Below are 144,179 nucleotides of genomic sequence, written 5' to 3'. Positions count from 1 at the left end.
AAAAGCTTGATGATTTGTTAAAATCACCTCACCAACCGTTTAAAGCTTTCAAATTACTAATCATGTTTATCTGTATCTTGGCTGGAAAATAATTTGGGCCTTGTAGCAGTGTGCAGTACTGATTCTATTAGGCTATCTATACTAAACTCCACCAGATTTAAAATTACTAATCATGTTTATCTGTATCTTGGCTGGAAAATAATTTGGGCCTTGTAGCAGTGTGCAGTACTGATTCTATTAGGCCATCTATACTAAACTCCACCTAATTTAAAATTACTAATCATGTTTATCTGTATCTTGGCTGGAAAATAATGTGGGCCTTGTAGCAGTGTGCAGTACTGATTCTATTAGGCCATCTATACTAAACTCCACCAGATTTAAAATTACTAATCATGTTTATCTGTATCTTGGCTGGAAAATAATTTGGGCCTTGTAGCAGTTTGCAGTACTGATTCTATTAGGCCATCTATACTAAGCTCCACCAGCTTTCAAATTAAAAATAATTTTTAGCTGCATCTAGCCCTGAAAATAATTTTGGGGCTCCTAGATGCGCAAGACACATGAGTGCCTTCTTGCTGCACTACCTGCAACATGACCCTCAGATTGTCAGAATTCGAAATAATCCTGACTACTGAGTTGCCACACTCTTAGATCCCCCACACTCTTCGATCAAACTTTTCATTTTAATAAAGAACAAAAAAATGGTCATTTTTGAAATGATAAGCATTAGCAGTTTATTAGAAACTGAAATCAAACAGTTTTCAACTCAAAACTTTATTCTAGGTGAAGTTACATTTGCACATAGGACCCCTTGTTTGAAAGGAGCTTCTGAACTCTCTCGTCCATTGAATTTGTCAGGTTTTGGATGGTTTCTGCTTCAATTGTTTTGCATGAGGACAGAATACCCTACCAGAGCTGTTGCTTAGACACTCCTTTTGATGATGCTCCAGAGGTTCTCAATGGGGTTGAGGTCAGGGGAGCATTGGGGTCACACCATAAGTTTGTCCCCTTTTATGCCCATATCAGCCAGAGATGCAGATGTGTTATGTGCAGCATGAGACGGTGCATTATCATGCATGAAAATGATCTTGCTGTGGAATACACGGCTCTTCTTCTTGAACCATGGCAGGAAGTGCTGTTTGAGAAACTCCACATACATTATGGAGTTCATCTTTACCTCTTCAGGGATCCTAAAGGATCCGACTATCTCTCTCCCCATGATTCCAGCCCAAAACATTACTCCACCTCCTCCTTGTTGACGCCATAGCCGTGTTTGCATGGGGTGTCCATCAACCAGCCATACTCCACTCCATCCATCTGGACCATCGAGCGTTGCACGGCACTCATCGGTGAACAAAACAGTTTTGAAGTCAGTCTTCATGTATTGTTTGGCCCACTGGAGCCGTTTCTGCTTGTGTACAGTGGATAGAGGAGGTCGACAGGATGGCTTACGCACAGCTGCAAACCTCTGAAGGACCCTGCATCTTGTTGTTCGGGGGACGTTGGAGGCACCAGCAGCTTCAAAAACTTGTCTGCTGCTATGACAAGGCTTTTTTCCCTCTGCTCTTTTAACCTGACGTAATTGCCTGTAGGAATGAGTCCTCAATTTTCCCTTATCAGCACGCACACGTGTGTACTGTGAATCAGCTGCATACTTCTTGATTGTGCGATGATCAGGATGAAGTGTCTTGGCAATGTTGATTGTAGTCATGCCTTGACCTAAACACTCCACAATTTGTTGCTTCTCAGCAGCCAACACATCCTTTTTCTTTCCCATTTTGGCAGAAAATGTAGGCTGCTTAATAATGTGGGACAGCCTTCTTAAGTAGTCTTGCCTTTCATTGGACACACCTGCCAAACTAATTAGCACAGGTGTCTGCAATTGCTTACAGTGATATAAAGCGCCCTGACACACATCACCATCAATGAGTTTAACTGACAAACAAAAAAATTCTTACCTTATCACTCCTAAATAGAGATGAGCGTTGTTCTACTCGAACTGTTCGCCAATCTCAAATTCGAGCTGTTTTGGGCGGTGTTCGAGCCGTTCGGCGAAAACGAACAATTTGAGAAAAATTGGGCTGTTCGAGGTTATGTTCGATAACTGTTCGTGCACCAAAATCATAACTGGATTTTTTCTCAGTAATGATGAAAATGAATGTTAATACGCAGTTTGAGTGTACAGCGGGGTGGGGGGAGGGGCAGGGGATGGATCTCTGCAGGAACAATGAAGATCTCCATTTTTTTTTCTCTTTCCCGCATTTACAGTGGGGAGGTGCAATCTGTCAGCCTATCAGCAGCGCACACACGGAGCGAACTGCTTTTTTTCACACAAGCAAGGGCATGTGTCATTGGCAGTGTATGTCACATGTCCTTGCCCTATAAGACCAAGCCATTTTCCCCGTCGCCACCATTTTCTCACTGCTGCAGCTGCGTGTTAGACGGCACCGCTGTTGCTGTGTGCGCTATACCTTGTTAATTTCAAGCCAATTTTCACACAAATATACAGATAGCTTGGGAGTAGGGAATAGTTGTGATTGCAGTCCTTTTAAGGACTAGGTTACAGCATTTCCTACGACTTTTATCAGGCAGGTCTGTGCTCTTAAATAGATAGGTTGTGGGAGTAAAGACTAATTGTAATTGGAGTCCTTTTCAGGACTAGGTTACATCAGTTCCTATCAGTTTTTGCCAGGCAGGTCTGTGCCAATGCTGTGCAAGTTTTTTTCACAGCATTTGGCTGAATCTAGCAAAGCTAATCCTTTTTGGCCTATTGCAGAGTGTGTTAGTCAGTGGAGTAGCCTATCTGTGTTGCAAGATATACCACCTGTGTATAGAATACCAATTTTTTTTACTGCACCTAGAGAAGTAAAATCTTTTGGGCATAGCATCATTCTATTAGTCCATCTATACTGACCTCCATCAGGTTGCAAACTGAATCTAATTTTTTTCTGCATCTAGCTCTGAAAAAATATTTGGCCTTCTAGCAGTGTGTCGGACTTTCTCTATTAGTCCATCTATACTGACCTCCATCAGGTTGCAAATTCAAAATAATTTTTATCTGCATCTACAGTACCTCTGAAAAAATATTTGGGCTTCTAGCTGTGTGTGGGACTTGTTGTATTAGTCCATCTATACTGACCTCCATCAGGTTGCAAACTGAATATATTTTTTTCTGCATCTACCTCTGAAAAAATATTGGGCTTCTAGCTGTGTGTGGGACTTGTTGTATTAGTCCATCTATACTGACCTCCATCAGGTTGCAAACTGAATATATTTTTTTCTGCATCTACCTCTGAAAAAATATTGGGCTTCTAGCTGTGTGTGGGACTTGTTGTATTAGTCCATCTATACTGACCTCCATCAGGTTGCAAACTGAATATGTGGCACCCCAGGGGTCTGGTTTCCACAGTAACAGCAATGTTATGTCTGAGAGCAGGTGGGAGGTCTCTTGGTCAGGAATCCTATGCATGCCACACCTCCTGCCCAGTCCTGGGAGGGGAAGGACTTCCCCTATATAAACCTAGGGCTGAGGCAGGGTTAGTGAGTAGAGAAGAAGTAGAGACAGAGAAGAGAAGCAGATATAGGAAAAGAACATCAGGAGCTCTGTGGGAGCAGTGCTATAAGGAGTCAGGGGCTGGCAGCTGCAGAGCTCGCCCTGACTGAGAAGCTATCACCGGACCCGGAGTCCGAGGCTGTGGGGACTAATCTTTAAACAGCAGCAGAAACCGCCCGGCAGGGGATTTCAGGTCCTCTGGCCAAGAAACCCGAAGGCACGGTCACACGCGTGGGACCAGCACCGCCGTCGTGGAGCGGACGCCACTAGAAGGCCCCGAGTCACCGGCCATACGGGTGAGCACCACACGGTACACTCAGGGACGTGGGCTACTTATACCCGCCTCTAGCAAGGTAGCCAGAAGAGTACAGTCAGTTTGGGAGGCCTACAACTCCGCCTGGCCAGGGGAGATCCCATCTGCTCAAGGACTGACCAGGCCCCGATCGCTAGCCAGTACTCCGGGAGGGTCTATCTTTATCACCAGTAAAGACCCTGAATTACACCGCATCGTCTCTGAGTGATTCCTGCTACCCCATCATCCACGTCGGCTGCCCTGAGGCCATACCCCTCCCGTTGGGGGTGATACTATTGTGGCACCCCAGGGGTCTGGTTTCCACAGTAACAGCAATGTTATGTCTGAGAGCAGGTGGGAGGTCCCTTGGTCAGGAATCCTATGCATGGCACACCTCCTGCCCAGTCCTGGGAGGGGAAGAACTTCCCCTAGATAAACCTGGGGCTGAGGCAGGGTTAGAGAGTTCAGAGGGAGAGTTCAGCTAGGAGGGCTGACAGGGAGCTGTGGCTCCGGCTGGGCCCAGCTCCTGGGCCATGCCAGAAGGAGAGACAGAGAAGAGAAGCAGCTATGGGAAGAAACAACAGGAGCTCTGTGGGAGCAGTGTTACAAGGAGTCAGGGGCTGGCAGCTGCAGAGCTCGCCCTGACTGAGAAGATTTCTTACCGGACCCGGAGTCCGAGGCTGTGGGGACTAACTCCTACCCAGCAGCAGAATCCGTCAGGCAGGGGATTTCAGGTCCTCTGGCCAAGAAACCCGAAGGCACGGTCACACGCATGGGACCAGCACCGCCGTCGTGGAGCGGAAGCTACTAGAAGGCCCCGAGTCACCGGCCATATGGGTGAGCACCACACGGCACACTCAGGGATGTGGGCTACTTATACCCGCCTCTAGCAAGGTAGCCGGAAGAGTATCGTTAGTTTGGGAGGCCTACAACTCCGCCTGGCCAGGGGAGATCCCATCTGCTCAAGGACTGACCAGGCCCCAATCGCTAGCCAGTACTCCGGGAGGGTCTATCTTTGTCACCAGTAAAGACCCTGAACTACACCGTACCGTCTCCGAGTGGTTCCTGCTACCCCCATCATCCACGTCGGCTGCCCTGAGGCCATACCCCTCCCGTTGGGGGTTATACTATCACGCTGCACAATCCTACCACCGGCCTCAGCGGTCTGCCCTGCAGAAGCAGCTCCTTAGCTGTACTCAACGGGTGGCGTAGTCATCCAACATCTACCGCTAATACAGCGCCGCTCAGTTTGACTCCCTGGGCACGGACCGGGTCACCGCCACGAGACTACGACCCTCAACAGATCCGGCTCCGGGTTAGGTCCCGTGCGCGCGACGCCGCGCGACGAAGGCCCAGGGGCGCGTCTACTTTTGGCGTAGTCGGCAGGATTTCGTGCCCGCAACCACCGGGTACTGCGTGCCTGAAAAAGACTGTTCAAACTTACCAGTGGTGAAGATTCCCGCCATCCGTGGAGGTTTCCCGCCATCCGGCGCCATCTTCTACCTTCTTCCCGCCATCCGCAAAGTTTTCCCGCCATCCGGCGCCATTTTCAGCCTTCTTCCCGCCTTCCGTGGAGTTTTCCCGCCGTTGGACGCCATCGTGAAGACGCCGCGCGGGAAGAAGAGGGGCATGGACTCCGAAAGCGCGCGAGAACTGAAGCCCCGCCTCACGTCCGGACGTTGCGTAAGGTCCTGGAAGGAGCCCAGCAGACGCCGACGTCACAGGAGCGCGACGGAAGGTCCTCAACCCTGACGATCCACTGTGGAGCCGCGGCCTACGGAAGAGGATCATCGCAAGGTAGGCCACGGTCCACTAGGGGGGAGGAAGATGTCGGATACGGAGGAGAGCTTCACTGCCTCAACCCCCGCCAGCGCCACCGCTGCTGCAGTCATGCCTTTCACCATGCCCTATATCCCGGGAGCGGCCTGGCTACCCCAGTACTCAGGGGAGTCACATACCCTGCATGACTTTAGAGAAAAGCTGGATAGCCTCTTCCAGGTGTATCCCCTCACAGAAGAGCAAAAAGTGAGCATCCTGGTGGCCCAATTAACCGGGGCAGCCCAAAGGGAGGTAAAGTCCTGGCCACCTGGGGGAAGGACTGTCGCAGAGATACTAACCCAGCTAACCGAGCAGGAGCTGCAGTACTACCAATACGAGGAAAGCCAAGAGGACCCGGACGGGTCTGAGGACTACCCTCAGGAGGGAGCACAAAGAGGACATAGCTACTGAAGGGAAGTAGCGTGAATAAAGAGCTGTAAATAGTTACCCGTAAGGGTAGAAGGACTGCTGCTAATTAAAATATGGTCCCCGTTGGGATTAGTGAATTGTTCCCCATGTGCCCCTATCTTAAACCAGGCTGAGGACTGTGAGCAGCCATTCCTTATCCCCACTGGCCGAGGACTGAGAGCGGCCATATCCTGTAAATAATTATGTGTTTCTAGTAATTTATGGGAGTCTTTGGTGGATTTACCGGGAATCCTTTGTACATAGTTGGAGCGTAACCCAGGATGGACTAAAGACTGTTAAGGACTCGGGGCAGGACAGACCCCTACCTGGTTACGTCTCCCTGTTTTGGTGAAATGGACACCTTGCTTTTCTTCAAAAAACTGCACCCGGTTGCGGACACGCCGTGACCATCTTTATATGTTTTTCTTATTGTACTATTATTGTTTATACCTTGTTATGTTTAAAAATATGTTTAGTCCCGGAGTACTAAATTTCACTAGGGGGGAATGTGGCACCCCAGGGGTCTGGTTTCCACAGTAACAGCAATGTTATGTCTGAGAGCAGGTGGGAGGTCTCTTGGTCAGGAATCCTATGCATGCCACACCTCCTGCCCAGTCCTGGGAGGGGAAGAACTTCCCCTAGATAAACCTGGGGCTGAGGCAGGGTTAGAGAGTTCAGAGGGAGAGTTCAGCTAGGAGGGCTGACAGGGAGCTGTGGCTCCGGCTGGGCCCAGCTCCTGGGCCATGCCAGAAGGAGAGACAGAGAAGAGAAGCAGCTATGGGAAGAAACAACAGGAGCTCTGTGGGAGCAGTGTTACAAGGAGTCAGGGGCTGGCAGCTGCAGAGCTCGCCCTGACTGAGAAGATTTCTTACCGGACCCGGAGTCCGAGGCTGTGGGGACTAACTCCTACCCAGCAGCAGAATCCGTCAGGCAGGGGATTTCAGGTCCTCTGGCCAAGAAACCCGAAGGCACGGTCACACGCATGGGACCAGCACCGCCGTCGTGGAGCGGAAGCTACTAGAAGGCCCCGAGTCACCGGCCATACGGGTGAGCACCACACGGTACACTCAGGGACGTGGGCTACTTATACCCGCCTCTAGCAAGGTAGCCGGAAGAGTATCGTTAGTTTGGGAGGCCTACAATTCCGCCTGGCCAGGGGAGATCCCATCTGCTCAAGGACTGACCAGGCCCCAATCGCTAGCCAGTACTCCGGGAGGGTCTATCTTTGTCACCAGTAAAGACCCTGAACTACACCGTACCGTCTCCGAGTGGTTCCTGCTACCCCCATCATCCACGTCGGCTGCCCTGAGGCCATACCCCTCCCGTTGGGGGGTTATACTATCACGCTGCACAATCCTACCACCGGCCTCAGCGGTCTGCCCTGCAGCAGCAGCTCCTTAGCTGTACTCAATGGGTGGCGTAGTCGTCCAACATCTACCGCTAATACAGCGCCGCTCAGTTTGACTCCCTGGGCACGGACCGGGTCACCGCCACGAGACTACGACCCTCAACAGATCCGGCTCCGGGTAAGCTCCCGTGCGCGCGACGCCGCGCGACGAAGGCCCAGGGGCGCGTCACTATCACGCTGCACAATCCTACCACCGGCCTCAGCGGTCTGCCCTGCAGCGGCAGCTCCATAGCTGCATTCAACGGGTGGCATAGTCGTTCTACATCTACTGCTAATATACAGCCACTTAGTCTGACTCCCTGGGCACGGACCGGGTCACCGCCACGAGACTACTACCCCTATCAGATCCGGCTCCGGGTAGTCCCTGCGTGCGCAACGCTGCATCACATAGGCCCAGGGCGCGTCAACTTTTGGCGTAGTCGGCAGGATCTCGTGCCCGCAACCACCGGGTACTGCGTGCCTGAAAAAGACTGTTCAAACTTACCAGTGGTGAAGATTCCCGCCATCCGGCGCCATCTTCTACCTTCTTCCCGCCATCCGCAAAGTTTTCCCGCCATCCGGCGCCATCTTCTGCCTTCTTCCCGCCATCCGTGGAGTTTTCCGCCGTTGGACGCCATCTTGAAGACGCCGCGCGGGAAGAAGAGGGGCGTGGACTCCGAAAGCGCGCGAGAACTGAAGCCCCGCCTCACGTCCGGACGTTGCGTAAGGTCCTGGAAGGAGCCCAGCAGACGCCGATGTCACAGGAGCGCGACGGAAGGTCCTCAACCCTGACGATCCACTGCGGAGCCGCGGCCTACGGAAGAGGATCATCGCAAGGTAGGCCACGGTCCACTAGGGGGGAGGAAGATGTCGGATACGGAGGAGAGCTTCACTGCCTCAACCCCCGCCAGCGCCACTGCTGCTGCAGTCATGCCTTTCACCATGCCCTATATCCCGGGAGCGGCCTGGCTACCCCAGTACTCAGGGGAGTCACATACTCTGCATGACTTTAGAGAAAAGCTGGATAGCCTCTTCCAGGTGTACCCCCTCACAGAAGAGCAAAAAGTGAGCATCCTGGTGGCCCAATTAACTGGGGCAGCCCAAAGGGAGGTAAAGTCCTGGCCACCTGGGGGAAGGACTGTCGCAGGGATACTAACCCGGCTGAAGGATACCTTTGATACCCGCACCTCAGCCGAGATCAAGCTTAGATTCTACGGGTGCAAGCAGCGAGCACAAGAGAGTATAAGGGACTATGCACTAAACCTACAAGAGGCCCTGAGAGCCATTAAGCAGACCAACCCTGACGGCGTGGGAGACGAGGACAGGCTGTTGACTGAACAATTTATAGAGAGTTTATATTGCAATGCCCACCGAACCCAGTTGCGGGCAATGGCCTTACAGGAACCTCATCTGGGAATTGCACAGTTCAAGGACAGAGCCATCCGGGTGCTCCGAGAACCGGCACCAGGTGGCGTTGTGACCCACAGACGCCCCACTACCACTTACCACCAGGAGGCGGCACCCTTGTCGGCAGGGCCTGTGGGAGCTGATGCGCAGGCTTTGAACAATGACCCGGCTCCAGACCTGCACCATCAGGTCCAAGAGCTAGCTAAAAGCGTTGCCGCGCTAACCCGAACTGTGCAGTCTTTACAGGTTTCTACTCCAGGGAAGATCCAGCTGGCATCCGGACCGGAGGACATCCCGTGGCGCCGACCAAGGAGGACCCCACCGGCCAGAGGAAGACCCAGCGACCGATACAACGAGGACGGACAACCTATCTGCCGCCGCTGCAATCAACCCGGACATATGGCAAGGTACTGTCCTTTAAACTGGCACAACCTAGGGTAGAGGGCCAACCCCTAGGAAAAAGATCATCAGGCCCATCAAACTGGCGTGACAAATATGTGGGAGGACGTCCAGTCTTGCCTGTGGTACTGGATGGCATTCCTATGAGTGCCCTACTGGACACTGGGTCACAGGTCACCACCATCCCGTACGTGCTCTTCAAGCAGTACTGGAATGACTCGGATATAAACCGCTACCCTGACGACGACTTGAGTATCATCGCCAGCAATGGTCAACCCGTGCCACAGATCGGATTTAAAGAGGTGACCATTAAAATTGGTAGAGTCGAGCTGGCAGCCCAGGGACTGATCATTGTGGACATTGATAAGCGCGAGAGTCACCCTAAGATAACTCTAGGAACTAATGTAATTGAAAATTGTCTTGCAGAGGTGATTTTAATTTTACAGCAGGTTGCCAAGAACGCCAGCTCCGGCCAGCAGCGAGTGCTCCAGAAAGAGATCCGGGCACTGATGCGATGGCAACAGATAGAACTCTCCGGTGGTGAGATTGGTAGCGTAAGAATGTGTGACCCTTTCCCTATTGCCATGCCCCCAAAAAGTGAAATGATGATTTGGTGCCGGGCAGCTATTGGTCTGAGAGGTAGAGATTACCAGGCAATGGTAGAACCAGTTTACTCAGACAGTAGGCCCACCATTTTGACAGCACGGGGGGTGGTCAATGTACGCCATGGGAGGGTGCCCGTTCGCATAATAAATATCGGGAAGAGGGAAGTGTACCTGCCCCGGTATGCCACGCTAGCCAAATTGTATACCATCAATCAAAATTCCATACAGTCCGTAGAACCCTTGCCTCCATCTTCCCCGGAGGAAGGTAACGGCTCTAAGGAAACAATGGAGGACTGGTGTCAGCAACTACATTTGGGTACTGACTCCACTCCCTCACACCAGAAACAGGGAGTCTATCTGGTGGTTCAAGAGTACGAGAGAGTGTTTAGTAAACACCCGTTAGACTTCGGGCGAGTCAAGGGGGTAGAACACCACATCCCCACGGGAGACCATCTTCCTATAAAAGAGAGGTATCGACCCGTACCCCCTGCACATTACCAACACGCCAAGGGGATGCTTAGGGACATGAAGGAGGCTGGGGTGATCAGGGATAGCTGTAGCCCCTGGGCAGCTCCACTAGTCTTAGTCAAAAAGAAAGACAACACCATGAGGATGTGTGTAGATTACCGGAAAATTAACCGTATCACACACAAGGATGCGTACCCCTTACCAAGGATAGAGGAGTCTTTGGCTGCTTTAAGATCTGCTAACTTCTTCTCTACCTTGGATCTCACTAGCGGGTACTGGCAGGTTCCTGTAGCAGAGGCGGACCGGGAGAAGACCGCATTCACCACCCCGATGGGACTTAGCGAGTTTACCTGTATGCCGTTCGGACTCTGCAACGCACCGGGAACCTTCCAACGATTAATGGAGTGCTGTCTGGGCCACAGAAACTTCGAGACGGTCCTGTTGTACCTGGACGATGTCATCGTATATTCCAAGACTTATGAGGACCACCTGAAACACCTGGCGGAAGTGTTCGAAGCTCTGGCAAGCTACGGCTTAAAGGTAAAACCCTCCAAGTGTCACCTCTTGAAACCAAAGGTGCAGTACCTGGGACACGTGGTGAGCGCTGACGGAGTGGCTCCCGACCCTGATAAGATCACCGCAATTAAGGAATGGCCAAGTCCCTCCAGTGTAAAGGAAGTGCGGCAGTTCCTCGGGTTGGTAGGCTATTACCGCAGATTCATCCCCGGTTTCACCAAAAAGGCAGCTCCTATGCAGGACCTCCTGATAGGCCAGTCCCGGAAGGCCAAGAACCAGAAGCCGCCCTTCAAATGGGAGAAGTTAGAAGAAGAGTCCTTCCGCCAGCTGAAGATGGCCCTCACGGGGGATGAAATCCTGGCGTACCCTGATTACAGCCAGCCCTTTATCCTCTACACCGACGCAAGTAACATCGGGCTAGGAGCCGTACTGTCCCAGATCCAGCAGGGGAAAGAACGAGTAATCGCTTACGCTAGCCGAAAACTGCGATCCACCGAAAGAAACCCTGAGAATTACAGCTCATTTAAGCTAGAGTTCCTGGCAGTGGTGTGGGCAGTCACCGAACGCTTTAAGCACTACCTCGCTTCTTCCCGGTTCACCGTGTACACGGATAACAACCCGTTGACACACCTGGACACGGCAAGACTCGGTGCCCTAGAGCAGAGATGGATGGCCCGTCTGTCCAACTACGAGTTCACAATCAAATACCGGGCAGGACGCTCCAATACCAACGCGGACGCCCTGTCCAGGATGTCAAACCTACCGGACGTAGGAGAAGATCCAGAGGGACTGGAAGAAGTCGAACTCCCCGCGTTCCACCGTCATGGGACTATCCAGTATTCCCATCGGGTAAGGAGTAAGCAAGCCGCTACGTTTAACCCCTTGCCTCACTACAACTGGGAGGAAACGCAAGACAGTGACCCTGCCGTCCGGCTGGTGAAGGAGATGCTGACTCGGCCAGAGGCTCGCCTTGACCCAGACGCTCCGGAGGAAGCCAAGCAACTGTGGGCTGAGAAGAGTCGACTGTTCCTTTACAAGGGGAAGTTGTGCCGCAGAATGGTTAACTCCCGGACGCATGAACTAATCTGGCAAGTAGTGGTGCCACGGAGAGACGCAGCCATGGTGATGGAAGCATACCACGACGGGGCTGGACACTTCGGATGGAAGAAGCTGGAGTTCCTTCTGCGTGGGCGGTTCCACTGGGTAGGCATGAGGGGAACCATCGAGAGGTGGTGCAGAGACTGTGGCCCGTGCAACCTAAGAAGGAAGGACCGTGCCAGCCAGAAGACTCCCCTGCAGTCCATCGTCACCCGGCAGCCGTTGGAACTGGTAGCCTTGGATCATGTAAAACTGACCCCAAGCAGAAGTGGCTACGTCTACGCGTTAACCATTGTGGATCATTACTCCCGGTTCTTGGTTGTCGTCCCCGTTAAGGACTTAACGGCTCAAACAGCAGCTAGAGCCTTCCAGCAGCACTTCTGCCGCCCACACGGGCACCCGGACCAAGTGCTGACGGACCAGGGACCTGCCTTTGAAGCGGAGGTCTTCCAGGAATTCTGCAATCTGTATGGCTGCCGGAAGATAAGGACGACACCCTATCATCCGCAAACTAATGGACTTTGTGAGAAAATGAACCAGGTGGTAATGGATCTCCTGAAAATGTTGCCCCTGGAAGAACGCAGTCTGTGGCCTGAGAAGCTGCCCGATCTGGTGGACCTATACAACCACATCCCGGGAGGTTCCACCAACTGTACCCCGGCTTACCTAATGAGGGCGAGACCTGGTAAGTTACCTGTTGACCTGGAAATGGGAGTCCTGACACCCGAGGACACTTCACCAGAGGCAGACTGGGACACAGAGAGGCAGCAGCAGTACCGGAAAGTACAGGAGAGCGTGGAGCGAAGTCTCTGTCAGGCTAGGGAAAGACAAGAGAAAACTTACAACCAGTATGCTCCCACTGTTCCCCTGGTACCCGGAGAGCAGGTCTTGAAGAGGAAAAGACGGCTCCACAAGTTGGACGACCAGTGGGAGAAGGACCCGTACACCGTACTGCCCTCAAGCCACGAGAACCCGAAAGTCTGTACCATCAGTAAAGACGGAGGGGAGACCATAGCCATTGTATCCCGGGATCACCTGAAGAAGTGTCCTGAACAGCTACGGAACCCTGAAGAGGAACAAGAAGACCATCGACCCGTAGAGGAAAGGGAAGATATGGTTAGTACTGTGCTCGGAGACTTCCCTCGGTCCTGGACTCAAGTCAATGGTGCAGTTGTGGTACCCGTCCTCACGTTCCTCCAACCAGCATCCCAAGTGCCTACGGAGCAACAGGTAGAGCTGGAAGAGCAGCCGGTCCAGGAGGCAGAAGACTCCACACAAGCAGAACAGGAGGATCAACCCTCTGCTTATAGTGAGCCTGCCGTACCCCTAGTGAGCCAAAGAGCCGGTAGACAGCTGCCCAGTTTACCCTTGACAGCTCCTACACCCTGTAGTTCAGGGCTAGACAGTCAGCTCCGTAGGTCCACTAGGGCCACTAGAGGCCAGTTACCCGCACGTTGGAGGATTTGAAGTGTATAAATTGTTTTATTTGTGGTTACCTGTTTTTCTTGTTGCTTGTGTATAATTATGTGTTTCTAGTTATTAATAGGAGTCCTTGGTGGATTTACCGGGAATCCTTGTACATGGTTGGAGCGTAACCTTGGAATGGACTAAAGACTGTTAAGGACTCGGGGCAGGACAGACCCCTACCTGGTTACGCCTCCCTGTTTTGGTGAAATGGACACCTTGCTTTTCTTCAAAAACTGCACCCGGTTGCGGACACGCCGTGACCATCTTTATATGTTTTTCTTATTGTACTATTATTGTTTATACCTTGTTATGTTTAAAAATATGTTTAGTCCCGGAGTACTAAATTTCACTAGGGGGGAATGTGGCACCCCAGGGGTCTGGTTTCCACAGTAACAGCAATGTTATGTCTGAGAGCAGGTGGGAGGTCTCTTGGTCAGGAATCCTATGCATGCCACACCTCCTGCCCAGTCCTGGGAGGGGAAGGACTTCCCCTATATAAACCTAGGGCTGAGGCAGGGTTAGTGAGTAGAGAAGAAGTAGAGACAGAGAAGAGAAGCAGATATAGGAAAAGAACATCAGGAGCTCTGTGGGAGCAGTGCTATAAGGAGTCAGGGGCTGGCAGCTGCAGAGCTCGCCCTGACTGAGAAGCTATCACCGGACCCGGAGTCCGAGGCTGTCGGGACTAATCTTTACCCAGCAGCAGAAACCGCCCGACAGGGGATTTCAGGTCCTCTGGCCAAGAAACCCGAAGGCACGGTCACACGCGTGGGACAAGCACCGCCGTCGTGGAGCGGACGCCACTAGAAGGCCCCGAGTCACCGGCCATACGGGTGAGCACCACACGGTACACTCAGGGACGTGGGCTACTTATACCCGCCTCTAGCAAGGTAGCCAGAAGAGTACAGTCAGTTTGGGAGGCCTACAACTCCGCCTGGCCAGGGGAGATCCCATCTGCTCAAGGACTGACCAGGCCCCGATCGCTAGCCAGTACTCCGGGAGGGTCTATCTTTATCACCAGTAAAGACCCTGAATTACACCGCATCGTCTCTGAGTGATTCCTGCTACCCCATCATCCACGTCGGCTGCCCTGAGGCCATACCCCTCCCGTTGGGGGTGATACTATCACGCTGCACAATCCTACCACCGGCCTCAGCGGTCTGCCCTGCAGCGGCAGCTCCATAGCTGAATTCAACGGGTGGCGTAGTCGTTCTACATCTACTGCAAATATACCGCCACTTAGTCTGACTCCCTGGGCACGGACCGGGTCACCGCCACGAGACTACTACCCCTATCAGATCCGGCTCCGGGTAGTCCCTGCGTGCGCAACGCTGCATCACATAGGCCCAGGGCGCGTCAAATATAATTTTTTTCTGCATCTAGCTCTGAAAAAATATTTGGCCTTCTAGTAGTGTGTCGGACTTTCTCTATTAGTCCATCTATACTGACCTCCATCAGGTTGCAAATTAAAAATAATTTTTATCTGCATCTACAGTACCTCTGAAAAAATATTTGGCCTTCTAGCAGTGTGTCGGACATTCTCTATTAGTCCATCTATACTGACCTCCATCAGGTTGCAAATTCAAAATAATTTTTATCTGCATCTACAGTACCTCTGAAAAAATATTTGGGCTTCTAGCTGTGTGTGGGACTTGTTGTATTAGTCCATCTATACTGACCTCCATCAGGTTGCAAACTGAATATATTTTTTTCTGCATCTACCTCTGAAAAAATATTGGGCTTCTAGCTGTGTGTGGGTCTTGTTCTATTAATCCATCTATACAGACCTCCATCAGGTTGCAAACTGAATATAATTTTTTTCTGCATCTAGCTCTGAAAAAATATTTGGCCTTCTAGCAGTGTGTCGGACTTTCTCTATTAGTCCATCTATACTGACCTCCATCAGGTTGCAAATTCAAAATAATTTTTATCTGCATCTACAGTACCTCTGAAAAAATATTTGGGCTTCTAGCTGTGTGTGGGACTTGTTGTATTAGTCCATCTATACTGACCTCCATCAGGTTGCAAACTGAATATATTTTTTTCTGCATCTACCTCTGAAAAAATATTGGCCTTCTAGCTGTGTGTGGGACATGTTGTATTAGTCCATCTATACTGACCTCCATCAGGTTGCAAACTGAATATAATTTTTTTCTGCATCTAGCTCTGAAAAAATATTTGGCCTTCTAGTAGTGTGTCGGACTTTCTTTATTAATCCATCTATACTGACCTCCATCAGGTTGCAAATTAAAAATAATTTTTATCTGCATCTACAGTACCTCTGAAAAAATATTTGGCCTTCTAGCAGTGTGTCGGACTTTCTCTATTAGTCCATCTATACTGACCTCCATCAGGTTGCAAATTCAAAATAATTTTTATCTGCATCTACAGTACCTCTGAAAAAATATTTGGGCTTCTAGCTGTGTGTGGGACTTGTTGTATTAGTCCATCTATACTGACCTCCATCAGGTTGCAAACTGAATATATTTTTTTCTGCATCTACCTCTGAAAAAATATTGGGCTTCTAGCTGTGTGTGGGTCTTGCTCTATTAATCCATCTATACTGACCTCCATCAGGTTGCAAACTGAATATATTTTTTTCTGCATCTACGTCTGAAAAAATATTGGGCTTCTAGCTGTGTGTGGGACTTGTTGTATTAGTCCATCTATACTGACCTCCATCAGGTTGCAAATTGAATATAATTTTTTCTGCATCTAACCCAGCCAATAGTTTTGGCCTAATACCACAGTTTGGCCACTCAGCTCTGCTCGGTTACCATCCATTGTTTTTTTGTGCAAACAACTCCAGAGTTGTGAATTAGTTAACCTCCAAAATGAGTGGAAAAAGGCCTGCTGCTGGTGGAAAGGGGAATAGGCGTGTTGGGAAGGGGAAAAAAGGTTGTGTCCGTGGGGTAGGTGTTAAAGCAACAGTAACATCTGCAGAAGAAAGACCATCTTCCAGCCAAACTAAAATGTCTACTTCTTTTAGCGGACAATGTGATAAGATCCCTTTCTTACGGCCATGCCAATCGCTACAAATTCCAGATGAGGCACAAAAACAGCAGGTGCTTCAACGGATATCAAGTGCTCCTTTAAGTGGGCTCTCCTCCACATCAACTTCAACATCACAAATACTCCAGTCCTCTAAGGTGTCACCCAAATCGCACTTGCTTCCTCACAGCTCCCAAATCTCCAGCTGCCCGTCTGAGTATGAGGTAGAACAGATGGTTGAGTCTGCAGAGCTGTTTACTCATACTATAGCCTGGGAATCAGAGGTCGACTCCAGCGCTTCTGTGAATCCAGACGAGGAAATGATCTGCACTGATGCCCAGAATCTTTATGAGTCGGATCCAGGACCAGACGCAGAAGGTTCTGACCATAATGTAGACCCTCATTCCCAAACTGTAACTCCTGTTGGTGGAGACAATGAGGAAGACGATGATAAGACTCAAATACCTGATTGGAGCGACAACTTTAGTTTTTTGTCAGGGCAGGAACAGGTTGGCTCTGAGGACGACGGGTGTGATAACACACAGGGTGATGATGATGAGGTTGGAGATCCCACTTACTGTCAACCCACAGTCAGCCAAGATATGAGGTCAGCAGAGGAGGTGGAGGAAGATGCTAGTGACGACGAGGTCAGGTTGCGCCTTCCTGGACAGAGACGTAGTACTGGAAGCACGTCAACAACTGCATCCTCAAACACAACTCTGCCTCTCACCACAAGTCGTGGTGGCACTTCAGGTCGCATGAGTGCTAAGCCTTGCATAGCCTGGGCATTTTTTCAGATCGATAAAGATGACCCAACTCGTGTTATCTGTAACATTTGTCAGCAAAAGCTAAGTAGAGGCCAAAAAATACATAGTTTGAGTACTTCATGCATGAACCGGCACATGGACATGAAGCATAAGTTGCAGTGGGAAGCTCAGTGTGCTACAATGCGGCCTAGCCGGCCGGGCCAACCACCGTCTGCCATATCTTGTGCATCCGCGGCCTCTTCATCCTCTGTGACTGGGGGGACAGCAGTCACACCTGTTTTGGGGCGCAGACCTGCCACCTCTTTACCCGCAACAGCCAGCGTGATTGGCAGGTCATCATTTTCTTTGGAGGTGGTAACACCAGGTGGTGTTGAGCGCTGTCCGACATCGATAGCACCACCTTTGGATCAAGGCAACCTAACATGTCCGCCTGCATCTTCCTCACAGACCGGCAGTTTGCCGGGGACACCCTTATCAACCCCGTCTAAGCACAATAGCCAGCCCTCGGTCCCTCAGATGTGGACAAGTAAAAGACCATTTCCTCCTAGCCATGAGAAAGCTAAGAGGTTGAATTTCACCATCTGCAAGCTCTTGGCTACAGAAATGCTGCCTTTCCGCCTGGTGGACACAGAGGATTTTCGAGACCTTATGTCCGTCGCAGTGCCCCGGTACCAGATGCCCAGTCGGCACTACTTCTCAAAGAAAGGTGTGCCTGCGCTCCACCAGCATGTCGCACACAACATCACCGCTTCTTTGAGAAACTCTGTGTGTGACAGGGTGCATTTCACCACAGACACTTGGACGAGTAGGCATGGACAGGGGCGTTACATGTCGCTGACTGGGCACTGGGTAACTATGGTGACAGCAGGACAAGGGGCTGCTGTCCAAGTCTTGTCGTCCCCACGAGTTGTGCGTCAATCCTCTTTATGTCAAAGTTCCTCCACTGCTTCTGCCTCCTCAACCTCCTCTCGGTCTTCCACCTGCACCCAAAGCCTGTCTGGTCATGCCACAAGCTTTCTAACTGTGCAGAAGGGATCCTGCACACCTCCTTACTATGCTGGCAGTAGGGCTCAACGTCATCAGGCGGTTTTTACTTTGAAATGTCTGGGAAATGTGAGTCACACAGCTGAGGAGTTGTGGTCAGCTCTGGAGAACCAATTTCATGAATGGTTGTCTCCACTGGACCTGAAACCAGGGAAGGCCGTGTGCGACAATGCTGAAAACCTGGGTGCGGCCCTTCGCCGGGGCAATGTCACACACGTGCCTTGTATGGCTCACGTGTTGAACCTGGTTGTCCAGCAATTTTTAGCCCACTATCCCGGACTAGATGGCCTTCTGCAGAGGGCACGGTCGCTGTGTGCTCACTTCCGCCGTTCGCATCCCGCAGCTCAGCGACTTACATCTCTACAGAAGTCGTTGGGCCTGCCACTTCACCGGCTAAAATGCGATGTGCCTACCCGGTGGAATTCAACTCTGCACATGTTGCAGCGACTGTGGCAGCACCGACAAGCCCTGGTGCAATACGTTCTGACGTATAGCCTGGGCCAACGAGATTCAGAGGTGGGGCAAATCACGCTGAGGAGTGGTCTCAGATCAGGGACCTATGCACCCTTCTGCACAGTTTTGAAATGGCGACGAAGATGTTTAGTGCTGACGATGCCATTATCAGCATGACTATTCCGGTGATTTACATGCTGGAGCACATGTTAAACAGAATTCGGAGTCAGGTGGTGGCACAAGAGGAGGTGGAGGAAGTAGAGGAGGAGGAGTTGTATGCGGAAGGGCTAACATCTGCAAGGTCCAGACGGTCGGCAGCACCAAGGCGGCAGGCATGTGAGGGTGGGGGAGATGGTTTTACCAGGGCGCATGGTAGCAGCCAAACTAGTGAGGAAGGTGCAGGAGCCCAGGAAGAAGTGGAGGACGAACTGATGGAAGACTCATCAGATGAGGGAGACCTTGATCACATTTCTGTTGTGCGAGGTTGGGGGGAGAGGACAGAGGAAGGAAGCATGATTGTTACCTCGCCACCAACACAACAGGGACTTGGTGCTCCTGGATGCGCAACACACATGAGTGCCTTCTTGCTGCACTACCTGCAACATGACCCTCGAATTGTGAGAATTAGAAATAATCCTGACTACTGGGTTGCCACACTGTTAGATCCCCGGTACAAAAGTAAATTTGCAGAAATTATTCCTGCCATAGAAAGGGATGCACGCATGCAGGAGTATCAGCAGAGACTGTTGCAGAATCTTACATGTGCTTTTCCACAAAATACCAGTGGTGCACGTAGTGAATCTCACAGTTCCAACTTGCCAACCGTGGGACCGTCAAGTGTTCAGCACTCAAACCGTAACAGAACCACAGTATCTGCTGGTAACATCAATTTTGCGGAATCATTTCACCACTTTTTTAGCCCACCCTTTGCAAGGTCACAGGAGACAAGAAGTCTGACACATAGTCAACGCCTAGAGACGATGGTACAGGAGTATCTCCAAGTAAACATTGAAGCCACGACTGTGTCACTGGACCCTTGCTCTTTTTGGGCTTCCAATCTGGATAAATGGCCGGAGCTAGCCACTTACGCCTTGGAGATCTTGTCATGCCCCGCAGCCAGCGTTCTGTCTGAACGTGTGTTCAGCGCTGCTGGTGGTGTGCTGACAGATAAGCGCACGCGGCTCTCCACTGATAATGTAGACAGACTCACGTTCATAAAGATGAACAAATCATGGATCCGAAACGACTTTTCTACCCCTGTGTCATCCTGGGGAGAGTAAAAGCTTGATGATTGGTTAAAATCACCCTACCAACCGTTTTAAGCTTTCAAATTACTAATCATGTTTATCTGTATCTTGACTGGAAAATAATTTGGGCTTTGTAGCAGTGTGCAGCACTGATCCTATTAGGCCATCTATAATAAGCTCCACCAGATTTAAAATTAAAAATAATTTTTAGCTGCATCTAGCCCGGAAAATAATTTTGGGGCTCCGAGATGCGCAAGACACATAAGTGCCTTCTTGCTGCACTACCTGCAGCAGGACCCTCATATTGTCAGAATTCGAAGTAATCATGACTACTGGGTTGCCACACTCTTAGATCCCCCAAACTTTTCGATCAACCTTTTCATTTTAATAAAGACCAAAAAAATGGTCATTTTTGAAATTATAAGCATTAGCAGGTTGTTAGAAACTGAAATCAAACAGTTTTCAACTCAAAACTTTATTGTAGGTGATGTTACATTTTCACATAGGACCCCTTGTTTGAAAGGAGCTTCTGAACTCTCTCGTCCATTGAATTTGTCAGGTTTTGGATGGTTTCTGCTTCAATTGTTTTGCATGAGGACAGAATACCCTCCCAGAGCTGTTGCTTAGATGTGAACTGCCTCCCGCCATCATCGACACTCCTTTAAATGATGCTCCAAAGGTTCTGAATGGGGTAGAGGTCAGGGGAGCATGGGGGTCACACCATAAGTTTGTCCCCTTTTATGCCCATATCAGCCAGAGATGCAGATGTTTTATGTGCAGCATGAGATGGTGCATTATCATGCAGAAAAATGATCTTGCTGTGAAATACACGGTTCTTCTTCTTGAACCATGGCAGGAAGTGCTGTTTGAGAAAATCCACATACATTATGGAGTTCATCTTTAGCGCCTTCAGGGATCCTAAAGGGGCCGACAATCTCTCTCCCCATGATTCCAGCCCAAAACATTACTCCACCTCCTCCTTGTTGGCGCTGTAGCTGTGTTTGCGTTGGGTGTCCATCAACCAGCCATCCTCCACTCCATCCATCTGGACCATCGAGCGCTGCACGGCACTCATCCGTGAACAAAACAGTTTTGAAATCAGTCTTCATGTAATGTTTGGCCCACTGGAGCCGTTTCTGCTTGTGTGAAGTGGATAGAGGAGGTCGACAGGATGGCGTATGCACAGCTGCAAACCTCTGAAGGACCCTGCATCTTGTTGTTCGGGGGACGTTGGAGGCACCAGCAGCTTCAAAAACTTGTCTGCTGCTATGACAAGGCTTTCTTGCCGCTGCTCTTTTAACCTGACGTAATTGCCTGTAGGAAAGAGTCCTCAATTTGCCCTTATCAGCACGCACACGTGTGTACTGTGAATCAGCTACATACTTCTTGATTGCCAAGACACTTCATCCTGATCATCGCACAATGTTGATTGTAGTCATGCCTTGACCTAAACACTCCACAATTTGTTGCTTCTCAGCAGCCGACACATCCTTTTTCTTTCCCATTTTGGCAGAAAATGTAGGCTGCTTAATAATGTGAGAGAGCCTTCTTAAGTAGTCTTGCCTTTCATTGGACACACCTGCCAAACTAATTAGCACAGGTGTCTGCAATTGCTTACAGTGATATAAAGAGCCCTGACACACATCACCATCAATCAGTTTAACTGACAAACAAACAAATTCTTCCCTTATCACTCCTAAACACTTTTTGCATAATAATTTGGAACGCAGTGTACATGTGCTTTTCCACAAAACACCAGTGGTTCACGTAGTGAATCTTACAGTTCTAACTTGCCAACCGTGGTCTGTATGGAATTGTTCAATAAAGGGCCCAAAATTAAGATAACATAGATGGGAGAGGTCTCTATGAATAGGAATTCCTAAGTATTTGATACCCTGTGAGGGCCAGGCAAAGGGAAAGTTGGACTGGATGGAATCCTATATGGATTTGGGGAGGGAGACATCGAGGGCCTCAGACTTCGCTGCATTGATTTTAAAATTTTACCATGTAACAAAGTGATCTATTTCAGCCATAACAGCAGGGATGGATATATGTGATTGAGTGATATATACTAGGACATCATCAGCAAATAGAGAGCACTTGTACTCGGTGCCTCCCACCTCAATCCACCTAATATTGGGGTTATGGCGAATTGATGAGAGCAGGTGCTCCGTCACTAGGATGTATAAGAGAGGGGACAGAGGACATCCCTGCCTTGTCCCATTGGTGATTGTGAAAGGTGATGAAAATGTTCTGACGCACCCCCTGGGCCTTGGGACACCCGGAGCCGGACCCTTTTTGGTGGATGCTGGTGGTTGTAGTCTTCGTGGCGGCGACCCGGTTCTGTGGCTCAGGGCGGTCAAACCAGTGGCGGAACTATTTATGTGGTTTTGATGTTTAAATGTCCGACTACGCCACCCGTGGATTGCGGTCAGAGTGAACCGCCGCTACAGGGCAGACCGCTGAGGCTGGTGTTGTGGGTGCAGCAGAGCGTAGCATAACTCCCCACGGGAGGAGTATAGCCTCAGGGCAGTGTATGCGGAGGATGGGGGTGATGGTGCAGGGCAGCAGCAGTAACGACACGGAGTCAGTGATGCAGTCCAGGGCCTTTACTCACAGTTCTTATTATCCAGACCACGTCTGCAGGTAACGGCTGCCCACGTCGTACTGTGCTCACCAGGTGAGGGGCTCAGACAACTCCCAGATAACTTTGGAGCACTTCACAGGACCCCCTTTGTGTGTCCTTTGTCTGGCCTTTCTTACCAACATTTCTGTCCGGCTGCCTCGGGCCTCCTCTTGGTAAACTTGGCGCCAGTTTCCCTGACCCTATGTGGTGCCTTCCTAGCGGGTGTAGCGAGTGGCTGCGCCACATAAAATGTCAGAGCCTCCGGTTTCTAGCTGAGGGTCGTTTCCTGCCTCCACTAGTTCGGGGACCGGTCTCCCCCTTTGGCCTGACCCCTCCACGCAGGTGGATTCGGGCGTGCGGTGGCGACTCGCCCGTCCGCACCCCTGGGATCCCTTCATTCCTCGTTCCTGGAGCCTTCTCCACTCCTCTTCCTTCCTTCTCCCTCTTCCAGGCCTGGGCCTCTGTTACTAGGCCCGCCTCCGGAGCAGAGCTCATGCAGAGCCCCTGCTCCCTGCCACTTCTGCTCAGACTTCTCTGCACTGAACTAAGATGGTGCCCACCTTTTATACTCCCTTCTCAATGCACCCAGGAACTGCTTCCTCCCTGCTCCTGCACTACAGGGTTCCCCTTCCTCAGTGTTCCCTCCCCCCACTCCAGCCAGGGACAGGGACTGTCGTGCCCATCTCAGGGGCATATTGGTCGCCCTGCCCCACGGCAATGTGGTGTAATGCATGCAGGTGTCGGGTCCTGATCCACACTCCATCCTTACCTGAGAGTGAGATATCACACCTCTGGGTGAGGTGCAATACGTCTGTAGCAACCGAGCCCTCAGGGTGCTACAGTTCCATTTATCTTCAGCCTAGGTGACGTATTGCGATACAGGGCCGTGATTTTGGCTATAAAAGGGTCCCCTAGACCCCTACCCCAAGCTTTTTAAGAGAATCATATATGGCGTGCCAGGAGACTCTATGGAATGCTTTCTCAGCATCCAACGAGAGTATCTAATTACAAATTTTTAACTGCATCTAGCCCAGGAAATACTTTGTGCCTAGTAGCAGTGTCTGCTAGTCTGCGGATTATCCCGGCTGTTAAGCAAGCTACACCACCTGTAGTTTAGACACTTAATTTTTTCAAAGGAAATGCTTCGGGACCATGGGATACTTAGTGAAGAGCATCAGGAGGCACCCCAAGGCATAGGGGCTGGGACTGGCAGTAGGATGCCTTGCGGTGGACAGCCGAGCTCGATCCTTATAAAAGCTTTTTAACTGCAGCAGCTTTAGTGGACGCTACTGGAGCTGGAATTACCGCGGCTGCTGGCATGAGACTTGCCCTCCAATAGATCCTTGTAAATGGATTTAAAGTGTATTCATTCAAATTAGAGAGACAATTTAATTTAAAAAGCTTAGAGCTGCCTCCACCACAGGGGGGCTCGCTCGACCCACCAGCGGACAGGCACCAGTATTGGGAGAGGGGGGCTGGCCGTCAGGGTTCGCCGCGGCTCTGGCACAAACCCGGCGACACGGAGGTGGCACGGGCAGGAGCGGACTGGCCGTGTCGGCTTCTCACTTTTTGGATTTTAGAAGGGCATGACATGCCTATATCTGTGTCTCCCCCTCCTTTTACTCCTCCACCTCTTTTATTTTCGCATGACTATATGTACTTGTCACTTTTCCATGTGTTAGTTATGTCTTCTGAGCAGTTTGTCAGCTTTTGGACACCTTTGAAGGTGTTTTCTATGTGTTTCTATGTGTTTTTGTTTGCCTGCCATTGGTTTTAACAGTGTTCGAAGGTGTTCGACGAACAGTTCGACGAACAGTTCGGCGAACACACGGGTGTTCGACGAACCGAACCGAACTCGAACACTACGGGGGTGGCTCAACACTACTCCTAAACACTTTTTGCATAATAATTTGGAACACAGTGTACATGTGCTTTTCCGCAAAACACCAGTGGTTCACGTAGTGAATCTTACAGTTCTCACTTGCCAACCGTGGTCTGTATGGAGTTGTTCAATAAAGGGCCCACAATTAAGATAACATAGATGGGAGAGGTCTCTATGAATACAAATTCCTAAGTATTTGATACCCTGTGAGGGCCAGGCAAAAGGAAAGTTGGACTGGATGGAATCCTGTATGGATTTGGGGAGGGAGACATCGAGGGCCTCAGACTTCGCTTCATTGATTTTAAAATTTGACCATGTAACAAAGTGATCTATTTCAGCCATAACAGCAGGGATGGATATATGTGATTGAGTGATATATACTAGGACATCATCAGCAAATGCAGAGCACTTGTACTCGGTGCCTCCCACCTCAATCCACCTAATATTGGGGTTATGGCGAATTGATGAGAGCAGGTGCTCCATCACTAGGATGTATAAGAGAGGGGACAGAGGACATCCCTGCCTTGTGCCATTGATGATTATGAAAGGTGATGAAAATGTTCCATTTATCTTCAGCCTAGGTGACGTATTGCGATACAGGGCCGTGATTTTGCCTATAAAAGGGTCCTCTAGACCCCTACCCCAAGCTTATTAAGAGAATAATATATGGCGTGCCAGGAGACTCTATGGAATGCTTACTCAGCATCCAACGAGAGTATCTAATTACAAATTTTTAACTGCATCTAGCCCAGGAAATACTTTTTGCCTAGTAGCAGTGTCTGCTAGTCAGTGGATTATCCCAGCTGTTAAGCAAGCTACACCACCTGTAGTTTGGACACTTAATTTTTTCAAAGGAAATGGTTCGGGCCCCCGGGACACTCAGTGAAGAGCAATGGGGAGGCACCCCAAGCACAGGGGCTGGGACAGGCGGTAGGACGCCTTACGGTGGACCGCCAAGCTCGATCCTTATAGAAGCTTTTTAACTGCAGCAGCTTTAGTGGACGCTACTGGAGCTGGAATTACCGCGGCTGCTGGCATGAGACTTGCTCTCCAATAGATCCTTGTAAAAGGATTTAAAGTGTACTCATTCAAATTAGAGAGACAATTTAAATTAAAAAGATTAGACCTGCCTCCACCGCAGGGGGGCTCGCTCGACCCACCAGCGGACAGGCACCAGTATTGGGAGAGGGGGGCTGGCCGTCAGGGTCCACCGCGGCTCTGGCACAAACCCGGCGACACGGAGGTCGCACGGGCAGGAACGGACTGGCCTTGTCGGCTTCGCACTTTTTTGGTTTTAGAAGGGCATGACATGCCTATATCTGTGTCTCCCCCTCCTTTTACTCCTCAACCTCTTTTCTTTTCGCATGACTATATGTACTTGTCACTTTTCCATGAGTTAGTTGTGTCTTCTGAGTAGTTTGTCAGCTTTTGGACACCTTTGAAGTGTTTTCTATATGTTTTCTATGTGTTTCTATGTGTTTTTGTTTGCCTGCCATTGGTTTTAATGGTGTTCGAAGGTGTTCGACGAACAGTTCGACGAACGATTCGGCGAACATACGGGTGTTCGACGAACCGAACTGAACTCAAACACTACGGGGGTGGCTCAACACTATTTGCTACAAACCCATGCTGGCTCTGGTTAATTACTGTATTCTTATCCAAGTACTTACATACATGCTGTTTAATAATTTGTTCAAAGATCTTTCCTGGTATAGAAGTAAGGCTCACTGGCCTGTAATTTCCTGGCTCCATCTTCTTTCCTTTTTTGAAGATAGGGAGAACATTTTCCCTTTTCCAATCTTCTGGAACTTCTCCTGTTCTCCAGGATTTTTCAAAGATTCTGGCTAGTGGTTCTGCAATTTCCTCTGCTATCTCTTTCAGTACCCTAGGATAGTGCTCATGTGACTATGTTTAAAAGTTATGGCTCTGGAAGAAGGGAAGGAAAAAACTAAAGCACAAAAATGAAAATTGGTTGTGCAGGGATGTATTTAAACTAATTAAACAGTTATATAAGGGACTTTGCCCCTATAAAACTCAAGCTTGTTGTATATACTTCATTGTTGTAGATAGTTTGAAAACTTGTTTTATTCTAGATGCAAATGGAGGGAGTCTTATTATAGTGAATAATGGCCTTATTATAGTGAATAATACGGGATACATTTTTCAAGGCTTTAGAGGAAAGTCTCAATGGAGCCACAAACAGGTGGCCGGACAGTGAGAATTTCAAAATCCATTCCTTTTGTTATCGAGGGAGATACCTATGTCATTGTCTTTCTCCTCATTTTCCATTGACAATACATGACTGAGCCGAACACTCACGTGTATGGGGAGTTGGGAGACATTGCTGTTTGGCTGACAGCTTTCTCATACGTATATCCAGCTTTTGATATTAATCTATAATAAGCATAAAGCACCATGATTATTACTATTAACCCCTTTTCCACCCTAGGCAAGCCAATATATTATTAGATTTAAACCTCACTGTGTAAAAATGCGTGATGTAGTTTCCTGATAAAGTAAGTTAAGTATAATCATATAATTGGATGTGGTGGAATTTGCCTCTGCATCTTTAGGAAAAATACACTTGGAAACCATCCTTTCTGAAATTTCAGCATTTGCCCCTGTAGTGTACACAAAGGCAGACATTTGGTGAAGGTGGGTGGTGCTGGGAAGGTAGCATCTTTATGACAGTGCCATGCTGAACAGTTCTTGAGTAACCACCATTCTACCACTAATGTTTGTCTTTGGACATTTTTATAGACGTGTATTTGGCTGTATATATCTTTTGGTACATCAGTGAATATACACAAGCTGTTCAACGTTTATTTAATGTCTTGTATAGATGGTCTAGCCAGAATCCTATGAGCACAGAACAATGTGCTGTCATCGATGACATTTGATTTCAATGCATGAATAATCTAATGATTGTGGACCAGAAAGTTCTGACTCTGACCGATGCTGCTTATTTGACCACGTTTAGATGTTCAGTATTTAGTCAGTATTTCGTATCAGTGTTTGTAAGCCAAAATCAGAAGTGGGTGAAAAATGCAGAAGTGGGGACGGGTTTCTATTATACTTTTCTTCTGATTGTTCCAATCCTGACTTGGCTTCCAAATACTGATGTAAAATACTGACTATATACTGAACATGTGAACGTGGCCTTGGGCTGATTTCAGCCAGTCACGGTATATCCACAAGACCCAAACCTGAGCGTTCCACAGAATCAAACTTTCAACAGCAAGTTCATTGTAGTAGACCTGAAGTGAAGACATTTTATAGCTAAAAGAAGCTTTTATAATGGAGTCAATGGAGAAGAAAAGGAAAGCAAGCAACTACAATAAGATATGAGGTTACTGTAAATTGTTGGATTCCGTTTTTGTTTATTGTGATCTACAATTCAGCTGATCGGTACTGTAACATTTACCCAGTCTGCAGCTCGATGATCTATTGCATGGTACTGTTATGCTGTGATATTTGGTCACTGTATGACATTTTTATTTAATAATATCTGGATGGCTCTGGTATTTAGCCACTGTTAGAGATGAGTAGATTGGTCCATGGAGAATTCAGGTTGAGTAGAATTTCCTGAAATTTGCAGATTCAAATTCTTGGTTTCCAAAACTAAAAACTTGGCACCATTTCCCATACTGCTTAAGCATCAGAGACTAACGTCATTTTCTGTTGCCATGTATGCATCCCCATAATGTCCTGCAGCTATCTATGACATCTAGTGGATTATCATACCTTGTACAGTGGTGGTCAGTACCTGGGCCATCACAGATCAGCAATATCTAGTGGCGCACAGCTTGTATGGCAGAGTAGTTTTCCATCTCTAGACTCACTAGGTAAGTCTCTTTCTCCTGCAGAGTGTAAGCTCTTATTGTCAGCAGGTTCTTCTCTCTCTCTTGTAGATTGAAAGCTCTTATAGTCAGCTAGGTCCTTTCTCTCTCTTTTCCCTCTTCCCCATGTGTATTTTCCAAGCAATTACAAGCTTTTCAGTTGCTGCAAATTTAATTTCTTGGCAAAATTTGGCAAAGTCGGCAAATTCGGATTTCAAAAGATCTGCTCATTTCTAGTCAGATGCACAATTCTGGGATCAGATGGCAATAAGTTGGGGTTGGGATATAATTGTATATTTTGGCTTTAAACACCCCTGATCATTACTGTATTCATCAGGTCTGTAGTTTTATAAAGCTATGCAGAACTATTAAAAGACAATAGTATCCAGACACTGTATGGCAGTTTCATTCAGTCTCAGTACAGTGATAATATTTGAACATCATACGGTAATTATCACACAGTATGACAATATTATTTATTCATGTTACGGCAGTATTAGTTGCTCATTTCATGGTATTATTCTCTAGTGGTATTATTTTGTCATTGTATGGCAGTATTAGATTGTCAATTGTAAGGCAGCGCTAGTCATCATAATGGGGGATACTCGCTGCACCGGGTAAATTAAGCACACGTGCAATGTCCTTCCGGTATATCACAATGCAGCCGTTTATTATTATCATAAACCGCTGTTCACACACATAATGTCCACGAGCCTCAAGTGGCAGATCGGCCCACTTGGCTCCAGTTACAGCCTTCCGCAAGGTAATAAATTAGCAATGTCCATGAAAATGTCCATATAACAAAGAGTATTACCTTTGCCGGGTTTTAGCTGCTTCAGTCCATTTGTTTGCCACCACTGTGGTTTGTGGCTTTCCAGATGGGGGTCTCTAGCCGTCGCTCCCTCTAAGGCTACTGGTATGTCTTTCACACTCACAACATCCAGCCTGCGCCTTTCAGGATTCTTGCCTTCCAAGCCGGCTCTCCCTCAAAGGCCACTGGCATCCACGCACAGGATCCAGGCTCGACCTTTCAGGCTGCCAGGCTTCACTCTCGGCCTCACTAGGTCTCACACGCTAGGCCACACTAGGCCTCTCTCTAGCTCCCCCTGTTTCAAACTGCCAGGGTTTATATATCCTGTAGCACACACACACACATCACAGACAGGACCTTAGCTGAAGTCACAGTCATGTGTTCAAACCTGTTGTGTGCAAAAGGACCTGTGTGATGTCACAGTCATGTGACCAGTCATCTGAGGGGGAGGTACATGTTCAGCCAAAACACCCACACTGGATCATTACAGTAATGCCAAGCACCCGCTGCATTACATATCCCCCCCTCTGTTTAAACTTGTGGGGTTGAACACACAGTATACCCATTTACCTCATAACCCACAGTTCACACCGATACTATGTACCTGACATTTGCGTTGTCCAGCCCCTGGAACATTAGTCATCGACAGTAGCCCATTCCTTAGGGACCTACCATCTGTCAATGTCACTGACTTCGTCAGGTCACCTTTCCGGGTCGTAACCTTGTCAGGTCTCCCAGCGGTCTGACCCAGCGGTCAGTCATACAGCAGTGTGACTCACATGTCCTGGTATCTACGGTCCGGTTAGACTCCATACTGTCCTGTACTCTATTGGGTCGTTTGTATGGGCCTCTCAAACCTGAGTTACTGGAGGTCTCACTACCTCTAAACCCACGCCCACTACTTTCAGGACATCTTGAAAGGTCCCTAACTTCAGCTGTAGCTGTTCTGTTATTTAGGGGGCCCTTTCTCTGTCGGGTCTCACTATTTCTAGACGGCTGCCACCTTCTGCCGCTCAGGCGATGTTGTCTTTCCATTTGTAGTCTGGCGAGATTCAACTGTTCTACCTCTCGCAGGTAGGTCACTCTGTACTCGATCAGCATGCGTATATATGCCAGGCTTTCTTCCGTTCCTACAGCGGAGAATGACACCATGCTGTCTTCATCTGGAATCCAGTCCTGACGATCACGTGGACTGCTTACTTTCACCACACCAGACTTCTTGACCATCATCTGCATGGCTCGACCCTTTCTCCCAACGAGCTTTCTCACCAGAACATGAGGCACCCGGATGACCTCTCCGCGCAGACTGTGAGCTTTTCTCTTAAGCTCCAGTTGTCTAACGGCTTGTTCCGTCTTCAACCGGAGAAACCACTTCGTGCAAATACATCGCCAGTGCATGTCACTTAGGAAAGCCACCCTCTTCACTAGACTTCGGTCGTGGACAGGACCACCAGCTGTTTAGCTTCTGAGGTCAAGTACACCTTACAGGCTCCCACGGCCTTCTTAAACTCCTCATGCACAGACTCACTGGTGCATTCTTCCCTCAAATCCTCGGGTACATCTACGAGGCACTTGTACCGCGACGTTTCGGTCTCCCCAGTGGTTTCCAGACGATCAACCAGCTCAGGTTTCAGGGATAACTGACTTCCAGCTTCTTCACCCTGTATGCTTCGCCTGAGCTGACTCACAAATTCACGAATTTTCGTCTTGACCACTTCCATCTCATATTTATCTGTGGTTAACACTCTCTTAGCTCTCCTCAGGTCCACCCTCACATGGTATAAGGGAGTGAGTGCAACGTGTTTGCCATTTTCCTTCTCCAAGGAGGCCTCGTTCACTGAGTGATACTTTGTCTGGCAACTTTTTAGCCCGGAAACTTCTTCCTCTAGCTCCGCCACTCGCCTCTCAGTGGCCCGTCTCTGAAGCTCCTCTTGCTTCCAATGGGTTTGTAGCGACTCCTTGAGCTCCTTGATCTCGGCTCCTACATCCACCGAATCATCCGAGCTCACATCACTCGAGGAGGTATCTGCTTCATACCTCCCATCACCAGCGGCCAACTCCTGGCCCTGGTCTGCAGCTTCTCCGATAGACTCCTCCTTCTGCTTCTGCTCAGCCTCCATCTTGCTGAGCCTTTCCTTAAGGCACGTCTCTGCCCTCTGGAGATTATCACAGAACGTCTGCAGCTCCTTCACCTGAGCTTCCAGACCTAAGGTCCTTCTGCGGAGATCACCATTTTCATTACGGGTGTCCTGCAGAGTGGTCTCAACCACTTGGCGCATGTGCTCTGCATCCACCTTTTCATCCTCTAGTTTTCCTTTAACCCTGAGGAGATCCTCATAGTCTCTCTTGATTTGTTGCAGTTCCCTCATGAGTTCACCATATTCCTTCTTGGAGTCACATAGCTCCCGGTTGAACTGTTCGTGCAGTCGTCTTAGGTTTTGGTCACGTCCGGAAACTTCAACCTGCAGCGCCTCTTTTAAGGCAGACAGCTCTCTATCCCTCTGGTGTAGTCCCTCATCCAGCTTTTGCTTCACTTGTATCAGCTCTATGTGTACCAGGGACAACCTATCTTTCAACTCGCACAGCTCATCTTCAAACTCCGCTTTGTCAAGCTCCAACTGAAAAACCTCCTCTTTATTTTTCTGGAACTTTTCCTTCCAACTGTTGACTTCCTTGCTGCTTTCCTCCAGTTCTCACTGCAAGTTCCTCACAACCTGGTTTATTTTCTGCCGTTCAGACTCCAGGCTCAGCTGGTCTGAGGACCCATTCTCCATGTTTTTCCTTAGTTGCTGTACATCACTCTGATACTGCTGCCTGACAGGCTCCAGCTCTTGGTCATGACTGGCCGCCTCCTCTTCCAGGGCTGTCCGATCCTTCTGACTCGGTACTGTATCGGAGGTTGCTACTGGCAACATCACCTCCTCTTCTGCCTCGGAAGGAGGATCCACACTTGAAACAAAGGCACACAGAATTACATTTTGTTTATTTTTTCTTTCAGCGAAGACTACAGGAGCAACCTTTTTGTGGCCCTTGCGCCGTCTACGAGATGGGGACTTTCTCACCTCGTCTAGCCCCTCCTGACTGACCACTCCTTCTACTTTCGTAGTGTCACCGTCAGCTACGGGGTCTGTGTCACTCCCCATGGTGTTGTGGACTAACAGGTCACCTCCCACTTTGACGTCACCCCCTTCTACTGGAGCTACCCCGTTATGAACGGTCACATTGTCATTTTTAGGAGGTACCAACCCACCACCAGTAACAATTTTCAGTTTTCTACACTCTACGCTCTTGTGAAAATCCGCCCCTTTTTTAGACTCCGCCCCCTTTTAACAACCACATCGACAGGGTAATTTTTACAAGAAAAATTAACAGTAGTCTTAGGACTCAGTTCACCACAGCTCTTACCACCTCCCCAGGCACTCTGGGACAATACTGGCGCCCCCGGAGGGTTCATAGAATGGTCCACTGCCGCCATTCTATATGGTGCCCACAGCTCCTGCGGTTCCTGCACCATGTCCTGTAAAAGTTTCTCAATTACCTGCTGTGAGTCCTGTCGCTGTTTCTCAAATGCCTGCTGTGAGTCCTGTCGCTGTTTCTCAAATGCCTGCTGCTGCGACTCCATCAGGCATTTCAAACGCTCAACAGCTTCAGACTCACTTGCTGCTCCCTTCACAGCCACCTCCATCAGCTCCTGCAATTCCTCAGGACACTCCATTATGCCGAAGAGCGATTGCACATGATCATCTAACTCCTTCTCCATTCCGTCTGGAGATACTGCACCATTCATGGCCATTGCGGTACACACTGGACACTTTACACCGCTCTCCCCGAAAATTTTCGTGGCCCCGCCGAGCCACAGCAAAACTGGATTTGAGTGCGACGACAACCTTTGCAACCCCGTCGAGTTGCAGCCAGATGCTTTACATTTTCGTGAGCCCCGCTGAGCCACAGCAAACCAGGTTTGAGTGCGACGCCAATCTTTGCAACCCCGCCGATTTGCAGCCAGATGCTTTACCACACTCGTCGACCTGTGCCGTTGCCCCTAGCAACCGGGCTGCAGTTGCCTCTAGCAACCGGACTGCAATTACCCCTAGCAACCGGACTGCAGTTGCCCGCATTCTCCACCACATGTAAGGCAGCGCTAGTCATCATAATGGGGAATACTCGCTGCACCGGGTAAATTAAGCACACGTGCAATGTCCTTCCGGTATTTCACAATGCAGCCGTTTATTATTATCATAAACCGCTGTTCACACACATAATGTCCACGAGCCTCAAGTGGCAGACCGGCCCACTTGGCTCCAGTTACAGCCTTCCGCAAGGTAATAAATTAGCAATGTCCATGAAAATATCCATATAACAAAGAGTATTACCTTTGCCGGGTTTTAGCTGCTTCAGTCCATTTGTTTGCCACCACTGTGGCTTTGCGGCTTCCCAGATGGGGGTCTCTAGCCGTCGCTCCCTCTAAGGCTACTGGTATGTCTTTCACACTCACAACATCCAGCCTGCGCCTTTCAGGATTCTTGCCTTCCAAGTCGGCTCTCCCTCAAAGGCCACTGGCATCCACGCACAGGATCCAGGCTCGACCTTTCAGGCTGCTAGGCTTCACTCTCGGCCTCACTAGGCCTCACACGCTAGGCCACACTAGGCCTCTCTCTAGCTCCCCCTGTTTCAAACTACCAGGGTTTATATATCCTGTAGCACACACATACATCACAGACAGGACCTTAGCTGATGTCACAGTCATGTGTTCAAACCTGTTGTGTGCAAAAGGACCTGTGTGATGTCACAGTCATGTGACCAGTCAGCTGAGGGGGAGGTACATGTTCAGCCAAAACACCCACACTAGATCATTACAGTAATGCCAAGCACCCGCTGCATTACACAATGTAGAGTGGCATTATTCAGTTATAGTTTTTTTAAGATTGGTGTTAAATTCTCTAGAAATGGCTCTGCATGAAATTATTTTGAGCAATTATAACTGACATCACACATACACATTGTACTACCATAAAGATTTATTAGAAAGCAGCACTCACATATAGTCATCAAGTCTTTATTGCATCCATACAACTGAATCATATTCCTTGCCATTTTTATCTTGTATACTCACGTGTACATTTGTTCCTATGCTATGTAGCGGACAATACAATGCCACCCTTTAAAGTCTCTTACAACCTACGAACATCATTTCAAGGTTCAGATCTGCCTTCACTTAGCCATTAAGTTACAATAAATAGAAATTTTATTTTTATACAGAAATTTGGATTTTCAAAACAAATAAAATTTAGATTTGAGTTTTTCAGCAAGTGGAGTCTATGACATTCAGAATACGAGAAAAAGATAACCTGTTCTTGTAAATTTTCGTCAGAAGTCATTTTTTCCAAGCATAAGCTTTGCCAAGCATGTTTTGGATTATTCATAATTTTCCATTTACAAGCAATAAATCATTTATGCTTTAAACGTTACCAAACGCTATGACATTGGCTTTGTCATATAAATTGGACTGGCTCATCAGTTGTACAGTCTGTCTACAGATGGCATTATTCCAAGCCAAGCAGAGGAGTCACTAAAGTCACATCTAAAATAATAATAATAATTTGAAAAAGTTTCAGAATTCAAAAGGGCGGCTTTCAGGATTGTTTTGTGCTAGAAAATTTACTAGTGCCCAAGAAAAATGATGCTGCTAAATTATGTTAAGACATTATAATAAATCTTGCACTATAATGATGACATTCAGAATTGTCTTCCTTGGTAGCTAATGATTGATTACGTAGTTTATGTTTTTTTTCTCTTTTTTAATAGAAAATGTATAAAATACTATTATGACTGGAGATGGATAGAAGTGCACAAACTAAACATTCTTTATGGTTATCTTTCATGGGGCAATTTGTACAGGAAAAACATATAGAAAATAGACAACAGCAAGGGGAACATTTACAGATTATTAGAACGATTCTTCTTCTGAAAGCTTGGTTCCTTTATGACCTTAGTCCTCCTCCGCGTCTAACTGCATATAACTGACTTCTCAAAAAATAAAAGATATTGGTTTGCCCGGACAGACTGGCGCAGTGGAGAAATGAAGAGATATTGCTAAAGCTTCACTTCCTAACTTAAAGAAATGATGAAGACAGAGCTGTAACATAAACTTTATTATTCAGTCTCTGCAAACCTTTTGTGAAAGCTCGAAAATTGCAAATGTGCTCAGCACTTTTTAAAGCGCCCATAGAAATTAATGGAGAGAGAAGCTCATGCCATTTGGATTTCTCAGGGTACAGGTGGTGCCGTTAGGGTGAGTGTTACCGTCAGGTTCCTCATTTGGGTTGATGCTAGACTTTAATATTAAAGCCTAGTGCATGTGTGGGGGTAAGTCTATAACAAATGTTGGCGCACACAATGGGTTTACTCAAGCTTTGGTGAAGACAGACTATTAGCCCCTAACACTTGTAAGTCCTTTTGGCATGGAAAGTTGTGAAGGACTAAAACCAGAATAAGCACTCTTACTAAAGAATACATGCTCTTCAGATTTTGAGAAATAAAGTCTGTTGTCTGTTATAAGGAGTTGATATAGCATTGTGCACATTGAACCTACTGTTAAATATACTTATTTCCCATATATTTAATATACACTGCTCAAAAATATAAAGGGAACACTCAAATAACACATCCTAGATCTGAATGAATGAAATATTCTCATTGAATACTTTGTTCTGTACAAAGTTGAATGTGCTGACAACAAAATCACACAAAAATCATCAATGGAAATCAAATTTATTAACCAATGGAGGCCTGGATTTGGAGTCACTCCCAAAATTAAAGTGGAAAAACACACTACAGGCTGATCCAACTTTGATGCAATGTCCTTAAAACAAGTCAAAATGAGGCTCAGTATTGTGTGTGACCTCCACGTGCCGGTATGACCTCCCTACAATGCCTGGGCATGCTCCTGATGAGGTTGCGGATGGTCTCCTGTGGGATCTCCTCTCAGACATGGACTAAAGCATCCACCAACTCCTGGACAGTCTGTGGTGCAATATGACGTTGGTGGATGGAGCGAGACATGATGTCCCAGATGTGCTCAATCGGATTCAGGTCTGGGGAATGGGTGGGCCAATCCATAGCTTCAATGCCTTCATCTTGCAGGAACTGCTGACACACTCCAGCCACATGAGGTCAGGAATTGCCCTGCATTAGGAGGAACCCAGGGCCAACCGCACCAGCATATGGTCTCACAAGGGGTCTGAGGATCTCATCTCGGTACCTAATGGCAGTCAGGCTACCTCTGGCGAGCACATGGAGGGCTATGAGGCCCTCCAAAGAAATGCCACCCCACACCATTACTGACCCACTGCCAAATCGGTCATGCTGAAGGATGTTGCAGGCAGCAGATCGCTCTCCATGGTGTCTCCAGACTCTGTCATGTCTGTCACATATGCTCAGTGTGAACCTGCTTTCATCTGTGAAGAGCACAGGGCGCCAGTGGCGACTTTGCCAATCCTAGTGTTCTGTGGCAAATGCCAAGCGTCCTGCACGGTGTTGGACTGTGAGCACAACCCCCTGTGGTTTCGGGCCCTCATACCACCCTCATGGAGTCGGTTTCTAACCATTTGTGCAGACACATACACATTTTTGGCCTGCTGGAGGTCATTTTGCTGGGCTCTGTCAGTGCTCCTCCTGTTCCTCCTTGCACAAAGGCAGAGGTAGCGGTCCTGCTGCTGGGTTGTTGCCCTCCTACGGCCCCCTCCACGTCTCCTGGTGTACTGGCCTGTCTCCTGGTAGCGCCTCCAGCCTCTGGACACTATGCTGACAGATACAGCAAACCTTCTTGCCACAGCTCGCATTGATGTGCCATCCTGGATGAGCTGCACTACCTGATCAACTTCTGTGCATTGTAGAGTTCGTCTCATGCTACCACGAGTGTAAAAGCACAACCAACATTCAAAAGTGACCAAAACATCAGCCAGAAAGCATTGGTACTGAGATATGGTCTGTGGTCCCCACCTGCAGAACCACTCCTTTATTGAGGGTGTCTTGATAATTGCCAATAATTTCCATCTATTGTCTATTCCATTTGCGCAACAGCATGTGCAATTGATTGTCAATCAGTGTTGCTTCCTAAGTGGACAGTTTGATTTCACAGAAGTTTGATTTACTTGGAGTTATATTCTGTTGTTTAAGTGTTCCCTTTATTTTTTTGAGCAGTGTATATATATATAGGACTGTTTATCAGATGTGATTCCAAAGACTTGTCATGAAAATCTTATAGAAAAATGTAGTGGTTTATTCTTGGATTGTCCATTAAAAAAAATAATTGCAGCAGTTACATAAAATAGGTGAAATAGTTACAAAGTGATTGATTCATAAGTGTCCATCTTCCCTTGGATCCTGAATGGTAGCTTGTCCTTGTTGAGCCCTTGTCATGGCCTACATGTCGGCTGACCTCAGCGCGTAGATCTTCCGTCTGGTGTCGTGTGAAGTCCAAGAAACCCCCCTCCCTGTAACTCACATGGGTTATATAGGCCCCTCATAGCACTCATTCTTCATATATGGCACTAACTTACACTGAGCTAAAAATACAAGAATAGCACATTGTGATGTCAGCTAAAAACCCTAGCACGAGGCTGATGCAATCTATGGGTACAGAATTCAGATTAATATTTGAATATTTAACACCTACCCACTGTTAGTGGTTATGCCAGCGGCTTGATGGTGGATAATTTGAAATACCAAGGTGCAAAAGCTGCTTTGTGGTGCCTGAAATTACTAGGGGCAGGACAGATTGAGGCCACTTTTGCATGTACTTCTATCTATCTGTGTCTACTAAGTTTTTTCCAGTTGGCTCTCCAAACTGTCACAACATGGCGCACATCTCTTTATTTCACTAGTTGTTTTCAATATTTGTTCACTTTATTTTGTAATTCTCACAAGGATTTTTCAGTATTGGGCTCTGATGGGTATCCTCATTCACAAAAATAAACTTCATACACCATATGAGGGAGCCAAGCCCAGATTTTATGCTCCAGCAGATGAGTGGGCAACCTATTATAGATAGCTTTTACAAACTGAGCCACTGGTGACTTATAATTGGATGGTTTTCTTGCTTGCCAGGATGTGGCATGGGTAGTCTTTTCTAAGTGTTAGGCTGAATTCTCGTGCATTTTTCTAGCACATGTTGATCTACAATCACTAAAGTGGGATACAGGAAACAGCACAGAAGATGCACAGTACAGGGGAGATTTTTTTATATATATATCTATTTATATAAACTGACATTACTTCCTTGATGCTCTTGATGGGGGTCACTCTGATGGTGGTCATTTGGGGAAATTTTATTGTAAACAGATATAAGGGTCAGGCATTTCATAGTGATAAAAGTGGAACATTCAGTATTGAACATGCCACCAATTTTCTAAGTAAATATATTTCTAAGGGTACTATTGACATGAAATTCTCACTAGATGTCGGCAACAACTCATCCAATCCACACAGGCAAAGTAATCAAACCATAGATATCTATAAATTATGTGTAATAATAAGAAATGACACAGGGAAAAAGTACTGAACACATGAAGAAAGAGAGGTGCAAAAAGCCATCGAAAGTCATGACACCAGCTGGAATCTATCAGTAATTAGAAAGCAATCCTGCCACTTAGCGAAGCAATAATATCAGCTGGTTCAAGGGATGGCTTATAAAAAGGTGTCTTCTTACCAAGGTGTCACACAAGAAAAATATCATGATGGGTATAACCAGTGAGCTGTTTCAAGACCTTTGCAACATTATTGTTGCAAAACATACTGATGACAGTGGTTTACTGAAGAAATTCTAAACTACTGAAGGTCCCAGTGAGCACTGTTGGGGCCATAATATTGAAGTGGAAAGAACATAATTTCACCAGACACTGGCCACAACCAGGGGCTCCCTGCAAGATTTCTGACAGAGGAGTGAAAATAATTATCAGATAAGTTGTCCAAGAGCCAAGGACAACCTGCAAAGAGCTACAGAAAGACCTGGAATCAGCAGGTATCATTGTTTCAAAGAAAACTATAAGTAATGCATGCATCCTCACCACGCAATACTCCATTGCTGAACAAAAAGCATGTTCAAACACATTTAAAGTTTGCTCAACAGCATTTAGACAAGCTTGTGAAATACTGGGAGAATATAATCTGGTCAGATGAGACCAAACTTGAACTCTTTGCATGCCATAATACACACCATGTTCGGAGGCCAATGAATGGATCAAGTTACCTAGGACACAAGTAACGTCAGTGTCACCCACTGACACATGTTTCGGACAATCTTCCTCAGAAGGGGTGCGTCATGTTGTTGTCTATATAAGCTGTTTGTGCAATGTTGGATGTTTTGTAACACCACTTGGATACTTGCATATGGAGCACTGTTTACCTTGACTCCTTAAACTGTCTCTCATAGAGTGCTCTAATTTATACTAATCCTTATTCATCTGCTCTTTATGTAAGTTAGATCAAGGAGATATTCCAACACGTTCCAGTTATTTCTTTCATGTTATATACCATTTTCACCATTGTGATACTACAGTTGTGTTCAAAACTTTACATACCCAGGCAGAATTTTTCCTTTCTTGGCCTTGTTTCAGAGAATATGAATGATAACAAAAAAACTTTTTTATGGCTGTGGCCAACAAGTTCAATTTTGGTCTCATCACTCCAAATTACCTTGTTCTAGAAGTTTTGAGGCTTGTCTCTGTTCTGTTTGGCATATTGTAGGAGAGATACTTTGTGCCATTTGCGCAGTAATGGCTTTCTTCTGGCGACTCGATCATGCAGCCCATTTTTCTTAAAGTGCCTTCTTATTGTGCATCTTGAAACAGCCACACCGCTAGTTTTCAGAGAGTCCCGAATGTCAACTGATGTTATTTGTGGGTTTTTCTTTTCATCCCGAACAATTTTCCTGGCAGTTGTGGCCAAAATTTTTGTTAGTCTACCTTATAGTTGTTTGGTTTTTACAGAGCCCCTGATTTTCCATTTGTTATTCACAGTTTGAACGCTGCTGACTGGCATTATCAATTCATTGGATATTTTTTTGCATCCCTTTCCTGTGTTATACAGTTCAACTATATTTTCCTGTAGATCCATTGACAATTCTTTTGCTTTCCCCATGACTCACAATCCAGAAACGTCAGTGGCTAGATGAAAGATGCAAGAGTCTGTCTGGATCCCAGAAACTCACTCAGCTTTTATGCACACCACTAATTACAAGCAGACAGGTCACAGGTGAGGATGTTACTTTTAGTAGCCATTCAAACCAATTTGTGTCAATTCTGAGCATTTTATCAGGCCAAAATCACCAGAGTATGTGAACTTTTGATCAGGGTCATTTGGATGTTTTTGGTTGTCATTAAGATTTAAAAAGAGAAAAAACAGTAGTTTGACAATAAATGGCTTCACCCAACCAATAACCATGAGTGGAGAAAAAGATTTATAGTTAGCATTCTTATTCTCTGAAACAAGGCCAAGAAAGGAAAAATTCTGCCAGGATATGTAAACTTTTTGAGTACAATTGTATCTAATATGAGCATTATAAATGATTTTTATCTTTTGCACTTTGCAATTATCCCTCATTCCTAATTTTTAGGACTATGTGAATAAGCTGGTATAAGCAGCTTAGCTTCTCCTTGCACTTTGCATTGTTTTACACTTTTCAATTACTTGCCACATTACTTGAAACTGCACACTTCATTCAAATGTTGACATTCCTACTATATTGAATTAGGATTAATTATTACTATGATATTCTGATTACCTCTATACATTTATGACCAATTTACTATTTAATTTTATGCATCGTTCATATCATACTATTGAGGATTATATATCATATTATGTACCAGACAGAGGTTACTAATATATTTTTTCTGTTACCCTTTTATATACCAACTTTCCTATACTATTCAATGTAATGCTATATGCTTACCAATATTGTGTGTTTTGGACTTACCATTACACTTAGGACACAGTAATGTGTCAGTTCTTCATTTTTGTTTATTGTATTGGCATTCCCTTGCTTTTAAATCTATTTTTACCTTTGTTGAAATAAAATTATTCCTTTAATTCATATGTTTTGAAGGACCTTGTTTCTCTATAGGCTGCTATTGATCCTATGAGGTCTAGAATACTTGGGTACACAGCTATATATGTGGGTGTTATAATACATATGTTCCACTTTTATCACTATGCACAAGTAGCGTGTTTATTTGCAGATTTTAATCATTTATCCCAAGGTGGTTGGGAGTGTTACATTGCAGCAGGTGATCTGTGGGTGGACTTAATAAGCGCCAGTGGTTATTTTGATTCAGTATTAAAACAAAAGTGGAGTAAAAAGATGTGCAGAAACTTACTGAAAATAGTAATTTATAGAATATGTATTCATGAAATATGAACCATATTTCTTTAATCAAAGGTGTTATCCTGCTAATTAATGTATATTTTATCAATTTCCACCCAATTAAAACCAACCAATATGCTGACATACAGTATACTCATTACTGTATTATTAAATTGCTCTGTAGTGTTCAGTCTCATCACCATTATGTGCGTCCTTCTTCTGTGCCCTGTATTGGAGGACACTCATTTGCAGTGTGTTTCCATTTTCTCTCCATCTTCATTAGTGAAAACGGTATCCCTACTGGTGAGTTAGTTATGCAATGATCCTTAGCTTCTTATCTGTAAACACAGACAAGTGAACAGACCCATAGACTATAATAGTTACATGTTCAATGTATGAAATAAAGGATGAGTTCAGACAAACAAATTTTTGATCTATGTGTTGTCAATATGGAGAACGGACAGCACATGGATCCAATCTTAGCCCATGTGCTAGTTCGCATGGGCTTCTTTCACACTGAACACAGGTCGTGTGAAAAAAAAATCACACCATGCAGTACTTAGGCGTCTGCATGTGTTCGCCATGCGGACGGACACATGGAGATGCACATGGAGCCAGTCAAGTCCACAATTTGCAGACGTGACTGGTCCAATAAATTAAATGGACCATGTGAAGTTAGCCAAACGCGGATAAAGCACGTATGTAAAACATGTACTTCAAAATGAAACGTAAAAGTACAAGCTTAAAAATGTCTACTTATCCAATTTGTTTGATTTCTTTCAGATATATCATTCTCAATCCATTTATTATTTTTAGATTTCTTAATGTATTGTATGGACATACATTTTCTATATTCTACATTGAAATGTAAATAGAATTCAAGTGGAGCATTTTTCTACTTTAGAAATGTGTTCGCTTGTGGTAATTACGTCAGCATAATGTACACGTTCTAGACAAATAAGAAAATAAATAGCTTGTACTATAGGTGCTCTGTCTTTATGCATTTATACACTCCTAAACATTTAAAGTGCGGCTTGAGATCTCCAGCTTCATCCTTCTCCATCAGTCTGACAGCTTTATAGCAGTGCACAGAGACTGACTGCACCCAGCTGGAAAAAATAAATATTGAGGAGAAGGAAGCTGGAGATAACCCTCAGTGAGGAATAGATATATTTATTCTCATATCACAGCCGAACTCCTGGCCAACTGAGGTATGTGTGATACAGCTCTTGTCAGTAGAGACGCAGGTCTTGGGATCTGTATGTCTTCAGTCTGCAGCTCATACTGAAACATGACTAGGACGGGCTGCAGTTTGAATTATATCAGGGATGCAATTTTATCTCATTCTTGGAGAACCCCTTAAAATGCCACTGTAAATCTCTGACAGTGGCATTTTCAGTGCATGGCCCTGGGAGTACGCTGTGCTAACTGCCCAGTGGCCCACTCATGATTACTGTATACAGTAGTAGCAATCAGATGATCGCAGGTTCAAGTCCCCTAAGTGAACACACTATACAGTGAAAAGTTTAAAGAAAAAGGTTTTAAAAATAAAAAAATATATAAAAATTCAAATGACCTTATTTTCCCCATTTAAAATAAAGAATAAAAAAAATACACATATGTGGTATCTCCACGTCCGTATAAGTTCAATCATAGGCGGATTATAATGAGGGCAATCTGGGCTATCGCCCGGGCCCAGGGCTCCGGGGGGCCCATAAATTGCCCCCATTATAATTCACAATCACTTGTTTGTTGTCACCACCGCGGCCACAGCCACGCATGTTTCAATAGTCACCGCCGCAGCCACAAGTTGTTTGAATAATGCTGGGCGTGCCCCGCCCCACCCTGCCGCATGATGTCTGGGAGGACCCAGCATACACAGTGCGGGCGCGACTGTTAAAGACTGAAGTCACGCCTACTGTTATTCACGGTCTGCCGAAGAGGAGCTTAATGGTGGTGCTTGCCAGTTCCCACCTCGCACGCCTAGCCTGAGCTGAGAAGACTGAAGAGTGAACAAGCTCCTGTGCTTGCCTGTTCTCCTGAGTCCCTAGGTCCTTCTCCTCAACTGTCTCTGGAGCTTGGTGAGGTTCTGACTGTCACACTATTCCTAATTTCCTATAAAGTACAGGCAGTGGTACTAAGCAGCAGAGCTTTGCATGAAAGGGCAAGGGATCATTATTATTTTTAAAATGTGTGAATATAAAATGTGGGGGATGGGAGTGAACTGAAATTACATGGAAGCAAATTCCCCTCCACTGTCTGCACACCTTGAAAATTTCTGTAAATACACGATGGAAGCAAAATTTCTAAGATGAAAGGACACAGTGCAGGGACACTTGCCCCATGTAGTTTTCTTCTACTCCCATCCCCCCACATAAGCCACATTTTATACACAACAAGAAACGACCCTTTGCCCTTAGGGTATGTGCACATGATACTTCTGCTGCATCCAAAGCGCTGCACGCAGGTGAAGTCGCATGTGTTCATTATACACATGCGGGTTCACCCCAGCCTATACATTACACTGCTAGAATTTCTCTTGCGGAGACTAGCGTCTCCTCAAGAGAAATTAACATACTGTGGTCTGTCTCCGTGGGTGAGCCACAGGAGCACAGGAACGAATAGTGGGCATGGGATTTGTATAAATCTCACCCACTATGCTGTTACATCTGGCTGCTGCAGATTGCATGCAGCGCAAGTGTGCTTTGTCCAATCCGCAGCATTTAGTTACCATGTGCATGCACCCTTAGATACAGAGCGCTACTGCAAATTCTGCTTCTATGCATTTATACTACACTATTTCATGGTCTGCAGTCATAGTGACTGCAGACTAATGTAAGGGAACCTGTCTAGTAAAATAAATGCTATTAACCTGCAGATATGGGGTTAATCTGCAGGCTAATAGCATTCTGAAGTCGTGCGGCCACCACACTTAGAGCCCCGCTGCAAGGAGGAAATGAATTTCATCCTCCCGGCAGCCTCAGGCTTTCAGTCATAGCGGTACTGCTGGGCAGCTTCATTAACCACTCAGTGCATAGTGAGCAGCCACTGTAACTGCCCCTGCACAGCCTGAAGGCCGGGTATAATGCTGAGCAGCTGTGAGTGCCAGGGCATGATTACAGCCAAGTTCTGTCTCTCACAACCACTGGTGGAGCTGAGCTCTGCTGGCTGCTGTTAACGCCTTTTAAAGGGGTTTTCCACTACTCAGGCAACCCCATCTTAATTTGTTTGTTAGTTTCCCCCTTGTAAAATAACAACACTTAGGCTATGTGCCCACGATGAATATAGCAGGAGAAACAGAGTTTATATAGGCATAAAACCAGTATAGCTTTATTAGATACACAATAGTAAAAAAGCCACAACAGTGGCGACAGAGTAAATAACAAATTACAAAATACAGTACATGGTAACATATATAGAGAGTATGTGTAGCAAAAACCCCCCCAAAAGAAGGGGAGTGGTAAGCAGCGAGCATATAAGATATACCATAAGTAGAGAGTATCCGCACAAGTGTGCAGGTATGCATAGAATGTCAAAAAAAGTTCATTCAAATGTCGCTTACCAGTCACAAATAAGGGAGGGCCAGCAGAAAAAAGGGGACAGGCAGACCAGGAGCAGGGTAAACTCAAGGCACCAAGTGACCAGAAAGGAGCCTCGACGCGCGTTTCGCCCCGATATTATGGGCTTTCTCAAGAGGCATAGATTCGTAAAGAGCAGGGACCTTTTTAAAGTCTTTTCACATGGTCACGTGACCGTGATACTAGTCACGTGACCGGAAGTGGGTAGGTGACCGATGTTCGTCGGCGCATGCGTTAGGCGCCAAAAGCTGTCAGTGCGGGCAGGATCCATCACCTGGTAACGCGCACGCCGGAAACACATGGTATGCGAACCGGAAGTGCGCGACCAGGAGAGAGACGGCCATGCCCGGGCCGAGATCAGTGTGCCCAAAGCGCATGCGCACCGCATCATATGTCACCTAGCAACATAATGGCCAATAGCAGAGGTCGGCATCCAAAAAGAATAACAAAGGATCAAGCGATCATTAGTCCTGAAATGCATTGTATACATGAGACTAAATAGACAATAATACAAGTTATGACAATATAGCATCAAATATATAGAAATGTCCATGTATATGACGCGCCCCTGGGCCTGTGTCGCGCTGCGTTGCGCACGCGGGAGCTTACCCGGAGCCGGATCTCTTGAGGGTTGTAGTCTCGTGGCGGTGACCCGGTCCGTGCCCAGGGAGTCAAACTGAGTGGCGATGTAACAGCGGTAGATGTAGGACGACTACGCCACCCGTTGAATGCAGCTATGGAGCTGCCGCTGCAGGACAGTCCGCTGAGGCCGGTGGATGGATGGTGCAGCGTAGATGGTATAACCCCCAATGGGAGGGGTATGGCCTCAGGGCAGCAGATGTGGATGATGGGGGTAGCAGGAACCACTCAGAGACGGTGCGGTGTAATTCAGGGTCTTTACTGGTAACAACGATAGACCCTCCCGGAGTACTTGCTAGTGAACGGGGCCTGGTCAGTCCTTGAGCAGATGGGATCTCCCCTGGCCAGGCGGAGTTGTAGGCCTCCCAAACTGACTGTACTCTTCTGGCTACCTTGCTAGAAGCGGATATAAGTAGCCCACGTCCCTGAGTGTACCGTGTGGTGCTCACCCGTATGGCCGGTGACTCGGGGCCTTCTAATGGCTTCCGCTCCATGATGGCGGTGCTGGTCCCACGCGTGTGACCGTGCCTTCGGGTTTCTGGGCCTGAGGACCTGAAATCCCCTGCCGGTCGGCTTCTGCTGCTGGGTAAGAGTTAGTCCCCACAGCCTCGGACGCCGGGTCCGGTAAGAAAGCTTCTCAGTCAGGGCGAGCTCTGCAGCTGCCAGCCCCTGACTCGTAGTAGTATTGCTTCTGCTGTTTCTTGTCTCTACTCTCCTTGACTGACTAACCCTGCCTCAGCCCAGGGTTTATACAGGGGAAGTTCTTCCCCTCCCAAGACTGGGCAGGAGGTGTGGCATGCACAGGATCCCTGACCAAAGGACCTCCCACCTGCTCTCAGACATAACATTACATTACTGTGGAAAACCAGACCCCTGGGGTGCCACATATACAGTATGCAAGGCCGGTCTCATTAAATCCATTGATGTTGGTCAGCGCATAAAGTAGGATATGGTTCCGTTCTCATGCTATATGTAGACCAAAGAAAAAAGGAAACCAAGAAAAGAAAGAAAAGAAAGAAAAATGATTAAAAGGTAAAAAGCAAATATTAAAAATACCAGATAAATATTAGAAACAAAAATAACCAAAAAGGCCAAAATTGGTTATATAATATCTAAGGCGGAGAGCGATAAAGCAGACGAGGCCCATGTCACAGGAAGGGGGCAAAGATCCAAAATCTTTGAAGGTGCGTGGAATTGACATTTTACATCTTGACTCCCGTGGAGGTGACTGGACAAAGGTTCTTGGTCAAAAGGAAGTAAAATGGATCGTATGTTTGAATACCATGTCTCCTCGGGGCCTCAATGAGGCACTTAGTTTTGCCCCCCTTCCTGTGACATGGGCCTCGTCTGCTTTATCGCTCTCCGCCTTAGATATTATATAACCAATTTTGGCCTTTTTGGTTATTTTCCTTAAAGGGAACCTGTCATGTCAGAAAACGCTACTAACCTGCAGGGGTTAATCTGCAGGTTAATAGTGTTAGAAATGTGCACAACCACTGTACTGAAAGTGCAGCTCATGGGGGGAAAAAATTGACTTTATTCATCACAGGAACCACCGGCTTTCAGTCATACAGGTGTGTACGAAGTGTCTACAATTGCTGCTCATTGAGCTGTAAGTGGCTGCTCTAAGCATGCCATGGCACATTGACCGACCACTCCCAATGCAGTGCATCATTGCAGAGCCAGCTGTCAGTCAAAGTGCCAGGGAACTCACAGCGCAATGAGCGGCAACTGTAGACACTTCGTACACACCTGTATGACTGAAAGCCGGTGGTTAGTAGCGTTATCTGACATGACAGGTTCTCTTTACATGCCACTGCCAATCTCTGGGGCTAGGCTTCACAGGCAATAGTGATTTTTCCTGTATACAGCAATGTAAAAGCACTGCTGTATACAGTACAAGTGATCAAACAATCACAGGTTTAGAAACAAAGTAAAAAAAATAAATGTTTTAAAAAAAAATAGAATTGATTCACCACCCATTTTCTCCCATTAAAAATAAAGTTATTAAAGGGGTTGTCCGGTCTTAAACTACAAGTCTGCAGTCACTCAGTGACTGCAGACTTGTGACTCCTCATATGGCATGCATGCACGGGCTCATACTGTATATAGGAAGCTATATGGGGGCTCATCGTGTATATAGGAAACTATATGGGGGCTCATACCATATATAGAGAGCTATATGGGGGCTCATACTGTATTTAGGGAGCTATGTGCGGGCTCATACTGTATATAGGTAACTATGAGGTATATGGATGTTTTGTGATTTAATTGCGCTGCCACTCGACCGGCCATTTATGATCTGAAAGGTTATTCTTTGTTTGACAAAGACACCATATACGCTTCTTCTTGGAATTTGTTAGGGGAATTTTTTTTCTGGTCAGATTGTTGAAAAGTATTGATGAAATACAGTATACAGTGGGGGAAATAAGTATTTGATCCCTTGCTGCTTTTGTAAGTTTGCCCACTGACAAAGACATGAACAGTCTAACATTTAAAGGGTAGGTTAATTTTAACATTGAGAGATAGAATATCTCAAAAAAAGGCTAGAAAATCACATTGTATAAATTAGATAATTTTTTTTCATTTTGCAGTGAGAAATAAGTATTTGATCCCTCTGGCAAACAACACTTAATACTTGGTGGCAAAACCCTTGTTGACAAGCACAGCAGTTAGACTTTTTTGTAGTTGATGATGAGGTTTGCGCACATGTCAGGAGGAATTTTGGTCCACTACTCTTTGCAGATTATCTCTAAATCATTCAAATTTTGAGGCTGTCATTTGCAACTCGGAGCTTCAACTCCCTCCATAAGTTTTCTATGGGATTAAGGTCTGGAGACTGGCTAAGACCTTACTGTGCTTCTTTTTGAGCCACTCCTTTGTTGCCTTGGCTGTATGTTTTGGGTCATTGTCTTGCTGGAAGACCCAGCCACGACCTATATTTAATGTCCTGGCGGAGGGAAGGAGGTTGTCACTCAGGATTTTATGATACATGTGTAAGGTGCCCTAGCGAGTTAGTCGTGGGCGAGCTGTAGCCCAGTCTCGCTCTGGCACCCTACAGACAATACGTGTCCTTCCTCTGATGTGTGGCTGTGTATGTGGGGCTCTCCACTTACTTCAAACCATCCGATCGCGGCTGTCTCCAGGCATTTCTCTTCTGGGACCAGGGCAGCAATAAATTCAGAGGACACGAGGTTCTTAACCAGAACTTGAACTTTACTTGGGGAAGAGGAATATGTGCAATATTTACAGGCAGATATAATGGATAAGGCCCGACAGGTTATCATCTCTCTCACAGGCGCTGGTAACTCCTTCAGCCCTGGTTCCCTCTTTAAGTGAAGCATCTCTGTGACTCTAATCTCTGGCCCAAGAGACTCTTCCACAATACCAACAGTGATCTGGATCCGATATCTCTCCCCCACGTCTTAGCCTGGAGTCCTATTTATCTTCCTCTGCTTCCTGCAGACTAGAAGTGCCCCGGGTCCTCACTACCTTTGATGAGTTTCTCCGGCCGGCTAACAGGACTCTTGCTCTTGCGTAGGGAGACTTTCACACTGGTGATCCCACTGTCTGAGGGTATGGAGCTCCCGTCTACCCTAGCAGCCAATATATATTCAGGCTGCCTGTATGGTTCTCTGTCCTATCTCTTACTGAAGAATCACTTCCTGATTCTGGAAACTAAACAGAGATTTTCCTAATGTGCCCACCCTCAGTGAGCTGTCATCACACAGAATTAACTCATCACTGTCTGTAACACTGCTAGCAGACTCAACCTGACATCTGCACCGAGGACAGTGGCATCTTGTGGCTGTTTTCAGATACTGCAGCCCACAAGGGATTATGCCAGGAACAAGCTCTATGTCACTCAAGGCTTGATCAGGGCACTAAGTTCCCCCGCTACTCTACTGACTGGACCACTAAAGCTAACCCCTTAGCTTGGTCTACCAACAGTTCAGAGAGGTCTGACTTCAGGAACACTTCCTTTAACTATCTCCGCTGTTAGAAAGGGAATTGTGAAAGGCAAAACTAGCCCCCATCTCCCCTCAATTTTTTTTTTAATCACTGTTTTTCTGGGCTGATGTGTGTGCATTTATGTCTTTATGTATGGGTTTCTTAAATAAGAATTCTTTTAGTTTTTTTTGTTATGGTTACATGTATAATAGGTTGATTGATTTTGTTGATTGTGGGGGCTCATACTGTATATAGGAGGAGGTCAGTACACTTAATTCTGCTCAATTAAGTCATACAATTAATATAAAAAATATTAATTAACATGCCAATATTGAGCAGAATTCATTTCAGCCGCTTAGGAAAATTAATCTCCCACACCTGCTCTATTATGTGTAGCGCTATGTTATGTATGATGTTGTACATAAGTGAAAAATTTGCGTGCACCGCTATCTTTATTGCTGGGGGTGCCCACGCCTTCTAAACTGCCTGGGGTCCTGGCTACTCTTAATCCACCCCTGAGTTCAATCAATCAAAATATAGAATTAATTGACCCATAACCTATAATGGGAAAAAAAATCAAAATGCATTGTGTACCCCATAGTGGTATCAATAAAAATGTCAGCTTAAGGAGCTAAAAACAAACTGTAACACAGCTCCATCAACCGAAAAATGAAAATGTTATAGGTCTCAGAAAATGGAAGCACAAGCAATTTTTTTAACACCTTAACGCCATGGCCATTTTCAGTTTTTTTGTTTTAATTTTTTCCTCCCCTTCTTCCAAGAGCCATAACATTTTTATAGTTGTGACTCGCCCCCTGGGCTGTGGGGCACTCGGAACCGGGCTTCAGTGCAATGTTGGGGGTAGTAGTGGCAACCCGATCCCGTGGCTCAGGGTGGTCAGACCAAATGCTGTGGCAGTCTGTTTGTAGGGTTTTGGATGTCCGACTACGCCACCCGTGGATTGCGGTCTGGGATGACCGCTGCTGCAAGGCAGACCGCTGATGCTGATGTTGGTATGCAGCACTGGGATAGGATAACTCCCCACGGGAAGAGTGTAGCCTCAGGGCAGTGTAATAGGATGCTGGGGGTGATGGTGCAGGCAGCAATAATAAGGGTTCAGAGTCTGCTTCAAACAGTCCAGGGTCTTTATTGTAGTTAGTACTAATGACCCAACAGGAGTACAGGGTAGGAATGGGCCTGGGTGTCTGAGAGCATTCGGGCGAGCCCCACTGGTCAGGGTGAGTGGGTAGGCCTACCGTTCTCTCTCTGCCCTTGCTGACTATCCCCCTTTTCGTGGTGTGATAGCCCACGTCCCTGAGCTGGCCGTGTACTTTGCCTGTATGGCTTGCGACTCGGGCCTTAGGTACCTGTTGCTTCTCCGTGCTGTACCGGTCCCTCTGTGTAGCGGAGCCTCCAGGCTTCTTAGGCCAAGGAACGTGAAATCCCTTGCGGGTTGGTTATCTGCTGCAGGGCTTGCAACTCTGACAGCCTCGGACCCCAGTGTCCGGTTGTGTAGTTCTCTCTCAGCCAGGACCGGCTCTCGTCGCCTCTGTCCCTGGCTTGCTGTTCCTCCTCTGCCTCCCGGACTCCTCAGATGCTGCTGACCTGTCCCTTTCCTCTGGGAACCCTTCTGGATGCTTCAGAAGTGGGTCCTGGTCTCTCTAACCCTGCCTTCAGTTCCAGCTTTTTTAGGGGCAGCCTGCTCCCCCTACTGGCATGGGACAGGAGGTGCTGCATGCTAATGGTCCCTGACCAGGGAACCTCCCTCCTGCTCTCAGACACAGCCTTTAATATTTGTGGCATCCAGACCTGGGGTCACACACTTGCGTTAATATAGCCGTATGACGGCATGTTTTTTGTGGAATGAGTTGTGCTTTTGAATGGCTCCATTGATTTTATCATAGTGCACTGGATTAACGGGAAAAAAATTCCAAGCATCGTTAAATTGCAAAAAAAAGTGCATTTCCACAATTGTTTTTTGTTTTTGTTTTATTTACCATATTTACTATATGGTAAAACTGGCCAGGCAATATGATTAATCAGGTCAGTATGATTACGCAGATAGCAAACATGTATACTTTATTTTTTATTTAAATGGCGAAAAAAAAATTCCAAAATTTGCATGAAAAAAAGTTTTTGCGTTTGTTAACATTTTCTGAGACCCATAGGGTTTCCATTTTACGGGATCTGGGGCTGGGTGAGGGCTTATTTTTTGCGCCCTGAGCTCACGTTTTTATTGATACCATTTTGGGGTAGATGCAATGTTTTGATCGCCCATTATTGCATTTCTTGCAATGTTGCGGCAGCCAAAAAAACGTGAATCTGGTGTTTCAATTTTTTCTCGTTACGCCATTTACCAATCAAATCATTTGTATTATATGTTGATAGAACGGACATTTTTGAAAGCAGCGATACCAAACGTATATATATTTTTTTTAGTTCTTTTATTTTCAAAGGGGTGTGATTTGAACTTGTTTACATATTTTTAAAAACTTTTTTTTTTAAAACTTTTTACTCTATTTAATAGTCGCCTTAGGGGACTTGAAGCTACGATCGTCCGATCGCCTGTGCTATACTGTACCTAGCAGTGCTTCAGCACTGTATGTATAGCAGAAATCATGATCTCCTATGAACACCGGCCACAAGCCGGCGTTCACAGGAGTATCGTAATGACAGGCACGGGGCTCTTCTGCGGACCCCGGCTGTCATGACAACCCATCAGCGCCCCGCTATCATGTGACAGGGGCAGGATTGGATTGAGCTCAGGTAGCACTCACTCTGGGCAAGGGAGCAAAGTCAGTCAAGATCACAAAAATGCTCAAAATGCAAATTGGAGGGCCTAATAATGCACTGAGCTCTTGGCTATGCCAAATGTGCACCAAAGCACCCTCTTTTACAAATGGAATAAGAGTCGACTTATCTGTGTACTGCTAGTATTTATTTTAGGGACTAAGTCTACTATATACATGTTTAAGTACTTTCATTTAAAATTTTAGGGGATGACAGACTCCCTATGACAAATGTACAAGACACTAGAGGGCACACTGCATTCTAGAAACTGGCATTTGAGCCATAAATCCAAAGTAATTATTTTTACTAGGTGCTAAGACAGACAGAATTCACCAAAAAAATTAAATGCTCTATAGAAATATGATGGCTTCTCTTTTTAGGAACAGACATTTTAGTAACATGTTTTTTTTCACAGTGGCTTCCTGCCCATGTCTAATTTTAATTTACAGTGTAAGCTTTGGAAATACTTGAACAGCACAAACTCATTTACAGTAATAAGAATTTGGGAAGCAGCCAGACAAATGCATTAAAGACCAAATGTCCATCATCTATTCACAAGTAAACACTTCTAAGATGAGCTAGCAGATCAGCTATCGATTCCCTGGGTATCATTTTCCAGGGTTATCGGAAGCAGTTATTTTTTTGCTGTGGTTTACCCTCATCATGTATGAATGCTAAATAAGAACTGTCTTAAGGAACCCAGTGAATTATTAAGCTTCTTACCGATTAATATAAAATTGACATAAATTCTTTGCTGTAGCGTGTCTTCCTAATGCCAACATAGCACACTAATAGCATTATATTTCTTTATACTGCATAATCTTCCACTTGTCTTGTATTTCTTCATACTGAAGCTGCAACATGTTATAATGTTTTCTGTAGTTTCTTCATGCATCCATTTGTTTAAAATGAAAGAACATAAAACAAGCCTGAATACCATGGAGATATAGGGGATATAGAAATAATGGGGATTCATAGCAGAAGTTCTATTAGTGCCCCCCCCCCCCCCCAAAAAAAAGCTACTTACGGTAATATTCGGCAGGGTCACAGAAGAGCATATCTCACAACTTTGCAGCCATTACAAAGTCATTTTCCTCCTATTTAGTCCTCCATACAATATGATGACACCCCACATAGTGCTCCATACAGTATAATGGGCCCGACACAGTGCTCCAAACAGTATAATAGGCCCCATATATTGCTTCATACAGTATAATGGGCCCCATATAGTCCTCCATACAGTGTAATGGGCATTACATAGTGCTCCATACAGTATAATGGGCCCCATATAGTGCTCCATATAGTATAATGTGCCCCAAATAATGCTCCACACTGTATAATGGGCCCCATATAGTGCTCCATACAGTATAATGTGCCCCATATATTGCTCCATTCAGAATAATGGGCCCCATATAGTGCTCCATACAGTATAATGGAACTCATATAGTGCTCCATACAGAATAATGGGCCCAAAATAGTGATCCATACAGTATAACAGGCCCCATATATTTCTCCATTCAGTATAATGTGCCCCATATATTGCTCCATTCAGTATAATGGGCTCCACATAGTGCTCCATACAGTTTAATGGGCACCATATGGTGCTCCATTCAGTATTATAGGCCCCACATAGTGCTCCATACAGTATAATAGGCCCCACACAGTGCTCCATACAGTGTAATGGGCCCCATATAGTCCTCCATACAGTGTAATGGGCATTACATAGTGCTCCATACAGTATAATGGGCCCCATATAGTGCTCCATATAGTATAATGTGCAACAAATAATGCTCCACACTGTATAATGGGCCCCATATAGTGCTCCATACAGTATAATGTGCCCCATATATTGCTCCATTCAGAATAATGGGCCCCATATATTTCTCCATTCAGTATAATGGGCCCCATATATTACTCCATTCAGTATAATGGGCTCCACATAGTGCTCCATACAGCTTAATGGGCACCATATGGTGCTCCATTCAGTATAATAGGCCCCACATAGTGCTCCATACAGTATAATAGGCCCCACATAGTGCTCCATACAGTATAATAGGCCCCACACAGTGCTCCATACAGTATAATGGGCCCCATATAGTGCTTCATACATAAAAAATAAATAAACAAATACTCACCTCTCCCCGTTCCCCCACTGCTCCGGTCTCCTCAGCATCTTCTGACCCTCTGCACTGCTCAGCACAGAGGGTGTAGTGATGTCATTGCGCTCTCTGCACTGAGGCTATGTGCCCACGATGCAGAAATGCTGCATATTTTTTCCGCTTCTCCCTGGCAGGAAAAACACATGCGGATTTTACATGCGTTTTTCCTACCAAGTAGAAGCGTTTGTCAAGCGTTTTTGCATGCATTTTCGCATGCGGGTTGACAAGCGCTTTCCAAGCGATTTTAGCATCACTTGGAAAAGTGCTTGACAACTTGGTCACACTATATAAATCCATGCAGACGGCATGGATTTATATAGTGTGACCAAGTAATAGTTAAAAAAGAAAGAATAAGAATGGTAAATAATAAATATTATACTTACCTTCCGATGTCCCCCGGTATTTTCTCCGCTGCGTCCGGTCTGTTGTATGTTGCGTGACCTGTCACATGACTAAATGACGTCATGTCAGGTCCTCACACCACTGCGACCCATACAACAGACCATACGCATCGCTGAGGAGACCGGGGGCCATCGGAAGGTAAGTATAATCTTTATTTTTTATTTTAAATTATTTTTTTAACAGGTTCTATGGTACCCGAGTCTGGAGGAGAGTCTCCTCTTCTCCAAACCCGGGTACCATCTGCACATAGAATAACATAATATCCGTGTGTGCAAATGTGCTGATACGAATATTAAGGTTTTCAATGCAAGTCAATGGCGGCAATTATGCTGCGTGTCCGCAAAATTAATGGACATGCTGCATATTTTTCCGCAATGATAATCCGCAGCGGAAATTTCCGCAGCATGTGCACAGCACATGTGGATTATCATTGGGGACCATGGGGCACGTATTACCAAGCGTTTTTTAAGAGTTTTCGCTGTGGAAATTCCGTGGCAAAAACGCTTGAAAAACGTATAGTGGGCACGCAACCTGAGACTTCACAGAGCTCAGACACAGAGGGGGAATGATGAGAGAGGGAGCGTCAGCTGACGTCTCAATCTTCCATTATTGCCATCAACTGTATTGGCATTCAGGATGACTAAATGGTTGAAAGTACGATGCAGAAGGGGGCCTGGTGCGGCTGCATGATCTGCCAACATTGGCAGTACGCCACTGTTCACAAGCTTCTCAGCTAAACTTATAGCGTTGTACTCATTATTCAGATTATGCTCTAATTGTTATTGGTGTTTGTTGCTTTGAGATAAAACTTTGGCAATTTAAAAACTTTTCTGCTGAGAAAGGGTGTGATGTCATTTAGGTGTGAAGACAACAAAAGTTGACTCATTCAAAAGCAGATGATATTTTTCTCACCAGACACACATTTTCTGCACCCTTTAGAGTCATTAGTAAGTGTTAATTGAACTCAATAAATGCAGATACATAATCTGCTACACATTTTGTTGTAAATTCACATATGTACAATTTGCACTTATGAATATGTAGCACCCTGAGGATTCGGCTGCTACAGGGGTATTGCACCTCAGCCAGAGGTGTGATATTCCACTCCCGGGTAAGGATGGAGTGTGGAACTGAGCTCAGTTAGCTGCATGCACTACACACATCCCATTTCCGGGGAACAGACCGATGGTACTCCCACTAGAGAAATGTGCAGGTACGACAGTGTCTGTTCCTGGCTGGAGTGGGAGGGGGGTGGAACATCCCAGTAGTGTAGGGGCAGATAGGGGGAGCAGCCTGGGTAAAGCTAGGAGCTCATTGGGTGCTGGTCACCTGAGCTCACACATAGAGGGAGTATATAAGGTGGGCACCATCTTAGATCAGGGTCAGTCTGTGAGACGTCAGTCTGTCTGAGAGCCTGAGAAGCAGAGCAGAGGAGATGGAAGAGAGACCCAGAGGCGCAGAGGGGACCCCAAGATCCCAAAATAAGGACAAAAGGGTGAAGGGTCGGCAAAAGGGTACCGGATCCCAAGCTGGCAGAGGCTACAGCACACCTTAGCCAGGAACCGGAGGTCGTGGGCAGGATCTGCCACGACCACCCACTAAATCCACCCGGAAGGCAAACCAAGAATAGGGTCAGGGAACCCAGAGACAAGGGTTTACCAACAAGAGGCCCGAGGGAGCCGGACTTAGGTGGATCCCTGGTGGGGAAGGCCAGAGAGAAGGACAAGTCAGAAAGGGAGCTCAGGACCACGCTCCGGAGTTGCCTGGGAGTTGACCGAGTCCAGGACCTGGTGGACGCAGCACGGCTTGGGTGGTCACTGCTGTACACAGTGACCCGAGCAACACCAGTAAGTAAAACCCTGGAACTGCATTTTATGCCTCTGAGTCTCCTTGCTGCACCTTCACAATCACCATCCTCCACGGCTGACCCCCTGAGGCTATACCCCTCCCGTTGGGGGTTATACTACCAAAGCTGCACACATACCAACAGCCTCAGCGGACCCTGCTGCAGCGGCGGCCTTTTGACCGCAAATCAACGGGTGGCGTAGTCGACACAAAGAACTCTAATAACATCTGTAGGACTGCCACACACTGAGCTTGACACCCTGGGCACGGACCGGGTCACAGCCACTCGGAGACTACAACCCCCATCTGATCCGGCTCCGGGTATCCCTAACAACATGGCCCAGGGGGCGCGTCAACTTTGGCGTAGTCGGCAGGATAACGTGCCCGCAACAACCGGGTACTGCGTGCCTGAAGAAAAGTTCACCGTTACCTTAAAAAGAAGTCTCCCGCCGGTTCCGGAGGGTCCCCGCCAACGGACCCCATCACAGGTCGTTTCCCGCCGGTTGTCCGCCATTTGCAGCTTTTTCCCGCCATCCATGGAGTTTCCCGCCACTGGGAGACGATTCCCGCCATTTCCAAAGATTTCCCGCCTTGGAAGAGCGGACGCCATTATGGGCGTGCCAGAGGGTGGCAAGAGGCCACCTCCCATCGTGGGCCAGGTCGAAGAATGGCGCCAAAAGCGGAAACCGCGCCCACCAACAGAGACTGTGATGCTGGAAGTGTCCATCAGCGTGAGAGAACTGCCCCTGGAACTGACAATCACAAAGTTGCCCCGGGACCACCCTCAATGTGGGCGGAGACAGAACAGGAGAGCAAAGATGGGTGTCGCCTGGAGCAGTCTGGAGAGAGCGCACCCGGAGACAAGAAGTCTGGAGAGGAGTCCAGAGAAAGCCTACCCGGAGATGGAGGGAGAGTCAGGCAGCACCGAACCAGTGGTCAGGAGCCTGTTGCAGGTCGCCACTCCAGAAGGCCTGCTGGAGATCCTAACACAGCTCCCCCGAGACCGGGAGTGTGCACAGACCGCGTTGGAGGGCCTCGCACGGAGGATGGCCCGGGTGCAGCGAGAGACATTGGCGGAGTGGAGCCGAGAGATGGCCCAGCAGACCGGCACCCGTCAGCGGAGCAAGCCACCTGAGACGAGGAGACAGACCGCCTCTGAGGATGGCGCAGGAGGAATGAAGGCAGGAGACGGCGCCGAGAAGGGAGCTGAACGGACGGAGGCAGGTAAAGGGGACGTCTCTACCCCGAGCCGGGAAACCGCGTGCCTGCCCCAGCTCCCCGTCGCAGAGCCCGAAATTCCCCCTGCCGTGCCCGTCGCTGCATCGTCACCGCCGCAGACTAGGCCTCAACCGGAAACCGCGGCCGCGACCCCTGTGACGTCACACGCCTCGACCTCGAGCGTGGCCAAGCAGGAAATACCACCGGCCTGGTCGCAAGGCCTAGTACCTCCGGGCGCCGCAATTCCAACAGCGCCCCCTACCTCCGCGGAGCCACCGGCCTGGCCGCAGGGCCGAGTAACCACGGGCGCCGCCGTTCTTACGGTGCCCTTTTCCTTTAGCGTGCCCCAAGACTGGTCGCAAGGCCTGGTCAACCCGGGCGCCGCTACCACCACAGCGCCCATAACACCTAAAGTACCGCACCTGGGTGAGGACCTGTTCACCCAGCATACGTGCCCGGATGGGCAGCCCTTCATATGGCCACCGGAGTTTCACCATCCCCGACTCCGGAAAGAGAGACCCCTAGATGAACCCCTGATTCCGGTTCCGAAGCCCGCAAGGAGGACCTCGCCCCCGCTGGAGGAGGCACAGTTCGAGTGGGACCCCACTGGAGAAGACCTCATGGGGTTCACTCAGGAGACTCGGGCGGCCGCAGCGGAGCGTGCAGAGTGCTGCCGCCAGCAGCTCGAGGTCTTCGAGAGGGAGCGGAGAGAGAGGCGGGTCCGGGAACAACAAATGCAGATAAGGAGCGCGGAGCAGAAGAGCCGGACCAGGAGGAAACCCCGTGCAGCTCATGGTCCCCGTGCCACCGGGACTGTGATAAAATTCAACATGCAGCATGGGTGGGGCTTCATTAGAGACCATCATACCCCCGGCGACGTCTTTGTGACCCGCAGAGACGTAGAAAGCCATCTGCCGGAGGGACACAGAGGTCGTGACCTGTATGTAGGGGACGAGGTCACCTTCACCCGGCACAAGTGTGCCAAAGGACCCTACGCCCTCCATGTGCATCGCCTGACGGAGGAGGAGCAAGAGGACCCGGACGGGTCTGAAGAATCTAAAGAAGGAGCAGGAGGACGCCGTCGTTAAAGTACGGTAAAGAGACTGTACATAGTTACCCGTCAGGGTATAAGAACTGTTCTAGTTAAAATATAGTCCCCGTTGGGACCAGCAGATTGAACTGAAACCCGTGTGTCCCTATTCCCACTGACCGAGGACTGAGAGCGGCCATATTTCCCTTGTATATAGTTGCGCTTCCTAAAGCGCCCCCTACCGGTTTTATAGGGAACTGTTTTATTCCAAGAGAGACTGTCGCACTTTACCCGGTCACAAGTTGCACCGTGACCGGAGGAACCAGAAACAAGAATGTTATTTATATGAAAAGTTTATTGCTGATATATATATATGATGTTTTCTATGTTTATGTTTATGAAAAAAAATTGTATGTTTTGGATGTTTATATCTTACAGCCCGAGGACGTGCTGTGATTTACCAGGGGGGAATGTAGCACCCTGAGGATTCGGCTGCTACAGGGGTATTGCACCTCAGCCAGAGGTGTGATATTCCACTCCCGGGTAAGGATGGAGTGTGGAACTGAGCTCAGTTAGCTGCATGCACTACACACATCCCATTTCCGGGGAACAGACCGATGGTACTCCCACTAGAGAAATGTGCAGGTACGACAGTGTCTGTTCCTGGCTGGAGTGGGAGGGGGGTGGAACATCCCAGTAGTGTAGGGGCAGATAGGGGGAGCAGCCTGGGTAAAGCTAGGAGCTCATTGGGTGCTGGTCACCTGAGCTCACACATAGAGGGAGTATATAAGGTGGGCACCATCTTAGATCAGGGTCAGTCTGTGAGACGTCAGTCTGTCTGAGAGCCTGAGAAGCAGAGCAGAGGAGAAGGAAGAGAGACCCAGAGGCGCAGAGGGGACCCCAAGATCCCAAAATAAGGACAAAAGGGTGAAGGGTCGGCAAAAGGGTACCGGATCCCAAGCTGGCAGAGGCTACAGCACACCTTAGCCAGGAACCGGAGGTCGTGGGCAGGATCTGCCACGACCACCCACTAAATCCACCCGGAAGGCAAACCAAGAATAGGGTCAGGGAACCCAGAGACAAGGGTTTACCAACAAGAGGCCCGAGGGAGCCGGACTTAGGTGGATCCCTGGTGGGGAAGGCCAGAGAGAAGGACAAGTCAGAAAGGGAGCTCAGGACCACGCTCCGGAGTTGCCTGGGAGTTGACCGAGTCCAGGACCTGGTGGACGCAGCACGGCTTGGGTGGTCACTGCTGTACACAGTGACCCGAGCAACACCAGTAAGTAAAACCCTGGAACTGCATTTTATGCCTCTGAGTCTCCTTGCTGCACCTTCACAATCACCATCCTCCACGGCTGACCCCCTGAGGCTATACCCCTCCCGTTGGGGGTTATACTACCAAAGCTGCACACATACCAACAGCCTCAGCGGACCCTGCTGCAGCGGCGGCCTTTTGACCGCAAATCAACGGGTGGCGTAGTCGACACAAAGAACTCTAATAACATCTGTAGGACTGCCACACACTGAGCTTGACACCCTGGGCACGGACCGGGTCACAGCCACTCGGAGACTACAACCCCCATCTGATCCGGCTCCGGGTATCCCTAACAACATGGCCCAGGGGGCGCGTCAGATGTGAAGAGGATTTATAGATAACATTTTTATCACTATGAAGCTAATCATACACCAATCAGTCATCATAACATTAAAACCACCTGCCATCAAAATAACAATCAGTAAACTGAATCACACAAAACCATCAAAGTGCCCATGTGTCTGCATAAACAGCAAAAACCTCTAATATAACACATGGACGATAATATATAAAATGTAACATTTATTATTAATATATTAAAAACAATGAAAAATACATAAGTATAATAAGAAAAGGGAAGCAACACAAACAAAGGTCGCCGGGATTGACAGCTATAGTACATACAGGAATATTCACTAGTGAATCAAATTTAGTCACATGCTGCAAATGTATAAAGGATCCGCACTGCAATTAATCATGTAAGATTTACATAAGATACAAAGTGTAAGTAGATAAACTCACAGTGCAAAACAGTCAATGAAGCAGCAGGGTGTATAGTAAGACAGAATATAGAGTAAGTAAAAATAACAGCTGTACTGACCCGTAAGACCTGAATCCAACGCGCGTTTCGCCTGGGCTTTCCTCGTCAAAATAGCAGCAAATCCTTTAGGACTTGTATGTTGATATGGGGTCGGACTCATTTTTCAGGCACATCAATTGGATTGAGGCTAGCTGAAGGATACAGTAGGGTTTTTCATTAATTTCTTACAGTTAATACAGTGTAGGGAGTGTGACATCTTCACTTGTCTGATGAAGACTAGCAGAGTGGAAGCGCTGGGAGTGAAAGCTTGCTGGGGAAAAAATGCAAACCACACATATGGGAATGCAGATCTTTGAAATGTAAATGCACTGACATCTTTATATCTTCTGTCTGTTATTGCACTCCCAAGAAATTAGAGTGTTAGTTCAAATGCAAATGAGGTGTTAAGGCTATGAGCCTAATAGAGCACTTAGCAAGCCACTGCCTCCCAAAAAATGTTTTCCCACTCAGTACCAATAACCTCTTTAGCTTCATTGATAGTTTGCTGTCTGATTTCCTTGACTGGTTCCTGACAACACACAGACAGTGAAAGAGGGAATAAGCTCTGGAAGCAGTAGATCATTAAAGGGGTTTTCCCACAAATAAAAGCTCCTTTTAATCAACAGATCTTGGAATAATAATAAGTTCCAGAATTGGATGTGTTTAAATAAGATGTTCCTGTGCTGAGATAATCTTATAAATGTGCCCCTGCTGTGTACTGTGTAATGTCTGTGTCTGACTGTGCAGGATCAGGGTCTGATCATACCACATCTCCTGGGCAGGAAAGGAAGCAAAAGATTATACAGACATTACAGCATAGGATCACAACTAGTGTTGAGCGAGTATGTCTCATTAACCCTTTCGCCGAGCACGCTCGGGTGCTTGCTGAGTAAAATGCTCGGCATTTCTTTTACTGTCGCCACGGCTGCAAGTATCATGGCTGTTAGACAGCTGTGACACATGCAGGGATTGCCAGTTTGACAGGCAATCCCTGCATGTGTCACGGCTGTCTAACAGCCGTGACACTTGGCTCTGCCAAACATTTAGTAGCACCTTACCTGCTTGATTTCCATCTATCTTTGCCCTTCTCCATCTCCATCAAGCCAGACTTGTCAATCAAAGAAAAGGGGGTTGGAGAAAGAGGGAAAGCAAGCAGGTGGGAAAGTGTAGTTAAATATTTTGCCACTCCATTATCCACCAAGCGCCTGTACTTGGTTTGAACAGCCATTCTGTGCTGACAGAGTCCCTTTAAAAGGTCCTCTGTATACAATGAATGTACAGGTGCTTCTCACAAACTTAGAATATCATCAAAAAGTTAATTTATTTCAGTTCTTCAATACAAAAAGTGAAACTCACATATTATATAGAGTCATTACAAACAGAGTGATCTATTGCAAGTGTTTATTTCTGTTAATGTTGATGATTATGGCTTACAGCCATTGAAAACGCAAAAGTCATTATCTCAGTAAATTAGAATACTTTATAACACCAGCTTGAAAAATGATTTTAAAATCCGAAATGTATGTTCAGTAAATGCACTCAATACTTGATCAGGACTCCTTTTGCATCAATTACTGCATCAATGCGGCGTGGCATGGAGGCGATCAGCCTGTGGCACTGCTGAGTTGTTATGGATAATAATAATAATAATAATTTTTATTTATATAGCACCAACATATTCCGCAGCACTTTACAATTAAGTGGAGACATGTACAGACAATAAATTCAATACAATTTAAGACAGTTTAAACAGTTAAATTAAGAGTGAGGCCCCTGCTTGCAAGCTTACATTCTACAAGGAAATGGGGGGACACAATGGTTGCTTTGATAGCAGCCTTCAGCTCGTCTGCATTGTTGGGTCTGGTGTCTCTCATCTTCCTCTTGACAATACCCCATAGATTCTCTATGGGGTTTATGGGGTTTATGGGGTTAAGGTCAGGCGAGTTTGCTGGCCAATCAAGCACAGTGATACTGTTGTTTTTAAACCAGGTATTGGTACTTTTGGCAGTGTGGACAGGGGCCAAGTCATGCTGGAGAATGAAATTTCCATCTCCAAAAAGCTGAGGGAAGCATGAAATGCTCTAAAATTTCCTGGTAGATGGCTGCGCTGACTATAGTCTTGATAAAGCACAGTGGACCTACACCAGCAGATGACATGGCTCCCCAAACCATCACTGATTGTGGAAACTTCACACTAGACCTCAAGCAGCTTGGATTGTGGCCTCTCCACTCTTCCTCCAGACTCTGGGACCTTGATTTCCAAATGAAATGCAAAATTTACTTTCATCTAAAAACAACACCTTGGACCACTGAGCAACAGTCCAGGTCTTTTTCTCCTTGGCCCAGGTAAGACGCTTCTGGTGTTGTCTGTTGGTCATGAGTGGCTTGACACAAGGAATGCGACGCTTGTAGCCCATGTTCTGGATCTATCTGTGTGTGGTGCCTCTTGAAGCAATGACTCCAGCAGCAGTCCACTACTTGTGAATCTCACCCAAATGTTTGAATGGACTTTTCTTAACAATCCTTTCAAGGCTGTGGTTATCCCGGTTGCCTGTGCACCTTTTTCTACCACACTTTTCGCTACCACTCAACTTTCCATTAATATGCTTGGATACAGCACTTTGTGAACAGCCAGCTTCTTTATCAATGACCTTTTGTGGCTTACCCTCCTTGTGGAGTGTGTCAATGACTGCCTTCTGGACATCTGTCAAGTCAGCAGTCTTCCCCATAATTGTAGAGTCTACGGAAACAGACTAAGGAACCTTTTTAAACGCTTAGGAAGCCTTTGCAGGTGTTTTTTGTTAATTATTCTAATTTACTGAGATAACGACTTTTGTATTTTCATTGGCTGTAAGCCATAATCATCAACATTGAAAACAAAAACAGTAGGAGCGCCAATGGTGAAGAGCCTGAGGTTTGGGGGGGGGGGGAATGAAGGGGGAGATGTTGTGACCACTCACCTGGTCCTGTTGTGTAAAGGAGCCCCGCACAACAAGGGAAAACGCTTCCAAGTGGGAGTCTGTAAGATGATCACAACTTAGCAGGAACTGTTGTAGGGAGCTTCTGTCTGCTTCAGCGGTCACATGACCAGGACCATGTGACCGAAGTGGGCATTCCACAATGACATCACGGCAGGTCCTGTAGTAGGCTAGTTGTAAACAGAGCAGCTTCCACCGCTCTCCACAAGGGAGATTAGCAATCAAGAAAGAAGGAATTCTTTGGTGTTAGTGAAGCGCTAGAACAACTAGACAGTGGATTAAGTTATAACACACAAACCTTTTATTGTTTAGTACGCTCTCTAACGCCACGACGCGTTTCGATAGCAGACGCTATCTTCCTCAGGTAGAGGAAGATAGCGTCTGCTATTGAAACGCGTCGTGGCGTTAGAGAGCGTACTAAACAATAAAAGGTTTGTGTGTTATAACCTAATCCACTGTCTAGTTGTTCTAGCGCTTCACTAACACCGCAGAATTCCTTCTTTCTTGATAATCATCAACATTAACAGAAATAAACGCTTGAAATAGATCACTCTGTTTGTAATGACTCTATATAATACATTTTTGTATTGAAGAATTGAAATAAATTAACTTTTTGATGATATTCTAATTTTGTGAGAAGCACCTGTATATATGAACAATTGTTTGGTCAATAGCCATTTCTTCCAATTCCCCCATACACAGAAGCGCTCTGCTTAGCCAAGCGTTCCTGTGTTCTCCATGTGAGAGCCGCTGCCAGACTTTTCTGGCTGCAGCTTACCACCAGATTTAAGAAAACGGGCAGCATGGTGGCTCAGTGGTTAGCACTTCAGCCTTGCAGCACTGGGATTCTGGATTCTAATCCTTCCCTGGACAACATCTGCAAGGAGTTTGTATTTTCTCCCCATGTTTGTGTGTGCGTTTCCTCTCATACTCTAAAACCATACCGATAGGGAATTTAGATTGTGAGCCTCAATGGGGAAGATGACGATGATGATAATGAAGACTGGAAATTAATGGCGCTGAAATTCGGAAGGCCAAATCCCTCTCTCCCCTTACATTATCTGTTAGGGGAGAGTTTGGAGACCCTCATACACATTATACTGTTGGCTGATATTGAGGGATAGGGCTTCCGTTGAAAAAAATTACAGTATTTATTGTTTTCATCACTTCTGACAGTGATACCACTGCATTGGGATAATTCATAGAGTTATGTCACAGCCCATGGGTCATACATTTATTACAGTAGTATAAATGTAATAATAATAAAGTAATCTCCCTGCACAGGGATAATAAAAATAATGATGTCACCACACAGGAGAAATGACAAAATTGAAGTAAAAGCACAGGGATAGTCCCCGTGATGTCACAGTTCATGGATGAGGTATACATTAATCACCAAAACATTGTATACTGGAATAGTGCTCGAAGGAATAACACAAAACAGGAAAATAGACAGTAAAGTTACAGCAGATAAAGAGCAAACACAGTGGAGTCATAATAAAGTGTTACTGTGCACAATGATGTCACCGCATGGGAATAATGCCCAGAGTGCAAAGCCTATGGGCATTGAACCCCTATTCGCCACAGCGCTGTCACATGCCGTGAACCATATGCAATCTCTCTGAAGAAGGTTCTTTAGACCGAAATGTCACTTTTTTGGATTGCTTTGCTAATAAATCTGATTTTCTACAACTCTATGAGTGCCGGATTTTTTCTTCACGGAATAATGCTCACAGTAGTGGAGCGAGTTCAAGTAAACTCAAAACCAGAGAAAAATATATAACTTGGAACCCTGCTTTTCAATTGCATGTTATACTCCTCAGAATAATCTTATATATAAAGCATAGAGGATCCGTTTAAAATATAACTTTTAAGAAATTCAGTAAAATCACATAACATGACCCCAATCCAACAGAAAGTCAAGTACCAACCTCGTAAGATATTAGATATCAATGATAGGCCATATTAACATGACAATAGAACAATCAGACATAGGTAATCAACAAAAAGACCCATACTTGGGTCCACTAGTTCTTGAATAAACACAGTAGGACATATCACATAAAAAGTGTCATAATGCATAAAACATATAAAGACTTGTGTAGATCTCACCCATTTGAGCCATAGGGATGTCAGACTTCAACGGTTTCCATCTGCAGTGGTAGACTTGATCAATCTATCTACCCTGTTGCCCCTTGCGTTAACTCCCGCCCTAACAAGGGCAGTACCCATGTATGGTTCTCATGCTGTTGCCCCATAAAAAATCCCTCCCGACGCGTTTCTTTCTCCCCTGAAAGCTTGCAAATATATATTTTGTTCTGGTTAGCCAATAGAGGTATCACTCCAAAAATACTTTTGTCATAAAAACTATTTACATCAATTTCTCTGTGAGGAGAAGTCATCAGGGGAGTGTACTTGCCAAAGAGGGAAGGCACCAAAAAAAAGAGGCCCAAATAGCTTCAGGTAACCATCCAACCTCACTGAGCTCGAGTTGTTTTGCAAGGAAGAATGAATGGGCAAGAATTTCAGCTTTTCGATGTGCAAAACTGATAGAGACATACCACAAGCGACTTGCAGCTGTAATAGCAGCAAAAGGTGGCACTACAAAGTATTAACTCAAGGGGGCCAAATAATATTGCACACCCCACTTTTCAGTTTTTAATTTTTTTTAAAAAGTTTAAAATATCCAGTAAATTTCGTTCCACTTCACAATTGTGTCCCACTTGTTGTTTATTCTTCCCCAAAAAATTAGAATTTTATACCTTTATGTTTGAAGCCAGAAATGTGGCAAAAGGTAGAAAAGTTCAAGGGGGCCAAATACTTTCACAAGGCACTGTATATCCATCTGAACTAACAGTCCTTCTGAGGACTAATCCAGCTGCATTTATTCAGAGCTGACAGCAGGAGTTAGGCAGGCAGGCAGTGTATGTGGCAGACTGCAGTGCATACAGCACAAAAGGCTCCATTCCAACTCTGTCTGCTGCTGTTACAGATATTTCTAGAAATAGCCCCAGGTATCAGGGGCCAGGGATGATTTTTTTTATTTTAATCCTGATTATTTGCTTAAAAAGCAATCCAGAGAACACTGTTTTTCTGCTCCATTTGCGTGTTGCCACTGCAGAATACAGAATATTATATTTCCATATTAATGTTATTTATTTCCATATTACATGGAAAAAAATCCAGAAATTTGTAGTGAGCGTGGAAAATATTGGCCTCCATTTAAATTTTGTTGCAGTGTGTCAGTGAAGTTATTGAGCCCAGGTCGCTGTGAAAAATAGTAACCTACAGGCCAGCTATTTACAACTGTGGTTTTCCGTCATACGTATCACATATCACTGCGGTTCAAATCCACACATTTGTAGTGAACGTGGAAAATATTGTCCTCCATTTAAAATGGGCAAGACACGTGGCAAGGGATGGGGAAGTGGATGTGATGGTGATGGTGCATGCAGAGAACGAGGCCGAGCCGTGGGCAAGCTGAAATTGTGCCACAACAAACACCCACATCTTGTCGCTCCACCTTTCTGTCCCAATTAATAGGGGACCGCAGAATACCACTATTGAACACAGAGCAGTGTGAAAAGGTTATTGGTTGGATAGCAGATAATGCTTAGAGTCACTTAGCTACCACCACCACCTTGTCTTCCACACGGTCAAGTCTCAGTAGCTGTGAGTCTGGACCGTATATATTCCTCACCCTGATCCTTCTTCCTCCCACCATGCCGAGTGCCGGGAGACAACTGATCCCACACTTGGACACTCCGAAGAGCTGTTCACTTTTCCATTTGTAGATTCGGGCCCCTCGCCTGGTCCACTTGAAGCGGGGCAAGAGGAGATTGCATGTAGCGATGCCCAAATCTTTGAGCAGCCACAGTCACATGAAGGCGACGGTGGGAACCTGTCACAAGAGGTGGATGATGATGAGACACAATTGACAGAAAGTCAGGAGGAGGACCAGGGTGTGGAATTGGAAGACGAGGTGCTGGACAATCACTGACCCAACCTGGCAAGGTGACATGCAGAGCGAGGACAGCAGCACACAGGGGGAGGGAGGCATTGCACATCAACAGGCAAGAACAAGCAGTGTGGTGGCCGCAGACAGAAGGCGGGCAACCGTTCCCCGTAACATCAACACGACGGAAGTTGCCAGTACAACTGTTAGGTCTTCCCGAGTCTGGTTGTTTTTTAAAGACTCGGCCGATAACCCCAAAAAGGCCATTTGCACCACCTGTCAGGCCAGCATCAGAAGGGGTAGCAAAATGACCAGCCTGACCACCACCAGCATGATCAGGCACATGGCAGCAAAGTACCCGGCTATGTGGGCTGAACCCTAGGGTCCAGCAACAGTGTCTGCGGGTGACACCACTGCTTGTTTCGCTGTTGTGCGTGCACGCCAATCCATTGTCCATGGCGCATGCCAAGATGCCTCCCGCCCTGCACCTGTCATTGAACACTCTCAACTAGCACTATCAGCAAGCACGTCCACGTCCCTATCCCAGTCCTTGGAACGCAAGCGTAAATACGCAGCTAACACCCCACAGGCAACACTACTAAATTCACACATTATCAACACATCTACATCTCTTGCAGGGGTCATTGGAGTTCCTCCAAATTTTTGGAAGCCATCGCTTCACTGTATAGGCAAACACTATGGGAGACCCACTTCCTAATAATGGGAACATTGTTTTTAGGAGGCTCTCTGACCTCTACGTCTCTTGTAAGGGGCATTGGAGTGCCTCCAAATTTTTGACAGCCATTGCAGTCACTGCATAGGCAAACAGTATGGGAGACCCTCTGTGGCCCTGATCTATGTGTCTTTAAATTGTTAGTGAGATTTTTCCTAAATGTTGTCAGCGTTGGACTCACTGCATACCCTATAATTGAATAGCAGACCCTCTCCTTTCTAATGGGAACATGTTATACTCGTTACTGTGGCCCTGTTCTATGAGTCTTTAAATTGTTAGTTGGGTTTTTCCTAAATTTTGTCAGCCGTTGGACTCACTGCATAACCTATAACTGTATAGAATACCCGCTCCTTTGTAATGGAAACATGTCATTACTATGGCCCTGCTCTATGTGTCTTTAAATTGTTAGTGGGGTTTTTCCCAAATGTTGTCAACCCTTGCAGTCACAGCATGGGCATTACCACTATAGGAGACTCGCTCCTTTATAATAGGAACATTATTTTTACTGAGACCCTCCTCTATGTCTCTTTAAAGGGGTATTGGGATGCGTCCAAATTTTTGGCAGCCCTTGCAGTCACTGCATACGCAATAGCAGTATAGGAGACCCACTCGTTAATAATAGGAACAACAAAGCATAGCCAGACGATGGCCCTTTAAGAATAGTAAGGGCCGCCTGATGGCCCTAGAAAAATAGGCTTTGTGACTTTCAGAGTCCCTCCATCATAAATGAAACAGGATGTGTCTGATGATTTGTCACACACCACATGGCCAGATAAGGTTGTAAAATGTTAAAATGACATTTCCCGGTGAATAGAGATGAGCGTTGTTCTACTCGAACTGTTCGCCAATCTCAAATTCGAGCTGTTTTGGGCGGTGTTCGAGCCGTTCGGCGAACACGAACAATTTGAGAAAAATTCGGCTGTTCGAGGTTATGTTCGATAACTGTTCGTGCACCAAAATCATAACTGGATTTTTTCTCAGTAATGATGAAAATTAATGTTAATACGCAGTTTGAGTGTACAGCGGGGTGGGGGGAGGGGCAGGGGATGGATCTCTGCAGGAACAATGAAGATCTCCATTTTTTTTTCTCTTTCCCGCATTTGCAGTGGGGAGGTGCAATCTGTCAGCCTATCAGCAGCGCACACACGGAGCGAAGTGCTTTTTTTCACACAAGCAAGGGCATGTGTCATTGGCAGTGTATGTCACATGTCCTTGCCCTATAAGACCAAGCCATTTTCCCCGTCGCCACCATTTTCTCACTGCTGCAGCTGCGTGTTAGACGGCACCGCTGTTGCTGTGTGCGCTATACCTTGTTAATTTCAAGCCAATTTTCGCACAAATATACAGATAGCTTGGGAGTAGGGAATAGTTGTGATTGCAGTCCTTTTAAGGACTAGGTTACAGCATTTCCTACGACTTTTATCAGGGAGGTCTGTGCTCTTAAATAGATAGGTTGTGGGAGTAAAGACTAATTGTAATTGGAGTCCTTTTCAGGACTAGGTTACATGAGTTCCTATCAGTTTTTGCCAGGCAGGTCTGTGCCAGTGCTGTGCAAGTTTTTTTCACAGCATTTGGCTGAATCTAGCAAAGCTAATCCTTTTTGGCCTATTGCAGAGTGTGTTAGTCAGTGGAGTAGCCTATCTGTGTTGCAAGATATAACACCTGTGTATAGAATACCAATTTTTTTACTGCACCTAGTGAAGTAAAATCTTTTGGGCATAGCATCATTCTATTAGTCCATCTATACTGACCTCCATCAGGTTGCAAACTGAATATAATTTTTTTCTGCATCTAGCTCTGAAAAAATATTTGGGCTTCTAGCAGTGTGTGGGACTTGGTCTATTAGTCCATCTATACTGACCTCCATCAGGTTGCAAATTAAAAATAATTTTTATCTGCATCTACAGTACCTCTGAAAAAATATTTGGGCTTCTAGCAGTGTGTGGGACTATTTGTATTAGTCCATCTATACTGACCTCCATCAGGTTGCAAATTCAAAATAATTTTTTTCTGCATCTAACCCAGCCAATAGTTTTGGCCTAATACCACAGTTTGGCCACTCAGCTCTGCTCGGTTACCATCCATTGTTTTTTTGTGCAAACAACTCCAGAGTTGTGAATTAGTTAACCACCAAAATGAGTGGAAAAAGGCCTGCTGCTGGTGGAAAGGGGAATAGGCGTGTTGGGAAGGGGAAAAAAGGTTGTGTCCGTGGGGTAGGTGTTAAAGCAACAGTAACATCTGCAGAAGAAAGACCATCTTCCAGCCAAACTAAAATGTCTACTTCTTTTAGCGGACAATGTGATAAGATCCCTTTCTTACGGCCACGCCAATCGCTACAAATTCCAGATGAGGCACAAAAACAGCAGGTGCTTCAACGGATATCAAGTGCTCCTTTAAGTGGGCTCTCCTCCACATCAACTTCAACATCACAAATACTCCAGTCCTCAAAGGTGTCACCCAAATCGCACTTGCTTCCTCACAGCTCCCAAATCTCCAGCTGCCCGTCTGAGTATGAGGTAGAACAGATGGTTGAGTCTGCAGAGCTGTTTACTCATACTATAGCCTGGGAATCAGAGGTCGACTCCAGCGCTTCTGTGAATCCAGACGAGGAAATGATCTGCACTGATGCCCAGAATCTTTATGAGTCGGATCCAGGACCAGACGCAGAAGGTTCTGACCATAATGTAGACCCTCATTCCCAAACTGTAACTCCTGTTGGTGGAGACAATGAGGAAGACGATGATAAGACTCAAATACCTGATTGGAGCGACAACTTTAGTTTTTTGTCAGGGCAGGAACAGGTTGGCTCTGAGGACGACGGGTGTGATAACGCACAGGGTGATGATGATGAGGTCGGAGATCCCACTTACTGTCAACCCACAGTCAGCCAAGAGATGAGGTCAGCAGAGGAGGTGGAGGAAGATGCTAGTGACGACGAGGTCAGGTTGCGCCTTCCTGGACAGAGACGTAGTACTGGAAGCACGTCAACAACTGCATCCTCAAACACAACTCTGCCTCTCACCACAAGTCGTGGTGGCTCTTCAGGTCGCATGGGTGCTAAGCCTTGCATAGCCTGGGCATTTTTTCAGATCGATAAAGATGACCCAACTCGTATTATCTGTAACATTTGTCAGCAAAAGCTAAGTAGAGGCCAAAAAATACATAGTTTGAGTACTTCATGCATGAACCGGCACATGGACATGAAGCATAAGTTGCAGTGGGAAGCTCAGTGTGCTACAATGCGGCCTAGCCGGCCGGGCCAATCACCGTCTGCCATATCTTGTGCATCCGCGGCCTCTTCATCCTCTGTGACTGGGGGGACAGCAGTCACACCTGTTTTGGGGCGCAGACCTGCCACCTCTTTACCCGCAACAGCCAGCGTGATTGGCAGGTCATCATTTTCTTTGGAGGTGGTAACACCAGCTGGTGTTGAGAGCTGTCCGACATCGATAGCACCACCTTTGGATCAAGGCAACCTAACATGTCCGCCTGCATCTTCCTCACAGACCGGCACTTTGCCGGGGACACCCTTATCAACCCCGTCTAAGCACAATAGCCAGCCCTCGGTCCCTCAGATGTGGACAAGTAAAAGACCATTTCCTCCTAGCCATGAGAAAGCTAAGAGGTTGAATTTCACCATCTGCAAGCTCTTGGCTACAGAAATGCTGCCTTTCCGCCTGGTGGACACAGAGGATTTTCGAGACCTTATGTCCGTCGCAGTGCCCCAGTACCAGATGCCCAGTCGGCACTACTTCTCAAAGAAAGGTGTGCCTGCGCTCCACCAGCATGTCGCACACAACATCACCGCTTCTTTGAGAAACTCTGTGTGTGACAGGGTGCATTTCACCACAGACACTTGGACGAGTAGGCATGGACAGGGGCGTTACATGTCGCTGACTGGGCACTGGGTAACTATGGTGACAGCAGGACAAGGGGCTGCTGTCCAAGTCTTGCCGTCCCCACGAGTTGTGCGTCAATCCTCTTTATGTCAAAGTTCCTCCACTGCTTCTGCCTCCTCAACCTCCTCTCGGTCTTCCACCTGCACCCAAAGCCTGTCTGGTCATGCCACAAGCTTTCTAACTGCGCAGAAGGGATCCTGCACACCTCCTTACTATGCTGGCAGTAGGGCTCAACGTCATCAGGCGGTTTTTACATTGAAATGTCTGGGAAATGTGAGTCACACAGCTGAGGAGTTGTGGTCAGCTCTGGAGAACCAATTTCATGAATGGTTGTCTCCACTGGACCTGAAACCAGGGAAGGCCGTGTGCGACAATGCTGCAAACCTGGGTGCGGCCCTTCGCCGGGGCAATGTCACACACGTGCCTTGTATGGCTCACGTGTTGAACCTGGTTGTCCAGCAATTTTTAGCCCACTATCCCAGACTAGATGGCCTTCTGCACAGGGCACGGTCGCTGTGTGCTCACTTCCGCCGTTCGCATCCCGCAGCTCAGCGACTTACATCTCTACAGAAGTCGTTGGGCCTGCCACTTCACCGGCTAAAATGCGATGTGCCTACCCGGTGGAATTCAACTCTGCACATGTTGCAGCGACTGTGGCAGCACCGACAAGCCCTGGTGCAATACGTTCTGACGTATAGCCTGGGCCAACGAGATTCAGAGGTGGGGCAAATCACGCTGGAGGAGTGGTCTCAGATCAGGGACCTATGCACCCTTCTGCACAGTTTTGAAATGGCGACGAAGATGTTTAGTGCTGACGATGCCATTATCAGCATGACTATTCCGGTGATTTACATGCTGGAGCACATGTTAAACAGAATTCGGAGTCAGGTGGTGGCACAAGAGGAGGTGGAGGAAGTAGAGGAGGAGGAGTTGTATGCGGAAGGGCTAAAATCTGCAAGGTCCAGACGGTCGGCAGCACCAAGGCGGCAGGCATGTGAGGGTGGGGGAGATGGTTTTACCAGGGCGCATGGTAGCAGCCAAACTAGTGAGGAAGGTGCAGGAGCCCAGGAAGAAGTGGAGGACGAACTGATGGAAGACTCATCAGATGAGGGAGACCTTGATCACATTTCTGTTGTGCGAGGTTGGGGGGAGAGGACAGAGGAAGGAAGCATGATTGTTACCTCGCCACCAACACAACAGGGACTTGGTGCTCCTGGATGCGCAACACACATGAGTGCCTTCTTGCTGCACTACCTGCAACATGACCCTCGAATTGTGAGAATTAGAAATAATCCTGACTACTGGGTTGCCACACTGTTAGATCCCCGGTACAAAAGTAAATTTGCAGAAATTATTCCTGCCATAGAAAGGGATGCACGCATGCAGGAGTATCAGCAGAGACTGTTGCAGAATCTTACATGTGCTTTTCCACAAAATACCAGTGGTGCACATAGTGAATCTCACAGTTCCAACTTGCCAACCGTGGGACCGTCAAGTGTTCAGCACTCAAACCGTAACAGAACCACAGTATCTGCTGGTAACATCAATTTTGCGGAATCATTTCACCACTTTTTTAGCCCATCCTTTGCATGGCCACAGGAGACAAGAAGTCTGACACATAGTCAACGCCTAGAGACGATGGTACAGGAGTATCTCCAAGTAAACATTGAAGCCACGACTGTGTCACTGGACCCTTGCTCTTTTTGGGCTTCCAATCTGGATAAATGGCCGGAGCTAGCCACTTACGCCTTGGAGATCTTGTCATGCCCCGCAGCCAGCGTTCTGTCTGAACGTGTGTTCAGCGCTGCTGGTGGTGTGCTGACAGATAAGCGCACGCGGCTCTCCACTGATAATGTAGACAGACTCACGTTCATAAAGATGAACAAATCATGGATCCGAAACGACTTTTCTACCCCTGTGTCATCCTGGGGAGAGTAAAAGCTTGATGATTGGTTAAAATCACCCTACCAACCATTTTAAGCTTTCAAATTACTAATCATGTTTATCTGTATCTTGACTGGAAAATAATTTGGGCTTTGTAGCAGTGTGCAGCACTGATCCTATTAGGCCATCTATACTAAAGCTTCACCAGATTTAAAATTAAAAATAATTTTTAGCTGCATCTAGCCCGGAAAATAATTTTGGGGCTCCGAGATGCGCAAGGCACATAAGTGCCTTCTTGCTGCACTACCTGCAGCATGACCCTCATATTGTCAGAATTCGAAGTAATCATGACTACTGGGTTGCCACACTCTTAGATCCCCCAAACTTTTCGATCAACCTTTTCATTTTAATAAAGACCAAAAAAATGGTCATTTTTGAAATTATAAGCATTAGCAGGTTGTTAGAAACTGAAATCAAACAGTTTTCAACTCAAAACTTTATTCTAGGTGATGTTACATTTTCACATAGGACCCCTTGTTCGAAAGGAGCTTCTGAACTCTCTCGTCCATTGAATTTGTCAGGTTTTGGATGGTTTCTGCTTCAATTGTTTTGCATGAGGACAGAATACCCTCCCAGAGCTGTTGCTTAGATGTGAACTGCCTCCCGCCATCATAGACACTCCTTTTAATGATGCTCCAAAGGTTCTGAATGGGGTAGAGGTCAGGGGAGCATGGGGGTCACACCATAAGTTTGTCCCCTTTTATGCCCATATCAGCCAGAGATGCAGATGTTTTATGTGCAGCATGAGATGGTGCATTATCATTCAGAAAAATGATCTTGCTGTGAAATACACGGTTCTTCTTCTTGAACCATGGCAGGAAGTGCTGTTTGAGAAAATCCACATACATTATGGAGTTCATCTTTAGCGCCTTCAGGGATCCTAAAGGGGCCGACAATCTCTCTCCCCATGATTCCAGCCCAAAACATTACTCCACCTCCTCCTTGTTGGCGCTGTAGCCGTGTTTGCGTGGGGTGTCCATCAACCAGCCATCCTCCACTCCATCCATCTGGACCATCGAGCGCTGCACGGCACTCATCCGTGAACAAAACAGTTTTGAAATCAGTCTTCATGTAATGTTTGGCCCACTGGAGCCGTTTCTGCTTGTGTGAAGTGGATAGAGGAGGTCGACAGGATGGCGCATGCACAGCTGCAAACCTCTGAAGGACCCTGCATCTTGTTGTTCGGGGGACGTTGGAGGCACAAGCAGCTTCAAAAACTTGTCTGCTGCTATGACAAGGCTTTTTTGCCGCTGCTCTTTCAACCTGACGTAATTGCCTGTAGGAAAGAGTCCTCAATTTGCCCTTATCAGCACGCACACGTGTGTACTGTGAATCAGCTACATACTTCTTGATTGCCAAGACACTTCATCCTGATCATCGCACAATGTTGATTGTAGTCATGCCTTGACCTAAACACTCCACAATTTGTTGCTTCTCAGCAGCCGACACATCCTTTTTCTTTCCCATTTTGGCAGAAAATGTAGGCTGCTTAATAATGTGAGAGAGCCTTCTTAAGTAGTCTTGCCTTTCATTGGACACACCTGCCAAACTAATTAGCACAGGTGTCTGCAATTGCTTACAGTGATATAAAGAGCCCTGACACACATCACCATCAATGAGTTTAACTGACAAACAAACAAATTCTTCCCTTATCACTCCTAAACACTTTTTGTATAATAATTTGGAACGCAGTGTACATGTGCTTTTCCACAAAACACCAGTGGTTCACGTAGTGAATCTTACAGTTCTAATTTGCCAACCGTGGTCTGTATGGAGTTGTTCAATAAAGGGCCCAAAATTAAGATAACATAGATGGGAGAGGTCTCTATGAATAGGAATTCCTAAGTATTTGATACCCTGTGAGGGCCAGGCAAAGGGAAAGTTGGACTGGATGGAATCCTATATGGATTTGAGGAGGGAGACATCGAGGGCCTCAGACTTCGCTGCATTGATTTTAAAATTTTACCATGTAACAAAGTGATCTATTTCAGCCATAACAGCATGGATGGATATATGTGATTGAGTGATATATACTAGGACATCATCAGCAAATAGAGAGCACTTGTACTCGGTGCCTCCCACCTCAATCCACCTAATATTGGGGTTATGGCGAATTGATGAGAGCAGGTGCTCCGTCACTAGGATGTATAAGAGAGGGGACAGAGGACATCACTGCCTTGTCCCATTGGTGATTGTGAAAGGTGATGAAAATGTTCTGACGCACCCCCTGGGCCTTGGGACACCCGGAGCCGGACCCTTTTTGGTGGATGCTGGTGGTTGTAGTCTTCGTGGCGGCGACCCAGTTCCGTGGCTCAGGGCGATCAAACCAGTGGCGGAACTATTTATGTGGTTTTCATGTTTAAATGTCCGACTACGCCACCCGTGGATTGCGGTCAGAGTGAACCGCCGCTACAGGGCAGACCACTGAGGCTGGTGTTGTGGGTGCAGCAGAGCGTAGCATAACTCCCCACGGGAGGAGTATAGCCTCAGGGCAGTGTATGCGGAGGATGGGGGTGATGGTGCAGGGCAGCAGCAGTAACGACACGGAGTCAGTGATGCAGTTCAGGGCCTTTACTCACAGTTCTTATTATCCAGACCACGTCTGCAGGTAACGGCTGCCCACGTCGTACTGTGCTCACCAGGTGAGGGGCTCAGACAACTCCCAGATAACTTTGGAGCACTTCACAGGACCCCCTTTGTGTGTCCTTTGTCTGGCCTTTCTTACCAACACTTCTGTCCGGCTGCCTCGGGCCTCCTCTTGGTAAACTTGGCGCCAGTTTCCCTGACCCTATGTGGTGCCTTCCTAGCGGGTGTAGCGAGGGGCTGCGCCACATAAAATGTCAGAGCCTCCGGTTTCTAGCTGAGGGTCGTTTCCTGCCTCCACTAGTTCGGGGACCGGTCTCCCCCTTTGGCCTGACCCCTCCACGCAGGTGGATTCGGGCGTGCGGTGGCGACTCGCCCGTCCGCACCCCTGGGATCCCTTCATTCCTCGTTCCTGGAGCCTTCTCCGCTCCTCTTCCTTCCTTCTCCCTCTTCCAGGCCTGGGCCTCTGTTACTAGGCCCGCCTCCGGAGCAGAGCTCATGCAGAGCCCCTGCTCCCTGCCACTTCTGCCCAGACTTCTCTGCACTGAACTAAGATGGTGCCCACCTTTTATACTCCCTTCTCAATGCACCCAGGAACTGCTTCCTCCCTGCTCCTGCACTACAGGGTTCCCCTTCCTCAGTGTTCCCTCCCCCCACTCCAGCCAGGGACAGGGACTGTCGTGCCCATCTCAGGGGCATATTGGTCGCCCTGCCCCACGGCAATGTGGTGTAATGCATGCAGGTGTCGGGTCCTGATCCACACTCCATCCTTACCTGAGAGTGAGATATCACACCTCTGGGTGAGGTGCAATACGTCTGTAGCAACCGAGCCCTCAGGGTGCTACAGTTCCATTTATCTTCAGCCTAGGTGACGTATTGCGATACAGGGCCGTGATTTTGGCTATAAAAGGGTCCCCTAGACCCCTACCCCAAGCTTTTTAAGAGAATCATATATGGCGTGCCAGGAGACTCAATGGAATGCTTTCTCAGCATCCAACGAGAGTATCTAATTACAAATTTTTAACTGCATCTAGCCCAGGAAATATTTTGTGCCTAGTAGCAGTTGTAACGGGTCCGGGAGGCGGAACCTCTGAGCTATTATACAAGGGGGCGGCCCTTGTAAGGGAGCGGGTGGCAGTCTCTGGGTGAACGGACAGGGAGTTACGGCAAGTGATCAGGGCAGTCTCTGGGTAAGGGGTAGGTACGACCTGTGATGGCAGAGCCTCCGGGTAGGCTAGCAGGCAGATGGTAGATGTGTGCTCCCAGGTGAGCAAGCGAGAGTCTCTGGAATAGCAGGTGGTCACGGCACGTGACGGCGGAACCTCCGGGCTGGCAGGCAGGTAGGTAACGGAGAAGCGCTCCCAGGTGAGTGGGCAAGAGTCTCTGGAATAGCTGGTGGTCACCGCACGTGACAACGGGACCTCCGGGCTGGCAAGTAGGCAGGTAACGGAGATGCGCTCCCAGGTGAGTGGGCAAGAGTCTCTGAGATAGCTGGTGGTCACAGCACGTGACAACGGAGCCTCCGGGCTGGCAAGCAGGCAGATAACGGAGAAGCGCTCCCAGGTGAGCGGGCAAGCTGGTCCATAGACAGACTGACCGGAGTAGTAAGGCAGACCGTCGGACCTCAGGCAAGCAGGCAGGTAGCTGATATGCGCTCCCAGGTGAGCGGGCAGGCTGGTCCTTTAGACAGACTGACAGGAGTAGTAAGGCAGACCGTCGGACCTCAGACTGGCAGACAGGTAACAAGAATTCAGGCAGGAATCAGGCAGGTAACTAGCAGGAAACTGGCAGGAAACTGGCAGGTAACTGGCAGGTAACTGGCAACGGGACCTGAGGGCTGAAGCACAGGTGAGACACAGGTGCAAACAACATTGCTCGGGCACCTCCATTTTGGAGGAGGTGCCTTATATATGATGAAGTCCTCCGGCCATTGGCCGGGGACTCCTTAGGACGGCGCGCGCGGCCCCTTTAAGAGGAGGGGAGCGCGCGCGCGCCCTAAGCACAGGGGCCGGGAAGGAGCGCGCGCTGAGAGCAGAGCGGGAGGAGGACGCCGGGAAGGAGCGCGCGCTGACAGCAGAGCGGGGAGAGGACGCCGGGCACGGAGCAGAGCGGTGAGGGGAGCAGCGTCCCTGCCTAGCAGAGGACAGGGACGCCAGCGCTACAGTACCCCCCCCTTTAGGCCCCCCCTTTTTTAGGCCAGACAGAAATTTAGCTAGGATGAGAGGGGCATGGATGTTCTCCCGGGGCTCCCACGTTCTCTCCTCAGGACCAAACCCCTTCCAATCTACCAGAAAAAAGGTCTTTCCTCTTACCCTTTTGGTGGCAAGAATGTTCTCTACCTCAAACTCGTCCTCAGCAGAAACCGGAGCAGGAGGCGTACCTGTAGACTTGGAAAAAGAGTTAAGCACTACAGGTTTGAGGAGAGACACATGGAAGGAGTTAGGGATCCGTAAGTTGGCCGGGAGTTTCAATTTATAGGCCACCGGGTTGATCTGACTGATGACCTCCAGTGGGCCGATGAACCGAGGCCCTAACTTATAGGAAGGGATCTTGAGCCGGACATATTTGGACGAGAGCCAGACTTTATCCCCAGGGCGGAATTGAGGAGGGTCCAGACGTTTTTTGTCAGCGTGTCTTTTCATACGCTCGGATGACAGAAGGAGTGCGGACCGGGTACTCTCCCATATGGAGGAAAATTTGTTAACAAGAGATTCCGCAGCCGGATTGTCCGCCGAGGTGGAGACGGGAAACGGGATCCGAGGATGCTGACCGTAGACTACAAAAAACGGGGATTTGGAGGAAGACTCGCTCTCGTGATTGTTGTACGAGAATTCGGCCCATGGCAGGAGATCCACCCAGTCAGAATGGTGGGCATTAACGAAGTGCCGAAGGTAACTGGTCAGGTTCTGATTGATCCGCTCCACTTGACCATTAGACTGTGGGTGGTAAGCGGAGGAGAAGTCCAGGGTGACGTCCAGCAATTTACAAGTGGCTCTCCAGAAACGGGAAGTGAACTGTACCCCACGATCCGACACGATGTGACGGGGCAGGCCATGAAGACGGAAGATGTGGCGGAGAAAGTCTTTAGCCAGCTCGGGTGCAGACGGAAGACCTGGCAGTGGAATGAAGTGAGCCATCTTGGAGAAGCGGTCAGCGACCACCCAAATGACCGTACAACCGGCAGAGACGGGTAGATCAGTAATGAAGTCCATCGCTATATGCTGCCAGGGGGCAGCAGGTACTGGCAGAGGTAGGAGGCGGCCGGCCGGCAGGTGTCTCGGAACTTTGTTGCGGGCGCAGGACACACAGGCAGAAACAAAGTCTATTACATCCTTGTGCAGGTTAGGCCACCAGTAGTGCCGGGTAATAAGCTGGAGGGTCTTTTTCTGACCGGCGTGGCCAGCTAGTTTAGACGAATGACCCCAGTGTAGGATCTTCTCCCGATCAGGTACTGGTACGAACGTCTTACCAGGAGGAAGACGATTTAGACTCACGGGAGCCACCTGCATTACTCTGGCGGGATCGATGATATGTTTCGGATCCTCCTCGAGATCAGACACCAGAAAGGACCGAGACAAGGCGTCCGCCTTGACGTTTTTGTCAGCCGGGCGAAAATGAAGGACAAAATCAAAACGAGCAAAAAACAAGGACCACCGGGCTTGGCGCGGGTTAAGTCTCTGGGCATGCTGGAGGTAAGCCAAGTTCTTGTGGTCAGTGTAAATTATTACCGGGTGAAGAGCCCCCTCGAGCAGGTAACGCCACTCCTCCAATGCCAGTTTGATGGCCAATAACTCTCGGTCTCCTATGGAATAGTTGCGCTCAGAGGAGGAGAAGAGTTTAGAGAAGAAGCCACAAGTTACCATCCTCCCGGAAGATGATTTTTGAGTAAGTACCGCTCCGGCTCCAGAGGAGGAGGCGTCAACTTCCAGGAAGAACTGTTTGTTGCCATCTGGGCGATGCAGCACCGGGGCAGAAGAGAAGGCCTGTTTAAGGGAAAGAAAGGCCTCCTCTGCTTCGGGTGGCCACTCTTTGGGATTAGTACCTTTACGGGTGAGCGCAGAAATTGGGGCCGTCCGGGAAGAGAAGTGTGGTATGAAGAGGCGGTAGTAGTTGGCGAAGCCCAGGAATCGCTGAATGGCCTTCAACCCCTCCGGTCGGGGCCATTTCTCGATGGCAGACAGTTTCTCAGGATCCATTTGTAGGCCGGTCTGAGAGATAATGTAGCCCAGAAACGGAAGCGAGGTCTGCTCAAAGAGGCACTTCTCAAATTTAGCGTAGAGATGGTTCTGCCTTAGCCTGAGCAGGACCTGACGAACGTCCCTCCGGTGAGTCTGGAGATCCGGAGAGAAGACCAAGATGTCGTCCAGGTACACCACTACGCAGGAGTAGAGAAGGTCCCGGAAGATGTCATTGACCAACTCTTGAAAGACGGCAGGAGCGTTACAGAGACCAAAGGGCATTACCAGGTATTCATAGTGGCCGTCCCGGGTGTTGAATGCCGTCTTCCATTCATCCCCCTGACGAATACGAACCAGGTTGTACGCCCCACGAAGGTCCAGTTTGGTGAAGATCCTAGCCCCCCTCAGGCGATCAAATAATTCTGGAATGAGCGGAAGGGGGTACTTATTCTTCACCATGATCAGGTTTAGGCCTCTATAGTCTATACAGGGACGGAGAGAGCCGTCCTTCTTTTTGACGAAAAAGAAGCCTGCTCCCGCCGGGGAGGTAGATTTCCGGATGAATCCTCTGGCCAGATTCTCCTCAATATATTCGGACATTGACCGGGTCTCAGCAGCGGATAAAGGATAGATACGCCCACGGGGAGGAGTAGTACCGGGTAGCAGATCGATGGGACAGTCGTATGGTCTATGTGGTGGTAATGTCTCTGCCTCCTTTTTATTAAAGACATCTGCATAAGACCAATAAGGAATCGGAAGTCCAGGTAGATTAGCTGGGGTAGGAGAGGGACGGACGGGATGGACGGGAACCAGGCAGGTTTTATGACAGTCTTGTCCCCAGCGAAGGACCTCTCCGGTTTGCCAGTCTAGCACGGGTGCATGTCTCTGGAGCCAGGGCAGACCTAGCAAGAGGGCGTGGGAGAGTCCAGGCAGAACATGAAAGGAGATACTTTCAGAATGCAGCATTCCCACCTGCAGGGTAATGGATTCGGTGATGAGTTGAATGGGGCGAGGTAAGAGGCCCCCATCCACGGCAGCGACAGACAAGGGTACAGCCAGAGGTTTGGTAGGGATGCGGTATTTCTCAACCAGGGACTGTGAAATAAGGTTCCCGGCTGCTCCAGAGTCAAGTTGGGCTAGTTCGAAATAACGGTTCTCCCCGTAGATGATCGAAACTGACAACAGCAGGGATGGAGAGGATTTATTCTTGTCTAGGTGGACCTCTCTGAGCGAACCTAGACACAGGCGTTTCCCGACCTCTCCGGGCAGGCACGGATCCGGTGCTCCTTACTGCCACAGTAGAAGCAGCTCCCCTCGGCACGGCGTGAGTCCTGACGGGTTTTGACCATCTTGGTCTGGTCGACCTGCATAGGCTCAGGAGAGTGTACCTGGGGAGAGATGGAGGGAATGACGGGTTTCTGGAAAGTAGGAGCTAAACGTGGAATCCTTCTCTCATGGGTGACCTCTTTGGCACGCTCCTGGAACCGTAGGTCAATCCGGGTGGCAAGGGTTATTAGATCATCGAGAGAGGTAGGAATGTCCCGACCAGCAAGTTCATCTTTAATACGACCGGACAGACCCTCCCAGAAGACGGATACCAGAGCGTCGTTATCCCAGGCCAGCTCCGAGGCAAGGGTGCGGAACCGTATGGCATATTGGCCCACGGTGAGACCCTCCTGACGGAGGCGTAGCAGAGAGGATGCGGATGAGGTCTTCCGTCCGGGTTCGTCGAAGACTTTCCGGAAAGCCGAGAGAAAAGCAGGCAAGTTGGACACCAGGGGGTCTCCTCTCTCCCATAGAGGATTTAGCCAGGCCAGGGCCTCCCCGGTGAGATGGGACATGATAAAGGCAATTTTGGCCCGGTCGGAATTAAACTGATGGGACAAAAGTTCAAAGTGCAGGGTGCACTGATTTATGAAGCCCCGAGCCTGGACGGGGTCGCCTCCGAAGCGAGGAGGTGCAGAAAGCCGGGGTCCGGGGTAGGATACCATAGTATTAGTGGGCAGCGGAGCTGCCGGATTGCAAGATATGGCACTGGCGGAGGTTGTTGGTGGATCAGACAGAGTGTTCAGGCGAGTATTAACATTCCGCAGGTGACCCAGGATGGCCTCCTGTTGGGACCTCTGACGGGACAGTTCAAGACAGAGGTCCGAGAGCGAGGGAGCTTGGGTGCCACCGGGTTCCATGGCCCGAGCAAACTGTAACGGGTCCGGGAGGCGGAACCTCTGAGCTATTATACAAGGGGGCGGCCCTTGTAAGGGAGCGGGTGGCAGTCTCTGGGTGAACGGACAGGGAGTTACGGCAAGTGATCAGGGCAGTCTCTGGGTAAGGGGTAGGTACGACCTGTGATGGCAGAGCCTCCGGGTAGGCTAGCAGGCAGATGGTAGATGTGTGCTCCCAGGTGAGCAAGCGAGAGTCTCTGGAATAGCAGGTGGTCACGGCACGTGACGGCGGAACCTCCGGGCTGGCAGGCAGGTAGGTAACGGAGAAGCGCTCCCAGGTGAGCGGGCAAGAGTCTCTGGAATAGCTGGTGGCCACCGCACGTGACAACGGGACCTCCGGGCTGGCAAGTAGGCAGGTAACGGAGATGCGCTCCCAGGTGAGCGGGCAAGAGTCTCTGAGATAGCTGGTGGTCACAGCACGTGACAACGGAGCCTCCGGGCTGGCAAGCAGGCAGATAACGGAGAAGCGCTCCCAGGTGAGCGGGCAAGCTGGTCCATAGACAGACTGACCGGAGTAGTAAGGCAGACCGTCGGACCTCAGGCAAGCAGGCAGGTAGCTGATATGCGCTCCCAGGTGAGCGGGCAGGCTGGTCCTTTAGACAGACTGACAGGAGTAGTAAGGCAGACCGTCGGACCTCAGACTGGCAGACAGGTAACAAGAATTCAGGCAGGAATCAGGCAGGTAACTAGCAGGAAACTGGCAGGAAACTGGCAGGTAACTGGCAGGTAACTGGCAATGGGACCTGAGGGCTGAAGCACAGGTGAGACACAGGTGCAAACAACATTGCTCGGGCACCTCCATTTTGGAGGAGGTGCCTTATATATGATGAAGTCCTCCGGCCATTGGCCGGGGACTCCTTAGGACGGCGCGCGCGGCCCCTTTAAGAGGAGGGGAGCGCGCGCGCGCGCGCCCTAAGCACAGGGGCCGGGAAGGAGCGCGCGCTGAGAGCAGAGCGGGAGGAGGACGCCGGGAAGGAGCGCGCGCTGACAGCAGAGCGGGGAGAGGACGCCGGGCACGGAGCAGAGCGGTGAGGGGAGCAGCGTCCCTGCCTAGCAGAGGACAGGGACGCCAGCGCTACAGCAGTGTCTGCTAGTGAGCGGATTATCCCGGCTGTTAAGCAAGCTGCACCACCTGTAGTTTAGACACTTAATTTTTTCAAAGGAAATGCTTCGGGACCATGGGATACTTAGTGAAGAGCATCAGGAGGCACCCCAAGGCATAGGGGCTGGGACTGGCAGTAGGATGCCTTGCGGTGGACAGCCGAGCTCGATCCTTATAAAAGCTTTTTAACTGCAGCAGCTTTAGTGGACGCTACTGGAGCTGGAATTACCGCGGCTGCTGGCATGAGACTTGCCCTCCAATAGATCCTTGTAAATGGATTTAAAGTGTATTCATTCAAATTAGAGAGACAATTTAAATTAAAAAGCTTAGAGCTGCCTCCACCACAGGGGGGCTCGCTCGACCCACCAGCGGACAGGCACCAGTATTGGGAGAGGGGGGCTGGCCGTCAGGGTTCACCGCGGCTCTGGCACAAACCCGGCGACACGGAGGTGGCACGGGCAGGAGCGGACTGGCCGTGTCGGCTTCTCACTTTTTGGATTTTAGAAGGGCATGACATGCCTATATCTGTGTCTCCCCCTCCTTTTACTCCTCCACCTCTTTTATTTTCGCATGACTATATGTACTTGTCACTTTTCCATGTGTTAGTTATGTCTTCTGAGCAGTTTGTCAGCTTTTGGACACCTTTGAAGGTGTTTTCTATGTGTTTCTATGTGTTTTTGTTTGCCTGCCATTGGTTTTAACGGTGTTCGAAGGTGTTCGACGAACAGTTCGACGAACAGTTCGGCGAACACACGGGTGTTCGACGAACCGAACCGAACTCGAACACTACGGGGGTGGCTCAACACTACCGGTGAATGCATTTATCTTAAAATATAACGTATGAAAAAAACACAGAAGGAGCTTTCTTTAGTATTAAAACCAGATTTGACAATGTAACCTCAATGTAATCACATTGTTCAGCTCCTGCACCTCCTCCTCCAGTTTGGCCTCCATCTCCGAAATGACCACATCAGTCACAAGCTGAAAGCACTGCAGCACTGCCTTGGCCGAGTGGCAACACGCTGTGCTGAAGATAACATGCTTAATGCTTAGGTGGCAAACCGCCCACCGCTGCAGAGTTGTTGAAAGCTGTAACACAGCAGCCTGATCTGTGGCTCTCATCGCTGAACATACAGCCAGGCATGGTCGTGTGTGACAATGGGCAGAACATGGTGACGGAGAAATGACAGCCAGAGTACATATGGTTTTCCTCAATGCCAGTCCTTTTACTGAGCTAAAGAATATGGCTGTGGTGAAATACAACTCCCACTGAGAAGTAGTTTCAAACTGAAAAACATTGGGCCCAGCAGAGGATTTGATTCTGAGGGCTCACCTTTCACCCCCACTGAAGAGCCCCATAGCTGCTGCAAAGTTTGCGCTATCATGAACTCTCCTGGTGGAGAAGCCAGGGCCCACCTGAGGATTCTCTGGTGGGACTGTCCAATCCTGCCGAGAAGCAGTCCTGGCTAAGAAAAGTGTGTGAGAAGGTTCTCGGACACTCTTCCACCTTTTTTACTGAGGTGGAAACCCACACAAACACAGGGAGAACATACAAAATTCTTACAGATGTTGTCCTTGCTGGGATTTGAACTCAGGATTCCAGCGCTGCAAGGCTTCAATGTCAACCACTGAGCCAATGTTCACCCTCTGAAATCGAACAGGCTGGAGAAACTTGCACCTACTGTCACTCTATCTTCAGCTACTTTATGAGAAACTAATGTATTTGGGCAAATCAGTTTATCAAATAGAATTCCTGAGAAGGAAATTGGGGATGGCTTCGCTACTGGTACTGGGGGCAGTGCTAATACCATGGCGTCATACCATAGTTCACTGGAAATATTGCAGGCTGGTAGGAGGCAAGCAGATTCCCACAGAAAAGTACTAGCAGTAATGTTCAGGGACCCTTGCTTGTGGAAGGAGGAGACGATACCGGGAGAAATAGTGGTGGCTGGGGACCGAGTATGGACACCCGGCCGCCGCCGGCGTGAGGTTGTGGACAGCTTCCGCCTCCATGAGCCTAAAAGGCCACATTTCAAGTGCAAGCAGCTTTTGAGGACTTCCTGGGAGAAATGACAGCTGGAGTAGATACGGTTGCAAGCAGCTGTCCAAAAATGTGGCAGTATAGTATTGCAGCCTGTGGATGGGTGGCTGGCTGGCTGCATACTTGCGCTTGCATTCCAAGGAATAGGGTAGGGATAACTGAACGCTGCGGTGGGACAAGGACGTGAACGATGATTGTTGCAAGTCTGCAACAACAAGTGCATGGCAGGAGGCATCTTCGCATGAGCAAAGGATCACTTATGATGGGCACACTTTTAGGCAGTGACCTGGGAGTCAGAGATGCTTCCAGGGGTCCCCTCCATGCTGTTCCCATGTCTTTTCAGCACTGTATGCATGTGTCTGATGATGTGTCACACACCACATGGCCAGATAAGGTTGTAAAATGTTAAAATGACATTTCCCAGTGAATGCATTTGTCTTGGTTGAAAGCAATGCAAAACTGCAAAAAACGCATCAAAAATGCTATGTGTGAACATAGCCCAAAGTGTGGAGGAGCATTTTTGGTTTTGGTTATTTATTTTGCCTTACATACAAGTCATTACCCTGGTCCGGATGTTCTTTAACATATTTCCCAGGAAAATCCATTTTGGTTTCGTTTTTGCATCCTTTATTGTGAGTTTGTAAAAGTGGCATAAGAACTCTGACAACATTGTTCACAGCAGTGACCTGGGAGTCAGAAATTCTTCCAGGGGTCTTTCCCATGCTGTTCCCATGTCATTTGAGCACTGTTCCCATTGATTTCCCCAGTTTCTAGGCCCTCTGCAGATCGCCGGGTGGGTCACCAGTAAAATGCTTGAGTTTCCCATAGACTTACATTGGGCTCGTTGATCTAGTCGAGCACCTGAGCATTCAAATGTGCTTGATCCGAGCAACGAGCACCTAAGCATTTTAGTGCTCGCCCATCACTAATGGCCTATCATCGATATCTAATACCTGGTTGGTTGGTTCTTGACTTTCTGTTGGATTGGGGTCATGTTATGTGATTTTACTGAATTTACTAAAAGTTATAATTTAAAGGGATCCTCTATGCTTTATATATATCAAAACCAGAGAGGCAGAAGAAATATGTTGTAAGGTTATAGTCAACTTCAAGTACAGGGAGTCAGGCTGTGATGACAGGCCAAGAGAGTTGTCAGGCAATCCAAGGGTCAAATCCAGAAGGCAATCCAAAGTCATCAGCAGAATAATAAATAGGGAACAACCCGGATCAGTAACAGAGGTTAGTCCATTATCAGGGGCACCAGAGCTGCATAAAAGGTACAATAACTGGCTACTCACAAGGGGAAATGTAGGGATTACTTATTGTCAGCTAAATCCACTTGCAGGTCCCTTTAATGACCGCCCCTAATGATCATCAGTACAGACAATATAATAAATTCTATACCATTTTTATATTTACTTATATGACAATATTATGGTAATGTTTTTTCTTTTAAGATAGAAAAAGATAAAAGGATTGAGAATTTGTAAAGAAAAGTGGAAGCTGGTATGAGAGGCTGAAGGGATTAAAGAAATGTTTTGAAATGCAAAATGAGACAAGGGACATGTGGTGATCCTGGCATTCATCTCGCTTGTTAACACTTGGTTTGGAAAAAGGGGTTTTGGCATGGGGATTCCTTTATTACTGTGTTTCTTTGGCATGCATTAACACGCTCTGTTTACTGCCGTGTGCTGTGACTGTTGGTAGTGTTTAGAGAGGGGCAGAAGGGCTGTATATTGTGCAGCTCATATCAAATAAAAACCTAATGCGCTGTGGATATTTGCACAGTGAACAAACAACACAGTTTATCTGCCTCTACACATGGAAAATTATTTGTAGAAACTACACACAGTACCAAAACTGGAAATCGCAGTTTTGAAATCTACTGGGAAGAGAAATTACATCAAAAGCTAATTTCTTAACCAAAGTACCTGTCACTCGCTGCCCAATGTGATAGTATATACTTCCTGGCGGCCATTAGAGTCTACTAACTGGTAATTCTGCAGAATAGATATGCTTCCTAAGAATCCCTATAGATAGTATCCATACTCTTAAAAATCAAATGAATATGCTTGGGGTTGATATATGATATTCCAAATGACTTAGTGCATCGCCCACTGGGATCGCCCACTGGTCCTTGTTATCCCAGTGCTAATCCTTTTCATTCCTGATGATCCATTAGACCAGGGGTGGGCAATTAATTTTCCTGAGGGGCCACATGAGAGACACTGACTGTTGTGGAGGTCCAAACCAATAGATTGAAATTAATATTAATATATTAATTTAAATTATTTTATATTTATATTATTATTATTATTATTATTTATATATATATAGTGCCATTGATTCCATGGTGCTGTACATAAGAAGGGGTTACATACAAAATACAGATATCACTAACAGTAAATGAACTAACAATGATACACTGGTACAGAGGGAAGATGACCCTGCCCTTGCTTGCTTACATTCTACTGGATAATGGTGAAGGAGACAGTAGGTGGGGGGTTGCAGCAGCTCTGGTGGTGGTTAGGCGCAGGACTGGTGTTAGTAAAGCAGCAGCGTGGTCATTGCAGGTTGTAAGCTTTCTTGAAGAGATGGGTTTTCAGGTTCCGTCTGAAGGATCTGGATGTGGCAGATAATCAGAAGTGTTGAGGCACAGAATTCCAGAGGATGGGGGATATTCAGGAGAAGTCTTGGAGGCGATTGGGTGATAAATGAATAAGTGTGGAGGAGAGGAGGTGGTCTTGTGAGGACCGGAGATTACGTGAGGGAATATATCGGGAGATTAGTTCAGAGATGAATGGAGGAGAAAGGTTATGGATGACTTAGCCTTTGTAGGTCAGTGTTAGTAGTTTGAACTGGATACGCTGGGCAATTGGGAGCCAGTGAAGAGATTTTCAAAGGGGGGTAGCAGAGGAGTAGTGAGGAGAGAGATGAACTAGTCGGGCAGCAGAGTTAAGGACAGACTGGAGAAGTGCGAGAGTGTTAGTAGGCAGACCACAGAGGAGGATGCTGCAGTAGTCGAGGCGGGAAATGATGAGGGCATGCACAAGCAGTTTAATAGATTGAGGGTTGAGGAAAGTATGGTTTCTGGAAATATTTGAGCTGGAGGCGACAGGAAATGGCGAGAGCTTGGATGTGTGGTTTGAAGGACAGAGCAGAGTCGAGGGTTACACCGAGGCAGCGGATTTCTGGTACAGGGGAAAGAGTGATGTCATTTATTGTGATAGATTGATATAGATCAGATACGGAAGATACGCATGATGGAGGAAAGATGAGGAGTTCACATTTGTCCACATTGAGTTTGAGGAAGCGAGAGGAGAAGAAGGAGGATATGGCTGATAGATATGCTGGGATTCTGGACAGCAGAGAGGTGACGTCTGGGCCAGAGAGGTAGATCTGGGTGTTGTCGCAGAGAGAGTTAGATGAGAAATGGGAGGAAAGTTCAGTGTGAACATATTACTCAAGGAGCTTGGAGGTGAATGGGAGCAGCGATATGGAGCGATAGCTGGACAAAGTGGTTGGGTTTAAGGATGGCTTTTTGAGGATAAGAGTGAGTGTGGCATGTTTGAAAGCAGAGGGGAAGGTACCAGAAGTTAGTGATAGGTTGAAGAGATGGGTTAGGGATGGGTTGAGTGTGGGGGTGAGGTTGGGGAGGAGGTGGGATGGGATGGGGTCAAGTGCACAAGTGGTGAAGTGCGATTTGGAGAGGAGGCGGGTAAGCTCTCCTTCAGTGATGTTGGAGAGGGAGGTTATGGGGGAAGGGCAATGGTCTGGAAAACAAAGTGGTTGTGGTGGTTGGACAATGAAGGCTTGCCTTGTTTGGTCAATCTTGTTTTTGAAGTGTGTGGCAAAGTTCTCAGCAGCGATGAGGTTGGAGGGGGCAGTGGAGGGTGGAGGAGGGAGTTGAAAGTGTTGAATAGTTGTTTGGGGTTGTAGGATAAGGAGGATATGAGGGTTGTGAAGTAGGCCTGTTTAACGGAGGTGAGGGCTGATTTGAATGCGAGTGTTGCTTGTTCGAATGCAGTGAAGTCATCTTACGAATGTGTTTTCTTCCAACGCCGCTCTGCAACCCTGGACGCTTGACAAAGTTTTTTAGTGAGGTTATTGTGCCAGGGTTGTCTATTGATTCGTCGCACTCTGCCATGCACAAGAGGGGCAACCGAGTCAATAGCTGATGTGAGATTGGCATTGTAGAAAGCAGTGGCACTGTCTGTGTCGTGGAGTGAAGATATGGATATCAGTGGTAGAATAGAGTCAGAGAGTGTGAGAGTGTCTAGATGTGCAAGGTTTCTGTGGGGGTGTGCTAGTTGCTGAACATGGGTGACAGGGGAGGAGGACAGGGATGAGAAAGTGAGTAGATGATGGTCAGATAGGGGGAGGGAGGAGATTGAGAGGTTAGATAGGGAGCAGAGTCAGGTAAAGATAAGGTCCAGTGAATGTCCATCTGTGTGGGTGGCTGAGGAGGACCACTGAGTAAGTCCAAAAGAAGTGAGTGACAGAAGTTTGGATGCTGTTGACTTGTGTGTCAGTGGGGATGTTGAAAGCACCCATGATGATTGTGGGAATGTCAGAAGACAGAAAGTGGAGAAGCCAGGTGGAGAGAATTCGTCAATAAAGGGAGTGACCGGGCCCGGAGGTCTGTATATGACAGCCACTTGGAGGTTGGAGGGAGAGTAGATGCAGGCAGAGTGGACTTCAAAAGAAGGGAGAATAAGGGAGGGTAGAGGTGGGATTGGGTTAAAGGTGCAGTTGGCAGAATGGAGAAGACCCAATTTTTTCCTCCTATTATCACTTAATATTGATCAGAATTAAGTAAACTGGCATCCCCGTAAATAAAGCATGAGCTTCCACACAGTCTCCCTATATATAGCATGAGCCCCCAACACAGCCTCCCTATATACAGCGTGAGCCCTCACACAGCCTCCCTATATACAGCATAAACCCCCACACAGCCTCCCTATAAACAGCATGAGCCCCCAACACAGCCTCCCTATATATAGAAGGAGCCTCCAACACAGCCTCCCTATATATAGAATGAGCACCCAACACAGCCTCCCAATATACAGCATGAGCCACTAACACAGTCTCCCTACATACAGCATGAGCCCCCAACACAGTCTCCCTATATATAGAATGAGCCCCCAACACAGTCTCCCTATGTATAGAATGAGCCCCTAACACAGCCTCCCTATATACAGCATGAGCCCCCAACATAGTCTTCCTATATAGAGAATGAGCCTCCAACACAGCCTCCCTAGATACAGCATGAGCCCTCACACAGCTTCCCTATATACAGCATGAGCCCCCAACACAGCCTCCCTACATACAGCATGAGCCCTCACACAGCTTCCCTATATACAGCATGAGCCCCCAACACAGCCTCCCTACATACAGCATGAGCCCTCACACAGCTTCCCTATATACAGCATGAGCCCCCAACACAGTCTCCCTATATATAGAATGAGCCTCTAACACAGCCTCCCTATATACAGAATGAGCCCCCACACAGCTTCTTTATATACAGCATGAGCCCCCAACATAATCTTCCTATATAGAGAATGAGCCTCCAACACTGCCTCCCGATATACAGAATGATCCCCCAACACAGCCTCCCTAGATACAGCATGAGTCATTAACACAGCCTCCCTATATACAGCATGAGCCCCCACACAGTCTCCCTATATACAGCATGAGCCCCCGCACAGTCTCCTTATACACAGAATGAGCCCCCACACAGCCTCCCTATATATAGCATGAGCTCCCACACAGCCTCAGTTATACAGTATGAGTCTCGACAGAGCTTCTCTATATACAGAATGAGCACCCACATAGCCCTCTATATACAGCATGAGCCCCCAACACAGCCTCCCTATATAGAAGGAGCCCCCAACACAGCCTCCCTATATATAGAAGGAGCCCCCAACACAGCCTCCCTACATACAGCATGAGCCCTCACACAGCTTCTTTATATACAGCATGAGCCCCCAACATAGTCTTCCTATATAGAGAATGAGCCTCTAACACAGCCTCCCTATATACAGAATGATCCCCCAACATAGCCTCCCTAGATACAGCATGAGCCATTAATACAGCCTCCCTATATACAGCATGAGCCCCCACACAGTCTCCTTATACACAGAATGAGCCCCTACACAGCCTCCCTAGATACAGCATGAGCCATTAACACAGCCTCATTATATACAGCATGAACCCCCACACAGCCCCACTATGTACAGCATGAGCCCTCACACAGCTTCTTTATATACAGCATGAGCCCCCAACATAGTCTTCCTACATAGAGAATGAGCCTCTAACACAGCCTCCCTATATACAGAATGATCCCCCAACACAGCCTCCCTAGATACAGCATGAGCCATTAACACAGCCTCCCTATATACAGCATGAGCCCCCACATAGCCTCTTATATAAAATATGAGCACCCACATAGCCCCCAATATACATATAAACATCCCATACACATGTGAAAAAAAGAAAACACATACTCATCTCACTCCCGTTTTCCCCGAGCTCTGCTTCTGCCTCCGATGCACTGATTCTCAGCAGCAGCACGACAGAGTGATATCATCGCGTCTGCTGTTTCACACACTGGCTGGTGAAAAAAGGAGCCAGCGGCAACCATCCTCCATCAATGTATTCACCGCTGTCTACATGCTGATAATGTAGATAGCGGTGAGAGCAGGAAGTGGTGGACGGGCGGCAGAGGGCATGGTTTTCAGCCCCTAAGCTGTCTCGGTCCACAAGCTGGAGTGGAACAGCCAGACTTTGCCCAGCTCTGCACTAGCAAGAACCACAGGACGGATTTCATCAACTAAGGTATCATTTTAATCAGTGTAATGTCATCCACGTGACAGTGTATGTAGCTTACTGAGCAATCCTTCTGACAGGTGCGCTTTAAGCTTGTAAGAACAATTGTGAAGGTACACTATTGTTCTGATCCTGATGGGTCACTTGGTCTGTTTGGCTCCATCATTTCACGGCTAAAGGTTTTCTTCAAAGAAAATAAGTTATCTTGAATATGACTCAGGAGCGTATTTAGGTGGTGCAGGCAGGGCAGTTGCACCTGGCATGGCCAGCAGCGGGGAATGCCCTTGAGAAGTCTGATTCAAAGGTCCCAGGTGTCTCCCAGGTGGCTGCATTTTGCTGCCTCCCGGTGTCGGATTCATCCGCTCTCTGAGCCAGCTGTCAGACAACTCAGAGAAAGTGTAACATGCCGGTTCAGTTTTCAAATGTACTTGCATTTTTTCAGGCATGAGTACAATTGAAGCCTTGACCCCGGGACTTCTAGGTCAAGGCGACATCAGCAGCATGATCAGGTCATCTAATCACACTGCTGTCACTCTACTACGCCACTTAGACGGTGAACGTTGGAACGGTAAGAGCTCCAACGGGGCTGAAGAAACTGAAGATTTATTGTAATGTAATTTATTGTGAGGGGACAGTATAGAGAAGGAGGGGAGAGGGAAATATTTGAGGAGACAGTATGGGATGCGGGGGGGTGGGAATCAAATGTTCAGGAAGACAATGTGGGTAGTTATGGGAAAGAAAAATGTGTGAATAGGCAAAATGGGGGGTGAGTGGAGAATGTGTGGGGAGATAGCATGGAGAGCTGGGGGGAATGTGAAAAGTGTGAGGATGTAATGTAAATTAATCACAACCCCCACCTCTGGTAGGCAGCGGCAGGCACACAGTAATGAGGCAATACACAGGCTTAAAGTCCAAACTTCAGTGTTTTATTCACACTTTAAAGAGCAGGTGGCAGAAAAGGAAAAACACAACATAAATGTACTCCAACTTGGAAAACCGCCGGTCTCAGACTCACCCTTGCATGGGACGGGCTTAACTAAGCGGCTGCCTGGTCACCACTAGTAATGTGATTAGCTGCAGGCCACATGCGACCACCAGATGCCATTCCCAGGGTTGCTTGAATCTTTGTCACAGACCTTTCCAGTATGTATCCAAACAGCAACACAAATTCAGGCTCACTCCAGCCTAGCTCCTCACACACTTAGATCTCCCCCCCTAACTGGCTTAATTGCAGGCTTGATTGCTGCAGCTGTGTATGTCAGGTGTTGCGCTAAAAACACAGAGGGTTAGGGAAAATCCAGGCCACATTTTATCTTGCTGGGAGAAATTTACCTTCCATCCAGCACTACACCTTTCACTGCACCACACAATCCATACCTTGACGGATAATTTGATTTATGGCCATGCTAATAAAGTATTGTGCCATCTGACAAGTTAAAGGGATATTCCCATCTCCAAGATCCTATCCCAATATGTAGTAGGTGTAATAATAATAATCCTCGCAAATACCTCCAATTACAAATGTAGCATAGTTTTTTTGATTCGCTATGTCTCTTTCCTCATGTGCAGGTATTGCAGGACCTTAGGTATCCATGGTTACGTCCACTGATAAAGTGACAGCTAGCTGCTAGTGGTCGTAACCGTGGATACCTAAGGTCCTGCAATGCCTGCACATGAGGTAAATGGCATAGCGAATCAAAAATACTATACTACATTTCTAATTGGAGGTATTTCCTAATATTATTATTATTACACCTACTACATATTGGGACAGGATCTTGAAGATGGAAATACCCCTTTAATGATTACTTAGTAGAGACTGGGAAACAAAAAAGTGCAATAAGGTCTTATCCAATGATTAAAAACAGTAGGGTGAAGGATGTGCTCAAGTAGTTTGGTTGTGTAATCCACAACAATAGATGAGATACAAAATTGTCAGCTGCTTCAGCCCCATAAGTTAGTAAACCGGTAAAATGCCCAAAAGGAATAAATGGATTCTCTGCGCTGCTGAATGAAATCCAAAGGAAAATTCCAGGAGACGGGATTGATATCAATGCTGTTTATTATCAATGCATTTCGAAGTCATCCAGCTTCTTCATCTGGAAAAAAACACAAAACTCTTTGGAGGTCCTAGCAGCCAGGCCTTCTGCAATCAATAATTTATCTCCTGTCCTGTACAACCCCTTGAATCTCCTATCAATGTTCAAGAGATCATTTTCCTGCTGCACTCTTCTGAACTGTTATCGATCTGCTGAATGCAATAATAAAACAATCAAGTCATGTAAACTGACAGGCTCCGGATGTGAAATCTGTACTGCCAGCCAATTTATGCTGCAGGGTTTTTTTCACAGTATGTGGATGAGATTTCATAAAATGTCATCCTCCATGCTGGTACTATAATAGGCAGCAGTTTTTCTGCCAGGAAAATCTGTACAGAAAATTTACTGTGCATCTGGGCTCGTCAGTCCTTATTAATTGGGCTCATCAATCCTCATTAATATGTTGTATTAATTATTTCCTTAGGCTTCATTCAGACATCAGTTTTTCACGTACGAGTTTTATCCATGATTTTTAGATAGAAATTGTAGTCTATAGGACTGTTCACATGTCCATGTAGTTTTACAGACCTAATGATCTGCACCAAAACATGGAGACATGTCTGACTTTGTTCAGAGTCTCAGATCAAACACTCCAATGCAAGTTTATGGGTAGGTGAAAAATCCGACAGCACTCGGATGCCATCCTGTTTGCATCTTAGTGCTGTCTGATTGTCATGTTTGTTTGATAGAAGAAGCTGGAGAAAACTTTTTTGTATACAAAAATCACTTGGAGTTGAATGAACCCTAAGTTATTGTGTTGATGGGAAATTTAGAAAAATAGAAGAGATGCTGAATATTATTAATTAATTAAAAAGACGCTGACGTCCTGTGTTCAGAGTTCATCCCTCACCCTGCCATGAGCGAACTCAGAATTTAATATTACAGATCACATTTCAGTTCCTTGAAAGTTGTGATTGATATCAGCTTCTCTAAAATACACACTAGATTTGGTTATGGGATATAGTAGTTTTGGGTGTAATATTGCATTTTTCAGCTGCGCTCGATGTCCTAATGTGAATCCAGTTTCCTGGTTTCAGCGCTTGAGGTACTGTATTTATTTATTTTTCTCGCTTATATAATGCCATTAATTTCTACAGCGCTTTACAGGCATCATCATCACAATAATATAGGACTCATCACTATCTTCATTGGTGCACACAATCTAAATTCCCTATCAGTATGTCTTTAGAGTATAGGAAAAAAACAGGGAACCGAGAGGAAACCCACAGAGATTTAGGTTTGGGAATTTGAACCCAGGATCCCAGCATTGCAAGAGCGCAGTGTTAACCACTGAGACACAGGGCCAACCACTGAGACACAGCACCAACCACTGAGACACAGCGTTAACCACTGAGACACAGCGCCAACCACTGAGACACAGCGCCAACCACTGAGACACAGTGCTAACCACTGAGACTCAGCGCTAACCACAGAAACAGTGCTAATCACTGAAACACAGCACTACTGTACTGTATACGTGCAGAAAACACATCTATCTTTTTTTTTCAAAATTCTTAAAGGGAATATTCCCCAGGCTTTTGCTAGCCCATCTGAGAGCTGCACAATGTAAGGGCAGAGACCCTGATGTCAGTGATGTGTCTTTTACTGGGCTGCTTGTTGCATTTTTTATAAAATCACAGTTTTATCTAATCTAATTGGCAGCTTTCTGTGTATATTATGCAGAGGCAGAAAGCTGCCAATTAGTGATGGGATGGCATTATACAGAGCTCATGTATATGGAGGACTACACGGCAGCAAGTTTACTGTCTTTAGGGCACTGTTCGCGGTCAATAGGCAGCTCTAAAAATGGCTACCACAAACTTGGTGCTAACCCCTCTGTTAACCAGATCCCAGAAGTTGCCTTGGCCTTCACCCTTAACCTCTCCATGACATTTGACGTGCCTTTATTTCATGGTTGGATAAAATTCTGTGAAGCACCTGTGGGTTCAAGGTGCTCACCACACCTCTGGATAAATTCCTTAAGGGGTGTAGTTTCCAAAATGGGGTCACTTGTGGGAGTTTTCCACTGTTTAGACACATCAGAAGCTCAGCAAACATGACATGGTGTCCTCTATCGATTCCAGCCAATTTTTTCTCTACAAAAGTCAAATGGTGCTCCTTCCCTTCTGAGCCCTGCTGTGCGCCCAAACAGTAGTTTTCCCCCACATATCAGGTATCAGTGTCCATTTTCTCTTGTTACCCTTGTAAAAATGCTAAATTTGGGGCTAAAGCAATATTTTTGTTGGAAAAGTAAGATTTTCACTTTTTTGTTCCACATTGCTTTAATTCAGGGATGTCAAGCTGAAATACACAGAGGGACAAAATTAAAAGCTTGGACAAAGTCGCAGGCCAACCGTGATATTTATTAAAAAAATGTCTACAATTGAGGGAGTTTTTTCTTAAAAAATATAACAATAAACTTTTTCATATGGAAACATGGAAACTTAAAAGGGTTGTCCCACTGTGGGGAGAATGTGCCATGAGGTTTATCTTTCAAATTTGTGATGTATCGAATAAGAGACACAGCAAAATCTACAATATGATACCTACAAAGGAACACAATAACAGCACCAACAACCTGAAGTTGCCTAAAAGAGTAGAAAAATAATGCTAATGCATAAAACACATGTAATAATAATAATAGTCTTTATTTATACAGCGCCAACATATTCCGCAGCGCTTATGTATGAAAAGGCATATATTATTACAATAAATGCAAATGATTAACAGCCAGGGTTAAGGGTAGCAGTTGAGGGGTAAGTCATATGACTGGAATTGTCAGTAATCCCACTCGTATTGTCATTTACATGACTTCATTTCTGATATACTTTTGTAAATGATGATACATGTCGGTTTCCTGTGTTCTTGCTTTTTTGTACTTTGTTCAGATTTGTTCACACATCGGTGGTACACTGTAGACTCCATTGTTTTTCTGAGATCCCTTCCTCTAGATCATGAATTCTAAATGATAAATTCAATAATCCCTTTCTTTTTACCTCAGCTCCTGAGACATAATTGTGGAAGAGGGGAACTGGTTTACAGTACTTCTACTGTTTCATCAAAATGCCAGCTTACTTATGTTACATGTGGCATGATGAACTATGTTTGAAAAGGAAGAAAAAGAGGTAGCATACAATAGTGATCACTTAAAAATATTTGTATTTAATTTAAACATGACAAGCCACAAACAAGAAATAAAAACAATTAAAAAGGCACACAAAAATGGCCACAATACAGAAGAACCAACCTGGTCTGAATAAAGTCAAAGATTCACTCCATCTGTAAGGCTGAGTTCACACGATGCGTTTTTCATGCGTTTCCGCGGCGTTTTTGCAGTTGCGGAAACGCCGCGGAAACGCATGAAAAACGCATGGTAGAAGGGCAGCAATGTTCCCCAATTGAAATCCGCATGTGCTGTGCCCATGATGCGGATTTTTCCGCAGCGTAAACGCTGCGGTCAAAAATCCGCAGCATGTCAATTAATTTTGCGGAAACGCTGCTCTTTTGCCGCCATTGACTTGCATTAGACTGCATGGAATCCGCATCACTGTATATGTTGATGCGCTTTTCATGCGGTCTAATGTGCGGATGGTACCCGGGTGTGGATGAGAGGACTCTCATCCAGACCCAGGTACCATTAAAAAAAAAAGAATAAAATAAAAAATATATATATTCTCACCTTCTGACGGCCCGCGCTGCGTCCTGCTGGCTTCCCGGGCACTTCGCGGTTGAATGAAGGACCTTCGCTGACGTCAGAGTCATGTGACCGGGTCACGTGACGCTGACGTCGGAAGGTCCTAAAGTCTTCACTGCCGGCAGCCGGGACCGATGAAGCAGGACACCGGGGGCCATTAGAGGGTAAAGTATAGATTTATTTTTTATTTTTTGACATTCACACACTATATAAATCCATGCCGGTTGCATGGATTTATATAGTGTAAAGTTGACAAGCACTTTCCAAGTGATGCTAAAATCGCTTGGGAAGCGCTTGTCAACCCGCATGCGGAAATGAAAGTGAAGACCGCTTCATTTCCGCATGTCCCTGGCAGGAAACCGCATGCACAATCCGCATGCGTTTTTTCCTGCCAGAGAGATGCAGAAACGCTCAGGAAAAAATCCTGAGCATTTCTGCATCGTGTGCACATACCCTCAATCTCTGTGTCCTCAATAAATGTGTATGTGTCCTAAATATACTGACACCATATAATAAAGTTAGATCTGTGTAAATGTGGCGCCCCTGAGGGTTCAGTCGCCACAGAGGTACTGCACCTCACCCAGAGGTGTGGTATCTCCTTCTCTCAGGTAAGGAGGGAGTGCTGCCCGGAACCCCAACACCTGCATCCAACACTACACTGCTCCAGGCCGGCTGGTGGGGCAACATGCATTCACAGAGCTGAGCCCTGACCCTGGCTGGAGTGGGGGGAACCCAGAGGTAGGGGGAACCAGTAGTGGGTGTGGGTGGAGGAAGTAGTTTAAGGGAGCACTATAGAAGGAGGTATAAATAGGGAAGCCTTCTTAGGGTGGCAGATCAGATCAGTCAGATCAGTCAGTGGAGAACAGTCAGGGAGCAGAGTCTCTTTAGGAGCTCTGCTCCACAAGTTGGGGCCCAGTCTTAGAGGCCCAGGAGGGGAGCAGAGGAGTAGGCTCCGATCTACAGAACGGATCCTAGGGGGTACGGCGAGTGCGGGACAGCACCCGTACTCCCCGAATCTGTCAGAAGACAGAGGGATCGTAGGCCGCAAGAAGGGGACCAGCCCCTGGACCAGTCGTGTAACTTCAAGTCTCGGCTGGAAAAACCGGAGGCTTCTGGCTTATATAGTCAGTTGTCGAAGCCTCATTCTAATACCCGTGAGGGTCAAGCAGGTCCGGGAACTCCAACGTGACAGGAGGGACTTCAGAGCATCCGAGTGGGATTGAGAGTGGGAAGCGCAGGGCAGGAGGGAGAAAGATCTAGCGTGAAGACGGTCTAGCTAGGAACACAAGAAAATGGGGTTCTGTCAGGTACTCCTAAACTACCTGAGGAAGAGCTGAACCCCCGTTCTGGTGAACGCAGCGCGACGTGGGAGGCTGACACCTGTACAGTGCACCAGTGGAACTGTCATAAGAACTGTGAGTAAAAGCTCAGATGACTGCACCGCACTGCCTCCGTCCCTTCTTTCATCTGCGCCAGCTCTCCCTCCCGGCAGTACAACGCCCAGCGCAACTTACACCACCTACACTGCCCTGGAGCTAGCTCTACCTGTGGAGAGCCACACCATCCCTGCTGCCGTTACACCAGCTCCAGAGGACTGCTCCGCAGGGGCGGCACCCTTTAGCTGCAATCCACAGGTGGCGTCACGAACACTTTCCAAATCCCCTATATATAATCTCCCCTTTTACTGACCGCCCTGGGCCATGGACCGGGCCAGCCACCGTGATATCCCCCACCGGCATACACAGAGGCCCGGCTGCCGAGTACCCCATGGCCCTGGGGGCGTGTCATAAACATATAGGTAAATTGTCCGTCAACAAAAAATATCTAATATAAGTAGATTCTGTTTTTTCAAACTGTAGGTTCAGACAATCCAGCTCCAAAGAGTATATCTACAAAGTGCATAAAGCATATATAAAGTGCAGAGTGACAGAGTAAATATATATAAATGTAATTAACATTTATGGAGCACCTTATAATGCACGAAGGTGCATGATTCCTATAATATTAAATGCACTTAATCCTGTGGGAGAACAACAACCTGAGTACTAAATACAAAAATAAGTTCAAAGTATACAATACCAACACGATCAACTAGTTTGTCATGTGGCATGATGATGCTCCAGCGCAATGAGGGAAGGGTGGTGGACGAAACATACTCATTAGTGATGAGCGAGCATACTCGCAAGTACTCGGTACTCGCCTGAGCATCTCAGTACTCGAGATGCTCGAAGCTCGCTGAGTACTTCCGAGATGCTAGGGCCGATGATCGGGGTCCCCTCCCTACATGTTTGGTGCTCTTTAGAGCGCCAATCAACATGCAAGGATTGTCTGCCATACACTGTAATGCCGCAGCCATGTTGGTTGTGGCATTACAGTGATTGGCTGGCCGCACAGCATCATCAGGTCTATATCAGACCTGGCGCCGCCGTGCTCATCATAGTCTACTCCGCAATCAGGCAGTGTAGGGAGAGGTGCTGCTGAGCTAGAGAGAGATTTGGTTGTTTTTTAGTTAGTGTAGGTATTCCACAAGATTCTCTACATATCCATCTCAACTAACAGTCCTTCTGGGGACTAATCCAGCTGCAGAGATATCAGTGCTAGGCAGGCAGGGTATATAACAGACTGCAGTGCATATAGCAAGAGGGCCCATTCCAGTTCTGCCTGCTGGTGCTTTTACAGATATTTGTAGAAATAGCCCCAGGTATCAGGGGCCAGGAATAATTTTTTTTTATCTTAATCCTGATTATTTGCTTAAAAAGCAATCCAGAGAACACCGTTTTTCTGCGCCATTTGCTTGTTGGCACTGCAGAATACAGCCAGGTCCTTTCCATATTACAGCACTAAACTACTAAATTCTCACATTTCGCGACTGCTTGCACTCAAAATGATGCCTTTTAGGCTCGTGGAGACGAAAGCATTCCGCAACCTGATGGCGGCGGCTGTCCCTCGATACTGGGACCCCAGCCGCCACTATTTCTCCCGGTGTGCCCTTCCCTCATTACACAAGCATGTGTCCCACAACATTAGCCGTGCCCTCAACAATGCAGCTACTGGGAAAGTCCACCTAACCACGAACACGTGGACAAGTGCTTGTGGGCAGGGACGGTACATCTCCCTGATGGCACACTGGGTTAACATAGTGGAAGCCAGGACCCAGTCGGACCTTGGGATGGAACACATCCTCCCGACGCCAAGGATTGCAGGTCCTAGGTCAATAATTGTTGCCCCCACAGTCTACAGCTCCTGCACCTCATCTTCCTCAGCCTCCTCCTCCTCTTCAGCCTCCATCTCCGAAATGACCACATTAGTCACAATCTGGAAGCACTGCAGCACTTCCTCAGCCAAGCGGCAACAGGCTGTGCTGAAGCTAATATACTTAGGTGACAAACCGCACAATGCTGGACAGCTCTGAAAGAGCAGGAGGATCTGTGGCTCACACCGCTGAACCTACAGCCAGGCATGGTCGTGTGTGACAATGGCAGAAATCTGGTGGCGGCTCTGAGGCGAGGCGAGCTCACACATGTACCATGCCTGGCCCATGTGCTTAACCTCGTGGTTCAGCAGTTTCTAAAAACCTACCCGGTGCTGCCGAATCTGCTTGTCAAAGTACGCCGCCTGTGTGCCCATTTTAGAAAAGTCAGCTACAGCTTCCGCCGCCCTTCCGTGCTTCAGCAGCGTTTGCGATTTCTGGCTCACAGACTGTTGTGTGATGTCCCCACACGTTGGAACTTTACAGTGCAGATGTTGGGAAGGATTTGTGAGCAGAAGAGGGCAGTTGTTGAGTACCAGCATCAACAAGGTTGTCACACATAAGAGCTCAGGAGTGGACATGGATGTCAGACATATGTACCATCCTCCAAAACTTTGAGGACTCCACCAAGATGGTGAGTGGCGATGACACCATAATTAGCTTCACCATCCCGCTTCTCTGTCTTCTGAAATGCTCTCTGCTCACAATCAAAGAGGATGCATTGCAGGCGGAGCACGATGAGATGGAGCAAGGAACCATACAGGGTGATTACCCACAGCCCAGCCTCATCTCATTCCAATGGGGATTGGGTGACAATGAGGAAGAGGAGGAGGAAGAACAGGAGCTAGTTTCATGCCCTATAGACGGTACTACCTGAACAACTGTCATACCATCTGTTCAGCGTGGATGGCCTAAGGACAGGGAGGAGGAGGAGAGCATGGTCAGTCGTCCTCTTGGTGAGGACACGGAAGTCTTGCCTGTTAGCTGTCTGGCGCGCATGGCTGAATTTATGTTACGCTGCCTTTCCTGTGACCCTCGCGTTCTCAAAATTTTGGGTGACTTTCATTACTGGTTGGTGACACTTCTAGACCCACGCTACAAGGAGAACTTTCTATCTCTTATTCCTGAGGCGAACAGGTGTACAAAAATGGGCAGTACTAGAAGGCCCTTGTTACAGAACTATTAAAAAATTCCCATCTGAAAACGCTGGCGGCAGAGGTCATAGTTCGTTCGACAACCAAGGAGTACAGGCGAGAGAGACACAACTCCAATCCAGCAAAGGCAGGGAAACACTGTCAAAGTTCTGGGAGAGTTTTCTAAGCCTCTCCCACCGCACAGGCCCTGAGGCGCGGGGTACTCTCACAAGGAGTGCAAAGTTTGGGAAGATGCTGAGGGAGTACCTTGCCGACCGTACCAACATCCTCTGTGATTCCTCTGTGCCTTATAATTATTGGGTATCCAAGCTGGACACGTGGCATGAACTGGCTCTCTACGCCGTGGAGGTCCTGGCCTTCCCTGCCGCTAGTGTTTTGTCAGAACGGGTTTTTAGTGCCGCTGATTGAATTATAATTGATAAGCACATGTTAACCGAAATTGCTGACAGGCTGACTCTTATAAAAATGAACAAGGGCTGGATTGGGCCAGACTTCTCAACACCACTGAATGATAGCAGCGTAACATAAGCTCAAATCCAGTGTCTTTTTGGAAGGTGTATTCCCATGCACCTCTTCACACCCACACATGGGTACACGCTTCCTGATTTTGGCTATTTGCTCTTGTCCACCTCCTTCTCCTCATCCTCATCCTCCACCACCATATCACCAGGGTGACTGTGGTCCGTGATGCAACACCAACATCATTTTTTTAAAGGGTGTTTATGATGCCCGTAAAAAAAATTGTTATACAGTATGTTCATGTATACCCACCAAGGGTAAATGTTTGTCAGCCCATACACTTTTTTTTTTACATTTTTTTATGAGGCCCTCCTCCACGTCTTTTCCAAGGGGCATTGGAGTGCCTCACAATTTTTGGCAGTCCTTGCATTCACTGCATAGGCCAACACTATGGGAGATCCACTTCCTAATAATGGGAACATTTTTTCATGAGGCCCTCTACGTCTCTTCCAAGGGGCATTGGAGTGCCTCCCAATTTTTGGCAGCCCTTGCATTCACCGCATAGGCCAACACTATGGGAGACCCACTTCCTAATAATGGGAACATTTTTTCATGAGGCCCTCTACGTCTCTTCCAAGGGGTATTGGAGTGCCTCCCAATTTTTGGCAGCCCTTGCATTTACTGCATAGGCCAACACTATGGGAGACTCACTTCCTAATAATGTGAACATTGTCTTCAGGAGGCCCTCTGACCTCCACTTCTCTTCCAAGGGGCATTGGAGTGCCTCCAAATTTTTGGCAACCCTTGCATTCACTGCATAGGCAAACACAATGGGAGACCCACTTCCTAATAATGGGAACATTGCCTTCAGGAGGCCCTCCTCTACTTCTCTTCCAAGGGGCATTGGAGTAGGTCCAAATTTTTGGCAGCCCTTGCATTCACTTCATAGGCAAACAGTATGGTCGACACACTTCCTAATAATGGGAAAAAAAAATTTTCAGGAGGCCCTCCTCTAAGTCTCTTCAAAGGGGTATTGGGGTGCGTCCAAATTTTGGGCAGCCCTGCCACTCACTGCATACACAATAACAGTATAGGAGACCCACTCCTTAGTAATGGGAACAACAAAGCATAGCCAGCTGATGGCTCTCTAAGAATAGTGAGGGCCGACTGCTGGCCCTTTGTGACTTTTAGACTCCCTCCTTCATAAATGAATCATGATGTGTCTGATTATGTCTCACATACCACATGGCCAGATAAGGTTGTAAAATGTTAAAATGACATTTCCCAGTGAATGCATTTGTCACGGTTGAAAGCAATGCAAAAGTGCAAAAACGCATCAAAAACGCTATGTGTAAATATAGCCCAAGGTGTGGAGGAGTATTTTTGTTTTTGGTTATTTATTTTGCCTTATATACAAGTCATTACCCTGGAAAGGATGTTCCTTAGCATATTTCCCAGGAAAATCCATTTTGGTTTCGTTTTTGTATATTTTATTGTGAGTTCGTAAAAGTGGCGTAATACCTCTGACAACATTGTTCACAGCAGAGACCTGGGAGTCAGAAATGCTTCCAGGGGCCTTCCCCATGCTGTTCCCATGTAATTTGAGCACTGTTCTCATTGATTTCTGCAATTTCAGGTGCATCTGCAGACAGCCGGCGGGGACGCTAGAAAAATGCTCGAGTTTCCCATAGACTTACATTGGGCTCATTGCTCGGGTCGAGCACATTGGAATACTAGCATTTTAGTGCTCGCCCATCACTAATACTCATGTGAGCATATGTCAAAGTCTTTTCATACTGAAAGGAAATGCTGAACTTCCAGGACCTTGTGACAGTATTCATAAGCAGAAAATCAGCAAAAGAATAATAGTAATAATAATATCCACATGTACCCAGATTTCACCATTCACATCAGTATCTTTCCTCAGTTTGGCAACAAAGCCCCATTACAATTTACTACTTGATATATTTTTAGACACACACATTATGGTCAATGTCTCAGGAAGCCAGTATATTTTTGTAGTGTGGGAAAAAAACAACAGAAACACAGGGAAAAGTAAATAGTAAAAGTTAGTGTCGCGCCCCCGGGGGCCTTACTGTTTGGGGACAGTATATATATCACGGTGGCTGGCCCAGGGCGGACAGTGCACAAAAGGGGTAGCAATTCCTACTAAAAGTTCAGAGAAATTCGTGACGCCACCTGTGGTGTCTGGTGAAGGTCACCAGCGCTGCAGCAGTCCTCTGAGGCAGGTGACACGGCAGCTACGGATGGTACAGCTCCCCACAGGTGGAGCGGGCCTCAGGGCAGTGTAGATTGATGGATGGTGGGAGCGCTGGGCGTTGTGGTGCAGGTAGATGGCGCAGCCGGAGTAACGGACAGAGACAGGGTTTTTCTTCATTACCTTTACTGGTACAGCTGTTAGATACGGTCCAGGGTACTCTAGGTGAAGGGCGCACTTTTGGACTTCTCCCCAGCGAGCGGGTATAAGGCCTCCTGATCTGTGTTTGCCTCTGTGTAAGCTCCTGGCCAGCCTGCAACTGTGCCTAGCTTATATGTCTTGCTTTTTCTAGTCCACATGTTGCTCTGAATTAGGACCTCTGGTTGGTAACCACTTTCCCTGGACGACAGGGCCTTCGTGGTACCAGGTCCTGTATGTGTCTAGTTTCAGGTATACCAGGGACATGTAGTCCTCCTGGGGTTCCGGTTATCCCTACTGGGTGTAAAGGGTCCCTGTAGGCTCGGACTCGGTGTCCGGTACATATACTGGGGTGAGCCTGGTATGCTCCTTTGCCCCCTTTTATCACTCCTTCCTTCCTCTCGCCTTCGGCCACGCTCGGGGCCCTCACTAGGCTTCAGGGCTGCTGGAGGCCTAGCTTGCCTCACACAGCAGCCTGCGTGCTGCTCTCACTTCAGAGCACTCTGCACTGCAACTCAACACTAGACTAAACACTAACTGAGCTGCCTGGCTCCAACTTCCCTTTATATATCCCTATAAGGGCTCCCTCTGCTGGTATGAGGTGGAAGGTGGAGGTGTTTGCATGTAGTGAGGGCCTCTTATGGAGAAATCCGTCAATGCACCCTTCTGGGTTCTGTGGCACCATGCGCAGCAGGGCGCCACATTCCCCCCTAGTAAAACACAGTACTCCTGGATTGAAGCATTTTTGCAAAAACAAGTTAAACAATAACATTAATATTTACAATATTAACCCCTTTACCCCAGAGGGTGGTTTGCACGTTAATGACCAGGCCAAATTTTACAATTCTAACCACTGTCACTTTATGAGGTAATTACTCTGGAACGCTTCAACGGATCCCCCTGATTCTGAGACTGTTTTTTCATGACATATTGTATTTCATGATTTTGGTAAAATTTCTTTGATATCACTTGCAATTTTCAAAATTTGAATTTTTATGCCCTTAAATCAGAGAGATATGTCACACAAAATACTTAATAAATAATATTTCCCACATGTCTACTTTACATCAGCACAATTTTGGAACCAATTATTTTTTTTGTTATGGAGCTATAAGGGTTAAAAGTTGACCAGCGATTTCTCATTTTTCCAACAAAATTTACAAAACCATTTTTTTAGGGACCACATCACATTTGAAGTCACTTTGAGAGGTCTTTATGACAGAAAATACCCAAAAGTCACACCATTCTAAAAACTGCACCCCTCAAGGAGCTCAAAACCACATTCAAGAACTTTATTAACCCTTCAGGTGCTTCACAGGAACTTTTGGAATGTGGAAGAAAAAAATGAACATTTAACTTTTTTCACAAAAATGTTACTTTAGACCCAATTTTTTTTATTTTCACAGGGGTAACAAGAAAAAATGGACCCCAAAATTTGTTGTGCAATTTCCCCTGGGCACGCAGATACCCCATATGTGGGGAAAAAACACTGTTTTGGCGCACGGCAGGGCTCGGAAGGGAAGGAGCGCCATTTGACTTTTTGATTGTAAAATTTGCTTGAATAATTAGCGGACGCAATGTTGCGTTTGGAGAGCTCCTGATGTGCCTAAACATTGGAGCTCCCCCACAAGTGACCCCATTTTGGAAACTAGACCCCCCAAGGCACCTATCTAGATGCATAGTGAGCACTTGGAACCCCCAGGTGCTTCACAAATTGATTCGTAAAAATGAAAAAGTGGAAAAAAAACACTTTTTCATTTTTACGAATCAATTTGTGAAGCACCTGGGGGTTCCAAGTGCTCATTATGCATCTAGATAGGTGCCTTGGGGGGTCTAGTTTCCAAAATGGGGTCACTTGTGGGGGAGCTCCAATGTTAGGGCACGCAGGGGCTCTCCAAACGCAACATGGCGTCCGCTAACAATTTGAGCGGATTTTCCATTAAATTTGTTAGCGGACACCATGTCGCGTTTGGAGAGCCCCTGATGTGCCTAAACAGTGGAGCTCCCCCACAAGTGACCCCATTTTGGAAACTATACCCCTCAAGGATTTTATTAAGGTGTATAGTGAACATTTTGAACCCAGAGGTACGACACAGAATTTGATAACATTGGGTCATCATATTGAATAAGTTGTCATTAGTCTTGAGCGCAAGTGCTCGCTACTTGAGTTTGCATCGGGTACTCAGGTATGCACCATGCACTGCGTGTGCTCGAGTGACATGCTCGAGTCCCCGCCCGGATGTTTCACGGTTATTAGACACCCAAAAAAAAACATGTGGGGATCGCTCGTGCATGGCAGGCAATCACCGCAAAGTTTTTTGGGCCGTGAAGCATATGGGGCGGAGACTCGAGCATGTCACTCAAATACCCACGATACTCAATGCCTACCATAACACCCGATGCAAACTCAAGTAGCGAGCACTTGCGCTCAACACTAGTCGCCATATCGTCATCTTTTTTTCTTACTTTTGAAACAAATCCCAACCCCATCACAACCCCAACCCCAGCCCTAACCCTAACACGACCCTAACCGTAGCACAACCCTAACCCTAGCACAACCCTAACCCTAGCACAACCCTAACCTGAGAGTTTATTTTTTACGCCATTCCTCATGCGGTATAAGTGACTAGACGGCCTTATTCTTCGGGTCGGTGAGACTACAGCGATACCAGAATCATATGGGGTTTTTATGACTGACAGCTGTCACACACTAAAAGACGCATTTTTTGTAAAATCTAGTTTTTGCATCGCCATATTTTGAGAGCTATAATTTTTCCAGATTTTTGCAGACAGTCATTTGACGGCTTGTTTTTTGCGGGATGAGTTGACGTTGTTATTGGTGCCATTTTCAAGCACGTGACATTTTTTGATCGCTTTCTATTCCGATTTTTGGGAGGCAGAATAAACAAAAACCAACAATTCAGGAAATGTTTTTTTTGTTTTTTTTTATTCTGTTCCGCGTGTGGTAAAATTGATAAGGCAGCTTTATTCTTCGGGTCAGTACGTTGACAGCGGTACCACATTTATATCGTTTTTCTATGTTTTGCACTTTTACATAATAAAAGCAATTTTATAGAAAAAATTATTTTTTAGCATAGCTTTATTCTGAGAGCTATAACTTTTTTATTTTTCGCTGATGGAACTGTATGGCGGCTTGTTTTTTGCGGGACGAGATGACGTTTTCAGCGGTACCATTTTTATTTATATTTGTCTTTTTGATCGCGTGTTATTCCATTTTTTGTTTGGCAGTATGGTGATAAAGCATTGTTTTTTGCTTCGGGTTTTTTTTTTTTTTTTTACCGTGTTCACTGAAGGGGTTAACTAGTGGAAGAGTTTTATAGGTCAGGTTGTTCCGGACGCGGCGATACCAAATATGTGTACTTTTATTGTTTTTTTTGTTTTTTTTATAATAATATTTATTGATGGGTACATTATATTTTTATTTTTGGTGGATTATTATTATTATTTTTTTTTATATATTTTTACAATTTTTTTTTTATTTTTTTTTTCACTTTCTGATAGTTTTTATACTTTATTACTTTGTCCCACTATGGGACTTTCACTTTTTTTTCTCTGATCGCCTGCATGGCACAGGAATGCAGCACCATCCCTGTGCCATGCAGGCTGTCTGCGCTGGACAGGGAGAAGATTGTTTGGAGATGCACTGCGCATGTCCAAAAAATCTTCCTGCTGTCTGGTGACCCAGATGTCGTCATGGCAACATCCTGGAAGCCGCGGCAGACAGCGCTGGAAGCCGGAAGAGGAGGTGAGTATCTGCAATCACCTCCCCTTGCCACCGCAATGCTGCGATCGACTTAGATCGCAGCATCGTGGGGGTTAATGTTCTGGGAGCGGTGCATGACCGCTCCCTGCATATAGTACCGGGTGTCAGCTGTGACAATCAGCTGACACCCGGCGGCGATCGCGCCCGCACAGCCTGTGTGCGCGCGCGATCGCCATGACGTACTAATACGGGTCTGGCTCTTAAGTCCCAGGGCACAGACGCGTATTAGTACGTCTAATGTTGTTAAGGGGTTAACAATATGGTTACAGCAAGTCCCGTAACCTGGTGTCCTTTTCACCAAAAGTACATGGTAGCATGAGGGACCCGTCCGCTAACCCTCCACGTAGGCCTTGGGCGTGGCTGTAGGGCATAGGTGATCCAGGTGATGGACCACGTCTTCCGCCACGCCAAACGGGTTTTTGTTCAGTGATCAATTACAAGGCACTCCAGGGAGTGCAATTAGGTACATGAACAGTTTTTGGGCTGCTCACAGTCCTCAGCCACAGAGTCTTTTTATATATACCCTTACGGGTGACTAAATACAATAGAAAAGTGTCCATGTCACCTAAATTGTCCATTATCAAGGCCAAACACAACAATATACACATACATGAAAACTTTACAATAATATTATACCCCAAGGGCAACTATTTATACTGTAGGTTTTTCTGTTCATTCGCTAAACCTGACAGGGGCCTGGCCTTTGGTGCTACGTGTTGATCTGCGTAGTACGGGAGTGTGAATGGTATCTGTGTTTGCTACCCTGTCAGTTCTATGTGTGGGTAGATTGTAAAACTGCCTTAACCTCTCCATGGGACTGGCAAGTGTACCTTTGGCTGGGCCTTCTTGCTCTGCTCCAACCGGGGATCCTTCTTCCGGGGATTCTTCTTGAGCAGGCTCTTCTGGAGCACTTACAGGTTCTTCTTACTGTGGAGGGTCTTCTGGCTGTTGGAAGAAGGGGATCACAGGTATTATCACTGCTCCTCCTATTTGGGGCCAATTTGCCGGGAAATCTCCTAATTCGGTATGTATTACTGCTTCTTTAGGCTCCTCCGGTACGGTGAGAGGTGCTTCCTCCTGGGGCTTTAGCAGACCTGGACACAACTTCAGGTGGTCTCTTGATACCATTGCAGTCTTTCTTCCTCCATCCTTGGTAATTAGACAGGTCTTCCTGCTATCAAATCTTGACTTTAACACAGTGTAGGGTTCTCTCTCCCACTGGTCATCAAGTTTGTGGTTTCTCCTTTTCCTCTTTAACACCACTTCTCCTGGTGTGAAGGGTTTTGCGGGGGCACTTTTATTGTAGTGGGCTTCCTGCTTGTCCCTTGCCCGAGTGAGACTGTCTTCGACACAGGCCTGTACTCTTCTGTACCGCTCCTGTCTGGTCGCGTCCCATTCCTCAGTGGACACCTCTGCTTCTGGTTCCACCACACCAAGCTCCAGGTCCATGGGCAACTTCCCGGGTCTTGCTCGCATGAGATATGCTGGAGTACAATTGGTGGAACTCACAGGTATGTGGTTGTACAGATCTACCAGGTCAGGTAGTAGGTCTGGCCACTGATTTCTCTCCTCTAATGGTAAGATCTTCAGCAGGTCGATGACGATGTTATTCATCTTTTCACTGAGACCGTTGGTTTGGGGGTGGTACGGTGTAGTCCGGATCTTTTTACACCCGTACAAATGACAGAACTCCTTGAACAATTCGGCTTCAAAGGCTGAGCCTTGATCTGTCAGCACCTGCTCCGGGTATCCATGGGGCCTGCAGAAGTACGCCTGAAACGCCTTCGCCGCTGTTTCTGCCGTCAGATCCTTGACGGGGGCTACCACCAGGAACCGGGAGTAGTGATCCACCATGGTCATAGGAATATCCTGACCTGCTGGGTGACAGCTTGACATGATCAAGGGCCACGATCTCCAAGGGTTGAGTTGTCTTGATGGGTTGCAGGGGTGCCTTCTGGCTGCTGTAGTCTTTCCTTCTGAGGCTACAGGGTCCACTGTCTCAGCACCATCTCTCTATGGAGCTCTGCATTCCAAACCAGTAAAACCGACCTTTCAGCAGGGTTTCTAGCTTCCTCCAGCCAAAGTGCCCCGCTTGATCGTGGTAGGCCTCCAACACCATCTGGATGTCTGTCCTGGGCACTACAATCTGCCACACCATCTCATGGGTCCTCGGGTTGACCTACCTTCAACACAGCTTCTCCCTATAGATGAACAGCCGGCTTCTCTCACCCCACAGTTGCTTGGCTTGTAGAGACGCTTCCTTCTCCAGGGAGGAACCTTCCTGGGTTATCAGTTCCTTGATACGGCTGACAACCGGGTCGCTGTCCAGGATCTCCTTCCAGCTGTGGTGAGGCAAAGGGTTTAGCATCTTACCGCGATGCCTCCTGGAGGCTCGTTGCTCGTGGACCATTCCATTTCGGTGGAAGGCAGGTAGCTCAATCTCTTCCAGGTCATCCACTTCTTCTTCAGTGTCCGACTGGTGAGGCATCCTGGACAGGGCATCTGCGTTGGCATTCTTGCGACCTGCCCGGTATTTAATGGTGAACTGGTAGTTTGACAACCGAGCCATCCATCGTTGTTCCATGGCTCCAACTTGGCTGTTTCCAGATGAGTCAAGGGGTTATTGTGTGTGTAGGCAGTGAACTTACTGGAGGCTAGGTAGTGTTTGAACCGCTCAGTGATGGCCCAGACCAGGGCCAGGAACACCAACTTGAAGCTGCTATAGTTCTCTGGGTTCCTCTCGATTGGGCGGAGCTTCCTGCTTGCATAGGCGATCACCTTTTCTTGGCCATTCTGCTTCTGACTTAACACAGCTCCTAATTATTATTATTATTATTATTTATTATTATAGCGCCATTTATTCCATGGCGCTTTACATGTGATAGGGATATACATAACAAAAGCATTTACATAATCTTAACAAAACGAGTCAGCGACTGGTACAGGAGGAGCGAGGACCCTGCCCGCGAGGGCTCACAGTCTACAAGGGATGGGTGAGGATACAGTAGGTGAGGGTAGAGCTGGTCGTGCAGTGGTGTTTACTGCAGGTTGTAGGCTTGTCGGAAGAGGTGGGTCTTCAGGTTCCTTTTGAAGGTTTCCACGGTCGGCGAGAGTCTGATATGTTGGGGTAGAGAGTTCCAGAGTAGGGGGGAAGCACGGGAGAAATCTTGTATACGATTGTGGGAGGAGGAGATAAGAGGGGAGTAGAGCAGGAGATCTTGTGAGGATCGGAGGTTGCGTGCAGGTAAGTACCGGGAGACTAGGTCACAGATGTATGGGGGAGACAGGTTGTGGATGGCTTTGTATGCCATGGTTAGAGTTTTGAACTGAATTCTCTGGGCAATAGGGAGCCAGTGAAGGGATTGATAGAGAGGAGAGGCCGGGGAATAGCGGGGGGACAGGTGGATTAGTCGAGCAGCAGAGTTTAGGATAGATTGGAGAGGTGCAAGAGTGTTGGAAGGGATGCCACGGAGCAGGAGGTTGCAGTAGTCGAGGCGGGATATGATGAGGGCATGCACTAGTGTTTTTGCAGAGTCTTTGCTGAGGAATGCACGGATCCGGGAGATGTTTTTGAGTTGGAGTCGGCAGGAGGTGGAAAGGGCTTGAATATGTGGCTTGAAGGAGAGATCAGAGTCCAGGGTTACCCCAAGGCAGCGAGCTTGTGGGACTGGGGAGAGTGAACAGCCATTGACGTTGATGGATAGGTCGGATGGGGGATGTGAATGAGAGGGTGGAAAGATGATGAACTCTGTTTTATCCATGTTGAGTTTTAGAAACCTGTCGGAGAAGAAGGATGAGATGGCGGACAGACATTGTGGGATTCTGGTTAGTAGGGAGGAGATATCGGGTCCAGAGAGGTAGATCTGTGTGTCGTCAGCATAGAGGTGATACTGAAAGCCGTGAGACTCTATGAGCTGTCCCAGGCCGAAGGTGTAGATGGAGAAGAGCAGAGGTCCTAGAACTGAACCTTGGGGGACACCGACAGATAGGGGGCGAGATGAGGAGGTGGTGCGTGAGTGGGAGACACTGAATGTCCTGTCTGTTAAGTATGAGGAGATCCAAGATAGAGCCAAGTCCGTGATGCCAAGAGATGAGAGAATCTGGAGTAAGAGGGAATGGTCCACTGTGTCAAAGGCAGATGACAGGTCCAGAAGGAGGAGGATGGAGTAGTGTCGCTTGGATTTGGCATTTAGTAGGTCGTTGGTGACTTTGGTCAGGGCAGTTTCAGTCGAGTGATGCGGTCGGAAGCCAGATTGTAGACGGTCGAAGAGGGAGCAGGAGGAGAGGTGGGAGGACAGTTCAAGGTGGACATGTTGTTCTAGAAGTTTTGAGGCAAAGGGGAGGAGTGATATGGGGCGGTAGCTGGTCAGAGAGGAAGGGTCAAGGGAGGGCTTTTTGAGGATGGGTGTGATTGCGGCATGTTTGAAACATGAGGGGAAGACTCCGGTTGTTAGTGATAGATTGAAGAGGTGGGTTAGGGTTGGGATGAAGACTGAGGTGAGGTTAGTGATGAGGTGGGATGGGATTGGGTCAAGTTCGCAGGTGGTGAGGTGTGATTTGGAGAGTAAAGAGGAGACTTGACCTTCTGTAATGGTGAAGAAGTGGGGTTTGGAGGAGGAGGGTTGAGTAGATATGAGGAGGGGTTGTGTGGACTTTAGGCCAAAGTTTTGTCTGATGGTGTCAATCTTCTGTTTGAAGAATGAGGCAAAGTCGTCAGCTGAGATGAGAGAAGAGGGAGGAGGTGCTGGGGGACGAAGGAGAGAGTTGAAAGTGTTAAATAGCTGTTTAGGGTTGTGAGATAGGGAGGATATGAGAGATGAGAAGTAGGTTTGTTTTGCTGTAGTGAGTGCGGACTTGAAATTAGTGAGGGATTGCTTGAATGCGATGAAGTGCTCGATGGAGTGAGACCTTTTCCATCTCCGCTCCGCAACCCTGGAGGCCCGGCGCAGTTCTTTGGTAAGTTTAGTGTGCCAGGGTTGCCTGTTGAATGTGCGAGGTGTGGTGTGTGTGAGAGAGGCGATCGAGTCTAGAGCTGCAGCTATTGTGGTGTTATATGAAGCAGCAGCAACGTCTGCATCGTGCAAGGAATTTATGTCTGTGAGAGGAAGGAGGGATTCAGAGAGAGAGTGTAGGTCAAGGTGTTTGAGATTTCTGCGAGGGTGTGTGAGTTTGTGGAGTGGGGATTGTGCACCCGGAGAGGAGAGGGTAGAGAATGTGAGGAGGTTATGGTCAGAGAGAGGGAGTGGTGAGTTAGAGAGGTTAGATAGGGAACAGAGGCGGGTGAAGATGAGGTCCAGTGTGTAGCCATCTTTGTGGGTGGGTGTGGAAGACCATTGAGTGAGTCCAAAGGAGGAAGTGAGGGATAGGAGCTTAGAGACAGACGAGTAGGGAGTGTCAATGGGGATGTTGAAGTCACCCATTATGATAGTGGGGATGTCAGTGGAAAGGAAGTGAAGAAGCCAGGTAGTGAAATGGTCTAAGAAGGTGGTGGCTTGCCCTGGGGGTCGGTAAACGACGGCCAGTTGGAGGTTGGAGGGGGAATAGATGCGCACACAGTGCACCTCAAAAGAGGGGAGTGTAACGGAGGGTGGCAGTGGGATTTTGGTGAAAGCGCAGAGTTCTGATAGGAGGAAACCTACGCCTCCACCATGTTTGCCATTGGGGCGGGGGGTGTGGGAAAGGTGGAATCCGCCATATGAAAGGGCAGCTGGGGAGGCTGTGTCAGAGGGGGTGAGCCAGGTTTCGGTGATGGCGAGGAAGGAGAGTTTGTTTGTATTGAAAAGATCGTGGATGAAGGAAAGTTTGTTGCAGACAGAGCGAGCGTTCCATAGAGCTCCTGTTAGTATAGCTGAGGAGGTGGGTATTAGTTGGATGGGTATGAGGTTAGAAGGGTTGCGACAGTTTGAGGAAGGTCGTGGATAGGAGGTAGAAGTGACTGTGGGGATATGGCGAGGAGGACCAGGATTTGGAGAGATATCTCCAGCAGTGAGGAGGAGCAGAGAAAGTGTTAGCAGGTGGGAGCAAGAGAGAGCATGAGGTGGCTGTCTGTGTTTGGAGATCCAGGATTGAATGTTGAGGAATAATTTGGAGGAGGAGGTGAGATGAATGGGGAGAATAGAGGGAGAGATGAAGAGTTTCTTACTTGGTGTAGGGATTTGAGGGGTTATTAGAAAGTGGAGGACTATAGAGGAAAAAGTGAGAGCTAACAGAAACATAGTTAAAGGAGAGTAAGTGGTCAAAGTGTGGGTTACCTGACTCCTGCCCTGACTAACTGCCTCTGAAATAACTGCCGCTTCTCTCCGAAGCCACTTTGCACAAGAAGACGCGTGCACACCCCAGCACGCGTGCACCCCTTACAGAGAGTCTAAATATATAGGCCACATTAAACTATATCAGGTGTAGGGCATTGTGGGAACGGCTTGTGGATAAATTAACAGCTGGTCATTTCAACAGGAGATGGCTGGGTGATCAAAGACAGAGCCAGGACGCAAGTCTCTGCAGTTTAGCACCTCTAAAAATCAGATAAGGTATATAGTGGGGAAAGAACAAACATATGTGAATATTGATTGGAGTGGGACAGATGAAGCAGGGGAATTATGCAGAGCATGTACCAGAGAGATGGGTCAGCAGAGCATTAGAAGACAGCATACATAGGAGCAGGGGAATTATGCAGAGCATGTACCAGAGAGATGGGTCAGCAGAGCATTAGAAGACAGCATACATAGGAGCAGGGGAATTATGCAGAGCATGTACCTGTGGAAAGAGAAGAAGAAGACGAATGTTAGTCCATGGCCTCTGAAATAACTGCCACTTCTCTCCGAAGCCACTTTGCACAAGAAGACGCGTGCACACCCCAGCACGCGTGCACCCCTTACAGAGAGTCTAAATATATAGGCCACATTAAACTATATCAGGTGTAGGGCATTGTGGGAACGGCTTGTGGATAAATTAACAGCTGGTCATTTCAACAGGAGATGGCTGGGTGATCAAAGACAGAGCCAGGACGCAAGTCTCTGCAGTTTAGCACCTCTAAAAATCAGATAAGGTATATAGTGGGGAAAGAACAAACATATGTGAATATTGATTGGAGTGGGACAGATGAAGCAGGGGAATTATGCAGAGCATGTACCAGAGAGATGGGTCAGCAGAGCATTAGAAGACAGCATACATAGGAGCAGGGGAATTATGCAGAGCATGTACCAGAGAGATGGGTCAGCAGAGCATTAGAAGACAGCATACATAGGAGCAGGGGAATTATGCAGAGCATGTACCAGAGAGATGGGTCAGCAGAGCATTAGAAGACAGCATACATAGGAGCAGGGGAATTATGCAGAGCATGTACCTGTGGAAAGAGAAGAAGAAGACGAATGTTAGTCCATGGCCTCTGAAATAACTGCCACTTCTCTCCGAAGCCACTTTGCACAAGAAGACGCGTGCACACCCCAGCACGCGTGCACCCCTTACAGAGAGTCTAAATATATAGGCCACATTAAACTATATCAGGTGTAGGGCATTGTGGGAACGGCTTGTGGATAAATTAACAGCTGGTCATTTCAACAGGAGATGGCTGGGTGATCAAAGACAGAGCCAGGACGCAAGTCTCTGCAGTTTAGCACCTCTAAAAATCAGATAAGGTATATAGTGGGGAAAGAACAAACATATGTGAATATTGATTGGAGTGGGACAGATGAAGCAGGGGAATTATGCAGAGCATGTACCAGAGAGATGGGTCAGCAGAGCATTAGAAGACAGCATACATAGGAGCAGGGGAATTATGCAGAGCATGTACCAGAGAGATGGGTCAGCAGAGCATTAGAAGACAGCATACATAGGAGCAGGGGAATTATGCAGAGCATGTACCAGAGAGATGGGTCAGCAGAGCATTAGAAGACAGCATACATAGGAGCAGGGGAATTATGCAGAGCATGTACCAGAGAGATGGGTCAGCAGAGCATTAGAAGACAGCATACATAGGAGCAGGGGAATTATGCAGAGCATGTACCTGTGGAAAGAGAAGAAGAAGACGAATGTTAGTCCATGGCCTCTGAAATAACTGCCACTTCTCTCCGAAGCCACTTTGCACAAGAAGACGCGTGCACACCCCAGCACGCGTGCACCCCTTACAGAGAGTCTAAATATATAGGCCACATTAAACTATATCAGGTGTAGGGCATTGTGGGAACGGCTTGTGGATAAATTAACAGCTGGTCATTTCAACAGGAGATGGCTGGGTGATCAAAGACAGAGCCAGGACGCAAGTCTCTGCAGTTTAGCACCTCTAAAAATCAGATAAGGTATATAGTGGGGAAAGAACAAACATATGTGAATATTGATTGGAGTGGGACAGATGAAGCAGGGGAATTATGCAGAGCATGTACCAGAGAGATGGGTCAGCAGAGCATTAGAAGACAGCATACATAGGAGCAGGGGAATTATGCAGAGCATGTACCAGAGAGATGGGTCAGCAGAGCATTAGAAGACAGCATACATAGGAGCAGGGGAATTATGCAGAGCATGTACCAGAGAGATGGGTCAGCAGAGCATTAGAAGACAGCATACATAGGAGCAGGGGAATTATGCAGAGCATGTACCAGAGAGATGGGTCAGCAGAGCATTAGAAGACAGCATACATAGGAGCAGGGGAATTATGCAGAGCATGTACCTGTGGAAAGAGAAGAAGAAGACGAATGTTAGTCCATGGCCTCTGAAATAACTGCCACTTCTCTCCGAAGCCACTTTGCACAAGAAGACGCGTGCACACCCCAGCACGCGTGCACCCCTTACAGAGAGTCTAAATATATAGGCCACATTAAACTATATCAGGTGTAGGGCATTGTGGGAACGGCTTGTGGATAAATTAACAGCTGGTCATTTCAACAGGAGATGGCTGGGTGATCAAAGACAGAGCCAGGACGCAAGTCTCTGCAGTTTAGCACCTCTAAAAATCAGATAAGGTATATAGTGGGGAAAGAACAAACATATGTGAATATTGATTGGAGTGGGACAGATGAAGCAGGGGAATTATGCAGAGCATGTACCAGAGAGATGGGTCAGCAGAGCATTAGAAGACAGCATACATAGGAGCAGGGGAATTATGCAGAGCATGTACCAGAGAGATGGGTCAGCAGAGCATTAGAAGACAGCATACATAGGAGCAGGGGAATTATGCAGAGCATGTACCTGTGGAAAGAGAAGAAGAAGACGAATGTTAGTCCATGGCCTCTGAAATAACTGCCACTTCTCTCCGAAGCCACTTTGCACAAGAAGACGCGTGCACACCCCAGCACGCGTGCACCCCTTACAGAGAGTCTAAATATATAGGCCACATTAAACTATATCAGGTGTAGGGCATTGTGGGAACGGCTTGTGGATAAATTAACAGCTGGTCATTTCAACAGGAGATGGCTGGGTGATCAAAGACAGAGCCAGGACGCAAGTCTCTGCAGTTTAGCACCTCTAAAAATCAGATAAGGTATATAGTGGGGAAAGAACAAACATATGTGAATATTGATTGGAGTGGGACAGATGAAGCAGGGGAATTATGCAGAGCATGTACCAGAGAGATGGGTCAGCAGAGCATTAGAAGACAGCATACATAGGAGCAGGGGAATTATGCAGAGCATGTACCAGAGAGATGGGTCAGCAGAGCATTAGAAGACAGCATACATAGGAGCAGGGGAATTATGCAGAGCATGTACCTGTGGAAAGAGAAGAAGAAGACGAATGTTAGTCCATGGCCTCTGAAATAACTGCCACTTCTCTCCGAAGCCACTTTGCACAAGAAGACGCGTGCACACCCCAGCACGCGTGCACCCCTTACAGAGAGTCTAAATATATAGGCCACATTAAACTATATCAGGTGTAGGGCATTGTGGGAACGGCTTGTGGATAAATTAACAGCTGGTCATTTCAACAGGAGATGGCTGGGTGATCAAAGACAGAGCCAGGACGCAAGTCTCTGCAGTTTAGCACCTCTAAAAATCAGATAAGGTATATAGTGGGGAAAGAACAAACATATGTGAATATTGATTGGAGTGGGACAGATGAAGCAGGGGAATTATGCAGAGCATGTACCAGAGAGATGGGTCAGCAGAGCATTAGAAGACAGCATACATAGGAGCAGGGGAATTATGCAGAGCATGTACCAGAGAGATGGGTCAGCAGAGCATTAGAAGACAGCATACATAGGAGCAGGGGAATTATGCAGAGCATGTACCAGAGAGATGGGTCAGCAGAGCATTAGAAGACAGCATACATAGGAGCAGGGGAATTATGCAGAGCATGTACCTGTGGAAAGAGAAGAAGAAGACGAATGTTAGTCCATGGCCTCTGAAATAACTGCCACTTCTCTCCGAAGCCACTTTGCACAAGAAGACGCGTGCACACCCCAGCACGCGTGCACCCCTTACAGAGAGTCTAAATATATAGGCCACATTAAACTATATCAGGTGTAGGGCATTGTGGGAACGGCTTGTGGATAAATTAACAGCTGGTCATTTCAACAGGAGATGGCTGGGTGATCAAAGACAGAGCCAGGACGCAAGTCTCTGCAGTTTAGCACCTCTAAAAATCAGATAAGGTATATAGTGGGGAAAGAACAAACATATGTGAATATTGATTGGAGTGGGACAGATGAAGCAGGGGAATTATGCAGAGCATGTACCAGAGAGATGGGTCAGCAGAGCATTAGAAGACAGCATACATAGGAGCAGGGGAATTATGCAGAGCATGTACCAGAGAGATGGGTCAGCAGAGCATTAGAAGACAGCATACATAGGAGCAGGGGAATTATGCAGAGCATGTACCAGAGAGATGGGTCAGCAGAGCATTAGAAGACAGCATACATAGGAGCAGGGGAATTATGCAGAGCATGTACCAGAGAGATGGGTCAGCAGAGCATTAGAAGACAGCATACATAGGAGCAGGGGAATTATGCAGAGCATGTACCTGTGGAAAGAGAAGAAGAAGACGAATGTTAGTCCATGGCCTCTGAAATAACTGCCACTTCTCTCCGAAGCCACTTTGCACAAGAAGACGCGTGCACACCCCAGCACGCGTGCACCCCTTACAGAGAGTCTAAATATATAGGCCACATTAAACTATATCAGGTGTAGGGCATTGTGGGAACGGCTTGTGGATAAATTAACAGCTGGTCATTTCAACAGGAGATGGCTGGGTGATCAAAGACAGAGCCAGGACGCAAGTCTCTGCAGTTTAGCACCTCTAAAAATCAGATAAGGTATATAGTGGGGAAAGAACAAACATATGTGAATATTGATTGGAGTGGGACAGATGAAGCAGGGGAATTATGCAGAGCATGTACCAGAGAGATGGGTCAGCAGAGCATTAGAAGACAGCATACATAGGAGCAGGGGAATTATGCAGAGCATGTACCAGAGAGATGGGTCAGCAGAGCATTAGAAGACAGCATACATAGGAGCAGGGGAATTATGCAGAGCATGTACCAGAGAGATGGGTCAGCAGAGCATTAGAAGACAGCATACATAGGAGCAGGGGAATTATGCAGAGCATGTACCAGAGAGATGGGTCAGCAGAGCATTAGAAGACAGCATACATAGGAGCAGGGGAATTATGCAGAGCATGTACCTGTGGAAAGAGAAGAAGAAGACGAATGTTAGTCCATGGCCTCTGAAATAACTGCCACTTCTCTCCGAAGCCACTTTGCACAAGAAGACGCGTGCACACCCCAGCACGCGTGCACCCCTTACAGAGAGTCTAAATATATAGGCCACATTAAACTATATCAGGTGTAGGGCATTGTGGGAACGGCTTGTGGATAAATTAACAGCTGGTCATTTCAACAGGAGATGGCTGGGTGATCAAAGACAGAGCCAGGACGCAAGTCTCTGCAGTTTAGCACCTCTAAAAATCAGATAAGGTATATAGTGGGGAAAGAACAAACATATGTGAATATTGATTGGAGTGGGACAGATGAAGCAGGGGAATTATGCAGAGCATGTACCAGAGAGATGGGTCAGCAGAGCATTAGAAGACAGCATACATAGGAGCAGGGGAATTATGCAGAGCATGTACCAGAGAGATGGGTCAGCAGAGCATTAGAAGACAGCATACATAGGAGCAGGGGAATTATGCAGAGCATGTACCTGTGGAAAGAGAAGAAGAAGACGAATGTTAGTCCATGGCCTCTGAAATAACTGCCACTTCTCTCCGAAGCCACTTTGCACAAGAAGACGCGTGCACACCCCAGCACGCGTGCACCCCTTACAGAGAGTCTAAATATATAGGCCACATTAAACTATATCAGGTGTAGGGCATTGTGGGAACGGCTTGTGGATAAATTAACAGCTGGTCATTTCAACAGGAGATGGCTGGGTGATCAAAGACAGAGCCAGGACGCAAGTCTCTGCAGTTTAGCACCTCTAAAAATCAGATAAGGTATATAGTGGGGAAAGAACAAACATATGTGAATATTGATTGGAGTGGGACAGATGAAGCAGGGGAATTATGCAGAGCATGTACCAGAGAGATGGGTCAGCAGAGCATTAGAAGACAGCATACATAGGAGCAGGGGAATTATGCAGAGCATGTACCAGAGAGATGGGTCAGCAGAGCATTAGAAGACAGCATACATAGGAGCAGGGGAATTATGCAGAGCATGTACCTGTGGAAAGAGAAGAAGAAGACGAATGTTAGTCCATGGCTTCTGAAATAACTGCCACTTCTCTCCGAAGCCACTTTGCACAAGAAGACGCGTGCACACCCCAGCACGCGTGCACCCCTTACAGAGAGTCTAAATATATAGGCCACATTAAACTATATCAGGTGTAGGGCATTGTGGGAACGGCTTGTGGATAAATTAACAGCTGGTCATTTCAACAGGAGATGGCTGGGTGATCAAAGACAGAGCCAGGACGCAAGTCTCTGCAGTTTAGCACCTCTAAAAATCAGATAAGGTATATAGTGGGGAAAGAACAAACATATGTGAATATTGATTGGAGTGGGACAGATGAAGCAGGGGAATTATGCAGAGCATGTACCAGAGAGATGGGTCAGCAGAGCATTAGAAGACAGCATACATAGGAGCAGGGGAATTATGCAGAGCATGTACCAGAGAGATGGGTCAGCAGAGCATTAGAAGACAGCATACATAGGAGCAGGGGAATTATGCAGAGCATGTACCAGAGAGATGGGTCAGCAGAGCATTAGAAGACAGCATACATAGGAGCAGGGGAATTATGCAGAGCATGTACCAGAGAGATGGGTCAGCAGAGCATTAGAAGACAGCATACATAGGAGCAGGGGAATTATGCAGAGCATGTACCTGTGGAAAGAGAAGAAGAAGACGAATGTTAGTCCATGGCCTCTGAAATAACTGCCACTTCTCTCCGAAGCCACTTTGCACAAGAAGACGCGTGCACACCCCAGCACGCGTGCACCCCTTACAGAGAGTCTAAATATATAGGCCACATTAAACTATATCAGGTGTAGGGCATTGTGGGAACGGCTTGTGGATAAATTAACAGCTGGTCATTTCAACAGGAGATGGCTGGGTGATCAAAGACAGAGCCAGGACGCAAGTCTCTGCAGTTTAGCACCTCTAAAAATCAGATAAGGTATATAGTGGGGAAAGAACAAACATATGTGAATATTGATTGGAGTGGGACAGATGAAGCAGGGGAATTATGCAGAGCATGTACCAGAGAGATGGGTCAGCAGAGCATTAGAAGACAGCATACATAGGAGCAGGGGAATTATGCAGAGCATGTACCAGAGAGATGGGTCAGCAGAGCATTAGAAGACAGCATACATAGGAGCAGGGGAATTATGCAGAGCATGTACCAGAGAGATGGGTCAGCAGAGCATTAGAAGACAGCATACATAGGAGCAGGGGAATTATGCAGAGCATGTACCAGAGAGATGGGTCAGCAGAGCATTAGAAGACAGCATACATAGGAGCAGGGGAATTATGCAGAGCATGTACCTGTGGAAAGAGAAGAAGAAGACGAATGTTAGTCCATGGCCTCTGAAATAACTGCCACTTCTCTCCGAAGCCACTTTGCACAAGAAGACGCGTGCACACCCCAGCACGCGTGCACCCCTTACAGAGAGTCTAAATATATAGGCCACATTAAACTATATCAGGTGTAGGGCATTGTGGGAACGGCTTGTGGATAAATTAACAGCTGGTCATTTCAACAGGAGATGGCTGGGTGATCAAAGACAGAGCCAGGACGCAAGTCTCTGCAGTTTAGCACCTCTAAAAATCAGATAAGGTATATAGTGGGGAAAGAACAAACATATGTGAATATTGATTGGAGTGGGACAGATGAAGCAGGGGAATTATGCAGAGCATGTACCAGAGAGATGGGTCAGCAGAGCATTAGAAGACAGCATACATAGGAGCAGGGGAATTATGCAGAGCATGTACCAGAGAGATGGGTCAGCAGAGCATTAGAAGACAGCATACATAGGAGCAGGGGAATTATGCAGAGCATGTACCAGAGAGATGGGTCAGCAGAGCATTAGAAGACAGCATACATAGGAGCAGGGGAATTATGCAGAGCATGTACCAGAGAGATGGGTCAGCAGAGCATTAGAAGACAGCATACATAGGAGCAGGGGAATTATGCAGAGCATGTACCTGTGGAAAGAGAAGAAGAAGACGAATGTTAGTCCATGGCCTCTGAAATAACTGCCACTTCTCTCCGAAGCCACTTTGCACAAGAAGACGCGTGCACACCCCAGCACGCGTGCACCCCTTACAGAGAGTCTAAATATATAGGCCACATTAAACTATATCAGGTGTAGGGCATTGTGGGAACGGCTTGTGGATAAATTAACAGCTGGTCATTTCAACAGGAGATGGCTGGGTGATCAAAGACAGAGCCAGGACGCAAGTCTCTGCAGTTTAGCACCTCTAAAAATCAGATAAGGTATATAGTGGGGAAAGAACAAACATATGTGAATATTGATTGGAGTGGGACAGATGAAGCAGGGGAATTATGCAGAGCATGTACCAGAGAGATGGGTCAGCAGAGCATTAGAAGACAGCATACATAGGAGCAGGGGAATTATGCAGAGCATGTACCAGAGAGATGGGTCAGCAGAGCATTAGAAGACAGCATACATAGGAGCAGGGGAATTATGCAGAGCATGTACCTGTGGAAAGAGAAGAAGAAGACGAATGTTAGTCCATGGCCTCTGAAATAACTGCCACTTCTCTCCGAAGCCACTTTGCACAAGAAGACGCGTGCACACCCCAGCACGCGTGCACCCCTTACAGAGAGTCTAAATATATAGGCCACATTAAACTATATCAGGTGTAGGGCATTGTGGGAACGGCTTGTGGATAAATTAACAGCTGGTCATTTCAACAGGAGATGGCTGGGTGATCAAAGACAGAGCCAGGACGCAAGTCTCTGCAGTTTAGCACCTCTAAAAATCAGATAAGGTATGTAGTGGGGAAAGAACAAACATATGTGAATATTGATTGGAGTGGGACAGATGAAGCAGGGGAATTATGCAGAGCATGTACCAGAGAGATGGGTCAGCAGAGCATTAGAAGACAGCATACATAGGAGCAGGGGAATTATGCAGAGCATGTACCAGAGAGATGGGTCAGCAGAGCATTAGAAGACAGCATACATAGGAGCAGGGGAATTATGCAGAGCATGTACCAGAGAGATGGGTCAGCAGAGCATTAGAAGACAGCATACATAGGAGCAGGGGAATTATGCAGAGCATGTACCAGAGAGATGGGTCAGCAGAGCATTAGAAGACAGCATACATAGGAGCAGGGGAATTATGCAGAGCATGTACCTGTGGAAAGAGAAGAAGAAGACGAATGTTAGTCCATGGCCTCTGAAATAACTGCCACTTCTCTCCGAAGCCACTTTGCACAAGAAGACGCGTGCACACCCCAGCACGCGTGCACCCCTTACAGAGAGTCTAAATATATAGGCCACATTAAACTATATCAGGTGTAGGGCATTGTGGGAACGGCTTGTGGATAAATTAACAGCTGGTCATTTCAACAGGAGATGGCTGGGTGATCAAAGACAGAGCCAGGACGCAAGTCTCTGCAGTTTAGCACCTCTAAAAATCAGATAAGGTATATAGTGGGGAAAGAACAAACATATGTGAATATTGATTGGAGTGGGACAGATGAAGCAGGGGAATTATGCAGAGCATGTACCAGAGAGATGGGTCAGCAGAGCATTAGAAGACAGCATACATAGGAGCAGGGGAATTATGCAGAGCATGTACCAGAGAGATGGGTCAGCAGAGCATTAGAAGACAGCATACATAGGAGCAGGGGAATTATGCAGAGCATGTACCTGTGGAAAGAGAAGAAGAAGACGAATGTTAGTCCATGGCCTCTGAAATAACTGCCACTTCTCTCCGAAGCCACTTTGCACAAGAAGACGCGTGCACACCCCAGCACGCGTGCACCCCTTACAGAGAGTCTAAATATATAGGCCACATTAAACTATATCAGGTGTAGGGCATTGTGGGAACGGCTTGTGGATAAATTAACAGCTGGTCATTTCAACAGGAGATGGCTGGGTGATCAAAGACAGAGCCAGGACGCAAGTCTCTGCAGTTTAGCACCTCTAAAAATCAGATAAGGTATATAGTGGGGAAAGAACAAACATATGTGAATATTGATTGGAGTGGGACAGATGAAGCAGGGGAATTATGCAGAGCATGTACCAGAGAGATGGGTCAGCAGAGCATTAGAAGACAGCATACATAGGAGCAGGGGAATTATGCAGAGCATGTACCAGAGAGATGGGTCAGCAGAGCATTAGAAGACAGCATACATAGGAGCAGGGGAATTATGCAGAGCATGTACCTGTGGAAAGAAAAGAAGAAGACGAATGTTAGTCCATGGCCTCTGAAATAACTGCCACTTCTCTCCGAAGCCACTTTGCACAAGAAGACGCGTGCACACCCCAGCACGCGTGCACCCCTTACAGAGAGTCTAAATATATAGGCCACATTAAACTATATCAGGTGTAGGGCATTGTGGGAACGGCTTGTGGATAAATTAACAGCTGGTCATTTCAACAGGAGATGGCTGGGTGATCAAAGACAGAGCCAGTACGCAAGTCTCTGCAGTTTAGCACCTCTAAAAATCAGATAAGGTATATAGTGGGGAAAGAACAAACATATGTGAATATTGATTGGAGTGGGACAGATGAAGCAGGGGAATTATGCAGAGCATGTACCAGAGAGATGGGTCAGCAGAGCATTAGAAGACAGCATACATAGGAGCAGGGGAATTATGCAGAGCATGTACCAGAGAGATGGGTCAGCAGAGCATTAGAAGACAGCATACATAGGAGCAGGGGAATTATGCAGAGCATGTACCTGTGGAAAGAGAAGAAGAAGACGAATGTTAGTCCATGGCCTCTGAAATAACTGCCACTTCTCTCCGAAGCCACTTTGCACAAGAAGACGCGTGCACACCCCAGCACGCGTGCACCCCTTACAGAGAGTCTAAATATATAGGCCACATTAAACTATATCAGGTGTAGGGCATTGTGGGAACGGCTTGTGGATAAATTAACAGCTGGTCATTTCAACAGGAGATGGCTGGGTGATCAAAGACAGAGCCAGGACGCAAGTCTCTGCAGTTTAGCACCTCTAAAAATCAGATAAGGTATATAGTGGGGAAAGAACAAACATATGTGAATATTGATTGGAGTGGGACAGATGAAGCAGGGGAATTATGCAGAGCATGTACCAGAGAGATGGGTCAGCAGAGCATTAGAAGACAGCATACATAGGAGCAGGGGAATTATGCAGAGCATGTACCAGAGAGATGGGTCAGCAGAGCATTAGAAGACAGCATACATAGGAGCAGGGGAATTATGCAGAGCATGTACCTGTGGAAAGAGAAGAAGAAGACGAATGTTAGTCCATGGCCTCTGAAATAACTGCCACTTCTCTCCGAAGCCACTTTGCACAAGAAGACGCGTGCACACCCCAGCACGCGTGCACCCCTTACAGAGAGTCTAAATATATAGGCCACATTAAACTATATCAGGTGTAGGGCATTGTGGGAACGGCTTGTGGATAAATTAACAGCTGGTCATTTCAACAGGAGATGGCTGGGTGATCAAAGACAGAGCCAGGACGCAAGTCTCTGCAGTTTAGCACCTCTAAAAATCAGATAAGGTATATAGTGGGGAAAGAACAAACATATGTGAATATTGATTGGAGTGGGACAGATGAAGCAGGGGAATTATGCAGAGCATGTACCAGAGAGATGGGTCAGCAGAGCATTAGAAGACAGCATACATAGGAGCAGGGGAATTATGCAGAGCATGTACCAGAGAGATGGGTCAGCAGAGCATTAGAAGACAGCATACATAGGAGCAGGGGAATTATGCAGAGCATGTACCTGTGGAAAGAAAAGAAGAAGACGAATGTTAGTCCATGGCCTCTGAAATAACTGCCACTTCTCTCCGAAGCCACTTTGCACAAGAAGACGCGTGCACACCCCAGCACGCGTGCACCCCTTACAGAGAGTCTAAATATATAGGCCACATTAAACTATATCAGGTGTAGGGCATTGTGGGAACGGCTTGTGGATAAATTAACAGCTGGTCATTTCAACAGGAGATGGCTGGGTGATCAAAGACAGAGCCAGGACGCAAGTCTCTGCAGTTTAGCACCTCTAAAAATCAGATAAGGTATATAGTGGGGAAAGAACAAACATATGTGAATATTGATTGGAGTGGGACAGATGAAGCAGGGGAATTATGCAGAGCATGTACCAGAGAGATGGGTCAGCAGAGCATTAGAAGACAGCATACATAGGAGCAGGGGAATTATGCAGAGCATGTACCAGAGAGATGGGTCAGCAGAGCATTAGAAGACAGCATACATAGGAGCAGGGGAATTATGCAGAGCATGTACCTGTGGAAAGAGAAGAAGAAGACGAATGTTAGTCCATGGCCTCTGAAATAACTGCCACTTCTCTCCGAAGCCACTTTGCACAAGAAGACGCGTGCACACCCCAGCACGCGTGCACCCCTTACAGAGAGTCTAAATATATAGGCCACATTAAACTATATCAGGTGTAGGGCATTGTGGGAACGGCTTGTGGATAAATTAACAGCTGGTCATTTCAACAGGAGATGGCTGGGTGATCAAAGACAGAGCCAGGACGCAAGTCTCTGCAGTTTAGCACCTCTAAAAATCAGATAAGGTATATAGTGGGGAAAGAACAAACATATGTGAATATTGATTGGAGTGGGACAGATGAAGCAGGGGAATTATGCAGAGCATGTACCAGAGAGATGGGTCAGCAGAGCATTAGAAGACAGCATACATAGGAGCAGGGGAATTATGCAGAGCATGTACCAGAGAGATGGGTCAGCAGAGCATTAGAAGACAGCATACATAGGAGCAGGGGAATTATGCAGAGCATGTACCTGTGGAAAGAGAAGAAGAAGACGAATGTTAGTCCATGGCCTCTGAAATAACTGCCACTTCTCTCCGAAGCCACTTTGCACAAGAAGACGCGTGCACACCCCAGCACGCGTGCACCCCTTACAGAGAGTCTAAATATATAGGCCACATTAAACTATATCAGGTGTAGGGCATTGTGGGAACGGCTTGTGGATAAATTAACAGCTGGTCATTTCAACAGGAGATGGCTGGGTGATCAAAGACAGAGCCAGGACGCAAGTCTCTGCAGTTTAGCACCTCTAAAAATCAGATAAGGTATATAGTGGGGAAAGAACAAACATATGTGAATATTGATTGGAGTGGGACAGATGAAGCAGGGGAATTATGCAGAGCATGTACCAGAGAGATGGGTCAGCAGAGCATTAGAAGACAGCATACATAGGAGCAGGGGAATTATGCAGAGCATGTACCAGAGAGATGGGTCAGCAGAGCATTAGAAGACAGCATACATAGGAGCAGGGGAATTATGCAGAGCATGTACCTGTGGAAAGAGAAGAAGAAGACGAATGTTAGTCCATGGCCTCTGAAATAACTGCCACTTCTCTCCGAAGCCACTTTGCACAAGAAGACGCGTGCACACCCCAGCACGCGTGCACCCCTTACAGAGAGTCTAAATATATAGGCCACATTAAACTATATCAGGTGTAGGGCATTGTGGGAACGGCTTGTGGATAAATTAACAGCTGGTCATTTCAACAGGAGATGGCTGGGTGATCAAAGACAGAGCCAGGACGCAAGTCTCTGCAGTTTAGCACCTCTAAAAATCAGATAAGGTATATAGTGGGGAAAGAACAAACATATGTGAATATTGATTGGAGTGGGACAGATGAAGCAGGGGAATTATGCAGAGCATGTACCAGAGAGATGGGTCAGCAGAGCATTAGAAGACAGCATACATAGGAGCAGGGGAATTATGCAGAGCATGTACCAGAGAGATGGGTCAGCAGAGCATTAGAAGACAGCATACATAGGAGCAGGGGAATTATGCAGAGCATGTACCTGTGGAAAGAGAAGAAGAAGACGAATGTTAGTCCATGGCCTCTGAAATAACTGCCACTTCTCTCCGAAGCCACTTTGCACAAGAAGACGCGTGCACACCCCAGCACGCGTGCACCCCTTACAGAGAGTCTAAATATATAGGCCACATTAAACTATATCAGGTGTAGGGCATTGTGGGAACGGCTTGTGGATAAATTAACAGCTGGTCATTTCAACAGGAGATGGCTGGGTGATCAAAGACAGAGCCAGGACGCAAGTCTCTGCAGTTTAGCACCTCTAAAAATCAGATAAGGTATATAGTGGGGAAAGAACAAACATATGTGAATATTGATTGGAGTGGGACAGATGAAGCAGGGGAATTATGCAGAGCATGTACCAGAGAGATGGGTCAGCAGAGCATTAGAAGACAGCATACATAGGAGCAGGGGAATTATGCAGAGCATGTACCAGAGAGATGGGTCAGCAGAGCATTAGAAGACAGCATACATAGGAGCAGGGGAATTATGCAGAGCATGTACCTGTGGAAAGAGAAGAAGAAGACGAATGTTAGTCCATGGCCTCTGAAATAACTGCCACTTCTCTCCGAAGCCACTTTGCACAAGAAGACGCGTGCACACCCCAGCACGCGTGCACCCCTTACAGAGAGTCTAAATATATAGGCCACATTAAACTATATCAGGTGTAGGGCATTGTGGGAACGGCTTGTGGATAAATTAACAGCTGGTCATTTCAACAGGAGATGGCTGGGTGATCAAAGACAGAGCCAGGACGCAAGTCTCTGCAGTTTAGCACCTCTAAAAATCAGATAAGGTATATAGTGGGGAAAGAACAAACATATGTGAATATTGATTGGAGTGGGACAGATGAAGCAGGGGAATTATGCAGAGCATGTACCAGAGAGATGGGTCAGCAGAGCATTAGAAGACAGCATACATAGGAGCAGGGGAATTATGCAGAGCATGTACCAGAGAGATGGGTCAGCAGAGCATTAGAAGACAGCACACATAGGAGCAGGGGAATTATGCAGAGCATGTACCTGTGGAAAGAAAAGAAGAAGACGAATGTTAGTCCATGGCCTCTGAAATAACTGCCACTTCTCTCCGAAGCCACTTTGCACAAGAAGACGCGTGCACACCCCAGCACGCGTGCACCCCTTACAGAGAGTCTAAATATATAGGCCACATTAAACTATATCAGGTGTAGGGCATTGTGGGAACGGCTTGTGGATAAATTAACAGCTGGTCATTTCAACAGGAGATGGCTGGGTGATCAAAGACAGAGCCAGGACGCAAGTCTCTGCAGTTTAGCACCTCTAAAAATCAGATAAGGTATATAGTGGGGAAAGAACAAACATATGTGAATATTGATTGGAGTGGGACAGATGAAGCAGGGGAATTATGCAGAGCATGTACCAGAGAGATGGGTCAGCAGAGCATTAGAAGACAGCATACATAGGAGCAGGGGAATTATGCAGAGCATGTACCAGAGAGATGGGTCAGCAGAGCATTAGAAGACAGCATACATAGGAGCAGGGGAATTATGCAGAGCATGTACCTGTGGAAAGAGAAGAAGAAGACGAATGTTAGTCCATGGCCTCTGAAATAACTGCCACTTCTCTCCGAAGCCACTTTGCACAAGAAGACGCGTGCACACCCCAGCACGCGTGCACCCCTTACAGAGAGTCTAAATATATAGGCCACATTAAACTATATCAGGTGTAGGGCATTGTGGGAACGGCTTGTGGATAAATTAACAGCTGGTCATTTCAACAGGAGATGGCTGGGTGATCAAAGACAGAGCCAGGACGCAAGTCTCTGCAGTTTAGCACCTCTAAAAATCAGATAAGGTATATAGTGGGGAAAGAACAAACATATGTGAATATTGATTGGAGTGGGACAGATGAAGCAGGGGAATTATGCAGAGCATGTACCAGAGAGATGGGTCAGCAGAGCATTAGAAGACAGCATACATAGGAGCAGGGGAATTATGCAGAGCATGTACCAGAGAGATGGGTCAGCAGAGCATTAGAAGACAGCATACATAGGAGCAGGGGAATTATGCAGAGCATGTACCTGTGGAAAGAGAAGAAGAAGACGAATGTTAGTCCATGGCCTCTGAAATAACTGCCACTTCTCTCCGAAGCCACTTTGCACAAGAAGACGCGTGCACACCCCAGCACGCGTGCACCCCTTACAGAGAGTCTAAATATATAGGCCACATTAAACTATATCAGGTGTAGGGCATTGTGGGAACGGCTTGTGGATAAATTAACAGCTGGTCATTTCAACAGGAGATGGCTGGGTGATCAAAGACAGAGCCAGGACGCAAGTCTCTGCAGTTTAGCACCTCTAAAAATCAGATAAGGTATATAGTGGGGAAAGAACAAACATATGTGAATATTGATTGGAGTGGGACAGATGAAGCAGGGGAATTATGCAGAGCATGTACCAGAGAGATGGGTCAGCAGAGCATTAGAAGACAGCATACATAGGAGCAGGGGAATTATGCAGAGCATGTACCAGAGAGATGGGTCAGCAGAGCATTAGAAGACAGCATACATAGGAGCAGGGGAATTATGCAGAGCATGTACCTGTGGAAAGAGAAGAAGAAGACGAATGTTAGTCCATGGCCTCTGAAATAACTGCCACTTCTCTCCGAAGCCACTTTGCACAAGAAGACGCGTGCACACCCCAGCACGCGTGCACCCCTTACAGAGAGTCTAAATATATAGGCCACATTAAGCTATATCAGGTGTAGGGCATTGTGGGAACGGCTTGTGGATAAATTAACAGCTGGTCATTTCAACAGGAGATGGCTGGGTGATCAAAGACAGAGCCAGGACGCAAGTCTCTGCAGTTTAGCACCTCTAAAAATCAGATAAGGTATATAGTGGGGAAAGAACAAACATATGTGAATATTGATTGGAGTGGGACAGATGAAGCAGGGGAATTATGCAGAGCATGTACCAGAGAGATGGGTCAGCAGAGCATTAGAAGACAGCATACATAGGAGCAGGGGAATTATGCAGAGCATGTACCAGAGAGATGGGTCAGCAGAGCATTAGAAGACAGCATACATAGGAGCAGGGGAATTATGCAGAGCATGTACCTTTGGAAAGAGAAGAAGAAGACGAATGTTAGTCCATGGCCTCTGAAATAACTGCCACTTCTCTCCGAAGCCACTTTGCACAAGAAGACGCGTGCACACCCCAGCACGCGTGCACCCCTTACAGAGAGTCTAAATATATAGGCCACATTAAACTATATCAGGTGTAGGGCATTGTGGGAACGGCTTGTGGATAAATTAACAGCTGGTCATTTCAACAGGAGATGGCTGGGTGATCAAAGACAGAGCCAGGACGCAAGTCTCTGCAGTTTAGCACCTCTAAAAATCAGATAAGGTATATAGTGGGGAAAGAACAAACATATGTGAATATTGATTGGAGTGGGACAGATGAAGCAGGGGAATTATGCAGAGCATGTACCAGAGAGATGGGTCAGCAGAGCATTAGAAGACAGCATACATAGGAGCAGGGGAATTATGCAGAGCATGTACCAGAGAGATGGGTCAGCAGAGCATTAGAAGACAGCATACATAGGAGCAGGGGAATTATGCAGAGCATGTACCTGTGGAAAGAGAAGAAGAAGACGAATGTTAGTCCATGGCCTCTGAAATAACTGCCACTTCTCTCCGAAGCCACTTTGCACAAGAAGACGCGTGCACACCCCAGCACGCGTGCACCCCTTACAGAGAGTCTAAATATATAGGCCACATTAAACTATATCAGGTGTAGGGCATTGTGGGAACGGCTTGTGGATAAATTAACAGCTGGTCATTTCAACAGGAGATGGCTGGGTGATCAAAGACAGAGCCAGGACGCAAGTCTCTGCAGTTTAGCACCTCTAAAAATCAGATAAGGTATATAGTGGGGAAAGAACAAACATATGTGAATATTGATTGGAGTGGGACAGATGAAGCAGGGGAATTATGCAGAGCATGTACCAGAGAGATGGGTCAGCAGAGCATTAGAAGACAGCATACATAGGAGCAGGGGAATTATGCAGAGCATGTACCAGAGAGATGGGTCAGCAGAGCATTAGAAGACAGCATACATAGGAGCAGGGGAATTATGCAGAGCATGTACCTGTGGAAAGAGAAGAAGAAGACGAATGTTAGTCCATGGCCTCTGAAATAACTGCCACTTCTCTCCGAAGCCACTTTGCACAAGAAGACGCGTGCACACCCCAGCACGCGTGCACCCCTTACAGAGAGTCTAAATATATAGGCCACATTAAACTATATCAGGTGTAGGGCATTGTGGGAACGGCTTGTGGATAAATTAACAGCTGGTCATTTCAACAGGAGATGGCTGGGTGATCAAAGACAGAGCCAGGACGCAAGTCTCTGCAGTTTAGCACCTCTAAAAATCAGATAAGGTATATAGTGGGGAAAGAACAAACATATGTGAATATTGATTGGAGTGGGACAGATGAAGCAGGGGAATTATGCAGAGCATGTACCAGAGAGATGGGTCAGCAGAGCATTAGAAGACAGCATACATAGGAGCAGGGGAATTATGCAGAGCATGTACCAGAGAGATGGGTCAGCAGAGCATTAGAAGACAGCATACATAGGAGCAGGGGAATTATGCAGAGCATGTACCTGTGGAAAGAGAAGAAGAAGACGAATGTTAGTCCATGGCCTCTGAAATAACTGCCACTTCTCTCCGAAGCCACTTTGCACAAGAAGACGCGTGCACACCCCAGCACGCGTGCACCCCTTACAGAGAGTCTAAATATATAGGCCACATTAAACTATATCAGGTGTAGGGCATTGTGGGAACGGCTTGTGGATAAATTAACAGCTGGTCATTTCAACAGGAGATGGCTGGGTGATCAAAGACAGAGCCAGGACGCAAGTCTCTGCAGTTTAGCACCTCTAAAAATCAGATAAGGTATATAGTGGGGAAAGAACAAACATATGTGAATATTGATTGGAGTGGGACAGATGAAGCAGGGGAATTATGCAGAGCATGTACCAGAGAGATGGGTCAGCAGAGCATTAGAAGACAGCATACATAGGAGCAGGGGAATTATGCAGAGCATGTACCAGAGAGATGGGTCAGCAGAGCATTAGAAGACGGCATACATAGGAGCAGGGGAATTATGCAGAGCATGTACCTGTGGAAAGAGAAGAAGAAGACGAATGTTAGTCCATGGCCTCTGAAATAACTGCCACTTCTCTCCGAAGCCACTTTGCACAAGAAGACGCGTGCACACCCCAGCACGCGTGCAACCCTTACAGAGAGTCTAAATATATAGGCCACATTAAACTATATCAGGTGTAGGGCATTGTGGGAACGGCTTGTGGATAAATTAACAGCTGGTCATTTCAACAGGAGATGGCTGGGTGATCAAAGACAGAGCCAGGACGCAAGTCTCTGCAGTTTAGCACCTCTAAAAATCAGATAAGGTATATAGTGGGGAAAGAACAAACATATGTGAATATTGATTGGAGTGGGACAGATGAAGCAGGGGAATTATGCAGAGCATGTACCAGAGAGATGGGTCAGCAGAGCATTAGAAGACAGCATACATAGGAGCAGGGGAATTATGCAGAGCATGTACCAGAGAGATGGGTCAGCAGAGCATTAGAAGACAGCATACATAGGAGCAGGGGAATTATGCAGAGCATGTACCAGAGAGATGGGTCAGCAGAGCATTAGAAGACAGCATACATAGGAGCAGGGGAATTATGCAGAGCATGTACCTGTGGAAAGAGAAGAAGAAGACGAATGTTAGTCCATGGCCTCTGAAATAACTGCCACTTCTCTCCGAAGCCACTTTGCACAAGAAGACGCGTGCACACCCCAGCACGCGTGCACCCCTTACAGAGAGTCTAAATATATAGGCCACATTAAACTATATCAGGTGTAGGGCATTGTGGGAACGGCTTGTGGATAAATTAACAGCTGGTCATTTCAACAGGAGATGGCTGGGTGATCAAAGACAGAGCCAGGACGCAAGTCTCTGCAGTTTAGCACCTCTAAAAATCAGATAAGGTATATAGTGGGGAAAGAACAAACATATGTGAATATTGATTGGAGTGGGACAGATGAAGCAGGGGAATTATGCAGAGCATGTACCAGAGAGATGGGTCAGCAGAGCATTAGAAGACAGCATACATAGGAGCAGGGGAATTATGCAGAGCATGTACCAGAGAGATGGGTCAGCAGAGCATTAGAAGACAGCATACATAGGAGCAGGGGAATTATGCAGAGCATGTACCTGTGGAAAGAGAAGAAGAAGACGAATGTTAGTCCATGGCCTCTGAAATAACTGCCACTTCTCTCCGAAGCCACTTTGCACAAGAAGACGCGTGCACACCCCAGCACGCGTGCACCCCTTACAGAGAGTCTAAATATATAGGCCACATTAAACTATATCAGGTGTAGGGCATTGTGGGAACGGCTTGTGGATAAATTAACAGCTGGTCATTTCAACAGGAGATGGCTGGGTGATCAAAGACAGAGCCAGGACGCAAGTCTCTGCAGTTTAGCACCTCTAAAAATCAGATAAGGTATATAGTGGGGAAAGAACAAACATATGTGAATATTGATTGGAGTGGGACAGATGAAGCAGGGGAATTATGCAGAGCATGTACCAGAGAGATGGGTCAGCAGAGCATTAGAAGACAGCATACATAGGAGCAGGGGAATTATGCAGAGCATGTACCAGAGAGATGGGTCAGCAGAGCATTAGAAGACAGCATACATAGGAGCAGGGGAATTATGCAGAGCATGTACCTGTGGAAAGAGAAGAAGAAGACGAATGTTAGTCCATGGCCTCTGAAATAACTGCCACTTCTCTCCGAAGCCACTTTGCACAAGAAGACGCGTGCACACCCCAGCACGCGTGCACCCCTTACAGAGAGTCTAAATATATAGGCCACATTAAACTATATCAGGTGTAGGGCATTGTGGGAACGGCTTGTGGATAAATTAACAGCTGGTCATTTCAACAGGAGATGGCTGGGTGATCAAAGACAGAGCCAGGACGCAAGTCTCTGCAGTTTAGCACCTCTAAAAATCAGATAAGGTATATAGTGGGGAAAGAACAAACATATGTGAATATTGATTGGAGTGGGACAGATGAAGCAGGGGAATTATGCAGAGCATGTACCAGAGAGATGGGTCAGCAGAGCATTAGAAGACAGCATACATAGGAGCAGGGGAATTATGCAGAGCATGTACCAGAGAGATGGGTCAGCAGAGCATTAGAAGACAGCATACATAGGAGCAGGGGAATTATGCAGAGCATGTACCTGTGGAAAGAAAAGAAGAAGACGAATGTTAGTCCATGGCCTCTGAAATAACTGCCACTTCTCTCCGAAGCCACTTTGCACAAGAAGACGCGTGCACACCCCAGCACGCGTGCACCCCTTACAGAGAGTCTAAATATATAGGCCACATTAAACTATATCAGGTGTAGGGCATTGTGGGAACGGCTTGTGGATAAATTAACAGCTGGTCATTTCAACAGGAGATGGCTGGGTGATCAAAGACAGAGCCAGGACGCAAGTCTCTGCAGTTTAGCACCTCTAAAAATCAGATAAGGTATATAGTGGGGAAAGAACAAACATATGTGAATATTGATTGGAGTGGGACAGATGAAGCAGGGGAATTATGCAGAGCATGTACCAGAGAGATGGGTCAGCAGAGCATTAGAAGACAGCATACATAGGAGCAGGGGAATTATGCAGAGCATGTACCAGAGAGATGGGTCAGCAGAGCATTAGAAGACAGCATACATAGGAGCAGGGGAATTATGCAGAGCATGTACCTGTGGAAAGAGAAGAAGAAGACGAATGTTAGTCCATGGCCTCTGAAATAACTGCCACTTCTCTCCGAAGCCACTTTGCACAAGAAGACGCGTGCACACCCCAGCACGCGTGCACCCCTTACAGAGAGTCTAAATATATAGGCCACATTAAACTATATCAGGTGTAGGGCATTGTGGGAACGGCTTGTGGATAAATTAACAGCTGGTCATTTCAACAGGAGATGGCTGGGTGATCAAAGACAGAGCCAGGACGCAAGTCTCTGCAGTTTAGCACCTCTAAAAATCAGATAAGGTATATAGTGGGGAAAGAACAAACATGTGAATATTGATTGGAGTGGGACAGATGAAGCAGGGGAATTATGCAGAGCATGTACCAGAGAGATGGGTCAGCAGAGCATTAGAAGACAGCATACATAGGAGCAGGGGAATTATGCAGAGCATGTACCAGAGAGATGGGTCAGCAGAGCATTAGAAGACAGCATACATGGAGCAGGGGAATTATGCAGAGCATGTACCTGTGGAAAGAGAAGAAGAAGACGAATGTTAGTCCATGGCCTCTGAAATAACTGCCACTTCTCTCCGAAGCCACTTTGCACAAGAAGACGCGTGCACACCCCAGCACGCGTGCACCCCTTACAGACAGTCTAAATATATAGGCCACATTAAACTATATCAGGTGTAGGGCATTGTGGGAACGGCTTGTGGATAAATTAACAGCTGGTCATTTCAACAGGAGATGGCTGGGTGATCAAAGACAGAGCCAGGACGCAAGTCTCTGCAGTTTAGCACCTCTAAAAATCAGATAAGGTATATAGTGGGGAAAGAACAAACATATGTGAATATTGATTGGAGTGGGACAGATGAAGCAGGGGAATTATGCAGAGCATGTACCAGAGAGATGGGTCAGCAGAGCATTAGAAGACAGCATACATAGGAGCAGGGGAATTATGCAGAGCATGTACCAGAGAGATGGGTCAGCAGAGCATTAGAAGACAGCATACATAGGAGCAGGGGAATTATGCAGAGCATGTACCTGTGGAAAGAAAAGAAGAAGACGAATGTTAGTCCATGGCCTCTGAAATAACTGCCACTTCTCTCCGAAGCCACTTTGCACAAGAAGACGCGTGCACACCCCAGCACGCGTGCACCCCTTACAGAGAGTCTAAATATATAGGCCACATTAAACTATATCAGGTGTAGGGCATTGTGGGAACGGCTTGTGGATAAATTAACAGCTGGTCATTTCAACAGGAGATGGCTGGGTGATCAAAGACAGAGCCAGGACGCAAGTCTCTGCAGTTTAGCACCTCTAAAAATCAGATAAGGTATATAGTGGGGAAAGAACAAACATATGTGAATATTGATTGGAGTGGGACAGATGAAGCAGGGGAATTATGCAGAGCATGTACCAGAGAGATGGGTCAGCAGAGCATTAGAAGACAGCATACATAGGAGCAGGGGAATTATGCAGAGCATGTACCAGAGAGATGGGTCAGCAGAGCATTAGAAGACAGCATACATAGGAGCAGGGGAATTATGCAGAGCATGTACCTGTGGAAAGAGAAGAAGAAGACGAATGTTAGTCCATGGCCTCTGAAATAACTGCCACTTCTCTCCGAAGCCACTTTGCACAAGAAGACGCGTGCACACCCCAGCACGCGTGCACCCCTTACAGAGAGTCTAAATATATAGGCCACATTAAACTATATCAGGTGTAGGGCATTGTGGGAACGGCTTGTGGATAAATTAACAGCTGGTCATTTCAACAGGAGATGGCTGGGTGATCAAAGACAGAGCCAGGACGCAAGTCTCTGCAGTTTAGCACCTCTAAAAATCAGATAAGGTATATAGTGGGGAAAGAACAAACATATGTGAATATTGATTGGAGTGGGACAGATGAAGCAGGGGAATTATGCAGAGCATGTACCAGAGAGATGGGTCAGCAGAGCATTAGAAGACAGCATACATAGGAGCAGGGGAATTATGCAGAGCATGTACCAGAGAGATGGGTCAGCAGAGCATTAGAAGACAGCATACATAGGAGCAGGGGAATTATGCAGAGCATGTACCTGTGGAAAGAGAAGAAGAAGACGAATGTTAGTCCATGGCCTCTGAAATAACTGCCACTTCTCTCCGAAGCCACTTTGCACAAGAAGACGCGTGCACACCCCAGCACGCGTGCACCCCTTACAGAGAGTCTAAATATATAGGCCACATTAAACTATATCAGGTGTAGGGCATTGTGGGAACGGCTTGTGGATAAATTAACAGCTGGTCATTTCAACAGGAGATGGCTGGGTGATCAAAGACAGAGCCAGGACGCAAGTCTCTGCAGTTTAGCACCTCTAAAAATCAGATAAGGTATATAGTGGGGAAAGAACAAACATATGTGAATATTGATTGGAGTGGGACAGATGAAGCAGGGGAATTATGCAGAGCATGTACCAGAGAGATGGGTCAGCAGAGCATTAGAAGACAGCATACATAGGAGCAGGGGAATTATGCAGAGCATGTACCAGAGAGATGGGTCAGCAGAGCATTAGAAGACAGCATACATAGGAGCAGGGGAATTATGCAGAGCATGTACCTGTGGAAAGAGAAGAAGAAGACGAATGTTAGTCCATGGCCTCTGAAATAACTGCCACTTCTCTCCGAAGCCACTTTGCACAAGAAGACGCGTGCACACCCCAGCACGCGTGCACCCCTTACAGAGAGTCTAAATATATAGGCCACATTAAACTATATCAGGTGTAGGGCATTGTGGGAACGGCTTGTGGATAAATTAACAGCTGGTCATTTCAACAGGAGATGGCTGGGTGATCAAAGACAGAGCCAGGACGCAAGTCTCTGCAGTTTAGCACCTCTAAAAATCAGATAAGGTATATAGTGGGGAAAGAACAAACATATGTGAATATTGATTGGAGTGGGACAGATGAAGCAGGGGAATTATGCAGAGCATGTACCAGAGAGATGGGTCAGCAGAGCATTAGAAGACAGCATACATAGGAGCAGGGGAATTATGCAGAGCATGTACCAGAGAGATGGGTCAGCAGAGCATTAGAAGACAGCATACATAGGAGCAGGGGAATTATGCAGAGCATGTACCTGTGGAAAGAGAAGAAGAAGACGAATGTTAGTCCATGGCCTCTGAAATAACTGCCACTTCTCTCCGAAGCCACTTTGCACAAGAAGACGCGTGCACACCCCAGCACGCGTGCACCCCTTACAGAGAGTCTAAATATATAGGCCACATTAAACTATATCAGGTGTAGGGCATTGTGGGAACGGCTTGTGGATAAATTAACAGCTGGTCATTTCAACAGGAGATGGCTGGGTGATCAAAGACAGAGCCAGGACGCAAGTCTCTGCAGTTTAGCACCTCTAAAAATTAGATAAGGTATATAGTGGGGAAAGAACAAACATATGTGAATATTGATTGGAGTGGGACAGATGAAGCAGGGGAATTATGCAGAGCATGTACCAGAGAGATGGGTCAGCAGAGCATTAGAAGACAGCATACATAGGAGCAGGGGAATTATGCAGAGCATGTACCAGAGAGATCGGTCAGCAGAGCATTAGAAGACAGCATACATAGGAGCAGGGGAATTATGCAGAGCATGTACCTGTGGAAAGAGAAGAAGAAGACGAATGTTAGTCCATGGCCTCTGAAATAACTGCCACTTCTCTCCGAAGCCACTTTGCACAAGAAGACGCGTGCACACCCCAGCACGCGTGCACCCCTTACAGAGAGTCTAAATATATAGGCCACATTAAACTATATCAGGTGTAGGGCATTGTGGGAACGGCTTGTGGATAAATTAACAGCTGGTCATTTCAACAGGAGATGGCTGGGTGATCAAAGACAGAGCCAGGACGCAAGTCTCTGCAGTTTAGCACCTCTAAAAATCAGATAAGGTATATAGTGGGGAAAGAACAAACATATGTGAATATTGATTGGAGTGGGACAGATGAAGCAGGGGAATTATGCAGAGCATGTACCAGAGAGATGGGTCAGCAGAGCATTAGAAGACAGCATACATAGGAGCAGGGGAATTATGCAGAGCATGTACCAGAGAGATGGGTCAGCAGAGCATTAGAAGACAGCATACATAGGAGCAGGGGAATTATGCAGAGCATGTACCTGTGGAAAGAAAAGAAGAAGACGAATGTTAGTCCATGGCCTCTGAAATAACTGCCACTTCTCTCCGAAGCCACTTTGCACAAGAAGACGCGTGCACACCCCAGCACGCGTGCACCCCTTACAGAGAGTCTAAATATATAGGCCACATTAAACTATATCAGGTGTAGGGCATTGTGGGAACGGCTTGTGGATAAATTAACAGCTGGTCATTTCAACAGGAGATGGCTGGGTGATCAAAGACAGAGCCAGGACGCAAGTCTCTGCAGTTTAGCACCTCTAAAAATCAGATAAGGTATATAGTGGGGAAAGAACAAACATATGTGAATATTGATTGGAGTGGGACAGATGAAGCAGGGGAATTATGCAGAGCATGTACCAGAGAGATGGGTCAGCAGAGCATTAGAAGACAGCATACATAGGAGCAGGGGAATTATGCAGAGCATGTACCAGAGAGATGGGTCAGCAGAGCATTAGAAGACAGCATACATAGGAGCAGGGGAATTATGCAGAGCATGTACCTGTGGAAAGAGAAGAAGAAGACGAATGTTAGTCCATGGCCTCTGAAATAACTGCCACTTCTCTCCGAAGCCACTTTGCACAAGAAGACGCGTGCACACCCCAGCACGCGTGCACCCCTTACAGAGAGTCTAAATATATAGGCCACATTAAACTATATCAGGTGTAGGGCATTGTGGGAACGGCTTGTGGATAAATTAACAGCTGGTCATTTCAACAGGAGATGGCTGGGTGATCAAAGACAGAGCCAGGACGCAAGTCTCTGCAGTTTAGCACCTCTAAAAATCAGATAAGGTATATAGTGGGGAAAGAACAAACATATGTGAATATTGATTGGAGTGGGACAGATGAAGCAGGGGAATTATGCAGAGCATGTACCAGAGAGATGGGTCAGCAGAGCATTAGAAGACAGCATACATAGGAGCAGGGGAATTATGCAGAGCATGTACCAGAGAGATGGGTCAGCAGAGCATTAGAAGACAGCATACATAGGAGCAGGGGAATTATGCAGAGCATTTACCTGTGGAAAGAGAAGAAGACGAATGTTAGTCCATGGCCTCTGAAATAACTGCCACTTCTCTCCGAAGCCACTTTGCACAAGAAGACGCGTGCACACCCCAGCACGCGTGCACCCCTTACAGAGAGTCTAAATATATAGGCCACATTAAACTATATCAGGTGTAGGGCATTGTGGGAACGGCTTGTGGATAAATTAACAGCTGGTCATTTCAACA

The 144,179-nt window shown here is 47.1% G+C and overlaps 1 long non-coding RNA gene across 1 annotated transcript; it reads right to left on the bottom strand.

Moving 5' to 3' along the window:
* Positions 1-46,041: 46,041 nt before the first annotated feature.
* Positions 46,042-93,594, bottom strand: LOC141252985 (uncharacterized). The gene is made up of 3 exons (XR_012314178.1): positions 93,307-93,594; positions 61,187-61,317; positions 46,042-46,622 (listed from the first exon to the last, which is right to left on the bottom strand). It is a non-coding gene; the product is annotated as an uncharacterized lncRNA (long non-coding RNA).
* Between the last annotated feature and the right edge of the window lie 50,585 nt (positions 93,595-144,179).

Source organism: Phyllobates terribilis, unplaced genomic scaffold (assembly GCF_046119375.1).
Source record: "Phyllobates terribilis strain yellow unplaced genomic scaffold, ASM4611937v1 Scaffold_2__4_contigs__length_985480577, whole genome shotgun sequence".
Classification (NCBI taxonomy): domain Eukaryota; kingdom Metazoa; phylum Chordata; class Amphibia; order Anura; family Dendrobatidae; genus Phyllobates; species Phyllobates terribilis.
The sequence above is the reverse complement of the archived record's forward strand: the minus strand, read 5'-3'. Positions and strand labels throughout refer to the sequence as shown.